This window comes from Leptidea sinapis, chromosome 8 (genome assembly GCF_905404315.1).
Source record: "Leptidea sinapis chromosome 8, ilLepSina1.1, whole genome shotgun sequence".
NCBI classification, from domain to species: Eukaryota; Metazoa; Arthropoda; class Insecta; order Lepidoptera; family Pieridae; genus Leptidea; species Leptidea sinapis.
Window position 1 is genome coordinate 8,975,546 of NC_066272.1, and position 144,179 is coordinate 9,119,724.

General features: G+C 35.8%; 2 protein-coding genes and 1 long non-coding RNA gene across 9 annotated transcripts; 2 read left to right on the forward strand and 1 right to left on the reverse strand.

Moving 5' to 3' along the window:
* The first annotated feature begins 53,265 nt into the window (after positions 1-53,265).
* On the forward strand, positions 53,266-79,932 carry LOC126965797 (odorant receptor 46a-like). The gene is made up of 9 exons (XM_050809568.1): positions 53,266-53,442; positions 59,123-59,252; positions 60,270-60,474; positions 64,491-64,613; positions 66,507-66,629; positions 74,751-74,850; positions 76,406-76,510; positions 77,137-77,292; positions 79,603-79,932. Exons 1-9 carry the CDS (start codon positions 53,266-53,268, stop codon positions 79,654-79,656), a joined length of 1,173 nt encoding a protein of 390 aa, XP_050665525.1. The 3' UTR covers positions 79,657-79,932.
* A 6,149-nt stretch (positions 79,933-86,081) lies between these two features.
* On the forward strand, positions 86,082-100,881 carry LOC126965791 (trans-Golgi network integral membrane protein 1-like). Of its 7 annotated transcripts, XR_007729596.1 has the most exons (6): positions 86,082-87,170; positions 87,836-87,997; positions 92,073-92,209; positions 94,487-97,329; positions 97,425-97,457; positions 97,590-100,881. XR_007729596.1 is itself a non-coding variant. In XM_050809559.1 (4 exons), exons 1-4 carry the CDS (start codon positions 86,198-86,200, stop codon positions 94,622-94,624), a joined length of 1,410 nt encoding a protein of 469 aa, XP_050665516.1. In that variant the 5' UTR covers positions 86,082-86,197; the 3' UTR covers positions 94,625-100,881. The 7 variants fall into 7 exon arrangements, 1 of the variants encoding a protein (XP_050665516.1); XR_007729591.1 differs by having other exon boundaries at positions 94,487-97,556; XR_007729592.1 differs by having other exon boundaries at positions 94,487-97,523; positions 97,557-100,881.
* A 6,872-nt stretch (positions 100,882-107,753) lies between these two features.
* On the reverse strand, positions 107,754-108,525 carry LOC126965562 (uncharacterized). The gene is made up of 2 exons (XR_007729562.1): positions 108,421-108,525; positions 107,754-108,340 (listed from the first exon to the last, which is right to left on the reverse strand). It is a non-coding gene; the product is annotated as an uncharacterized LOC126965562 (long non-coding RNA).
* Positions 108,526-144,179: the final 35,654 nt, after the last annotated feature.

Genomic DNA, 144,179 nt, shown 5'->3' on the forward strand with positions numbered 1-144,179 from the left:
ATTTGATTGAAAAGAGTGGCCGTTGAGTTTCTTATAAGCTCTTCTCTCGACCTCAACTTTTTACGAACATATGGTAAATTCATTAATTTAAATAAAATATTTGTAGTGGCGATTCAAAAGCTTAGTTTAAGCCTAATTGAATAAAGTTTAGTTGACTTTAGTGCTTAAAAGGAGGCTCCAATCATTAATATTGATTTATGTACATACTTGCTAAAGAAAATAAACATTTTGTTTTGTATTGTATTGTACTTTGACTTTAACTAGCCCCCTACGAAGAACAACGTTGTTAAAAGATTAAGGTGTGAGTGTCTGTGGCATCGTAGACAAAGCATCACACTTATGTATTTGAAGATATCACGTCAGGGTGTTTAATTACCGAACGTAATGAATTTCAAGGCACGTACAACGTGAATGCAGCTATTACATAAGACGTTCACGCAACGATAAGAACTTAGCTAAAACAATCCTTTCTATCTGTATACAATGTTACTAGTATAAATCAAACTTAGATTTACCGGGATTTGTGTACACACAATAAACTTGTTTTAAATCTATATATTAAATCAAAACTAATTTGTGTTCGGGATCTGCCTATTTTATTTGGCAATTTATTAAAATAATTATGGGTTGGACTGTTATCTTAAAGATAAAGGCAGAGTGTTACATTCCAGGTTGTCTACTTTTCTCCTACATTAGGCGTTCCTCAGGGCTCAGAACTTGGACCAGTACTATTTATTTTATTAATTGTTTGACCACTATTACATCTGCTCTGACGACTTAAAAAATTATAAAGAAATCAAATATTAATATGGAAGAATTAAGGATTGTCAATTTATTAATTATTAATTTCCTTTGTCCAGCAGTGGACGTCTTCCGGCTGATGATGATGATGGTGATGGCACAATTGGTTTTCTAGGTGTGTTTATTGGTTTTATTAACTATTATTTTATTTCTACTTTTTTAAGCTTAAAATGAAATTTCATTATTCATTTGTAGGTACACATTGTTAATAATAATTTGCTGTGTTTGTGTTATGTACGAGGGTGCATGCGGTACTTCGTAAATGTGTGCGTATAGCACGGATGTCCGCTTAAGTTATATGATTAATAACATACTAAGTTAACATGGCGCGCCGGGTTTGAGGGCTTGCCATGATAGTTTGCTTCATTTCACAACTCTAAGGCCTAACCTCCAAACATTTAGGTACAATTTGGATAGTAATGAAAGTCAATTTTGATGCCATCGGTTCAAGATACTACCAGGAGGTCTAGTTCTGAGAAGAGTCGGCAAGAAACTCACCAAGTTTTATCCTCCCTTTACAGTTTTTATATTATCCATATATTTTTCATATTTCATTTATATATTCCTAAACTAATACGCTTTCTTCATTAAAATTTCCTTGATATGAATATATAATGGAAAATTAGTTACATGATGTGGGATGTGATGTCTGAAAGTTAGAACAGCAAGTCTTTTTCTAACTTTCGTATTTATAATGTGATAATCACTATTCACTTAGGCTAATCATAATACAGAATGTGTGTGTGGTTAGGAAATGTATAATTAAAACCCAATTGGGAACCGAATTTAATTTAGTGATCATGACGCGTAAAAAACACTCTTTTCAAAAAAAACGGTTTATTTTTGCATACTTGTTTATTTACAAGGTTAATAAGAGTATTAAATATGAGTAAATTAAATACAGAAATAATATATATAAAAGAGTAGGTACTTGAATTTTTAAATTTTTTTGTATATAAATATATTTATTTACCATAGGAACTGACAATAATAGAACATATTCCAACAACACTTGGTAAACATAATGTATCTAAATCATTTCTTAAAGGGATTTTGCTATGGGGAGAAGAACTGATAAGAAACTCGTAGCCCATATTTTAAATCAAATAATAACAACACATCTCTGCCTACTTAATTTAATACCATACAGTTTTAGGTGGTCTGTACAGAACCCGGCAAGAAACATGCATTATTATCTTCTATATAATTCACTATAAATCTTCTTTGTCAAAGTAGATTTATACCTTTCCGTTCCGGGAAACTCTGATCGGTGTGATTTTCACGACTTCGGTCCATACAATTTGTAAATTATTTGTATGTAAGTTTAGTGAATAAAATGTAGTCATAATAATTATATTTCTGAGTTTTATAATATATATAATAATCTTAAATAATAATAATTTAAAACCAAATCATTTAACCATTCTTGCTTGTTAGCATATACATTTTTTTCCTCTTAAACTAATATTTACTTTGTGAAAATTGTATTGAAAAATCCTAGAATTGTTTGTTACATTAAGTACATTATATTTAGTCTGTATTATAAATATATAACGCATCAATGTTAACAAATGTTGGTATTTCTGAATAAATAAATAAATAAATTTTTGCGCTCGCGCAGCGTTCTGTCAACGCGTATTATTTTACGTGTGATAACGTAATGATTACGTAAGATTACGTATAATTAGGATGATTTGAGTAAATGTATCTGAAAGCTATCGTTTATCGATATAAGACCATTTAAATAGACCATCTTATACAAAAAAATAAGGGCCAGAATTTAGTGAGGGAATAGTGTGCCGTACGGCACTCTCCGTTTTGGTGTATCTAAAAAATCTAGTGCCCTGCGAAACTGCCGATTTAGGAAGTTTCTTAAAGTGTGTCCCAGTTTACTTTCTGGTATTTACATTGAATAAATTTTGTGTACGATATAATATTTTTATTATATATATTACAGCCATTGTAAAATTCCCTTTTTGATTGAAAAGTGTGGCCGTTGACATTCTTATAATATGTTCTTCTCGTGAGCTTACCTTTTTACGAACATATAGTAAATTCAGTAATTTAAAAGAAATATTCGAAGTGACGGTTCAAAAGCGCTTAGCTTAAGCCTAATTGAATTAAGTTTTATTTTACTTTGACTGTATAATAATGTTGTTAAGCTGTAACTAATAATAACCTTGTAGGGTTTTCACTTTGAATCGATAATTGTTGCCTAACATGCGAATGTTAATTGTTTTCTGTGTGCACGAAGTTAACGCGAGCTCGATCAAGTGTGGGCGGAGTGGTTAGATCGGGCGGTTTGTTTCCGACTGTACTGACGGTAATTTCCGTTCAGTTAACGACGCCTATCTAGTTAACTACGCATAATTAGGAGAAAATAAGAATTGTGATTTTTATTTTATTAGAGTTTATTTTTTATCACAGGATATAAACGATGTGAACTTTTGGCCAATTTATCATATTATAATATTCTTTGTAAGAAATTTATCAATGAAACGTCACAATATGCCTCTAGCCAAGAATTTTTAATTTCTCTAAGGCTCTGAAGAATAGGTCATAAATCTTATCTACTTGAGCTATCTAATTACGAACCTTGAGCTTTTTAGAGATTTTATAACAGCAATTTCTTGCGAAGGGAACATATTATTAGCTGTGATGAAGGGGTTTGATGAAATTAATACTAACAATGATAAATGGAGGTTTTTTATCGTTGGTCTTAAATAAAATAATTGTTTTTTTTTATATCGATTTAATCGACCAAAATTCACAAAATAGGTGGTTTTAATCGTAACTGAAGATTCCCACAATAGCCTTCAAACTAAACCTTAGTTATTGACTTACTTTTTGAAAGTATTTTCTTTGATTAACGTGGTTGTTACACGTTAAAATAAAAACACTTTTTAAAGGAGTAAGCCGCGTGTAATACTAACTGTATCGTTTACATAAGGCATTTGCGTAAAAGTTAATTTATTTAACCCGAGGAGCACGAAAGTAGTTGTTTGCACTGTGCTTCCCCGGGGCGTTAACAGAATAGGGTAGCTCCAGGTCCAAGGGTGTCGTAAGAGGCGACTACGGGCTTTTTGAAAGTGGGAGAGTCACGCTGCCGTCTTATGACGCTAGCACAATCTGGCCAAACTCGTCCGGGTTACTGACCACACTCGCACAGAATACCGGCGTGAAGTAGCGGCCTAGTGCCGCTATGTTTCGCATGGGTTAGTGTCGAGGACCGGACGCCATTCATGCCGGGGTATGTGTGTACGTTAGGGAGGATATCTGCTGTCACCGTCTCGGCTATTTTGAGGGTAGGGACCTGTCTACTCTCTGGCTCCGCGTAGATTTAGAGGACCGCGTCCGCATCTATGCGTGTGTCTACAGGTCCCATAGTGGTAACGCAGAAACGGATCACCTCATGGGCTGCGTTCCAGCGGCATTTGATGACGTGCTTGCTCAGATCCCCTCCGCTGAAACCGTAGTCTTGGGTGATTTCAACGGGCATAATGCCGAATGGCTTGGATCACGTACTACAGACTAGGCAGGGCGATCTGTGCATAATTTTGCATTGGCGTATGTTCTGTCCTAATTGATTGAGTCGCCAACGCGGCTTCCGGATGTGGATAGCCACATGCCGTCCTTATTAGATTTTCTGCTGACTACACATCCCGATGGTTACCAGGTATTTGTCGACGCCCCTCTCGGAACGTCCGACCATTGCCTGATCTGGAGTGTAGTGCCTATCCGACGCCAACGTCGCAGACCACCAGCGACCCGCCGCGTTTGGCACTACAAGTCAGCAGATTGGGATAGGATGCGTTCCTTTTTTGCATCCTACCCTTGTAGCAGGGTTTGTTTCCCTTCGGATGATCCTAGTGCCTGCGCCATTGCAGTAGCCGATGTGATACTGCAGGGCATGGATATTTTTATACCAAGCTCTATAGTACCGATCGGTGGCAGATCACAGTCCTGGTTCGATGCGTCAGTTAAAGCAGCATCTGACTGCAAAAAACAGGCGTATCGAACTTGGATTGCGGCGCTGGGCTCAAAGGGTCCGAACTGCAAAGTTCTGAAGAGGAAATATAACCGTGCCTCCAGATTTTTTAAGCGGCAAATCGCAAGTGCGAAATCGAAGCACGTCGTCAAAATTGGCGAGCAGCTTTCGAGTTACCCGACCGGAACACGCAAGTTCTGGTCGTTGTCGAAAGCTGCTCTTGGTAAATTTAACCAGCCGTCCATGCAGCCGTTGCACATGAGGAATGACACCTTGGCCCATGCGGCAAAAGAGAAAGCCGATCTCCTGGGCACTTTTTTTGCCTCCAACTCGACTCTTCAACGACTCGATCAACGACCGGCAGTACGGCTTTCGCCATGGTCGGTTGACTGGCGATCTTCTGGTATACCTAACACATAGATGGGCGGCGGCTATTGAAAGCAAGGGGGAACGCCTGGCAGTTAGCCTGGATATAGCGAAGGCCTTTGATCGTGTATGGCACAAGGCGCTTCTCGCAAACCTTCCATCATTTGGGCTTCCCGAGAGCTTATGCAAGTGGACCTCCAGCTTCCTCACTGGGCGCAGCATACAGGTCGATGTCGACGGTTATTGCTCGAATCCCAAGCCCGTGAACGCTGGAGTGCCCCAAGGCTGTGTGCTATCTCCCACGCTGTTTCTTCTGCATATCAATGATATGTTAGACACCGCCAACATACATTGCTATGCAGACGACAGCACTGGTGATGCCGTATACACGGGTCATGCTTCTTTAAAGGCCAGCAACGCTCCTGTGATTCCTCTGGTGTTGCAAATTTTATTTGTGTATCAATTCTAGAAGTGATATATATTACTTTGCAAACATAACAAATTGTTCACAACCGAATGTTGTGATTAGATACCTAATACATTGCAAATGACACAGAGAAATTCAAATAAATAGTCTAAAGCTTAACATCACGTGCCGGTCATATACAAGCTGCCAACGACTTCAGCAAGCCGCAATAAACTCCAGAACTTCAGAAAATTAATTATACTTGTCCAATATAATATCTCGGATTGTGAATTTCACCACAAGAATCCCATCTGTTGAAATCTCATATCTTAGAATTATTGTCCTTTGTAGAAATACAAGGGTCATATCGAACAAAGGTATTTTTAGGACGATCCCATAATTGGTCGCGTAATATTCCTCTTTGCCTGTTGATCAACGGCTGCTCTTTGTACGACTTATTTTTATAAAACATAATTTATACAACAGCTTCTACATTTAACATCAATCAAATTAATGTTGGAAATCAAAATTTATTTGATTTTTGTCTGGCAGTTGGATATTTCGACGGCAAACGATACTGTACCTACAGTTACAATTTACATAAAAACCATGTGGTTATCTGGGTGTTACAACAATGTTTTTTAAGGCTGTCAAAATCACTCCAATATGTGTAAGAGTGTGTCAGTATTATAATTATTATTATATGTATAAAAACGAGTCTGGCCATAAATAATCAAATTTTTTATTTCATTGAATTTCAAATTTGGAACGTGTTTTTAATATACACGTACATTAGATACATAAATATATATAGAATACATAACTGTGAAACGTCGATCGTTTCCCGCCAAATTATCAATTTTTTTCCGCTGGGCTAATTTTACATCACAAAAACGAGATATGGTGTTATAGAAAACAGAATTGCAGTGATTGTCTTGCTCAAACTGAGCCGTCTGTCATTTTCAAGACAATTTAAAGGTTAGATGTCTATTGTTAGTTCGTATATCCTCTATCAAAGATCATAAATGATCGAGCAGCCGTGTCCTGTTATAGCAAAACGCCACAAGTTACGATATCATCCCCACCATCTGGATGTGTGGCGGTCCTCCACAGTGCGGTTTTCAAGGAGCTTTCTTCCTCGTACCACGAAGCTGTGGAATGAGCTTCCTTGTGCGGTGTTTCCGGGACGATACGACATGGGTTCCTTCAAGAAAAGCGAGTACACCTTCCTTAAAGGCCGGCAACGCTCTTGTGATTCCTCTGGTGTTGCAGGAGAGTGTGGGCGGCGGTGATCACTTAACACCAGGTGACCCGTACGCTCGTTTGTCCTCCTATTCCATAAAAAAAAAAAAAAAGCGCTGGCAGCTATTTCGGTCAACAGATCAGCCTTGCTATCCAACGTGGTAATGCTGCCAGTATTTTTGGTACGCTTCCACGTAATGATAGTCATAGTATTGTAAATATAGTTATAAGATTTGATTTGTTTGAATAATAAATTATTATCATTAAGTAGGATATCATCCCCACTATCTGGTTATCTGGTATTCCTCTATAGTGCAGTTTTCAATGAACTATCTTCCACTTACAACCAAACTGTGGAATGAGTTTCGTTGTGCGGTGTTTCTATTAAACATACCTAGCTTCTTCAACTCGAATCAGTTTTTGATGGTCTTCTTCGCCTATTCAGTTCGTTCCTGATTTGAGCATAAAATGAATTTTCACTTCCGTTGACACTTATTCTATTGCTCTTTTGCATTTTTAATATATTTTATATGTATTGTAAAATAATAATTATCAGTAGATACTTATTTAATAACTTTGAATACATTTTCTTTACCTCTATATTGCTATTTAAAATTAGTCACAACTAGCATAATAGCCTTAAAAAGGAAAATTGTAAAATCTTTTTTATTTGTTCTTAACATCGTTCGTCATGCTCACTGAATGGCATTGCTTGCGGCGACGTCGTGTGCTGGGTCATCTTCTCCCCTCAAATATGTAAGAGGTGAGTGATTGCTGGTCCATGCGTCAACTCGTGAACGGGTTGCTGCTTGTGGTGCCAGGTCGACCTGTTAGAGTTAATAAACTATTGTATTTGTTGGATGCAATTACTAGTCGTGACAGTAATCACGGCCATTATATTCCTACATAAACAATGAATTCAAGCTCTAAAGGTTGATGCATCCGATATACAATAATTTATTTATGAATTTTATTATAATTTTTATGAAATAGCTTATATTATTTAAACACGACTCATATATTGGATGCAGCCTTACAAACTAATTTGTTATGTATATTTCAGTCATTGTAAAATACTCTATTTGATTGAAAAGAGTGGCCGTTGAGTTTCTTATAAGTTCTTCTCACGACCTCAACTTTTTACGAATATATGGTAAATTCAGTAATTGAAATAAAATATTTGTAGTGGCGATTCAAAAGCTTAGTTTAAGCCTAATTGAATAAAGTTTAGTTGACTTTAGTGCTTAAAAGGAGGCTCCAATCATTAATATTGATTTATGTACATACTTGCTAAAGAAAATAAACATTTTGTTTTGTATTGTATTGTACTTTAACTTTAACTAACCCCCTACGAAGAACAAAGTTGTTAAAAGATTAAGGTGTGAGTGTCTGTGGCATCGTAGACAAAGCATCACACTTATGTATTTGTAGATATCACGTCAGGGTGTTTAATTACCGAACGTAATGAATTTCAAGGCACGTACAACGTGAATGCAGCTATTACATAAGACGTTCACGCAACGATAAGAACTTAGCTAAAACAATCCTTTCTATCTGTATACAATGTTACTAGTATAAATCAAACTTAGATTTACCGGGATTTGTGTACACACAATAAACTTGTTTTAAATCTATATATTAAATCAAAACTAATTTGTGTTCGGGATCTGCCTATTTTATTTGGCAATTTATTAAAATAATTATGGGTTGGACTGTTATCTTAAAGATAAAGGCAGAGTGTTACATTCCAGGTTGTCTACTTTTCTCCTACATTAGGCGTTCCTCAGGGCTCAGAACTTGGACCAGTACTATTTATTTTATTAATTGTTTGACCAGTATTACATCTGCTCTGACGACTTAAAAAATTATAAAGAAATCAAATATTAATATGGCAGAATTAAGGATTGTCAATTTATTAATTATTAATTTCCTTTGTCCAGCAGTGGACGTCTTCCGGCTGATGATGATGATGGTGATGGCACAATTGGTTTTCTAGGTGTGTTTATTGGTTTTATACACTATTATTTTATTTCTACTTTTTTAAGCTTAAAATGAAATTTCATTATTCATTTGTAGGTACACATTGTTAATAATAATTTGCTGTGTTTGTGTTATGTACGAGGGTGCATGCGGTACTTCGTAAATGTGTGCGTATAGCACGGATGTCCGCTTAAGTTATATGATTAATAACATACTAAGTTAACATGGCGCGCCGGGTTTGAGGGCTTGCCATAATAGTTTGCTTCATTTCACAACTCTAAGGCCTAACCTCCAAACATTTAGGTACAATTTGGATAGTAATGAAAGTCAATTTTGATGCCATCGGTTCAAGATACTACCAGGAGGTCTAGTTCTGAGAAGAGTCGGCAAGAAACTCACCAAGTTTTAACCTCCCTTTACAGTTTTTATATTATCCATATATTTTTTCATTTATATATTCCTGAACTAATACGCTTTCTTCATTAAAATTTCCTTGATATGAATATATCATTGAAAATTAGTTACATGATGTGGGATGTGATGTCTGAAAGTTAGAACAGCAAGTCTTTTTCTAACTTTCGTGTTTATAATGTGATAATCACTATTCACTTAGGCTAATCATAATACAGAATGTGTGTGTGGTTTGGAAATGTATAATTAAAGCCCAATTGGGAACCGAATTTAATTTAGTGATCATGACGCGTAAAAAACACTCTTTTCAAAAAAAACGGTTTATCTTTGCATACTTGTTTATTTACAAGGTTAATAAGAGTAATAAATATGAGTAAATTAAATACAGAAATAATTTATATAGAAGAGTAGGTACTTGAATTTTTATATTTTTTTGTATATAAATATATTTATTTACCACAGGGACTGACAAGGATAGAACATATTCGAACAACACTTGGTAAACATAATGTATCTAAATCATTTCTTAAAGGGATTTTGCCATGGGGAGAAGAACTGATAAGAAACTCGTAGCCCATATTTTTAACCAAATAATAACATCTCTGCCTACTTAATTTGATACCATACAGTTTTAGGTGGTCTGTACAGAACCCGGCAAGAAACATGCATTATTATCTTCTATATAATCCACTATACCAGTAAACCTTCTTTGTCAAAGTAGATTTATACCTTTCCGTTCCGGGAAACTCTGATCGGTGTGATTTTCACGACTTCTGTCCATACAGTTCGTAAATTATTTGTATGTAAGTTTAGTGAATAAAATGTAGTCATAATAATTATATTTCTTAGTTTTATAATATATATAATAATCTTAAATAATAATAATTTAAAACCAAATCATTTAACCATTCTTGCTTGTTAGCATATATATTGTTTTCCTCTTAAACTAATATTTACTTTGTGAAAATTGTATTGAAAAATCCTAGAATTGTTTGTTACATTAAGTACATTATATTGCGCTCGCGCAGCGTTCTGTCAACGCGTATTATTTTACGTATGATAACGTAATGATTACGTAAGATTACGTATAATTAGGATGATTTGAGTAAATGTATCTGAAAGCTATCGTTTATCGATATAAGACCATTTAAATAGACCATCTTATAAAACAAAATAAGGGCCAGAATTTAGTGAGGCAATAGTGTGCCGTACGGCACTCTCCGTTTCGGTGTATCTGAAAAATCTAGTGCCCTGCGAAACTGCCGATTTGGGAAGTTTCTTAAAGTGTGTCCCAGTTTACTTTCTGGTATTTTCATTGAATAAATTTTGTTTAAGATATATTATTTTTATTATATATATTACAGCCATTGTAAAATTCTCTTTTTGATTGAAAAGTGTGGCCGTTGACATTCTTATAATATGTTCTTCTCGTGAGCTTACCTTTTTACGAACATATAGTAAATTCAGTAATTTAAAAGAAATATTCGAAGTGACGGTTCAAAAGCGCTTAGCTTAAGCCTAATTGAATAAAGTTTTATTTGACTTTGACTGTATAATAATGTTGTTAAGCTCTAACTAATAATAACCTTGTAGGGTTTTCACTTTGAATCGATAATTGTTGCCTAACATGCGAATGTTAATTGTTTTCTGTGTGCACGAAGTTAACGCGAGCTCGATCAAGTGTGGGCGGAGTGGTTAGATCGGGCGGTTTGTTTCCGATTGTACTGACGGTAATTTCCGTTCAGTTAACGACGCCTATCTAGTTAACTACGCATAATTAGGAGAAAATAAGAATTGTGTTTTTTATTTTATTAGAGTTTATTTTTTATCACAGGATATAAACGATGTGAACTTTTAGCCAATTTATCATATTATAATATTCTTTGTAAGAAATTTAACAATGAAACGTCACAATATGCCTCTAGCCAAGAATTTTTAATTTCTCTAAGGCTCTGAAGAATAGGTCATAAATCTTATCTACTTGAGCTATCTAATTACGAACCTTGAGCTTTTTCGAGATTTTATAACAGCAATTTCTTGGAACGAACAAGGGAACATATTATTAGCTGTGATGAAGGGGTTTGATGAAATTAATACTAACAATGATAAATTGAGGTTTTTTTATCGTTGGTCTTAAATAAAATAATTGTTTTTTTTATATCGATTTAATCGACCAAAATTCACAAAATAGGTGGTTTTAATCGTAACTCAAGATTCCCACAATAGCCTTCAAACTAAACCTTAGTTATTGACTTACTTTTTGAAAGTATTTTTTTTGATTAACGTGGTTGTTACACGTTAAAATAAAAACACTTTTTAAAGGAGTAAACCGCGTGTAATACTAACTGTATCGTTCACATAAAGTATTTGCGTAAAAGTTAATTTATTTAACCCGAGGAGCACGAAAGTAGTTGTATGCACTGTGCTTCCCCGGGGCGTAAACAGAATAGGGTAGCCCCAGGTCCAAGGGTGTCGTAAGAGGCGACTACGGGCTTTTTGAAAGTGGGAGAGTCACGCTGCCGTCTTATGACGCTAGCACAATCTGGCCTGACTCGTTCGGGTTACTGACCACACTCGCACAGAATACCGGCGTGAAGTAGCGGCCTAGTGCCGCTATGTTTCGCATGGGTTAGTGTCGAGGACCGGACGCAATCCCCCCCCCCCCCCAACAAAATATGAGAGCGGTACTTAAAGAGACATTACCCCAGGAGGGTACCGGCTCTTATAGCGCCGGAGAATACGTCCCCGAGCATTTGCGCTCGGGCTGCCCCTCGTATTCTGGGGAGGGCACAGTACCGCGTATGTCACAGGACAAACAGGGCAGCACCACCAAGGCACCCCGCTCCACGCTTAATGTGGACTTTTGTAACATCCGGGGAATTCACTCCATTTTAAACGCCGTCCACCACTACCTTGAGACGGCGCAGCCGGCCTTGTGTTTCCTTACGGAGACGCAGATATCTCGACCTAGCGATACGTCATATTTAACGTACCCCGGGTACAAAATTGAGCATAATTTCATGCCTCATGCCGGGGTATGTGTGTACGTTAGGGAGGATATCTGCTGTCACCGTCTCGGCTATTTTGAGGGTAGGGACCTGTCTACTCTCTGGCTCCGCGTAGATTTAGAGGACCGCGTCCGCATCTATGCGTGTGTCTACAGGTCCCATAGTGGTAACGCAGAAACGGATCACCTCATGGGCTGCGTTCAAGCGGCATTTGATAACGTGCTTGCTCAGATCCCCTCCGCTGAAACCGTAGTCTTGGGTGATTTCAACGGGCATAATTTCGAATGGCTTGGATCACGTACTACAGACTAGGCAGGGCGATCTGTGCATAATTTTGCATTGGCGTATGGTCTGTCCCAATTGATTGAGTCGAGAGAGCCAACGCGGCATCCGGATGTGGATAGCACATGCCGTCCTTATTAGATTTTCTGCTGACTACACATCCCGATGGTTACCAGGTATTTGTCGACGCCCCTCTCGGAACGTCCGACCATTGCCTGATCTGGAGTGTAGTGCCTATCCGACGCCAACGTCGCAGACCACCAGCGACCCGCCGCGTTTGGCACTACAAGTCAGCAGATTGGGATAGGATGCGTTCCTTTTTTGCATCCTACCCTTGTAGCAGGGTTTGTTTCCCTTTGGATGATCCTAGTGCCTGCGCCATTGCAGTAGCCGATGTGATACTGCAGGGCATGGATATTTTTATACAAAGCTCTATAGTACCGATCGGTGGCAGATCACAGTCCTGGTTCGATGCGTCAGTTAAAGCAGCATCTGACTGCAAAAAACAGGCGTATCGAACTTGGATTGCGGCGCTGGGCTCAAAGGATCCGAACTGCAAAGTTCTGAAGAGGAAATATAACCGTGCCTCCAGATTTTTTAAGCGGCAAATCGCAAGTGCGAAATCGAAGCACGTCGTCAAAATTGGCGAGCAGCTTTCGAGTTACCCGACCGGAACACGCAAGTTCTGGTCGTTGTCGAAAGCTGCTCTTGGTAAATTTAACCAGCCGTCCATGCAGCCGTTGCACATGAGGAATGACACCTTGGCCCATACGGCAAAAGAGAAAGCCGATCTCCTGGGCACTTTTTTTGCCTCCAACTCGACTCTTCAACGACTCGATCAACGACCGGCAGTACGGCTTTCGCCATGGTCGGTCGACTGGCGATCTTCTGGTATACCTAACACATAGATGGGCGGCCTGGATATAGCGAAGGCCTTTGATCGTGTATGGCACAAGGCGCTCCTCGCAAACCTTCCATCATTTGGGCTTCCCGAGAGCTTATGCAAGTGGACCTCCAGCTTCCTCACTGGGCGCAGCATACAGGTCGATGTCGACAGTTATTGCTCGAATCCCAAGCCCGTGAACGCTGGAGTGCCCCAAGGCTGTGTGCTATCTCCCACGCTGTTTCTTCTGCATATCAATGATATGTTGGACACCGCCAACATACATTGCTATGCAGACGACAGCACTGGTGATGCCGTATACACGGGTCATGCTTCTTTAAAGGCCAGCAACGCTCCTGTGATTCCTCTGGTGTTGCAAATTTTATTTGTGTATCAATTCTAGAAGTGATATATATTACTTTGCAAAAATAACAAATTGTTCACAACCGAATGTTGTGATTAGATACCTAATGCAAATGACACAGAGAAATTCAAATAAATAGTCTAAAGCTTAACATCACGTGCCGGTCATATACAAGCTGCCAACGACTTCAGCAAGCCGCACTAAACTCCAGAACTTCAGAAAATTAATTATACTTGTCCAATATAATATCTCCGATTGTGAATTTCACCACAAGAATCCCATCTGTTGAAATCTCATATCTTAGAATTATTGTCCTTTGTAGAAATACAAGGGTCTTATCGAACAAAGGTATTTTTAGGACGAGCCCATAATTGGTCGCGTAATATTCCTCTTTGCCTCTTGATCAACGGCTGCTCTTTGTACGACTTATTTTTATAAAACATAATTTATACAACAGCTTCTACATTTAACATCAATCAAATTAATGTTGGAAATCAAAATTTATTTGATTTTTGTCTGGCAGTTGGATATTTCGACGGCAAACGATACTGTACCTACAGTTACAATTTACATAAAAACCATGTGGTTATCTGGGTGTTACAACAATGTTTTTTATGGCTGTCAAAATCACTCCAATATGTGTAAGAGTGTGTCAGTATTATAATTATTATTATATGTATAAAACAGAGTCTGGCCATAAGTAATCAAATTTTTTATTTCATTGAATTTCAAATTTAGTTAGTTCGTATATCCTCTATCAAAGAACATGAATGATCGAGCAGCCGTGTCCTGTTACAGCAAAAAAGGCTGTTGATATGTTGTTAAAGCTGGTATTTGAAAACCCTGCAAATAATAAAGGCGGGGCCTAAGTGGGAGGCTCCTTTGCAGAGGATGCCGACTAGATTATGGGTACCACAACGGCGCCTATTTGTGCCGTGAGGCAGTAATGTGTGAGCGTTACTGTGTTTCGGTCTGAATGGCACCGCAGCTAGTGAAATTACTGGGCAAATGAGACTTAACATCTTATGTCTCAAGGTGACGAGCGCAGTTGTAGTGCCGCTAAAATTTTTTGGGGTTTTTCAAGAATCCTGAGCGGCACTGCATTGTAATGGGCAGGGCGTATCAATTACCATTAGCTGAACGTCCTGCTTGTCTCGTCCCTTATTTTCGTAAAAAAAAGACTCTTTTTTCGTATCATCAAAGAAGATCTAAGGCTTAGTGATTAGTGTTAATATACAGAACATGCTTTGAATCAATCACACAGTTAAAGAGAGTGGCTCGTACATATAATATATATATATATATATTATAAATAAAAGAAATATACTTTTTTACTCCTACTACTATTGATATCAAACATTCACTAAATAATTATATTAGAGCTTATCTTTTAATAAGTAGTTTTATCATGCGGAGAATTCCACAGCTTTTTCAACTAGTTCCTGCCACCGTATTCCACCTTCGTATGATACGCCACAAATTAGGATATCATCCCCACCATCTGGATGTATGGCGGTCCTTCACAGTGCGGATTTGAAGGAGCTTTCTTCCACGTATTACATACCTGTTGAATGAGCTTCCTTGTGCGGTGTTTCCTGGACGATACGACATAGGTATCCTCACAAAAAGAGCGAACACTTTCCTTAAAGGCGGGCAACGCTCCTGTGATTCCTCCGGTGTTGCAAGAGAATGTGGGTGGCGGTGATCACTTAACACCAGGTGGCCCGGACGCTCGTTTCGTCCTTGTCCTTCTGCTAATAAAATTAGTAGTGTTTATTAAGGACTTACCATACATAATAATTAACTTTGTTCAATTATTTATTAGCAATTTTGAGTCGTTTTCACTATGGTTTTTTTTTTCTTAAATATAATTGATTATATTTGTGGTTGATTGATGAAAAAAATACATTAAAATAGTTATACTTATTAATTACTGCCTAATTTGTCATATAGTCTTCATTAGAAATTTAACAATGAAAACGATATATGCCGAGAATTTTTAATTTTTCTAAGACTCCCAATAGGCTATAAATCTTACAAGGTATCTAGGTAGTTATAAACCTTGAGTTTGCTGGAGAATTTTATAACAGCAATTTTTCATGACGGCAACATATTTTTTATAATTTGTTGTGATACAGGATTTTAGTTCAAATTATTATGTATGTAGGCGTTGTAATGGTGAATCGAAGTGGGCTATCGGTGAGGTTTTTCAATAATCCAGCAGACAATAAATGTAGAAATGAAAATTAATTTTCAAGCATTTTTGTACCGCATTTATCACGGAGTCTTTTCCGAAGAGCAATTCACCTGATTCCTTCCACCGAATCCCACCTTCGCATGACACTCCACAAATTAGGATATCATCCCCACCATCTGGATGTGTGGCGTTACTTCACAGTGCGGCTTTCAAGGAACTTTCTTCCACACACGACCAAGCTGTGGAATGAGCTTCTTTTTACCAGAACGATACGACATGGGTACCTTCGCAAAAAGCGCGTACGGTAGTCATCGCTAAGCGCTGCGCAAGTGTGTCAGCACGTGATCTACGAGGGATGAGAAAGCGGGGAGTGGGAGCGAGAACTTGACAACTGACGTTGACACTGACAGTTACAAGTTCTTTCCGAAATGAAATATGGCGTCAACAAGATCGAATCCCTATTATGATCGACGTCTCGTTATATGCTCCTAGTTTAGAGCAAACAACACTGGTAAACACAAATAAATAATGTAAAGTTTAACAATGCTTGCCGTTCATTCACAAACTTCAATCGAATTCAGCAGACCGCAATAAACTTCAGAACTTCAGCAAATTAATTATACTTGTCCAATATTATAGCTAACAGACAAATTTTCCCACAATAATCCCTCAAAGCACATCTGTGGAAATCTTATATTTAAGCGATGTCCTTTGTGTTCTTAAAGCGTCATTATATTTGACAAAGGGATTTCGGCGAGTCCAAAGTTATAACGAGCCGGTTGGCCGAGATGTGTACTAGCCTATTGAGCGATAGGTCGCGGGTGCGATTCCTGCTTAGAAAGTTGCTTAATTTTCTACGTTCGGGTGTATGTTTTTCGATTAAATTCCAGGTTTAGTAATGCGAAATATAAACAATTTGTAATTTTTTTTAAATTGATAAACCTCACTTCTGTGGAGGTTTCTCTCTCTGAAATGGTCACGGGTTCGAATCCGGCATCGTTCATAAATTTTGTTTATAAATATTATTTATTTATTTTTTATTAGGCACTTCAACAGAATACATATTAATACATTTACAAATATAAACTTCACATACTTTACAATTCTAATATACCTATAAAAGAAATGCACAGCATTGAAATTATGTGTGTAAATAATCCCAGAAGTGAGGGTTATCACTTTGAAAAATAAAAGATTGTTTAGATTTGCTAGAGCGACATCTCAAGTCAATTTCCTAATATGCAAATATTGGGGTTGAGCAGGTTATCAACTGTAAAGTAGACCCTGTAGATGAAGCCACAACCTAACATTTGAGCAAGACATATAAAAGATTTATCAACGATACGTCACTCAAACGGCTGGCTCAGTGAAACCGTCCCGCATCGTTCACAGATTTTGTTTGTAAATTTTATTTGTGTAATTCGTAATATCTTCCAGCTGTGCATATGAACTCCCAGATACCATTGTCGTCGAAATGCAATCGACGATTTAGATTTGAAATTTATAATTTACGAACGTTACATTTTTAAATCGCTCCATTTTTGAATCTAAAATCGTATATTGATTGAAGCAATATTAATTGTTAATGACGGAATGGTGATCACTGATCACTATCGTAAAAAAACAAGATTTAATATTTAGCACAACTACAATGATATTCATTGATACAGTTTATTAAAAGCGTATTTTTTTATGAAATTAATGGCTCGTTCTTTAATTTCATAAAAAAAAACTAACGATAACGAAAAAATCTAACGGGAAGGACGTTCAGCTGATAGTATTGATACGCCCTGCCCATTACAATGCAGTGCTGCTCGTCACTTTGAGACATAAGATGTTAAATCTAATGTGCCCAGTAATTTCACTAGCTACGGCGCTCTTCAGACCGAAACACAGTAATGTTTACACATTACTGCTTCACAGCAGAAATAGGCGCCGTTGTGGTACCCATAATGTAGCCGGCATCCTGTGCAAAGGAGCTTCCCACTGGTCAAATTATCTCTTATTATTGTAGTATTATCTCGATTACTTCTAATTTCAATTAAAATTGTATTTATTACCGAATATCTCTATGATATCTAGTGAACGAGCCTCTCTTATTTATATCACTATCGTTTTACTATTATTATCAGGTTCATTAGGTAAATATATTACAGACTATACGCATTACACCTCTCAGATTAATATTGATTTTTGTCAAGTCTTGTTGCTTTTTCTCTAGTCTTAACTAGAGTAGATTACTTCGAAAAACAATAAAAGTATTGGCAACTTTCTACATTAAGCCGTTTTTTGTTTTCTAAACATTTTCAGTGTTACCTAGGTATTACTGTGTCTTTGCCGCATAGTTTTGTCTCTTTCTATCGATAGCCTATTTAAAGCAGGAACAACATTGTTCATTTTCTACAACTTAAAATTTATGCAATCCTATCTCGATCAAATTAAATCCTCGATTCATTAAAAAAATCGTTCTTCTAAACGATTAAAACATGCATCGATTCTAACATCACTTACAGACTCGTAATCACAAATATCGATACATCGTGATATCGATTATTCGATTCTGAGAAACACCAAACGCAATACTTCTACGTGTCGTAGTTTTTTATTGTATCCCGCCAAATATGCTACATTTTCACATCACATTACGAGTGCCCGAATATACAGTTGCTTTTTCTCTAGTCTTAACTAGAGAAAAAGCACTTGTGAACTGTTATATTAACGTGCACTGCGGTAAGTATAAAAAAGTAATAATAATTCCCAATAAAAATATTGTTACTTAGGTGATCCACAAAAGCAACGGTAACATAAGCCTATTTCTAAAGCCTTAAAAAGTATTTTTTGTCGAAAATTTATATTTCGAAGCTACCAATACAATAATAATAATTAATAAATCATTTATTTCAGGCATTTCACCCATAGACCAAGTAAAACCAATAAATGACTTATATTAAATCACATAGTTGAATTTACATTGATTTTAATTAAAAAACATTAAATTAAGAAAAATTAATATAGACCGATAGAATTCATTAATAATAAATTTAATTTGATCTCTTTGAAATAATACACATAAAACTGCTCTTTCCGCTGCGGGCAGCGCTATTCTATGATACAGCGCATATTCCTTGTCATTGTGGACAGTCTCTTTAGTAGTATTTCCCTGTGAACTTTAATCTCCTATTTCATCCCCACGTAGGTCAAAGTTTAAAAAATGCTTGAAATTATTTCTTCAATATTGCCTAAATACAAATTTTAATGGTTTTACCGAATTTCCATACAAAATGCCATCCCCTATTTCAAACCCCCATTTATATTTTTTGCAATAAAAGGTAGCCTACGTCCTTTTTCAAGATCTGTCTATCTCTGTACTAAATTGTATCATAATCGTTTCGGTGGTTTAAGCTTGAAAGCATACCCATCAAACTAACATTCACATTTGTAATATTAAGTACAGATAAGTATTTATCATATAGGGAGGTGCTTGTGTCGAGTTGTTAGAGCGCTGATAATGACGTAGAGTGTAATATAGTTTGGAAGCGTTTAATTATGTTCAAAGAGCACTTGTAAGCATAATGCTTGTATATTTTGCTGTGGATATATTCTAATATGTTATGTTACTTATTTTATTAAAATATGGGACAAGACGATCAGTACAATCAACTGATGGTAATTGATAGGCCCTGCCCATTACAATGCAGTGCCACCCAGGATTCTTGAAAAACCTAATAAATCTGAGCGGCACTACAAATGCGCTAGTCACCTTCAGACAGAAGATGTGAAGTCTCATTTGCCCAGTAATTTCACTATCTGCGACAGAAGTAGGCGCCTTTGTGGTACCCATAATCTAGCCGACATTCTGTGTAAAGGAACCTCCCACTGATAAAGCATAGTATTTAAGAGCATCAAAGGGAATTAAGAGGAAACATAAGGCCTTTCAGATTTATTGATTCTAAAATAACGTACCGTCGCCTACAACTGCAGCTCCGACTAAAAATTATAAGTAAAAAATCAGGGGTTTGTTCTCAGCTTTTTCTTCCTCAAAAAATTTACTAAGAGTAGCCAAATTTTTTGAAACTGAAAGACAAGGAAATATTTTGTGTTCGACTGATTTTAATTTTCTCGCTTATTGTTTTCAAATTTGTTTTAGACCTTGTCAGACTTCTTCACATTCTCGTCACATTGATTATCGATATATATCGAAGCATTGAAGTGCCAACGCCACCATGTCAATCCGTCTCCAGGATCAGTTCTCGAATCCTATCCGTCTAAGGTGGAGAGTCAGACAAGGCGATGCCATATCGCGGAAGCTGTTCATCGCTGCGTTGGAAGATGTCTTTTAGCTTCTGGACTGGAACGGAGTGGGCATCAATATCAACGACGAATACATCACTCGCCTGCGATTCGCAGACGATATGGCTTAGACCATGGTGGACTTAAGTCATATGCTCGATGGTCTCAGTACAGCTTCCCAAGGAGTAGGTCTCATAATGAACGTAGATAAGACGAAGATCATGTCAAAACCTATTCCTGTAAATTGTTGACGAGTACGTCTACATTGGATAAATTATCCAGTTGGCTGGTCCAATTTCGCGAAAGAGGTCACTCGTCGAATCCAATCTCGGATGAGCTATGTTCAGGAAGCTCCGTAAAACTTTCTCGTCCCAAATACCATAGTGTCTGAAGAAGAAGGTTTTCAACCAGTGTGTATTGCTAGTGATGATTTACGGTTCGCAGCCGTTGTCGCTAACTATGGGCCTCATGGTCGCTCAGTGAGCAATGGAGAGGCACGCTCAGAGTTTTAAAAGAGAATTATAGTTACATAGTCCAAAATGATTGCAAAACTGAAGTGGCAGTAGGCACGATACATAGTTTGACGGACAGATGGTCAGTGGGGCAGTAAAGTCCTCGAATTGCGACCACGTACTATCTAGTCAAGATCGTCGGAATACGTTGGATGAAGCAGCGCAAGATCAATCGTCGTGGAGATTTGGGGAGGCCTTTGTCCAGCAGCGGATGTTTTTCGGCTTATGACGATGATGAAATAAAGAGACAGATAATAACGACCTGAAAATAATTTTGAACAATGTTTAAAACCAAGGAGAAAGGGGTGGAGTAATTTTGTATTTTAATGCAATGATAAAGGCATAAAAGCCACTTATTTTCTCAAAATTTATTCCATCAGAATTCTTTTTGATGTTATTTCTAATATACTAGATACTACTACCGCTTCAGCAACAAATCGCGCTCCGAGAGAGAAGCGGCGCAAGAAACTCCACCAGCGTTTTTTTATACTCATTATCAGTGCTTTCTCTTGTGAACTTGTTATTATATTTAAACCCTACATTATAACGTTTACTTTAACAAAGTTTCCAATAATAGCCTCACTTGTAATCCCTCTTTCAATTAAATCCCAGGCTTCTTTATTAGTGATGAAAACTTGATACCGTATTAAGTTACAAAGGCTCTTATGATAGTAGAGAGAATGAAACTTGAGTGCGCTATGATTGCTTTCAAAAAGCACTTACCAGCTTAAAGCTCGCTAATTATGTTGTTATATTATCATGGTAATTACCTCGCTATATAACATACATAATTTTATCGTCATCTAACAGTTAATTACGAGCACTTCTGTAATTTATAAAATTAAAGGAATATGTTTATATTTTGTACACATACTGTTTGAAAGATGTTAAGTGTACCGGGTTTTTTGACTCGTAGTAACATCTAAACAATTTGTTATGTTTTTAAAGTGATAACCCATCACTCTTGGGTTTGAGTACACAAATAAAATTTGAAAACAAATTTTTTTAAGTTATGCGGGACTCGAACGCGCAACCTTTCGCATTTCGTGCGAGCGCTCTTCCAACGTCTCGTTGATAAATCTTGTATGCTTTGTTTAACTCTAGGGTTGTGGCTTCATATCTTGTATCTACTTTACAGTTATCAACTGTTTTTGTAAACAAAAATTTTATAACAATACTTCACTCGAACGGTTGGTGCAACTTGACACTTAATAGCATCTTTCAAATTTTGTAACATAAGATTCGTGTTAATTTACATTGAAATTAATAAAATACAAAATACTTACTGATGATATGTGATCCCAGTGTTTTTCTTTTTGTAGTATTATTTTTACAAAGTTTTACTTCGCAACCCTGCATTTTAATTTCAATTATAAGCAGTTTAACAGAACGTATTAGAAAGTATTACTTGCCGCACATTGTGACTACGGTATCTAGTAGTTTACCAGTGGGAGGCTCGTTTATATATGATGCCGGCTAGGTTATGGGTACCACAACGGCACCTTTTTCTGCCGTGAAGCAGTAATGTGTCAACATTACTGTGTTTCAGTGTGAAGGGCGCCGTAGTTAGTAAAATTACTGAGCAAATGAGACTTAACATCTTATGTCTCAAGGTGACGAGCGAGTTAAGAGTGACAGCCCTACCCAAATTAGCTTTAGGTGCAATTCCACCTCAGCACTTTAAGTAGAACATTACAGTGGGGAATATTTAGTTGTAAGCATAAAATAAGTATATATGGATTGTAATTAGTTAGTAGATAGATTATTGTATAATAGACTTGCAATGTAATTTTTGAAATAAATATATTTTTTTAAATAAACCTTGGCTCAACAACTTAATTGGCGCAGCCGGTAGGATCCCTGTAATTGTGATAATTTTTTTTGTGTTGAAATCAAACTCTTTCGGCACGATATTTTTTTTACAAAGTACGTTTCAACGTTTAAACGGGGACCTCCGAACAAATTAATTTATTAAGTAGAGCCAAGGGTATCAGCAAGACATACAATAATACTGCAAGATCCATGGACGGAAGGACGGTACTGTGAGTAAAACTTTTCACCAATCCTGTCTATTTCCTGCCATTTTCTTTATTTATGTGTATTTTTTTGTGTTATTAGGGATTGGAAAACGCCTTGATTACGCTTGTTTAGTTTTAAATCAAATTTTTTAAAATTAAACTCTTTTATAATTATTCAATATAATTTTAAAATCATTTTATAGATTTTTTTGCATAATAATAACTTATAATTTCGTTTAAAATGGAAAATATTGTTAGAATACCAGTAGAACTAATAAACATTATTCCAATTTTCGATGGTGATGCAAGGCTATTGTCCTTATTCTTAAAAAATTGTGAGTATATTCTTAATATGTATAGAGGAAGCCAGGTACAAAATGAATTTTTCTATCATGTGATTACTGGTAGATTAACGGGTAATGCCGCGAATTTAGTAGGTGAAAGAGACCAAATTAATTCCTGGGCAGATTTAAAAAGTCTGTTAATTCAACATTATGGGAACGCTAGGTCTGAGGATAGTTTAGCTATTGAATTAGAATCAATAAAAATTAGCAAAAATGAGAGTTATTTAGAATTCTGTCATAGAATTCAGCACTTACGTAGTATAATATTTTCAAAGATTAATGAACAAATAGAAGATGCTAACTTGAGGCAATGTAAACAAGCTATTTATGACAATATGTCACTTAATGTTTTTCTTTTTAATTTAATTTATTTAGTAAAAACTGTTCGTTTACGTAACGCTACTTCATTAGAAGATTCTCTAAAAATAGTATTGAACGAACAGAATTTTCAAAATTTATATAATTTTAAAAATAGTTCGTTTAGAAATTCTGGTAATAATAGATTTAACAGAAATTTCAATAATCAATCAAATTATCATAATCAAAATAGGTCAAACTATCATAATCATAATAATTCATATCAATCTAGAAGTAATAGGTCTATGGACAATTTAAACAATTTTAATCGTCATACGTTTAGCAACAAGTCGTCAATGCACCGAACAATGCAAATGCAGAATCAGCATCGTTCGGACAATGCTCCGCCTCATGTTACTGACGGTGGAACTAGGTCAAAGGCTGATGTCACTATGCGAACGGTGAATTCTCGACGAATAAACTTTACAGAAAACGATAACAATTGTATTCAGTTTAATAATGATAGTTATTCTTCTAACGATCATTCGGGAAATTTTCTCATACTGGCCTCTCCAATAGAGAAAAGATAATATTAAATTGTACGAAAAGATTAAATTTACCACACATACGGATACCAGAACTACGGTCAATTTTTATGATAGATACCGGCAGTACTACGTCATTTATTAGTCCATTTATAGCTGAATCATACTTTTCAGAAATTAAGCAATATGAACCTTTTGAAGTTGTGAGTACACATTCTTCAAGCAAGCATAATGAAGTGGTTCATATTAGATTACCGGGTATTTTTAATTGCGACGAAAGTCATAAGTTTTTTTATATATAGTGTCGATGATCAATTCGATGGTCTGATAGGTAGTGATTTATTAAAACAATTAGGTGCGACAATAGATATGAAGTCGCAAACACTTTTTACGAATTATGCTAGTATACCCATAATTTATTCACTTCCAGCTAGGGAAAAGTTTATATTACCACCTCGCTGTGAGTTGCGGGTCAAACTCCCCGTCAATTTACTTGAAGGTAATGCCGTCTTAGAATTTAAGGAATTTACGGAAGGTGTTAGGATGCCAACGGCATTAGTGAGTTGCAGTAATGGTTTTGCTTCTACAGTAATTCAAATTTGTACTGATCTAGAACAAACCTTACTAGTAACATCACCGTTTTATGTAGAACCATATAACGAGAATAAGTATAGAAAAAATACAGTAAATTTCACTGGAAATAATGGAAAATATGAAAAACTTTTAAATAATAATTTGAATAAAATTCGTTTAGAGCATATGAATGAGGAAGAAACAATAAGCATAGAAAAGATTTGTAGGGCATATAAGGATATATTTTATTGTGAAGATATTCCATTATCTTTCACTAATCAAGTGAAACATAAAATTAGAACAATTAATGAAGATCCTATCAATATAAAAGCTCATAGGTTGCCTCCCGTTCAAACTAAAGAAATAAAAAATCAAGTTGCAAAAATGTTAAAAGATAATATTATACAAGAGTCATACTCACCTTGGAGTGCCCCAGTTCACCTCGTACCAAAAAAGATGGATTCTTCAGGAGAACGTAAATGGAGGATGGTAATTGATTACCGAAGGCTCAATGATATTACAATAGATGATAAATATCCACTTCCAAACATTCCGGATTTATTTGACATGTAAGGAAAAAGTACATACTTCTCTACTCTCGATTTAGCTAGTGGTTACCATCAAATAGAGGTAGAAAAAGAAGATACACCAAAAACAGCATTTAGTACACCTTTTGGGCATTATGAATTTCATAGAATGCCATTTGGTTTGAAAACAGCTCCTGCAACTTTTCAACGAGCAATGGATAATGTGCTAAGAGGTTTGCAAGGAATACACTGTTTAGTATATTTGGATGATGTAATCATCTTTTCTAAAAGTTTAGAGGAACACATTTGTAAATTAAGAGCCGTTTTTGATAGACTTTGTCAAACAAATCTAAAAATACAGTTAGATAAGTCACATTTTTCAAGAAAGGAAGTATTATTCTTGGGTCACACTATAACAAGTGAAGGTCTCAAACCTAATAATGATAAAATCGAAGCAGTTTTAAAGTATCCTTTACCTAAGACTGTTACTGAAATTAAAAGTTTTTTGGGTTTGATCGGATATTATAGAAAGTTCATTAAAGATTTTGCAAAAATAACAAGACCTTTAACTAATTGTTTAAAGAAGGGGAATGGTATAATAATTAACAACGAATATAGGGAAAGTTTTGAGACTTGCAAAAAGCTGCTTACTAATGCTCCACTATTACAGTTTCCAGATTTTGAGAAACCTTTTATTTTAACCACCGATGCATCCAACTTTGCAATCGGTGCGGTTTTATCACAAGGATCAGTAGGATCAGATAAACCAATAGCATATGCTAGTAGAGTCTTAAGTGATACTGAAAGTAAATATAGTACTACAGAGAAAGAATTATTAGCCATGGTTTGGGCAGTTAAGCATTTTAGTCTGTACTTATAATGAAATAAATTTGTTATATATACGGATCATAGGGCTTTAGCATGGTTGTATTCACTGAAAGAACCCAATAGTAAATTAACACGTTGGCGTTTGAGGTTAGAAGAATACAATTTTGAAATTAAATATAAGAAAGGATCGCAAAACTCTAACGCAGATGCTTTATCGCGAATAAGGCTTAATGCCATGGACGACGATATAGAATCCATGTTAGTAAATGTTGATAATGATGATGAACGTCTTAGGGAAATTGTAAACGAATCAAACATGGAACTCGATAAAAATAATGATAAAATGAGCATTTCTGATTTAGAAGAAAATATAGAGCCAAATATTGTGGATAATCAGGATTCAGATGACGGGGTTACCGCAAATTCAGTATCAAATAGGGAACATGATGGTATTCCAATATTAAATGAAGTCATAGATTCAAAACCAAGGCAAATATTAGTTTTTCAATGGTTTAAAAATGAAATATTAGTTAATGATATATCTAATAATAAACAACGCATCTTAGAGGTACATTTACCAGCAAATAAAGATAATTTAGTAAAAGATTTCCTTAAAGAATATATTAATCCAAAAAATAAATATTTTATCTATTTTGAATGTCCACTTTTCAGAAAAACGTTTTCTAAAGTTGTCATTAAACTATTTAAGAAAGGTTCTGTAAAGTTAGTAGAATGTACAGAAAGAATAGTTAACTTAACAGATTCAGAACAGGATCAAAGAGATATTGTGTTAAAATATCATGAAGGCAAAACATGTCATAGGGGTATCAATGAAACTTTTCTTAAACTTAAGCGACACTATTGGTGGTGCAATATGCGAGAAACTATCACAGCTATTATAAATGCTTGTGAACACTGTAAGAAAATGAAGTATGAAAGAAAACCAATAAAGCCACTTATTCAATTAACGCAAAATCAGAACTCACCTTTTCAATAAATATTCATCGATCTTTTGTTTATAGAAGGCAACTATTATTTAACACTAGTAGATGCATTTAGTAAGTTAGGACAAGCAATTAATATTCCAAATCGTAGCACACCTGAAGTAGTTAGGGCACTAATTAAATATTTTAGCATGTATGGCATACCAAAAAAGATAAACAGTGACTCCGGTACAGAATTTAATAATGAATTAATAAAAGAGTTACTAAATTTATATAAAATAGAATTGCATATTGGAACACCCAACAATCCAAGTTTCATGGCAATCGTAGAACGTTTTCATTAAACAATTAATGAAATTTATAGATTAGCTAAATATGATAAAACTGATTGCTTGTTCCGTCATGACATGTGCCATCATGGCATATAATAATAGTATTCATACGGCAACCGATTTTGCCCCATTTGAATTAGTTTTTGGACATTCTGATTCAGGAAATGTGTTTGATATTGACCGGGAACGGAATTTAATACAAAAGCTTTTACAAGATCATAGGAAAAGATTAAGGGTATTTTATGAGTATGTCGCAGAAAAATTAGAAAAGGATAAAATTAAAGTTAGAAATAAGAAACAGGGTGAAGAAGCCCCTGAGATTAAAATAGGTGATAATATTTTTATGAAAAATACAAGAACTAGGAAATCAAAATTTTTGCCTAGATTCGAAAAAGCAAAAGTAATAGACAAACCCATTAGAAATATTATACCAGTAGAGTTAAATAAAAGAAAAACGAGAGTCGCAATTAAAAATATTAAACGTCCTCCGCAGGTCAGGGTTAGTGTTGATAGCACTGAACCATGTAGTCCTAAACCTGGAACTTCAGGATATGAACAACAGTCCAAGTATAGCAGCATTGAAAGTGGGAACAGCAGTGATGAAGAGTAATCATTGGACAATATTTAAAAGCTTAGATTTAGGTAATTTAGCTTCGGAAATATATAAAAATAAGCAACAATATAATAGTTTAATCAATGTTTTAAATAAAGAAGAGTATTTTAAGAATGATTTATTAGGATTAGACGAGCAAACATTAGAATTGATACATTTAACAGAGGATGGATTAAAGCTATTTTTAGTCCTTTAGGATCCTTAGTTAAAGTTATTTCAGGCAATTTGGATGAGCAGGATGCTAAATATTACAATTTTGAAATAAGCAAATTAAAAAATGAAGAACATTCAGTGGAACAACGAGTATCATTAATGCAAAAAGCTTTTACTAAACTTGTCAATGTTTCAGAAGGTCTCAATTCAAATATTGAACTTCTTAAGTCACAAAGCAACGGGTTAGCATCAGATATGCGAAGTAAAATTAGTTACAATATTCTAATAATGAATAAATTTTACAGTATTCTTAATAACTTTGGAACTATATTTGATATCATTCAAGAGGTAGAAACTGCTATAGCATTTAGTAAACTATATACCTTGGATCTTTCAATCATTAATTCAACAGAATTACTAGATATTTTTACAAAAATAGAGAAGCACTTTAAATTAATTTGTCTAGCTAGAATAGAAAATTTAATGAAGTTAGAACATAATCTTATACTAAGTCGTATTTTAATGGTGATAGGTTAATTTTGTAATAGAAATTCCTCTTATAGATAATTATATATTTTATAAAATAATTCCTATTCCCATTTTTGATTCCAAAACACATGAAACCCTTAAAATAATTCCTAAGTATCTATTAATAATGGTGAATCGTTTGAAGTTCAGACGTGTCGTTGAACCATGCAAGGAAATAGAAGACTCCATCATATCTATGCATGGAAGATAATATGGTTCCATATCCTGAGGAAACTTGTATAGAAGAAATAATGATGCTAAAGAAATACAATCACTGTTCTCATCATTTAATTAAAATCGAGAGTACCAAATTACAAAAGGTATACAGCCATCATTGGTTACTCTATACAGAAGAAAATTTAGTAATTACAGAGTATTGTGGTGAAGAAGTACAGCGACAGGAATTACAAGGTACATATATTATTTCACCAGATCAATCTTGTAGAACTGAAATTGGCAATACTTTCTTTGAACCATCTTTGAATTCTACAGATATAAGCTATAAACTTTCAATAATATCAATGCCAAATCTACGTGAAATACTGAAGACAAGAGAAAACCAACTTGATCTTCGAAATGTAGACTTCAGTGATGTGAAAGAAATTTTGAACAGTGCTAAATATAGTGTTAGTGAAAATAAAATTCAAGAATATGTGGTGATGGACAAAGTTAGTGTATGGACTTTAAGTTTATATGTTTTTTTTTTTATTTGTAATTTTGGTTTTATATAAATTCAATTTTTTTTGAAATTATCGTGAGCCTAAGAAGTCTTCCGATAATTTCTCGCTTAAGGAGGGGGGAGTTAAGAGTGACAGCCCTACCCAAATTAGCTTTAGGTGCAATTCCACCTCAGCACTTTAAGTAGAACATTAGAGTGGGGAATATTTAGTTGTAAGCATAAAATAAGTATATATGGATTGTAATTAGTTAGTAGATAGATTATTGTATAATAGACTTGCAATGTAATTTTTGAAATAAATATATTTTTTTAAATAAAACTTGGCTCAACAACTTAATTAGCGCAATTGTGCCGCTTAGAATTTGAGGGTTTTTCAAGAATCCTGAGTGGCACTACATTGTTATGGGCCGGGCGTATCAATTTCCATCAGCTGAACGTCATGCTCGTCTCGTCACTTTTTTCATAAAGAAAAAATCAAGTTGGAGCGCAGCGGAGACCAATCCTTAATCGAAATATACTAGACATTTAAGTTGATATCACATAGTCTTTCATTTGCAATAGCAATTATAATAACGCGCCGTTTTATAGTTATAGAAGGACATAATATAATAATAATATTGACACACTTTTACACAAATTATCTTGCCCCAAACTAGGCATTGCCTGTACTATGGGTACAAGGCAACTATATATTTAATACAATATACTTACTTAAACATACATAAATACATATAAACATCCAAGACTCAGAAACAAACATCCATATTCATCATATAAATGATTACACCTACCGGGATTTGAACCCTCTAGCTTAGTAGTCAGGGTCACTAACCATTCGGCGATATAGGTCGCCAAATGAATACCTTACCTTTGTGTTAACAAATCTGTCATTAGCTAGTGGACCCGACAGACGTTGTCCTGTATACACGTCTAAAATTTGAAAAATCGGTCCAGTCGTTAGGCGTATCGAACTTGGGTTGCGGCGCTGGGCTCAAAGGATCCGAACTGCAAAGTTCTGAAGAGGAAATATAACCGTGCCTCCAGATTTTTTAAGCGAAAAACCGCCAGTGCGAAATCGATGCACGTCGTCAAAATTGGCGAGCAGCTTTCGAGTTACCCGACCGGAATACGCAAGTTCTGGTCGTTGTCGAAAGATGTCTTGGTAAATTCAACCAGCCGTCCATGCCGCCGTTGCACATGAGGAATGACACCTTGGCCCATACGGCAAAAGAGAAAGCCGATCTCCTGTGCACTCTTTTTGCCTCCAACTTGACTCTTGACGACAACGGAAAAACACCGCCGACCATCCCGTGGTGTCAGAGCTCCATGCCTGAAGTACAGTTCCGACAGAAAACTGTTAGGCGAGCTCTGTTTTCGTTGTACGTCATGAAGTCGAGCGGGCTGTATAGCATTTCTCCAATCGTGCTTAGAACGTGTGCCCCTGAGTTAACGCCGGTGCTAACGCGTTTATTCCGGCACTATTATTCAAAAGGCGTAGTCCCTGATTCATGGAAATCAGCCCTTGTCCATCCGATCCCAAAAAAAGCAGACAGTTCGGATCCGGCAAACTATTTGGCCTATTGCTATTACCTCCCTACTCTCCAAAATCATGGAGAGCATAATTAACCGCCAGCTCTTGGTATACCTTGAGGGTCACCAGTTGATCAACGACCGGCAGTACGGCTTTCGCCATGGTCGGTCGACTGGCGATCTTCTGGTATACCTAACACATAGATGGGCGGCGGCTATTGAAAGCAAGGGGGAAGGCCTGGCAGTTAGCCTGGATATAGCGAAGGCCTTTGATCGTGTATGGCACAAGGCGCTCCTCGCAAACCTTCCATCATTTGGGCTTCCCGAGAGCTTATGCAAATGGACCTCCAGCTTCCTCACTGGGCGCAGCATACAGGTCGATGTCGACGGTTATTGCTCGAATCCCAAGCCCGTGAAAGCTGGAGTGCCCCAAGGCTGTGTCCTATCTCCCACGCTGTTTCTTCTGCATATCAAAGATATGTTGGGCACCGCCAACATACATTGCTATGCAGACGACAGCACTGGTGATGCCGTATACACGGGTCATGCTTCCTTAAAGGCCAGCAACGTTCCTGTGATTCCTCTAGTGTTGCAAGAGAATGTGGGCGGCGGTGATCACTTAACACGAGGTGACCCGTACGCTCGTTTGTCCTCCTATTTCATTAAAAAAACACGTTTTCAGGGGGACCTTGCACGTTTGACAGTAGTCGAGGTAGTATTTGTCATAGTTGTCTTTATTTAGTTTAACGCCACTTATTGCCTCTGAGGTGTTATTTGCTGTCGACAGATGGTTTTTTGGCAAAATTTACTGACAGTGACCTCTTCTTGTAGGTATGTTTAGTTTTGGGTTTAATTTGGAGATTATAAGAGCCCAGGTGTTAGATAACTTAAGCCCGTCTTCTCTATTTAAGCTTTCATGTTTTCTTATTTCAATGATTTCACATACTATTCTTAGAAGAAATGCAATCTCTTTTGCCAAAACTTTTGGTTGCTCGAAGCGGATGTAGAAGACGTTTGCACGGTCTGATATGTGTTCACACACTGCTGATGTGACTGACCCATGCGATGAACCGATCAATCCGAATCAAATCTGCTGTGAGACGTACATGATTGCAATTGAAAGATCAATAACAGAAAGAGATGGCGATAAATTGTGAGGCATATTATATCGCAACTTAACCATAGAAAACTTTTTGAAAACCACGATCGCTCTTTAAAGGTATCGAGCGAGACGAGCTTTGCAAATATAATATTAATAAATAAATTATAAAGTCAATTCATTGCCCGTATTCTTCAGAGCAATTCCTTTTATGATCAATGATTTATTGTTCCGTTTGTATTAAGAATCAGTAAAAGAAATTCCTATGTCTCCGAAAATAGAGAAAAATTAAACATTGCCAATACAGAGACGTAGAAGAATCTCATATAAGTATTTCAAGTTAAGATCAAACTCACTACCAAATACATAAATAAAATTTGAAAAAAAAATTTATGAATGATGTCAAGCCCACGTCCTCTCGCGTTCCGTGCGAGTGCTCTTCCAACTGAGCTAACCGATCGAGTGACGTATCGTCATAAAATTTGGTATGCCTTGTTCAATTCTCAGGTTGTGGCTTCATCTGTCCCGCATCGTTCATAAAATTTTGTTTTCAAATTTTATTTGTGTATCAATTCTAGAAGTGAGGGTTATCACTTTGCAAACATAACAAATTGTTCACAACCAAATGTTGTGATAAGATACCTAACACATTGCAAATGACACAGAGAAATCCAAATAAATAGTCTAAAGCTTAACATCACGTGCCGGTCATATACAAGCTGCCAACGACTTCAGCAAGCCGCAATAAACTTCAGAACTTCAGAAAATTAATTATACTTGTCCAATATAATACTACGATTGTGAATTTCACCACAAGAATCCCATCTGTTGAAATCTCATATCTTAGAATTATTGTCCTTTGTAGAAATACAAGGGTCATATCGAACAAAGGTATTTTTAGGACGATCCCATAATTGGTCGCGTAATATTCCTCTTTGCCTCTTGATCAACGGCTGCTCTTTGTACGACTTATTTTTATAAAACATAATTTATACAACAGCTTCTACATTTAACGTCAATCAAATTAATGTTGGAAATCAAAATTAATTTTATTTTTGTCTGGCAGTTGGATATTTCGACGGCAAACGATACTGTACCTACAGTTACAATTTACATAAAAACCATGTGGTTCTCGGATCTGGGTGTTACAACAATGTTTTTTAAGGCTGTCAAAATCACTCCAATATGTGTAAGAGTGTGTCAGTATTATAATTATTATTATATGTATAAAAACGAGTCTGGCCATAAGTAATCAAATTTTTTATTTCATTGAATTTCAAATTTGGAACGTGTTTATAATATACAAGTACATTATATACATAAATATATATAGAATACGTAAGTGTGAATCGTCGATCGTTTCCCGCCAAATTATCAAATTTTTGCCGCTCGGCTAATTTTACATCACAAAAACGAGATACGGAGTGAAAGAAAACAGAATTACAGTGATTGTCTGTCTGTCATTTTCAAGACACTTTAAGGGTTAGATTTCTATTGTTAGTTCGTATATCCTCTATCAAAGATCATGAATGATCGAGCAGCCGTGTCCTGTTACAGCAAAAAAGGCTGTTGATATGTTGTTAAAGCTGGTATTTGAAAACCCTGCAAATAATAAAGGCGGGGCCTAAGTGGGAGGCTCCTTTGCAGAGGATGCCGGCTAGATTATGGGTACCACAACGGCGCCTATTTGTGCCGTGAGGCAGTAATTTGTAAGCGTTACTGTGTTTCGGTCTGAAGGGCGCCGCAGCTAGTGAAATTACTGGGCAAATGAGACTTAACATCTTATGTCTCAAGGTGACGAGCGCAGTTGTAGTGCCGCTCAAAATCTTTGGGGTTTTTCGAGAATCCTGAGCGGCATTGCATTGTAATGGGCAGGGCGTATCAATTACCATTAGCTGAACGTCCTGCTTGTCTCGTCCCTTATTTTCGTAAAAAAAAAGACTCTTTTTTCGTATCATCAAAGAAGATCTAAGGCTTAGTGATTAGTGTTAATATACAGAACATGCCTTGAATCAATCATACAGTTAAAGAGAGTGGCTCGTACATATAATATATATATATATATATATATATATATATATATATAATAAATAAAAGAAATATACTTTTTTACTCCTACTACTATTGATATCAAACATTCACTAAATAATTATATTAGAGCTTATCTTTTAATAAGTAGTTTTATCATGCGGAGAATTCCAAAGAGCTTTTTCAACTAGTTCCTGCTACCGTATTCCACCTTCGTATGATATGCCACAAATTAGGATATCATCCTCACCATCTGGATGTATGGCGGTCCTTCACAGTGCGGATTTGAAGGAGCTTTCTTTCACGTATTACATAGCTGTTGAATGAGCTTCCTTGTGCGGTGTTTCCTGGACGATACGACATGGGTATCCTCACAAAAAGAGCGAACACTTTCCTTAAAGGCCGGCAACGCTCCTGTGATTCCTCCGGTGTTGCATGAGAATGTGGGTGGCGGTGATCACTTAACACCAGGTGGCCCGGACGCTCGTTTCGTCCTTGTCCTTCTGCTAATAAAATTAGTAGTGTTTATTAAGAACTTACACTACATAATAATTAACTTTGTTCAATTATTTATTAGCAATTTTGAGTCGTTTTCACTATGGTTTTTTTTTCTTAAATATAATTGATTATATTTGTGGATGATTGATGAAAAAAATACATTAAAATAGTTATACTTATTAAATACTGCCTAATTTGTCATATAGTCTTCATAAGAAATTTAACAATGAAAACGATATATGCCGAGAATTTTTAATTTTTCTAAGACTCCCAATAGGCTATAAATCTTACAAGGTATCTAGGTAGTTATAAACCTTGAGTTTGCTGGAGAATTTTATAACAGCAATTTTTCATGACGGCAACATATTTTTTATAATTTGTTGTAATACAGGATTTTAGTTCAAATTATTATGTATGTAGGCGTTGTAATGGTGAATCGAAGTGGGCTATCGGTGAGGTTTTTCAATAATCCAGCAGACAATAAATGTAGAAATGAAATAATAGGATATCATCCCCACCATCTGGATGTGTGGCGTTACTTTACAGTGCGGTTTTCAAGGAACTTTCTTCCACACACGACCAAGCTGTGGAATGAGCTTCTTTTTACCAGAACGATATGACATGGGTACCTTCGCAAAAAGCGCGTACAGTAGTCATCGCTAAGCGCTGCGCAAGTGTGTCAGCACGAGATCTACGAGGGATGAGAAAGCGGGGAGTGGGAGCGAGAACTTGACAACTGACGTTGACACTGACAGTTACAAGTTCTTTCCGAAATGAAATATGGCGTAAACAAGATCGAATCCCTATAATGATCGACGTCTCGTTAATATGCTCCTAGTTTAGAGCAAACAACACTGGCAAACACAAATAAATAATGTAAAGTTTAACAATGCTTGCCGTTCATTCACAAACTTCAATCGAATTCAGCAGACCGCAATAAACTTCAGAACTTCAGCAAATTAATTATACTTGTCCAATATTATAGCTAACAGACAAATTTTCCCACAATAATCCCTCAAAGCACATCTGTGGAAATCTTATATTTAAGCGATGTCCTTTGTGTTCTTAAAGCGTCATTATATTTGACAAAGGGATTTCGGCGAGTCCGAAGTTATAACGAGCCGGTTGGCCGAGATGTGTACTAGCCTATTGAGCGATAGGTCGCGGGTGCGATTCCTGCTTAGAAAGTTGCTTAATTTTCTACGTTCGGGTGTATGTTTTTCGATTAAATTCCAGGTTTAGTAATGCGAAATATAAACAATTTGTAATTTTTTTTAAATTGATAAACCTCACTTCTGTGGAGGTTTCTCTCTCTGAAATGGTCACGGGTTCGAATCCGGCATCGTTCATAAATTTTGTTTATAAATATTATTTATTTATTTTTTATTAGGCACTTCAACAGAATACATATTAATACATTTACAAATATAAACTTCACATACTTTACAATTCTAATATACCTATAAAAGAAATGCACAGCATTGAAATTATGTGTGTAAATAATCCCAGAAGTGAGGGTTATCACTTTGAAAAAATAACAGATTGTTTAGATTTGCTAGAGCGACATCTCAAGTCAATTTCCTAATATGCAAATATTAGGGTTGAGCAGGTTATCAACTGTAAAGTAGACCCTGTATATGAAGCCACAACCTAACATTTGAGCAAGACATATAAAAGATTTATCAACGATACGTCACTCAAACGGCTGGCTCAGTGAAACCGTCCCGCATCGTTCACAGATTTTGTTTGTAAATTTTATTTGTGTAATTCGTAATATCTTCCAGCTGTGCATATGAACTCCCAGATACCATTGTCGTCGAAATGCAATCGACGATTTAGATTTGAAATTTATAATTTACGAACGTTACATTTTTAAATCGCTCCATTTTTGAATCTAAAATCGTATATTGATTGGAGCAATATTAATTGTTAATGACGGAATGGTGATCACTGATCACTATCGTAAAAAAACAAGATTAAATATTTAGCGCAACTACAATGATATTCATTGATACAGTTTATTAAAAGCGTATTTTTTTATGAAATTAATGGCTCGTTCTTTAATTTCATAAAAAAAAACTAACGATAACGAAAAAATCTAACGGGAAGGACGTTCAGCTGATAGTATTGATACGCCCTGCCCATTACAATGCAGTGCTGCTCGTCACTTTGAGACATAAGATGTTAAATCTAATGTGCCCAGTAATTTCACTAGCTACGGCGCTCTTCAGACCGAAACACAGTAATGTTTACACATTACTGCTTCACAGCAGAAATAGGCGCCGTTGTGGTACCCATAATGTAGCCGGCATCCTGTGCAAAGGAGCTTCCCACTGGTAAAATTATCTCTTATATTGTAGTATTATCTCGATTACTTCTTATTTCAATTAAAATTGTGTTTATTACCGAATATCTCTATGATATCTAATGAACGAGCCTCTCTTATTTATATCACTATAGTTTTACTATTATTATCAGGTTCATTAGGTAAATATATTACAGACTATACGCATTACACCTCTCAGATTAATATTGATTTTTGTCAAGTCTTGTTGCTTTTTCTCTAGTCTTAACTAGAGTAGATTACTTCGAAAAACAATAAAAGTATTGGCAACTTTCTACATTAAGCCGTTTTTCGTTTTCTAAACATTTTCAGTGTTACCTAAGTATTACTGTGTCTTTGCCGCATAGTTTTGTCTCTTGCTATCGATAGCCTATTTAAAGCAGGAACAACATTGTTCATTTTCTACAACTTACAATTTATGCAATCCTATCTCGATCAAATTAATTCCTTGATTCATTAAAAAAATCGTCCTTCTAAACGATTAAAACATGCATCGATTATAACATCACTAGCAGACTCGTAATCACAAATATCGATACATCGTGATATCGATTATTCGATTCTGAGAAACACCAAACGCAATACTTTTACGTGTCGTAGTTTTTTATTGTATCCCGCCAAATATGCTACATTTTCACATCACATTACGAGTGCCCGAATATACAGTTGCTTTTTCTCTAGCCTTAACTAGAGAAAAAGCACTTGTGAACTGTTATATTAACGTGCACTGCGGTAAGTATAAAAAACGAAATAATAATTCCCAATAAAAATATTGTTACTTAGGTGATCCACAAAAGCAACGGTAACATAAGCCTATTTCTAAAGCCTTAAAAAGTATTTTTGTCGAAAATTTATATTTCGAAGCTACCAATATAATAATAATAATTAATAAATAATTTATTTCAGGCATTTCACCCATAGACGAAGTAAAACCAATAAATGACTTATATTAAATCACATAGTTGAATTTACATTGATTTTAATTAAAAAACATTAAATTAAGAAAAATTTATATAGACCGATAGAATTCATTAATAATAAATTTAATTTGATCTCTTTGAAATAATACACATAAAACTGCTCTTTCCGCTGCTGGCAGCACTATTCTATGATACAGCGCATATTCCTTGTCATTGTGGACGGTCTCTTTAGTAGTATTTCCCTGTGAACTTTAATCTCCTATTTTATCACCACATAGCTCAAAGTTTAAAAAATGAAACTCGAAACTAATTCTTATCAAGTGCCTAAATACAAATTTTCATGGTTTTATCTTCGATAACGACGAATTTCTATACAAAATGCCATCCCCTATTTCAAACCCCCATTTATATTTTTTGCAATAAAAGGTAGCCTACGTCCTTTTTCAAGCTCTGTCTATCTCTATACTAAATTGTATCATAATCGGTTCGGTGGTTTAGGCTTGAAAGCATACCCATCAAACTAACATTCACATTTATAATATTAAGTACAGATAAGTATTTATCATATAGGGAGGTGCTTGTGTCGAATTGTTAGAGCGCTGATAATGACGTAGAGTGTAATATAGTTTGGAAGCGTTTAATTATGTTCAAAGAGCACTTGTAAGCATAATGCTTGTATATTTTGCTGTGGATATATTCTAATATGTTATGTTATTTATTTTATTAAAATATGGGACAAGACGATCAGTACAATCAACTGATGGTAATTGATAGGCCCTGCCCATTACAATGCAGTGCCACCCAGGATTCTTGAAAAACCTAATAAATCTGAGCGGCACTACAAATGCGCTAGTCACCTTCAGACAGAAGATGTGAAGTCTCATTTGCCCAGTAATTTCCCTATCTGCGACAGAAGTAGGCGCCTTTGTGGTACCCATAATCTAGCCGACATTCTGTGTAAAGGAACCTCCCACTGATAAAGCATAGTATTTAAGAGCATCAAAGGGAATTAAGAGGAAACATAAAGCCTTTCAGATTTATTGATTCTAAAATAACGTACCGTCGCCTACAACTGCAGCTCCGACTAAAAATTATAAGTAAAAAATCAGGGGTTTGTTCTCAGCTTTTTCTTCCTCAAAAAATTTACTAAGAGTAGCCAAATTTTTTGAAACTGAAAGACAAGGAAATATTTTGTGTTCGACTGATTTTAATTTTCTCGCTTATTGTTTTCAAATTTGTTTTAGACCTTGTCAGACTTCTTCACATTCTCGTCACATTGATTATCGATATATATCGAAGCATTGAAGTGCCAACGCCACCATGTCAATCCGTCTCCAGGATCAGTTCTCGAATCCTATCCGTCTAAGGCGGAGAGTCAGACAATGCGATGCCATATCGCCGAAGCTGTTCATCGCTGCGTTGGAAGATGTCTTTTAGCTTCTGGACTGGAACGGAGTGGGCATCAATATCAACGACGAATACATCACTCACCTGCGATTTGCAGACGATATGGCTTAGACCATGGTGGACTTAAGTCATATGCTCGATGGTCTCAGTACAGCTTCCCAAGGAGTAGGTCTCATAATGAACGTAGATAAGACGAAGATCATGTCAAAACCTATTCCTGTAAATTGTTGACGAGTACGTCTACCTTGGATAAATTATCCAGTTGGCTGGTCCAATTTCGCGAAAGAGGTCACTCGTCGAATCCAATCTCGGATGAGCTATGTTCAGGAAGCTCCGTAAAACTTTCTCGTCCCAAATACCATAGTGTCTGAAGAAGAAGGTTTTCAACCAGTGTGTATTGCTAGTGATGATTTACGGTTCGCAGCCGTTGTCGCTAACTATGGGCCTCATAGTCGCTCAGTGAGCAATGGAGAGGCACGCTCAGAGTTTTAAAAGAGAATTTTAGTTACATAGTCCAAAATGATTGCGAAACTGAAGTGGCAGTAGGCACTACACATAGTTTGACGGACAGATGGTCAGTGGGGCAGTAAAGTCCTTGAATTGCGACCTCGTACTATCTAGTCAAGATCGTCGGAATACGTTGGATGAAGGCAGCGCAAGATCAATCGTCGTGGAGATTTGGGGAGGCCTTTGTCCAGCAGCGGATTTTTTTCGACTGAGGATGATGATGAAATAAAGAGACAGATAATAACGACCTGAAAATAATTTAGAAGTATGTTAAAAACAAAAGAGAAAGGGGTGGAGTAATTTTGTATGTTAATGCAATGATAAAGGCATAAAAGCCACTTATTTTCTCAAAATATATTCCTTCAGAATTCTTTTTGATTCTATTCTAATATACTAGACACTACTACCGCTTCAGAAACAAATCGCGCTCTGAGAGAGAAGCGGCGCAAGAAACTCCACCAGCGTTTTTTTATACTAATTATCAGTGCTTTCTCTTGTGAACTTGTTATTATATTAAACCCTACATTGTATCGTTTACTTTAACAAAGTTTCCAATAATAGCCTCACTTGTAATCCCTCTTTCAATTAAATCCCAGGCTTCTTTATTAGTGATGAAAACTTGATACCGTATTAAGTTACAAAGGCTCTTATGATAGTAGAGAGAATGAAACTTGAGTGCGCTATGATTGCTTTCAAAAAGCACTTACCAGCTTAAAGCTCGCTAATTATGTTGTTATATTATCATGGTAATTACCTCGCTATATAACAAACATAATTTTATCGTCATCTAACAGTTAAATACGAGCACTTCTGTAATTTATAAAATTAAAGGAATATGTTTATATTTTGTACGCATACTGTTTGAAAGATGTTAAGTGTACCGGGTTTTTTGACTCGTAGTAACATCTAAACAATTTGTTATGTTTTTAAAGTGATAACCCATCACTCTTGGGTTTGAGTACACAAATAAAATTTGAAAACAAATTTTTTTAAGTTATGCGGGACTCGAACGCGCAACCTTTCGCATTTCGTGCGAGCGCTCTTCCAACGTCTCGTTGATAAATCTTGTATGCTTTGTTTAACTCTAGGGTTGTGGCTTCATATCTTGTATCTACTTTACAGTTATCAACTGTTTTTGTAAACAAAAAATTTATAACAATACTTCACTCGAACGGTTGGTTCAGTTGGAAGAGCGCTCGCACGGAACGTGAGAGGTCGCAGGTTCTTGTCCCGCATCGTGCTTAAAATTTCGTTTTCAAATTTTATTCGTAGTATTATTTGAATGATATCTATCAATTCACATTTGACTAGAAAAAAATTAATTTAAAAAATTAAATTCAAATAAATTTTATTAAATTACTAGTTAAATAGATATTAACATTTTTGTCTATCGTATGTATGGAAAAGATATTTAATGAGAAGTAGATTAAAGAGACTCGAAAACCACTATTACTAATCAACAACTATTTTTTTATGAAAATAAGGGACGAGCCGAGCAGGACGTTCAGCTGATGGTAATTGATACGCCCTACCCATTACAATGCAGTGCCGCTCAGGATTCTTGAAAAACCCAAAAATTCTGAGCGGCACTACAATTGCGCTCGTCAACTTGAGACATAGGATGTTAAGTCTCATTTGCCCAGTAATTTCACTAGCTACGGCGCCCTTCAGACCGAAACACAGTAATGCTACACATTATAGCTTCACGGCAGAAATAGGCGCCGTTGTACCGTGTATGTACCCATAATCTAGCCGACTTCCTGTGCAAATTGAGCCTTCCGCTGGTAAATCATGTATTACTTTTGTAAACACATTAGTTAGCGTATGCAACAGTATTTTAATGCAATAACAAAATTCACAATTTTCAACAATATAACAATCAATGTCTATCGAATTTTATATTCATAAATATATGTTCTGAGCGATCTATAGATGATCACTGGGAGGACACTAAAACGACGGTAAAGTTAGCACATGGCACAATTCTTGTTTTATTGGATACTTACTTACCTTTATGCTTAGCACGCTTTATGTGATGCAACAAAATATTTACAATTTTGTACATACTACATGAGTATTTTCAAGTATAACTTGGTTCTCGTTTCAATTATTTATTTATAAAGGAGGGCGCAAAATGGTTCCGCTAGGTTTGACAATCGTCTATCAATAATAATGTCGATTTATGGCCGTTTTCAATAACCTATCAATCCTGAGTTTAACTTATAATATAGCTATATTGGACATAACTTTGGATAGATAAGATCTCGTCATTAAACGGTGACAGCAATGTATCCGTAACTAGAGATACGTTATTGAAAACGGCCGTTAATCTGTATCGTAACGCAAAGCAATCTACGGCATTGTAAAATGCAACACGATTATTAAGATGGATTGTCTCATGAACCTGATATTACACCGGCACCAACCCCATATTACCCATCCACAATAATGGTACTTTTTAACAGCAGTATTTTTTTTTATATTTATTTATCATATAACATTATACCGATATAAAACTAGGTCAACTTAGCATCTAAAAAAACCACAAAGGTTAACAACTAATGCTAAAACACTTAATAATACGTCACAACTCACAACTTATGCTATAAATTAAATGAACAACAGTGAAAATATTTTTAAAAAAATTAAAAAACGAATAAGTATAACTTATAAATATATGACTTAGCAGGCCATAATTTTTGTAATAGATAATCTTTTACTCCCTTATTCAATGGTCCGCTAACTTTAAACAGCCGCTTAGGAGTGTTTTTTCTCATTCTGACTTAGGTCAATAGAAGAAGACAGAGTGAGAATTAGCAATGCTTTAAGTTAGCGGACCATTATTAATAAATTTAAATTTTGCCGCTCAATGAAGGGCAGCTCATTTAGCAATGACGTGGGGAGCAATTTCACGCGTATACTATTTCAAATTATAATATAATAAGTGTAATGATAAATATTATTTTGAATTAAATAAATTATCATATGGTGTAATAGATCATTTTTTTACTAACAAGAGCCGGAGCGTAGAGGGACTAGTTCGAATTATCTCCTCCCACTCTCACTATACAATGAAAAAAATACTCCAACAATCATGTGATTTGATTGATTTTCTCAAAGTTTTAATAAGAATAAAATATGTTAAGTTTTGTCTAGATTATTCATAAAAACATATACATATTTACTGACGAACGATCACTTGAACTTAGTTAATTTGTTATTTTTTTTTAAATGATAATTCTCACTTCTGGGATTAATTACACAAATTAAATTTGAAAAACAAAATTTATGAACGATACGTCACGCGAATGTTTGGCTTAGTGGGAAGAGCACTCGCACGGATCGCGAGAGGTCGCAGTTTCGAGGCCCGCATCATTCATAAAATTTTATTTTCAAATTTAATTTGTGTAACATGTGATTTGATTGATTTTTTTCAAAGTTTTCATTTGCATAAACATGTTATGTGTTGTCTAGATTATTTACAAAACAAATACATAGTGACTGATAAACGATCACTCCAACTTAGATAGTAAAATTTACAAGCAATACTTCAGTAAGAAGCTCATCTTAAAGGGCTTGATAAAGTCATAGAAATAAACACGCCTTTTATGAAATTATTAATTTTGTTTGCTAATTTTCCAAAATAACGAGCCGTCTGTCTTTCGCATATAGAAAATTTCGGAATAGAGAATGTGCGGGGCTTACTTCGAACTAGTTCGGATTAGTTTGAAAATATCCTAAAGCCCAATGTAAAAGTTCAATCGCAGTTTGTGTTCAAAAGTTAGGCATTTCCAACAAATGTTTTATTATATTCGAGCACTGAAATAGATGTTAAAAGCATTTGCATCATTTTGCAAATATTTCTTGACTAAAATATTTTATTCGGGATTTTGCTTACATTTGCAGTTCAAAGACTGAAAACTGGGTCGACGGTGATAAATTATATTATATTGATGACCTTCTTACATAGATCAAATCCACGTAATTCCAGATTACAATTTAAACTATGCTTAGCTTAGATTAAGGATTGGTCTCCACAGCGCTACAACTAATCTGAACAGTATCTTTTTTATTGCGTGCAACTTGACACTTAATAGCATCTTTCAAATTTTGTAACATAAGATTCGTGTTAATTTACATTGAAATTAATAAAATACAAAATACTTACTGATGATATGTGATCCCAGTGTTTTTCTTTTTGTAGTATTATTTTTACAAAGTTTTACTTCGCAACCCTGCATTTTAATTTCAATTATGAGCAGTTTAACAGAACGTATTAGAAAGTATTACTTGCCGCACATTGTGACTACGGTATCTAGTAGTTTACCAGTGGGAGGCTCCTTTATATATGATGCCGCCTAGGTTATGGATACCACAACGGCGCCTATTTCTGCCGTGAAGCAGTAATGTGACAACATTACTGTGTTTCAGTGTGAAGGGCGCCGTAGCTAGTGAAATTACTGAGCAAATGAGACTTAACATCTTATGTCTCAAGGTGACGAGCGCAATTGTGCCGCTTAGAATTTCAGGGTTTTTCAAGAATCCTGAGTGGCACTACATTGTTATGGGCTGGGCGTATCAATTTCCATCAGCTGAACGTCGTGCTCGTCTCGTCACTTTTTTCATAAAGAAAAAATCAAGTTGGAGCGCAGCGGAAACCAATCCTTAATCGAAGTATACTAGACATTTAAGTTAATATCACATAGTCTTTCATTTGCAATAGCAATTATAATAACGCGCCGTTTTATAGTTATAGAAGGACATAATATAATAATAATAATATTGACACACTTTTACACAAATTATCTTGCCCCAAACTAGGCATTGCCTGTACTATGGGTACAAGACAACTATATATTTAATACAATATACTTACTTAAACATACATAAATACATATAAACATCCATGACTTAGAAACAAACATCCATATTCATCATATAAATGATTACACCTACCGGGATTTGAAGCCTCTAGCTTAGTAGTCGGGGTCACTAACCATTCGGCTATATAGGTCGCCATATGAATACCTTACCTTTGTGTTAACAAATCTGTCATTAGCTAGTGGACCCGACAGACGTTGTCCTGTATACACGTCTAAAATTTGAAAAATCGGTTCAGTCGTTAGGAGGATTTCACGAACATACACATGGACAGGAGAATTATATATGGACTAATTCTCAAATTCACTGAAACATACAAAAAAAATTTAGTTCAAATCGGTCCAGCCGTTTAGGAGGAGTTCACTGTCAACACACGTACAGAATAATAATATAAAGATAAAATAAACTTTAGAGAATAACTTTACATGTTTTTGAATAATTTCCCTGTTATTAAGTTAACAGTAAAAATATGTAAAGTAAAATTTTTAGCTTAAACTAGCTTTAACATTGTACACGTATTACTTTATATTCATTGGTTTAACTAGGTACTGATTTGACAGATTTTGAAAAAAGGTAAAAATTTTAATATTGCACCGTGTGTAGAAGAAATTGTGAACAATTGAATAAACATCTCAATAAACCAAACTTATTTTAAAAACGCATACAGGTACCTGATTTCCATGTACTTATTAATCTGGTTATTTTATATTACGATGCACGGACGAATAAAAAAAGAAGGACTCCGTGTCACCTTATATAACAGTGAGGCACCAAAACAAGCCGGTATATGTGTAAATACATAGCCTCACGCATACATTAACACTGTATTAGTGTACGATACGATCGGCCGCCATTATGAGATTTGCCATCGTCTGTGACAGATCAGTTTGCGTCGCAATAAAATATTTTAAAAATGCCGTTGTGCGTTGTAAAAAAGTGTTAAAACAATACTATAAAAGTATTTGTGGATATATTATTATTTAAGGGAGAAAAAAATGTGTAACTGGTATACCCCGTAACCACACACACACTAGCATAAAGGTGCCTCAGTTGCTAATACCACGTCGCGGAGTCCTCCTTTTTTTTAAGTCCGTGATTACGATGATACGCCAAGATTTTTAAGAATATAATAGAAAAAACTATTTACAAAAATCATTCCTACAGATCAGTAAAATTTGTAGAAATTTGCCGTGTTCTAAAAGAGACAAAGAAACCACAACTCAAACGTTATATTTACACCACGACTTGTTTCTATTATTGCAACAGAAATAATGAAAGGGTCTCGAATATCCCAAAAGGATCAAATGTACAGCCTAAAACAAAGGCAGTATGCCTTTTATGTGCTGCCCTCAAATTAAGGCCAACGCTCTGTTCCCCAACAAACAAATAGGAAACATTCGACTAAGAATATATTTTGTTGCTTTTTTATTTCGTATGTTATTGGAAACGATGACCATTAAGTTGCAAAGTCGTGAAATAAAGTTAAATAATAAACATGTCAGTAGTAATATATTTAACGGATGGTTATGAATTCGACTCACTGTAAATAAAAATTATATTTAAATTTTTTTTATTCTTATATTCGCATGGTTATCCGATTTTCTTCCATTTCTTTTTAAAGATGAGGACATACGAGCGTACCAGTGGGAGGCTCCTTTGCACAGAAAGCCAGCTAGATTATGGGTACCACAACGGCGCCTATTTCTGACGTGAAGCAGTAATTTGTAAACATTACTGTGTTTAGGTTTGAAGGGCGCTGAAGCTAGTGAAATTACTGGGCAAATGAGACTTAACATCTTATGTCTCAAAGTTGACGAGCGCAATTGTACTGCCGCTCAGAATTATTGGGTTTTTCAAGAATCCTGAGCGACACTGCATTGTAATGGGTAGGTCGTATAAATTACCATCAGCTGAACGTTCTGCTCGTCTCGTCCCTTATTTTCATTAAAAAAAAACCTGAAAGATGAATGCCAGTCATCCAGATGGATGGCAACATGAAACTGGTCGATCAGACTTCCACCGAGCACTAGATCCCTAACAGTTCGAGCAGATATGCATTGCTAGCGTTCAAATGGTTCAATGTAATATTGGGGTGCAACAGACCAGAGATAAGAGCAGGGACGTAATAATAGTTGTAGGTATGTAATTAGCTGGATTTGAACTGTCTCATTCATTGTTCGGATGGACAAGGGCTAACGATCTTGCATGCTTCCGGGACTACGCCTTTTGAGTATGAGTACCGGAATAAGCGCGTTCCTACCGGCGTCAACTCAGGGCACACGATTTAACCCTGTAGTGGTCGCATGGAATACATATTACGTGTCTGTCTTGTACAGAAAATAATATTTAGATATTAGTTTCTTCTATTTATTTAAATTCTGAAATCAATAAGCACAATCCATGTGATTTTTATGCCATTTTAGAGAGGATATTGTTGATTATTTATGAAACAGAGGCTATGATTCAGATTATATTTTTAATTTAACAAACAAACAGAGTTTAAAAATATTGTTCATGTACCTATTTCAATTTGATTTATGGATTACGTATGTAGTCCACGTGACAACTTATGTAACTTTTAGGTCGCAACCACTGCAGGGTTAATTATGATGATGGGAGAAATGCCATGCCGCTGCACAAGAGGAATGAGGAGTGTAGTGGCAGCAGGGACGACTGGTTGATGTTACCAATTGCAAGTTTCAACAACACCCAGAACTTTTGTGTTCCAGAGGGGATATAAGAAACTGCTCACAAATTTTTATCTTCGACGACCTACTTAGACGTCGCACGGGTGATTTGCTGCTTTAAGAATTTTAAAGAAAAGGTTTCAAAGAACACGTAATGGTGCTGTGTTGCTGCCACCACGAATACCTTTTTTTTGCTTCGTATGTCATGTGAAGTTACGTTAACCACGAAATAGCACAGTGTGGTTCTAAATTACTTACTGTATTCCAAACATGCTGTACGTCTCCATAATATTTTTTAGTTCTTTCGTACAATATAAATACAAAATTAATATTATCATTACTAAAATAATAATGGTAATAGTAATGCCTAAAAATACTACGAGTACCTATGTAGTTTTATAAAACTGTATTCCATATTTGGTTACATCCATTATTTAATAAGTTTTGATGTAAGAGTATTCTTCTTATTTACAAAAATAACCAACATTTCACTTATTCTACATAATTGAATATATTTTTTGTAGAATATAATACGATGGATCTTCAGGGTGGAGAAAGCATTAATCAGGAAATATCGTATCACATCGTTGACAATTCTTTATTATAAAGGCATTCCGACGAAAGATTTAATTAACACAGCCATAGCTCTTGAAACTATCAAGCAGGGAAACGCTATTAGGAGTAAGGTCATCAATTTTATAGACCCTAAATTTCACTATTCAGGAAATTAGCAGCAAACACGCAACGACAACTGCCTACTTCATGACAATGTGACAATACTCAGTCGAATTAATGTTTTGTACTTTCTTTCAGATGGTATCACGTGGATCATTTCAGCCATCTTCAAAAATAGAAGGAGGCTGTCAATTCAACTGTTTTTTTTTTTTTTGTTGAAAGCTAATAAAAATTGTTTGAATGAGTATTGGTATAATTGTAAAAAATAATCAGATCTGTCGATGAAATGTATAAGTAATAATTGAGGTAACTCATATTTTTGTTTTTGGTTTTATTAATAACTAAACAAGCATTTGGATTCATAAAGTATCATAGAACATAACATCATGTGAATTTTAAGGGGGCGCTGCCCAAATTGTATTAAATTATAAAAAATTATTAGTGGAAACTGTAAAATACAGATATTTAAATTTTAAGTGCGCTTAAATTACCAACCCCTTCTACATACGTAATAATAATTGAAAAATTCTAAATGTTAAATTATTTTTTCACCAAAAATGTGGATAATAATAGCTTTGTTATTTAACATTTAAAGAAAATTGAAAATCTTAGCACCATTCCTTTCTTGATCCATTTCTATGTTAATTACGGTTCAGAGTCACGCGACCCTGTCCACACCGCGATAAAATGCAAATTGGAACTATCTACCGGGTGACCTGAAAGCATTTTCTCATCAAATCTAATACCGAATTGAATGTAGTGAATTAACTATTAATATTACAACTGTCGCCTCGATAGCGTTGTAGTTTCCAATTCATTCCACAGTACCAATTTATTATAAGTATTTCTTATTATTATATTTCAGTAAATTCTTACGTTTGTATCGAAATGATATGTACCTGAATGACGTAATAATAGCGGTGTTTGCTGTTAAATGAGCAAGCCTACCAAATATAAGTTTTATTTCCAGAAGAAGAAGAATTTAATGGAAGGGGTTTTGATTTTTTATTTTATTTTTAGTGGTGCCTCCGCATTCTTCTCCATATCCGTGTTAATTACCATACAAGGTTTTTTTAATACAGTGAATAATATGTCGTGTAAACGGTCGTAAATCTGACGCTCTCGTGTAACGAAAATCTGACGTTTAGCTCGTGTAGTCAGGCCGTGCACCGAGCTGCTCAAACGTACGTATAAAAACTCCGCTCCAAAACAAAGTTGCATAGAATTTGTTTTTTGTGCTATCAAGCATTTACAACACAACCAATTATCAAAGGCGATTGTCGAAAATCGCCCCAGAACCAACAAACATTTGAGTTATATTACAACTATTACAATATTTAATCTTACTAATAACCGATATCTGTAATATCAAACGGACACCCCGCTGTAATGATACATGAGTGATTCCGCCATTTTTGAACACTTTAAACACAAGTGACATTCAATTAGTGATGCCCATCTTTAGACGGTCGTATTCGATTGATTGTATCGTCTTAAGTATCGATAACTTTCTGTTTCGTAATACATGATGTACCTTCTGTATTCTTGCCGCTTACACCATTTGTGTATTCGGAAATACTCAAATGCTATTATTATGTCTAGTGATAAGTAAGTACGTCACATCAGTGGTTTTCAAACATACGTCAAGTTTACAGGAAATGAATTTAAGATACATAATAGCTTTAAGGGTAAATGTATACACTTCTACAATAAAGTCCCAGCCACTGTTCAGGCATTGTCTATAAATAAATTTAAATGTTTTATAAAAAAATGGCTCTGTCGTAAATCCTATTACTCCACTGCTGAATATCTAAATGATCGGACAGCCTGGGACTAGATTGTGATTATTTTATAGCAACTGTACAATATTGTATATTTTTATTGAAAAGAGCGCAAAAAAAAAGAATGCTGGGAGAGTTTCTTGCGCCGCTTCTTCTCTCTCAGAGCGCCATTTGTTTCCGAAGCGGTAGTAGTATAAGAAATGACATCAAAAAGAATTCTAAAGGAATCAATTTTGAGAAAATAAATGCCTTTTATGCCTTTTTATGCCTTTTAATGACATAGTACATTTTATCTCGACATTTTAGGATTTCGCACGGGAGCTATTCGAATGCGAACTAAGTTGCTGGTCGAAGCTAGTCACATTATATATTATCATTTGCGCAATCATATATTCTTATTACACACCAATGTCATCATCGGTATGTTAAGGCGTTCTTGAATTATAAAAGGATGCAAGACAGACTGACAGACAAATAACCTTTCCAAAATCTTGGACTTGGCGCCATTTTAAAAAAAGTTCTATGTTAAGGCAGAGTCAGTGGGAGTCTCCTTTGCACAGAATGCCGAATAGATTATGGGTACCACAACGGCGCCAATTTCTATCGTGAAGCAGTAATGTGTAAACATTATTGTGTTTCAGTCTGAAGAGCACCGTAGCTAGTGATATTACTGGGCAAATGAGTCAACATCTTATGTCTCAAGGTGACGAACGCAATTGTAGAGCCGCTCAGAGTTTTTGGGTTTTTCAAGAATCCTGGGTGGCACTGCGTAGTAATAGGCAGGGCGTATCAATTACCATCAGCTGAACGTTCCGCTCGTCTCGTCTCTTATTATCATAAAAAAGAGCCTTCTGATTCATATACTATCCTGTAGTACACTTTTAAACATTTTTATGTGATATTTGTGTTAATTTCCGAAACTCATAATTTAGATGAAATATTAAGGTCTTTATGGGTTTCAATGCTAAATGCTTAAAGTTACAAACCAATGGTCGTTGAGAGTTGTAATTATTTTTCCCAGATTTTCTGTAATAAATTACATTTATGATTCTAAGAGCCATAAAGCTCTGGTGAATTAATGTTAGTGCGCAGTAAATTTCACTTAATTATTGTTTGTTCTTGCCTGCAACAATTAACTGCGGTCGGGAATACATTGACAAAAGTTAAAAAAATACAATATATTTTCTAGTATATTATTAATGTTATTACTTTATATTTATGTATCAGTATAAAGTCAAGCCATTAATATAAATACAGTCATTCCGTTTCACGATGTTCGTCTACGAGATTTGTTCCTGTTTCGGCCCGGGTTTTTGTCCCACATTCCTGTTTCGTCCCACGTTGATTTTTATTCTTGTTTCGTCCCACTTTTTAAAACGTTACTTTTGCACAGCCAGAAAAAAAATGTGAATTACAACAATATTCTAAATATATATAAGAGCAATAGTTTACCCAAGACCAAACGATGGCATGAAAGGTATTACAGGATATTATGTTCTTGCAGATTGCGGCCCAGCTGTCTTAGGTTGTCTCAAAAGTATAACGATAAAACTTGGCACAAAATTATCATAATCTCCGTCACCACTCAACCGATATTTATTGTAAGTATTTTTCTTACAAAAAATTAATCGCCTTTTCAACTTAAGTTGAGACAGAATGACTTTAATCCTGAAAGTTAACAACACTGTGTTGAGATGGACACTTAAATGTTAACACTAATGATATCTACAAATAAAATTTTATAAACGATGCGGGGCTCGAACCCACGACCTGTGGCGTTCCGTGCCAGTGCTCTCCCAATTGAGCTAACTGGTCGAGTGACGTATCTTCATAAAATCTTGTATGCTTTGTTCAACTCTTAGGTTGTGGCTTCATCTACAGAATCTAGTTTACAGTTGATTACCTGCTCAACACCAATATTTGCATATTAGGAAATTGGCTTGAGATGTCGCTCTTGTAAATCTAAGCAATTTGTTACGTTTTTTTTTAAAGTGATAAACGTTAGCTCAGTTGGGAGAGTACTGGCACGGAATTGCAGAGGTCGTGGGTTCGAGTCCCGCATCGTTCATAGAATTTTGTTTTTAATTTTTTTTTGTATATTATTCCTAGAAGTGAGGGTTATCACTTTAAAGAAACATAACAAATGTTTAATGATATCAGTACAAATTTCGGTGTCAAGGAATTTTCCTAACGTACGAAGTTGTTGTGTTTGGAAAATTTTTCAGTCTGTAAGCTAAACAACGAATACTTTTATCTTCTTCGAGACACGATTAACTAATCGCAACCTTAGAGTACCACATTTTTCTATGAGTGCTTTTTATTTTCTCTGTTGGCAGAAAGAATAAGATCTATGGATATAACTTGCAGTGAAGTAACGCATTTAAACCAACTAATTTCATTGTTGCAAAAAGTATCAGCAATTAATTATTTTACAATAATAATTGGTTGTTTAGTGCCTTTCATGTGCCAGTTTGAACAATTATTTAACCCTATATCCTTCAAATTTCATTCCTAGGAGTAGGAAACCCTAGGGGAAAATTTCAATCCAAATAGAAGAACACCCTTTCTTTCAAGAATGTTAAAATTTTTAGGCCATAGTGAGTTGTACATACCGTATGCTTCTCAAGAAGCTGCATGGTGAATGGCATTTTTTTTCTCAAAATTAATGCCTTTAGAATTCGTTTTAACGTCATTTCTAAAGCCACCTCCGATTCAGAAACAAAAGGCGCTCTGCGAGAAAAGAAGCGGTGCAAGAAACTCTCCTAACATTCTTTTAGCGCTCTTTTTAATAAAATGTACTTTTTTGTACTGTCATTGTTATTACTATAAAATAATCATAATCTAGTCCCAGGCTACCAGGGTACCACAACGGCGCCTATTTCTGCCGTGAAGCAGTAATGTGTAAGCATTACCTACTGTGTTTCGGTCTGAAGGTCGCCGTAGCTAGTGAAATTACTAGGAAAATGAAACTTAACATCTTATATCTCGAAGTGACGAGCGCTATTGTATTGCCGCTCAGAATTTTTGTGGTTTTCAAGAATCCTGACCGGCACTGCATTGTAATGGGCAGCGCGTATCAAATACCATCAACTGAACGTCCTGTTCGCCTCGGCTCTTATTTTACGGAGACCTGTTAGTATTCTTTCGTATAGGTCTCGGGTTGTCTATCGACACTTTTGCAGCTTTACACCATTATACAATTTTTTTTAACTTTTCCCTACGACATATCTCGTACAACTCGAGCACCACTGTGTTTGCACCACGCGATGGAGTTCACCAGATCAGATATGAGAGTAATATTTCTAATATGGCCATGCCTACGCCTATAGAAGGAAGTGTTACTCAGTGGTATATTTTCAATTTAAGGCCATTTAATCAATGTACAGCACATATTTGATAAATAAAAAAGTATCAAAAAAGTCGTCTATGCAACAAAATATTTAAATAAAAAAGCCATAAGCAGTTCAGAAAAGCAGCGCTTATATTAAGCAATTAGCAACCTACAATTAATAGAATTGATATTCTCTTCAAATAATTTATAGCTAATTGTTCGAGCTCGGTGTACGCCATATTTAATATTCACAGTTATAGCTTGATTATTACGTTTTATTTGTTGACTGACATCAAATTACCTGTAATAAGCTAATGTTAATTGAGCTCAAAAGGCCTATATAACAGCTAGAAATTCTCTATCGCAATTATTGTATTGCTAATCTAGTACCTAGTGTATGTTTTGCAACGTTACGTTACGTTACAATATTGTTTATATTTTGATAAATTGCTTTCCAATTGTAGAAATGAGCGAATCATACAACAGCATAGCACCGCATCTTTGGAATTTGCGATTAACGGGATATTATCAGATTGATCCTCGCTCACAAAAAAATTACAAACTGGCACACAGAATTTATATGCGATTTGCTTTGTTTTTAATAATTTTTTACACAATTCAACAGGTGCTCAAGGTTTATGAGGTAAATATTTAACAGTTTTCATAAAGGCCGAATATCAATTGGAATGAATAATCTCATTTATTTTAAATATTTACTGGATTAAGAATCAAAAAAAAATAACAAAAACACTATTCCAAAACAATAGATATGACAAGGAAAGAACCTCTGTATTGTTTTTAAAAGGTGTGAAGTCATTACTGTTGACATCACAATTGCTATCTTGCTGATGATCACTCATTGGTTCTTCTAAAGAAAACTACACGAGTAGATATTTTATTACTTTCTTTTATTCAACGGGCAGCGTTACGACGTCCCAGAGAGGTCCGTACCGTACGACAGCCCGAGTACGACTGACTCGAGTGTCGTCGAGTTTTCTTCTCACCCCCTGTGGGAGGGCGGAAGGAGGGTGTCAGGGCGGGGCCCTATACCCTGGCATTTCTTCTCCCAAGACATTGGGGGAGTCACTTGATGATATTTGAGGTCGTCACTACTTGCTTGGGGCACAACGATTTTGTTTTTATTTATTTTTTTTGTTTTGTTTTTTTTTGTTGTTTTTTTTTATTGATTTTTTTTTGTTGTGCCTTAGCTCGTAGCTTAGTCGGTCAGTCTGTCAGTTTTCGCCTTTTCCGGGGTCTTGTGGAGTTTTCATCCTCCTCTTCATTTACGCAGTCCCTTGAGTACGCCTTCATTTTTCGTCTACCCTCCTCGTCTGGGGGTCTTGCATGTAGCGGGGCAATTCCCACCAGATGAGGGTGTGACGAAGCGTCCGTTCGCCGGAACATGTCTGTTGTAATCCTTCTTACGAAGGCGTCTAAATTTTCAATTTTCAAGTCTTTGGAGATTGTTGCATTTCGTACGTATCGCGGTGCCCCAACTATGGCACGCAACGCAAGGTTTTCTTGTGCTTGCAGGCGATCCCGGTTCCACGCTGTGAGATACGGGTACCAAGCTGCTGCTGCATAGGTCAGTCTGGACCGTATGTATGTTTTGTATATCATCAATTTAGTTCTTAGTGGCAGCTTGGACCGCAGGATGGGCTGGAGCTTGGCGCGAGCACCCCTCGCCATCCCGATGGTGTTTTCAATGTGCTTCTTGAAGCTGAGTCTCCGGTCAATGGTAACTCCCAGGTATTTGACGTCCGGCCTCCATGTGAGTTCCTCCGACATCAGCTTCAAGGGTGAGGGTAGTTTTGTATTTCCGGTGATGATCGCCTGCGTTTTCGTTACGTTCACAACTAATCGCCATTTCTTCAACCATTCTGGTAGCGCTTCTAGTGCTGGCTGGAGTCTTTTCACTGTAAACTCAGGTCTGTAGGAGGATGCGTAGAAAGCTGCATCATCCGCGTATAGTGCTAGCTTAGCCTGCCCAACGACCGGGATATCGTCAGTATACCAGGCATAGCAGTGCGGAGAGAGACAGACTCCTTGAGGTACTCAGGCTCTCACTGGCCTAACACTCGATTGGCAATCCTCCACACAGACAAGGTATCTTCTGTTTGTGAAAAATGCAGCTATTATTTTGATTATTTGCACTGGCATCTCAGTTTTGATCATCTTGTACAGCAACCCCTCGTGCCATACGCGATCGAAGGCCTTCTCCATATCTAGCAGTACGGCTGCGACATATTCCTTCTTGTTATGGCTCACGGTCATCTCGTTTACCATTCGTGTGATTTGCAAGGTGGTGGAGTGTTCCGCTCTAAACCCGAATTGCTCCTCTCTCGAAAAGTTTGGAGAGAGTGCTTAGCAAAGTGATGGGTCTGTAACTTTCTGGTTTGCGGGCGTCCTTCCCTGGTTTTAGAAGCATCACCACCTTGCCTGTTTTCCAGGCGTCTGGGAAATGGCCGGAGCGGAATATGCCGTTAAAGATGCGAGTGACCGCGACCACACTCTTTCCTGGCATGTTCCTCAGTGCTTCATTGGTTATTTGGTCCAGACCAGGTGCTTTTCTTGTAGGTAGGCGTTTGATAAGCCTCGACACCTGGCCTGGAGTCACGAACAACTGGTCTTGGTTGTTTGTGGTCTCTCTTCCTGCTAGATATGCCTCCACAAGTTCCTCCACCCTTCTGGTGTGCTGGGGATCCAAGTCTGGATTTGGTGCGAACTGTCGCTCCAGACTGTCGGCCAGGATTTCCGCTGTCCCTGTCTGCCGCTGCGAACTTCAGAAGGCCTTCTCGATCCAAAAGTGGTTGGACTGGTTTGGGGCTGCTGGAGAGCTGTTTGCATAGCTTGTGGACTGAGGGTACTTCGTCATTTATTTTCAGAATGTGACTTTCCCACCCCTCGGCTGCGTACTCGTCCAAAGCTATGCGTACTTGCTCTATGAGATGGTTGAGGCGGCGTTTGGTTTTAGGACATCTTGTATTTTGCCACAGTTTCCTTGGCTCTCTCTTATCGTTTATTAGTGTCCGTATCTTCGCCGGGAGCTGTTCTTGTTTTTCCCCGGCTACGAGGTGCGCGTTGCTGACTTGAGAGAGAGCTGGATGGCGTTCGTGAGTGCCTTGGTTTCATTTTCCACGTCTTCGCTTGTAGTTACAGGCCCTGTTGTGCTTCTTGTATGCAATTCGTTTCGGAACACTTCCCAGTTTATTTTCCGTCTAGCAGGGGGTTGTGAGACCCTGCTGGGAAGGAATTCCAGAGTGAGCAATACTGGTCTGTGGTCAGAGTTGAGTTCGTGCAGTACGCTCAACTCTGGAATTGCGGTGTCGAGTCCTTTGTGTAGCACCAGGTCGATCACGTCACCGCTTCCATCAGGCATATAGTGGGTCCACGATGTAGGGCCTGCGACTTCAGAGCGCTCCTCAACCATCTCCTTGTACAGAATGCGCCCCGTCGTGCATATCTTGCTTGAGTGCCAGGCGGTGTGTTTGGAGTTAAGGTCGCCTGCCACTATCGTTGGAATGTTCCCGTCGAATAATGACCTTAACTCCATCTTATTTAGGCTTGTTCCGGGTGGCCTGTAAATTGAATGAATACGCATTATTTTTCCCGCCACATTAATAAGAATTCCCAATGCTTGGAATGTTCCGTATTCTGTGACGGGTATCAACTGGTGTATCACCCTCCGTTGAACTAATACTGCTAGTCCTCGGTACACCTGTCCCGACGGCGATACCTCATCTTTTCTATATATGTGATAGTTCGGTATTTTGAATATATCACTAGGCCGCAGGTGTGTTTCGCTGACTAGCAGTATGTCAGCTCGATGATCTTGTAAAAAGGCATTCACCCGACGCGCCTTACCTCTGAGGGTACTTGCGTTCCAATATATTATTTTTAGTTTACCCTCCATTTTTATTTTATTCAATCAGCTGGCTCAAGCACTTAAGGGTGTTCCTGTCCTCATCCGTTAGCGACTGGAGCAGCTTCATCATGTTTTTCAAGACATTGACGTTCTGCCCCATCTCCGCCGATTTTGCTGGTACCTCTGCGTTTGGTTTTGACTTTATCTTTTTGCCCCGCTTCTTCTTATCAACTGAGCCGCCGTATGGGTTTGCTGGGGCCATTAGGGAGCTTGGAGCCGTTTCTTCCACCGTCGATAGCTCGGTCAGTACAGTGCCCTTTCTCCCCCGAGGTTGACTTGTTTCGGGTACCGTACCGCCGTGCTTGTTTTTCATCTCTTTTACAAATACCGGGCAGGCTTTATAGTTTGCCGGGTGCGGTCCGCCACAGTTCCTGCACGTGGCGGCCTCGTCCTTTGGGCGAGGGCATTCGCTGGCCCTGTGAGGCTCTCCACAGCGCACACACGCCTGCTGTCGGTGGTAGTTGTGGGAGCTGTGGCGAAACTTTTGGCATCTGCGACATTGCGAAGGGCCCTTCTTGCCTCGCCATGCTTCAATGGTGATCCCCAGCATATTTAGTAATTCAGTCACCCCGTATATCGATTGTATATTTTGTGTCTTTCTAAGTGGCACGTAAAATATACTGCCGGGACGACCTTGTGTGCCTTTAATGTTTTTAATATGCTCTACGTCAAACTGCATTGCATTTACGGCTTCAGTGATCTCGTCCGGCAGAAATCGGAATCCGTTTTTATACAGGCGGCCGTTCGGCGGTCGATTCAGTTTTCCCGCCAGTATCTTGAAGTGACTAGACCAGTTCTCCAGCCTTTCGATCACTACTGGCGGGTATCGAGGCTTCTTGGGTTGTGTTTCTTGTGTGTGCGGGTGGCGTAGGAAGCGCAGCGTTGGGCTGCGATGGGCGGGTTGCGGCTATCGGTGCTTGCCCGGCGCCCTTGGATGGCGCAAGTCTGGCGACATTGAGCGGTGCCGGACGAGCGGCGGTTGGCGGCGCTGGTCACCCTCTGTGGTTTCGGTGTTTCTGTGTACGGTCGAGACGAAACCGGAGACACGTCGGTTTTTGTCTGCTTCCCGCGGGTTGGCTGCGCTGGTGATATCGAGCGTCGAAGAGGTCGCTTGCGAGACGTTTGGTTGTTGTTGTCGATTATTTGCATCGGCGACGTTTTGGCAGCTATTGGCGGCAGTGTAAGAATAGACTTCTGCGCGAACTCAAGTGCGACCTGGTCGTCTACTGAAAGCTCCGTACCTTATTGTTCGGCCTTCTGGATGCGCAGATATATGACCATCCACCTCAGCATACCGTCCGACAGCACCTCAGTTAGCATTAACTGAGAGAGCGTGAGGATATCACGCTCGTAAAGTGCTGTCGGCGATAATTGGTGCGGTATGGCGTTCTCGGCGCGGATGTCAGCGGCGGGTGTGCTGGGGGGGGGCACTTTTTGTGAAGTACCCTCAACATCGTTTTGCGTCTTCATGACTTCCTCATCTTCTGTTGTTAGGCCTTGTGACGGGCCAGGTGGTGGTTCCTCGAGAGGATCCATCGTAGCTTCTTTCGACGTATGCGTGTGACCTTGGGGGCCTAACCATGCGTGATGTTAGGTCCGGCTGCGGCTTGCGCAGACACTCCCCTCCGTTGCCTCAACAACGGGTGCTTCTATGCAGAGATTTTCTTAGAAAACTTGTACACAAAAGCGATTCGCGACTTAACAATAGGTCCGTACACTATGCGAGCATTCGTGACATTCCCGACTCGAGTGTCGAGCGTGTGGCTGTATTTATAGGACCCGGCGCACGTGCTACTCCACGTGTTTTTGCGCCGATATATATAATATGCACTATAAAGTATAAAAATAATTGCGTGTTTGTATACAATCTAATTAATTTAATTCTAGTCACGGTTATTATTATTTTTGGAATAAGAGTCCTCCCGCCTCTCGCCTCCTCACGTCGCGCATCGACTAAAGCATATCTAACCTATAATAACAATGTAAATAAATAAAATAATAAATCAAATATATAAAATCTATGTGTAATAACTTTTCATTGTACAACGACCAAGCACGTCTTATGAATGCGTTTTCTGCGTAGTTTGTGCGACTGCGAGATATTATATTATATTATATTAGATTACATTATTATATTACAAAAAGAGACTTCTACCGGCAACTTCGTTAGCGACATTGAGGTAAGTACTAAAAGACAGTGAGTGCAATACTGGTGGGGAATTGATAATATTAGTTATATTTTTTAAGAATAATTGATATACCAGTGCAATTTCGACGGCAACTTAATGAGCACATTTCATGCCTGAGTTTTACGAAATAATTATTGATAAAATTCATTGTATTGTTATTGTTCAATAAAAGTGCTTTTGAATTGTTATCATTTTATGTTCTCCATTAGGTACGGAATGATATGGGCCAGATAATGGAAACATTGTTTCTGTTCCTTACACATACGGACTCTATCTACAAGCAAATAATTTTGTGGCTGAGAGAAGATAAGGTCGAATATCTTTTACATATACTGCGGGGTAAGAAAACATTATTATTTTTATTTCAAGATCTAACCACCTATTAGTATTAACTTAGTTATATTTTTCTGAAGTAGAAAGTAACAATAAGAATACGTTATATAATTGCCATTTAAAGCACGATATATCAATAAAAAAGAACGCTCATTTGGACAGGATGGCAACTATATGGACAAAACAGCAGCGCCAACCACTATTTTTTGTGATACATTACATCAGGTATCACTACAATAAAGAGAAGTATCTTGATAAGAATTTTAGGTTTACTTGAATCTTTCCTAGTTTCTTTATCATCATCTCGCATTATATTTGACGTATCAGATGAACATCATGCTTGTGATAAAACAAGAATCAATTATTTTTCAAAGTAAAACACTTCTTTAGAATCGTTGTGATTTGAAACTCAATGAAACGAAAAAGCGAGACGATAGAGACACAAACAGGTAATATGTATATATAGAATTAGCCGGCGAGAGAATGAGACATTCTACAGTGTTTTGGTACCAGGCGATCATAGTTGAACAAGAGATTGTCTTATGTAGGTATAACGCGGGTATACCTTAATATATTCTGACGGTATGTGTGCGACGTATTACTACTACAAAGACACCAGGAGAACATAAATATGGTAGCGGTGATAGTAACGTCTTTCATAGCGGTTGAAATCATGTGTCATCCTAGCAATATGTACCAGGACCTGATATGAAGTTTAAAGGTTCATACACAATGCCTATCTTAAATATTCGTGGTTCTCTTTATGCTCTGCTTCGTACCCCCTCCACTCGTGTTTGCAAAGGCAAACTCCCACAGTTTGCTTAGGCCTCAGCGTTGTACGTGTGTTAATACGTGATTGTGCGCGCATGCGTAGTACAAAGCTTGAGAAAAGGCATCACAACAACCGTCGTATTTTGTATACGTTTGTAGAGATTTTTCATCATTTTTATAATATAATTCTTCATCATTTTTGAAGATTTCACTTCTACCACGTGTGATTGCACACATTTTTTTATTTCCCAGGATCACTATATAATCAGGGCAAGCCGGAACACATTCATGAAATTTTAAAGATGTCCTACAATCTAAAACGTCTTCTTTTTTGCATGAATGGCATGGCAGTAGCTACCTGTTTTCTTTGGATTGTGTATCCACTGATATTACATATTCAAGGAAAACATATTGAATTTCCGATTTGGTTACCTTATGATGAAAATGCAGATCCTTTGTAAGTAGTTTACTATTCCTCTAGTACCGCCCAGATGATAAGTATTTTTATTTTTTGCTGGGAAAAGTACAATTAAGTCTTTGGCAGTATTTCCGACATCCATTATCCTTGTTATTAATTAACATTAATTTCTTAACCTACTTTTTGATCAGGTTTATTTATTTTTGTAGTATAAGTTCACATAGATTGTAATTGAAATAATTTGTTAAGTTCAAAATTTTTCAAAATAGTGATTGGTAAAATGCATAACTTTTGTACAAGGAGTTGGTAATTTAAACGCACTTAAAAATGAAATATTTGAGCATTACAGTTTCCACTTATAATTATAATAATAATAACTGGCTCAACAATTTGGGCAGCGTTACCCCTTAGAATTCACAATAAGTAATGTCTACTCGAACTTCTCTGCTCGCTCTCTGGCTTACAATGGGCACGACCGCCTACCGTGTTGATGCTACCAACTGTTAGTTAGCGCTGCTGTAGTGCCAACAATCTAATATGAATAAAGTTAACTAAAGATCTGAATATGATATTCTTGTAAATAGAATACTGTTTTTATGTATTTGTCAACAATTTTTCATTCCTTGTTGAAATTGTTCCTCAGCAGACCTGTCAAACCGTGCGTCAATAAATTCTCTCACAGAAAATATGTCCATACAAAACAAATATTGGTAATAAAAATAATTATGAATCCCAAATCGAAATAAAAACTATCCTATCTCTCAAGTTGGACTAAACTGCACTTCATGAAGTAATCCCCATTTAAATCCGTTCATTAGTTTAGGAGTCCATCGTGGACAAACAATGTGTCACGTGATTTATATATATTAAGGTTATAATTATTTCTAAATATAGTGATAATTATATAAAATAACATTTTTAACACAGTAAGTAGTTAATATTGAATTAAAATTATTATTAAATAATTACCCATCACCAGATGCTAATTGTGTTATTCCGGAACCATCTTTTTCCGATAATCATCTACGGGCTAATGATGGTGATGTACTAAAAGCAATAATGTCCTTTAAGACTGGTTCTGCCGGCGGCCCCGATGGACTGACACCCCAGCATCTGAAAGATCTGGTATGTCCTTCCACAGGGGATGCGGGTAGAGCGTTGCTTGAGGACATTGTTCTCTTAGTAAATCTCATGCTTTCTGGAAAAGTTAATACCGAAATTACCGAAATTTTATATGGTGCGAATATATGTGCTCTTAAAAAAAAAGATGGTGGGATTCGTCCTATAGCCGTGGGCTGCACATTTCGACGCCTTGTTTCTAAAATTTGTTGTAAACATATTTCTCCTTTCCTATCAACTAAATTCATTCCAACTCAGTTGGGTTTCGGCTGCAAAAGTGGTTGCGAAGCTGCAGTCCACGCTGCGCGAACTTTTTTGGAGAGGAACTCTGGTGATGTCTTTTTAAAATTAGATGTGAAAAATGCTTTCAACTCTGTTGATAGGGGAGCTCTGCTGAGAGAAGTTAAAAATTCAATTCCTTCAATCTATCATTATATTTGGCAATGTTATAGTAAACCATCCAAATTATTATTCAAAAATCATAATATTTGGTCTTCTGTTGGCTGTCAGCAAGGCGACCCTCTTGGTCCAGCAATATTTAGCCTTGCCATTCATTCCGCCATAACAAAACTAAAATCAAAATTTAATGTTTGGTACTTGGATGATGGTACTTTGGGTAGTGAAGTGGACTCTGTTTTAGATGATTTGAAAGTTGTAATAGAAAGTTTTAGCTCAATCGGCCTTGAGTTAAATTTTTCGAAATGCGAGCTTTTTATCGGCGAAAATTTCCAAATTTCAGACCGGGTTGATATTACCAATAAATTTAACGTTCTGGCCCCCAATATTAAAGTTTTGGATAAGAATTCACTTGACCTTCTTGGAGCTCCATTATTTCCTGTTTCAATTCCAAAGATCTTAAACGATCACATTATAAAATTTAATAATGTTTCGGACAGATTATTGAAAATTAATTCTCATATGGCCTTAACTATTATTCGGTCTTGTTTATTTGTTCCAAAATTTACGTACCTCTTAAGGTCTAGCCCGTTATGGAAATTTCCAAATTTGCTTGATGTGATTGATATTTCACTTAAAAATATTTTAGAAACCATTTTGAATTGCGCGTTTACAGATCGTGCATGGTCTCAAGCCTCTTTACCGATACGGTTTGGTGGTTTGGGTACTCGCAAAGTTTCGGGCGTTGCCTTACCAGCATTTCTATCTTCAGTTCATAGTGCGCAGCCTTTGGTTACTAGAATTGTAAATCATGTACCAGGTAACTCAGAGATTGTGTATTTGAACGAAGCTAACAATGCTTGGCTAAATATTGCAAACATTCAAAATTTTCCAGACGATTTAAAGTGTCAAAAAGCATGGGACGCACTTCTTTGTAAGTCAGCCTTTGATGATCTTTTGATCTCATCTACTGACATAACAGAGCGTGCTCGTCTTTTGGCCGTGACAGAAAATGAGTCGGGATTTTGGTTACAAGCCTTGCCTTCTGCGCCGATTGGAACGCTACTTGACAATATGACATTGTCAATATGCGTATCACTCCGGCTAGGTATAAAACTGAATGAACCACATCAATGTAGATGTGGCGTTCAGGTAGATGCTCTTGGACGCCACGGGTTATCCTGCCTAAAATCGGCAGGCCGTATCAGTCGTCACGCCAGCATTAATGAAGTCATCCGCAGGGCATTTGCCGCTCTTAATATACCAGCTGTTTTAGAGCCAAATGGTATTACCCGCCGCGATGGCAAGCGTCCTGATGGAATGACGCTGGTGGCTTGGGCACGGGGAAGGGCGCTGGTGTGGGACGCTACTTGCGTCGACACTCTGGCTCCTTCTCATGTCCAAGTTACGTCAGTTGGTGCTGGGGCTGCTGCTTCGACTGCCGAAGACAGCAAGCGTCGCAAATATGTTGGTCTCAGTGAGTCATACATCTTTGTGCCGTTTGGTGTCGAGACACTTGGACCGTGGGGCCCAGAGGCGCGGAGAATGTTCAAAATACTATCTTCGCGCCTCAATAAGGCTACTGGAAACCCAAGTGCTGGCAGCTATTTCGGTCAACGGATCAGCCTTGCTATCCAACGGGGTAATGCTGCCAGTATTCTTGGTACGCTTCCACGTAATGATAGTTTTAATTTTATGTAGTCGTAGTATTGTAAATATAGTTATAAGATTTGTTTTGATTAAATAATGTAAGTAGTTAAATAAATGTAATTATTAATTGGGTTATCTTGTGACAGTTCATGACGTTGGTAGCGCTTGTTAACACATCGACTACTCAATAATTTTGCTGACACTTTTGACAATCATAAGTGTCGATTCTGTGATGATTTACTAGATATTCTGAATTGATTCAGTTTGAGTACTAACGATAGTTATAAAACACACCTGAATGCGGATTATTGAATCAAATGGTGATGTGGTTCTTCACCTACAGACCAACTGGCGAGCGTCTGCTTAACAACACAGCTTAATTTATTTGAATTAGAATAGATTAAATAAAAAAGTGAGCTTGATTTGGGTCGTCTTTACTTACATAGTTATAACAAATCATATAGAATGTTTAATTACTTTAACAAAGTTTTTTAATATCTAAAGGGGGAAAACGGGCAAGAGGCTCACGCAATGGGGGGACATCCGCAACAACAGGTGTCAAGAGATGCGTTACCAGCCTTTATGGTGAGAGTATGCTCTTTTCTTCAAGGTCCCTAAGTCGTATCAGTTCGGGAAAATAGCAGCCAGTAACTGATTCCACAAACTGGCTGTACGAGGCAAGAAACTTCTTGCAAAACGCACGGTTCTGGAATGCCAGACGTCATCGTGATGCGGGTGGTGAAATTCTGATCAATCTTAATAATTCCGTCAGTCACAATTATGCTTAAGAAACTATTTAATTTATGTATCTATTTACAATACCCCAGATATTAAATATAATATTATGTTAGGACTGAAGATAAAAAAAAACTATGGAATATTTTTTACAGTTTTTATATAACTGCCATATATGTTTGGATAATTACATCTTGGTTAGCACTTGGTAACACATCAATGGACGTAATGATATCAACTCTCTTAGCGCAAGCGAAAACACAGTTAACTATTTTATGGTAAGATGCTTTCAAAGTTTAATTAAGAACATAATAATTATAACTTTAGTAAAAAAAATATTTATGCGTGATAAGAATGAGCTTTGGAATCATCATTATCAGCTAAAAGACGTCCACTACTGGACAAAGTCCTCCCCCAAAGATCTCCATGATTATCTCATCCAACGTTCCTGCGATCTTGACCAAATCGTCGGTCCATCTTATGGGGGCCTACCAACACTGCGTCTTTTGGTAAGTGATCACCATTCGAGGACAGCTTAGCCCGACGGACAGATGACAGGTGGGGCAGAAAGTCCTCAGGCGACGAGTGGCTGTGTTGGTGGGGGGGCTCCCCACAAGATAGACCGACGATCTGGTCAAGATCGCCGGAGTACGTTGGATGAGGGCAGCGCAGGACCGATTGTCATTGCGATATGTGGTGGAGCGCTTGCGAATGGGTGCTCATGAAATAATTTAAGATTACGGGTGAGCCATTTCTACACTTATTGGCAGCTAGAAATCACTTTCTCACTCTCCAAAAACTGATTTACACACTTTTTACTTCTTTGAGGTTCTTATTGAGGTCCACATACGAAGATTTGCGATTTCTCAACGCATAAATCATCAGAAAACTCTTTTCCATTAGGTTAGATTAGGTTCCATTTTTTCTTGAGCATTTTGGTTTTTGACAAATATCATTCCACGTTAGGTCAGTCTACTGGTATGGAATTATAATACTTCAAAAAGTCTTTTGACACAATAAGGAATTCTGAACTGATTCATAAACTTAATTTAGATGTTCAATACACGTTCCATTTTCTTTGGTTAAATTAAAATCGTATTTAGATGATCGATCATTTGCAGTCTGTATAGGCGATGTTCTGTCGAATCCACGACTTGCACTAGCTCGGTGTACCTCAGGGTGTGATTTTAGGTCCTATACTATATTTATAATGTATCTAAATGATATTTAAAAATAGCCATATATTCATGTAGCTGGATTTGCAGTTGAGACCACTATCTATAATATCACAATTTATTACTTATTTCACTCAATGCAAATTAAAAATTAACACTCTTAAAACGGAAGCAAAAATGTTTACCCGTAATCTATCTCTGCTTTAGCAAAGTAAGTCATAGATATTCAGCTTATGCCTTGGAGTACTACGTGTAAGTATGGGTCTCGTATTAGACAATAAGCATAATTGGACACAAAATGCTAATGCTCTACACAATCGTAAATCAAAATATGTAGGTTCCAGCACTAACATGCGTATTTACTCTCGTCTTTTCGGGCCATTCAGTACATATTTTGCTCCATTGCTGCTGTGTGGTGGACCGGTTGCAACAAAAATGCAAGCTTGAAAGAAATTTCTAAGACCACAAAGCGAGATAATTGTTAATTCGTATTACTTACTCTAAGATTAAGGATTGGTCTCCACTGCGCTCCAACTAGAATATAATTATCGTAGTTCCTAAGAACAATAGCTTTTTTATTTCGACAACTTTAAATTGTATGTGTGTGTATTGGCTATTTGTAAAGATGCTTGTGTGCGTGGCATCTTGACACTCAATTGGGATCTTTCAAATTTTATGACTAGTAAACGCTTGGTATTATTTTACATTAAAAATAATAAAATACAAAATACTTACTTTTGCATCCATAATCTTTTCATACATTCTCGTCCGTTGCGAGTGCTTTGGACCTTTCCTTTTCTCAAAACGTCCCCAATATGGCCGACGAATGTTCTACGAGCTCTTCCGCGACCGATTTGCTTACACACACTGTACATAATTAGAATATGTACAGTGAGAGTAATAACTATGTTGTAGAATATAAGTGTATGATTAATAGAAAAATTTAGCGTATAAACAATTAAAGTCTTGTTGTTTTAATATTTCAAACTTTTACAGTTACAATCTTGAAAATTTAATAAAAGACTGCAAAGAAGAGAGCATAGAAGAATCTGAGCTATTAAGCGCTGCTTTCGATAAACGGTTTAGAAGAATGATTCTTCATCATTTAGAAATTGTAAGGTATGTATGATATGAGAAACAAATATAGAGTATAGAGAGAATATATAGAGAGTGTTGACTACAAAAATAATACTTAATTTTATGTTGTATAATTTGATTGTATTGACTTAAGTTTTTATTATTTCGTATTTTTATTATTGGTAATGGATACTAACTTTATCAATTACTACCAATCAATTACTTACCAGCGCTGGTTTTCAAAACCAGCAAATATGCTGAGTTGGGACCACTTTGTGACGAATAGAAAATAATATTTCTCAATTTTGTTTTATGTTTTATTGTACTATATCGAGTTACGCAGGCCCAACACGGCTAAACCTGCATACGTTGCCACCCCGTACCTCGACGTAGTGCTGATCCAGCACCCATTGTCTTTTACATTTCTTTAGCTTAATTATAATATTGTTTATTCAGTCTTGTTCCAATTTTTCTGTGAGTAACATTAAATATTGTTAAATAAAGTGCTTTTTAAAAACTTAATTCCTGACGCCCGATACATAACTGGCGCAGTCGAGTAGTCTCGCGGTAGCTTCTTTTCGTCGGTATAAAATCTTCCGAGTGTAAAGTAGCTGTGGTTTTCGAGCCGCTAAACCGCAAGAATCAAAGAACCTCGTCGGTCGTTGGGACATCATCATCAACGCGCACGAAAACCCGGAACATTGGGAATTCACGCGCTGGGCAAGACTCGACAGCAGATGCAGATGCTGATTTGGTGAGTACTCTCGCTATTCAAGTATCCTGCTATATCTACTGTCCTAGTATTATATATATTTTATTATAAAAGTTAAAGAAAGTTGCGTAAAGCTAATATCGCTTAATAACGGGTTACACTTACTTAGTGACAAGAAAGGTGTATCTAGGTGATAATTACCGAGTATTAGAACAATAGTGTAATCCGAAACGCAATGTCTTTCAATGAATGTGATAAGGATTTTAAATTCCTTGCCGATTTATTACCACGGTATGATGGGAACCCAAAGTTATTAAACTTTTAAATTAGAGAAGTAGAGAATATTATACAACTTTTAAGTGAACCCTCCCGGGTTCACACGGCATTTATATGTTTAATAAAAAGTAAGTTAGGAGGTGTCGCTATTTATGCGATAGCCTACGAAGAGTCGTTAATAACGTGGGAATCCATTAAAAACGCTCTAATTAGACGTTTAGGAGAACCGCGCAACGAAATCCAGGTGATGCAGGAGCTCACGCGGACCAGTAGGAATAAATACGAAGATGCGGAGACATTTGGCAAACGACTCCGTGAGTTGTTAGATACTCTTTACTCGGTCGGTAAACACGGAGACCGTTCGTACTATGAGGAAATGGTTATAGAGCAATATACTAATCAATTAGATATCAATGTTTCGTTAGGAGTTAGAATAAGTAAACCGTTAACATTAGAGTCAGCAATTATGGCAGCAAGGCAGGAAGAGGCTAGGCTCGTCCACAGTAAACCTTTTTATAACGGGTCACCTACTTCCCATTTTAAGCAAAAGGATGCCCCTAGAGTTTCGCAACAACGGAATATTCCATCAAGGAATTTTATAGGGACGCAACCTCAGCACCACCAGCCTTCAAATATCGTAAATCGTCAAAATATGTCTATACCCCCTACACCTAATTTCAAGAGAAACTCAGGTAATTTTAGGAATAGTAACAGCGCGAATTTTAGGCAATTTAATGTACCGCAAAGACAGGTAACACCTAAAATAAGTTCCGATGTTACTATGCGGTCCGTGAATAAACCGGATACGCCCCAGTATGCTGCTCAGAACGTTTTCTATACTCAAGGTCAACCAGTATTATATGGCAATGAATGCCATACAAACTACAATGAAGGTGAGTACCCATATCATGTAGTACAGGAACCTGAAGAGGAGTACCAGCAGGATTTTCCTCAAACCCAGGAGATGCCAGACCAGACCTAGTGAAAATAAACTTGTTGGTCAGGGATCACCTCCCTTACATAGAAATACCCGAATTAGGAGGTAAGTTTCTTATTGACACTGGAGCAAGCCGAAGTGTGATTGCTTCAGATGCTATTTTTAATACGTATTATGAACCTTATGTGGAATATGAACCTTTTGAAATATCAACGGCTCATAGCGTTTTTCTGGTCTAATTATGTAATAATCCTACCCTTACCACCAATTTTTAATATTAATCTTAGTCATAAATTTCTTATATTTGAATTCGATCCAAAATATAGAGGTCTTATAGGTTGTAACTTATTGAGGTCACTAAAAAGTACAATAGATTTAAATAAAAATATATTGCGCACATCGGCGGTAGATATCCCGATGTACCTAAATAAACCAATTAGGAAAATTAAAATAGGTCCTAAATGTGAAAAATTGGTTCATGTGAAAACACATCACATCGACGGACGGACGTGAAAACCAATATTTACAAGAAAAACTTTATTGGTCGGAAGACTTAGAGTCACCCGCAGCCTTTGTGACGGTAAAAAATGGTTCCTTCAGAACCACGGTTATAAACTATAATAACGAAAATAAATTTATCCCAGTTGTAACCAATATTAAGTTAGAAAAATTATCCGAAAATCTTGAAATAAGTAAAATAAATTCGTTAAAAGTAAATCCAGACGTGGACAAAATATTAAAAGAAAATTTAAATCAAATACGTACAAATCATATGAATGAGGTAGAAAAAAGGGAAATAACAAAAATATGTTATCAATATCGTTAAATTTTCTATTCAGAACACATACCCTTAACTTTCACTCATGCTGTGAAACACGAACTAAGATTGACAAATAACAACCCTATCTTTGTTCGTAACTACAGACAAGCCCCTAAACAACGGGACGAAACAAAGAAACAAATTGATAACTTATTACGACAAGGTATCATAAGAGAGAGCATATCACCTTGGTCGTGTCCAACTCATATAGTACCGAAGAAACCAGATGCGTCCGGTAAAGTTAAGTGGCGTCTTGTTATAGATTATAGACGTCTTAATGATAGAATAGTAGAAGATAAGTATCCCTTGCCTAATATACATGACATACTTGATAGGTTAGGAAGAGCCCAATACTTTACAACATTAGATTTAGCTAGTGGGTACCATCAAGTGGAAATGCACCCTAATGATATAGAAAAGACAGCATTCTCTACAGAGAGAGGGCATTATGAATTTTTAAGAATGCCCTTTGGCTTAAAAAACGCACCAAGTACGTTTCAGAGGCTAATGGACCATATACTTAGAGGCCTTAGCAACGTTTGTACGTACCTTGATGACGTAATTATAGCTTCTACATCCCTTCAGGAACACATTGACAAACTTAGACAGGTATTTGATAGATTTAAAACTCATAATTTAAAAATACAACTTGAAAAATCTGAATTTTTACAAAAACAAGTGAACTTTTTAGGGCACGAACTAACGGACGAAGGTCTTAAACCAAATAAAGACAAAATAAAAGCCGTATTAAACTTCCCATTGCCCCAAAATCAAAAAGAAATAAAAGCTTTTCTTGGACTTGCAGGATACTACAGGAAGTTCATAAAAGATTTTGCTAAACTTACAAAACCAATGACACTTTGTCTAAAGAAACAAAGTAAAGTTACACGCAACGCTGAATTTATTGATTCTTTTAATAAATGTAAACAAATCTTAACAAATGCCCCAATCTTACAATATCCAAACTTTGATGAACCTTTTATATTGACAACATATACATCAGACGTAGCTCTTGGCGCGGTTTTATCCCAAGGAAAAGTGGGACCGGATAAGCCGGTAGCCTACGCATCACGTACGCTTTCCGACACAGAATCGCGTTATTCGACTATTGAAAAAGAATTGTTAGCCATTATATGGGCAACAAAATATTTTAGACCTTATTTATATGGTAACAAATTTACCATTTACACAGACCACAGACCACTCACTTGGCTTATGTCATTAAAAGACCCTAATTCTAAGTTAACTCGCTGGCGTCTAAAGCTTGCTGAGTATGATTATAACGTAATATACAAAAAAGGGCGTCAAAACACTAATGCAGATGCATTATCTAGGGTTAAAATTTTCCATAATAGCATAGATTCCTTAGCTGTAAATTTTGACGATAATTACGACGAAAATATAATAGATAGAATTTTTGAAAATGCACGTAGAGAAAACGAGATGGAGCAATCAGCCCAAAATAATGTGGAAGAACCTGAACCATTCACAAGTAACATTAACTTACCAGTACCTGTACTCTCTCAGGCTGAATCAGACAGCATGAGTGCAGTCACAATTAGTGAGAACCAGTTAATAAGTACAAATCATACCCAACCTGATAATGAAAATGCAGGCATACCAATACTGACAGACGCTATAGACAGACAATTGAAGCAATTTTACATACGATCAACCCCTGGTTTCGAATATAGAGTCGATAATCGCTCTACAAACTCTAAAACAGTCATCAAAGATGTTTTTATTCCAATTAATAATACGGAACAGGATTTTATACGTTTCTTAAAAGAACACACTATAGCAGGTAGAATATTCCATTGCTATTTCTATAATGAAGAGCTATACTTGGCCTTTTCTAGAGTATATACTACAATCTTTAACGATAGAGGCCCTAAATTAATTAGATGCACAACTCGCGTCACTTTAGTTGAAAATAAAAATGAACAACAAGAATTAATAAAGAAATACCACGTAGGAAAAACAGCCCATCGAGGTATTCAAGAGACACATAAGCAGTTACACCGAAATTACCATTGGCCTAACATGTTACTTACGATTCAAAGATATATTAACCAATGTGACATATGTCTTAAAGCAAAATATGAACGAAATCCATATAAACCAGCTTTATCATTAACTGATACACCCAGAAAACCAATGGAACACCTTTACATGGATCTGTACACGACAGGAGGAGTTACATTTCTAACTATAATCGATAATTTTTCTAAATTTGCTCAAGCTATTCCCATCAGTGCATGTATCAGTGTTCACGTAGCAGACGCACTGTTACAAGTCATATCGACATTGGGACTTCCACACCAAATCACAACAGACTCAGACACAAAGTTTGATAATGATGTAATCAAAGAAATTTGTGCATTACACAATATTCATATACACTTCACAACACCGTATAACCCTAATTCTAATTCACCAATAGAACGGTTACACTCAACTCTTTCAGAAATAATTAGAATTCAAAAGATGACAAATAAGGATGACACAACTGAGACAATAATGAAATACGCACTCATTGCGTCTAATAACACTATACACTCAGCTACAAATTACACTCCACATGAAGTACTATTCGGACACACAGCATCACGAAACCCTTTAGAAATTTACTATCCCAAAGAGTTTTACCAGGATTATGTAATAAAACACAAAATGAACACCGAAGCCGTACAAGAATGCATAGCAGCTCATATGTCAAAGAACAAGGAGGCTGTCATCGCCAAGCGCAACCAAAACGCCGAAGAAATTGCGCTCAAGGTAGGTGAAATAGTATATAAGCAAGTAGCTAAGACAGCAAGAAATGATAAAACTAAGCCCGTATTTAAAGGTCCGTATAAAATTATTCATCTTCACCCTAATAATGTAGCGGAGATTATAGGTAACCACCCTAACTCAAAATCAATCAGAGTACACTTCAAGCTTCTACGAAGACCTCATCTTGTTTCAGGATCCTCATCTCAGGAGCAATCGTGCTCACAACAACCGCCGACGTAACGCTTGTCCCTATAAATGATGAGAACGGAATCCTTTTGCTTAAACAGGGTCAAGTACTACGACAAGTCGATTATTTTAATCTTGCATGTGTCTATAATGTCACGTATCTCATCAATTAAACTTTTATCTTTATTCGAGAGTGTTAAAGCTGCCGAAAAAGATACATCACTTGGAGACATACATAGATCATACAAAGATCAAATAGCACATAGTTTATCTCTTATAAGTAAGAAAATTAGTTTTATTATTCCGCACATTAATAGAAGGAAGAGAGGCCTTGTAAATGGTTTAGGCTCTATAGTAAAATCAATCACAGGAAATTTGGATAACGATGATGCACTTAAATTCGAAGCAGAAATTTCTAATATTCATAATAAAGTAAATAATATCGCGAGCACCCAGGGCAAATCCCTGATACTTGCCGAAAATACCATTAAAGAATTTAGCCATCAAATTGAGAAAATAAATTTAAATCAAAATAAATTGCTTCTAACCATCCAAAATCAATCACGGATTAGCGATAAGATTGCCAACCATTTACATTTCTTAGAGATATACGTAGAAATAGATTTTAGCTTACAAATTATTTTAGATAGACTAGAAATTTTAGAAGACGCAATGACGTTTGCGCAATTAGGAGTAATGCACCCCAGTATTATAAGTCCATACAACCTTTTAAATGAAATTTCATTAATTCATAAAAAACATAAGTTTTTGCCAGTAGCAGATATAAGTTTAAATAAGATTCATGAGTTGGAAAAATCTATAAAAGTAAAATCATATAGTACGGAACATTCTTTGACTTTTATCTTAGAAATCCCTTCCATTGATTCTAATATATATGACCTCATCCACATGTACTCCATTCCTAACTCGTTAAACCTAACTATTATTCCAAAATCCAAATACCTAGCACTTGGTAGCGATGAGTACGAATACCTGGAAGGCAAATGCAGAACAATCAACGGAAACACGCAGCTCTGCGAGATGTCCAACACAGAATCCACGAGGGCATCAGAAGATTGTATTATATCGCGAATTCAACACCGCACGTCAAACTGTACATACACGAAATTGCAAAATAATAAAAGTATAGTGCAGAGGATCAAGGACAATACTTAGATAATTGTCCTGAGAGAAGAAACAGTCATCCACATCAAGTGTTTAGCAAAATCTACATACAAAAAGGCTTCAGGTACATTCCTACTTACCCTTACAGAGGAATGCCAAGTTGAGATACTGAATAAAACATTAAACTCAAACCGCAAAGAGATTACATTTAATGAAGTTGTTCCACTACCTAGAAATATTGAAAAGAGTGTACCAGTACAGTATCATATAAAATTGGAAATTATAGAACTGGACAACCTGCAGCACCTTCTGGAGACAGCCCAAGACTGTCTGAGATCTGTCACGGAGGAACCACACTAGACCACCATGATGGCAACACCAAGTTGGATTACCCTCATCCAATATGGCTTGCTGATTGCTGTTGGAGTCACAAGGATCATTAGCTGGAGGAAGTCGCATGCAGCCAAGGACACCGCTGTACAACACAGTGAGGACACTGTGGGAAGCTGCCGGGTCAGCTTCCAGCTTAAGGAGGGAGGAGTTACGCAGGCCCAACACGGCTAAACCTGCATACGTTGCCACCCCGTACCTCGACGTAGTGCTGATCGAGCACCCATTGTCTTTTACATTTCTTTAGCTTAATTATAATATTGTTTATTCAGTCTTGTTCCAATTTTTCTGTGAGTAACATTAAATATTGTTAAATAAAGTGCTTTTTAAAAACTTAATTGCCGACGCCCGATACATAACTATCGTCATGAATAAACTTGTTTTTATTTCTTTCTTTCTTTCTAATTACGTGCAAAGTACCATCCTCATCACGTAGACGTCTGGCATTCCTCAACCACGCGTTTTGTTAGAAATTTCTTGCCTCGCACATCCACTTTGTGGAATCAACTACCGGCTGCGGTCTTCCCGAGCAGATACGACTTAGGGACCTTCAAGAACAAAACATACTCCCACCTTAAAGGCCGGCAACGCATTTCTTGACACACCTGTTGTTGCGGATGTCCATGGGCGGTTTCCTCACCTCTCCCCATCCCGTGAGCCTATTGCCCGTTGAGTCAGTCTATTTTGAATGTGTGGTAGTTTTTGACGTTCAATAAGTGATTTTGAATCCTATTTTGAATAAAAACATTTAAATTTGAATAAAAACAGAGAGTTTTACTTGATATACGCACAGAATAAAGTCGAATCAAATATCAAAAACATTTATAACGTAAGCTGTAGTATCAGACAGAGTTAATGCATGTATCTGTGAACGAATAAAATATTAAGTTATATTAATAGCTGGCTTAAGTTGACCGATATCTCCATTAATCTTCATGAAAGGTTTACAAAAGTCATCGCGGATATTTTTGGCACCGTGCTGGCATATCAATTTCTGATCGCAGCTTGGATTATTTGTACATCAGTTTATAGAATGGATGATGTGAGTAAATTTAAGTAAATTATTTCCTATTTTTAAATATAATTTACACAATAAATACACTATAAAATTTTCAACATTTATATATATATATGCTATGAAGTTAAAATTATTATTAACCAAAGTTACCGACATAGTCCAAATGATTGCGAAACTGAAGTGACAGTGCGCAGGGCACATAGTTAGCACACGCACAGGGCACGGAAGACGCAGAGTTGGCAGGCCCCCCCACATGATGGACCGACGATCTGGTCAAGATCGCGGAATACGTTGGATGAGGGCAGCGCAGGACCAATCGTCGTGGAAAATCTTGGGGGGAGGCCTTTGTCCATCAGTGGACGTCTTCTGACTGATGATGATACTAAAAAGTTTTCAATTTTGAAATAAAGCACGATTTTCTCGCAAACGGTCCATTTTATTTTTCTATATAAGAGGAGAACAAACGAGCGTACAAGTCACTTGATGATAAATGATCATCACCAACTCACCAGAGGAGACGTAGGAGCATTGCCGGCTCTTTTAAAGTAAATACTTTACAACTTTTTGAGTAGATACACGAGATTCTTTTGAAGGTATCCATGTCGTATAGTCCTGGAAAGACCGTACAAGAATGTTCATTCTACTTAGGAATCGCATCCTAATACATTGACAGCTTTGGTTTGGCTGTACTTACGTGGAATATTATCGTAAAACGTCCCGTCGAGAGATGCCTCACATCCAGATGGATAGTTATAGATTTGGAATGCTCCTAGTGTTAAATTTGGTAGAAGACACACAATGAAAGACAACGTCTCCACGCAAGCTAAGTGATTGAGCCATATACAAGCAATAGATCCCCGAATTTTGTTTATTACGAGTTTAGCTATAAATTATTATTTTTGGTTCTATGATAATATGTGAGCCCACTTAGCTAATATCACCACAAATTGCGATCTCTGGTCGAAATATATAATAGGTATATTATATATCTATGTTTTTTTATATTGTCAGTTAACTTTGCAAAATGGATGACTAACATGTTTCCGTCGATAGTTCAAATATTGAAGAATTAATTGTTTTTCTCCAACCTCTAATTCTGCTTCCTCAAGCAAATTAAAATATAACTTTTGTAACGACATGACGTCTTCCTTTCGTAGATATCAGTTGACTGATTTCGAGCTCTCACAGCTCACATCTCCTTCCCGCTAAGCATCTCCTCTCCGCTTTGGTGGAAATAACCTGACCGCTTCGCGGCTAATCTTCTCTCGTCTCCTCTCCTCTCCACTTTGGTGGAAACCGGGCCTCAGCCTGTGGAATGATTTACCTATATAAATAGGAATACTCAGACGATCACTGCATTTAAAATTTTTGTAAAAAAACTGTTTCTCAGAACAAGTCAGTCTAGTGAAAATTTATAGCACTCATAACTATTATGTAAATATATATACGAGTACTTTATCACATTATTTTTGTGGTTGTTAAATCCTATTTTCTTTTTCTGATTGTAGGAGCTGTTATGTACAAATTTAAATTTTATTATTAGTGCAATAAATTATTTTCCATTCATTTGATTTTTTAGATTGACGTAACGTCCATACAATTCTTTTCAATGGTGACCTACATAGTGTGTATATTATTTGAAACATTTATTTATTGCTACTATGGTAGTGAACTTACATACGAGGTGAGTTGTTGTCTTGGTCCATATATGCATGCATAACCTTAGATTAAGGATTGGTCTCCGCTGCGCTCCACCTAGATATCCCAGGCGTAGTCGCAAAGTGCCGCAACTAACACTACGCCCAAGTGGTACGCCCACTCGAGCCAGTCTCCGAACAATGTGTGACGTTGACGTGCCACGTGTTCTGTTAAACTTTGCTAATAATTGAAACTATAATGCCGGGTGGCGTAGTGAAACTTTGTTAAAATAAAAGTACAAGAAATAAGAAAGACACTGGCATCACATATCATAAGAGTCATCAGTATTTTGTATTTTATTAATTACAATGTAAAATAACACCAAGCGTATGTTACAAAATTTGGAAGATGCCATGGATACAAGCATCTTATAGTTGCAGTAATAAAAAAAGCAATTGTTCTTAGGTAGTGCGGTATCTAGTTGGAGCGCAGCGGAGACCAATCCTTAATCTAAGTGCTTAACTTATTTAACGAAGACGTACATTTAAGTTTCTGTTGCTTTTTCAGACTCCTTCAAAACAACATTTGTGACGGAATTCGTAATAGTTCGAATTCGTTTAATATAATGGTTACTTAATACGAAGTAAACATATTTTTTTTTATTTTGTTTAGAGTATGAAGCTCGCAGATTTCGCATATGCGATGGACTGGACTGATGTTCCAATAAATCAACGAAGAAGTTTAATTATCTTTATGGAGAGAGTGAAATGTCCAATAATATTTGTGGCAGGTCGAATTATTCCGCTGTCAAATAATACATTTGTATCGGTAAGTTTATATTCTTGTATCATCTTGATAATGCAAAAGCAATGTTTAAATATGAAACTTTCTAAGGAGTAATCGTTTACATTGAAATTTTATCAGCAACACCTTCCTTAAAGGCCGGCAACGCTCCTGTTGTTCTTCTTGTGTTGCGGAAAGTGTGGGCGGCGGTGATCACTTAATAGCATTTACTCCTTTTCCATAAAAATAAAAAAATACTAATAATAATAATATAAGTTTAATTTATAAGAAAATAGAATTTTACAAAAAAAATTAATGAAACCGCGTTTCTTGCTCGCAACAACGCGCGCATGCAATGTACGTTGTTAAATAGGCGGGTAAAGGGCAATCTCGTTGTATCCCTAAGGGACAGCGCTGATTTTATTCTAAAAAGAATATTATGATGAAGATAATATATCACTTGACAACGACAGAAGAATCTCAATTTTTAATCCAAATAAGATTTGAAGCGCTGCATATGTATAATCTTTGTAATAACTGCTTAGAGTAAAACTGTAAAGATTTAATTTATTATATCTCAGAAGAATTACACTTTTAGTTATTACTTTTTCTTGCGCCCGTACTTCTCGATCTGAGGCATAAATTTTCGTATGGATGGTGCTCAACTTTTTAGCGTCCAATAAGCGATTTAAATTCATTATTTTTTTATGGAAAAGGAGGACAAACGATCGTACGGGTCACCTGGTGTTAGGTACTCACCGGCGCCCACATTCTGTTGCAACACCAGAGCACAAGAGCGCTGCCAACCTTTAAGGAAGCTCATTCCACAGTTTTGTAGTACGTGAAAGAAAGCTCCTTGAAAACCGCACTGTGGAGGAGCGTCACACATCGAGATGGTGGGGATGATATCCTAATTTTGAATAAGAATTTGAATCTTAACTCGGCAATAAACGTAAAGTTTTAGTTAGTAAACATTGAAAATAAGAGTGATTTTAATGAGTTTCGACGTGAAACTAACACAGCAGAAACAGGAGAGAGGATATAACTAATAAACGGACAGTGCATTTTTAGCAAATCATCATTGAAAATGATGGTAGAAGTCGATTAGCATTAAACTAGCAAGGACTTAGTGGCATGGTTTGATTTAGCTCAAACACAATATGGATCCATTAGCATAAAATCAAAAACATAAAAAGTTTTTAAAATGGGTACTCCATTATTTATCTGGCCTACATACTAATTAATTATTCCTTACCATGTTGAACCGGAAAATTATGGGAATTTGGGTGGAATTCTGATGTGTGATGAAAAGTTGACTAAATACGAAAATCGGAAGCAAATATCGTAACCTTCCAAAATCGGGAAGAGCAATATGTCATTAGATTTTTCAGATACACCAAAATCGGAATTGCCGTTCGGCACACTACGCCCTGACCAAGGTCTGACTCTCATTTGGTTTATAAGATGTTATATTTTTCATGGCCTTGTACCTTGTTTCAATAGATTCCTTATACACTCACTCAAATTATACTAATTATAAGCAATCTATTTATACACGTACAATAATAATACGCATTGACAGTCCGCTGCGCGCGCGCCAAAATCGCGCCGATCTATGGCATACCGCGGCGCGGGGCACTTGCCGATTTCGGAACGGTAATGGCTAACTCCAGGGCAAATGCCGCAAAAATTCCCTATTGAAAAGAAATCGTATCTGTATGGTAACATTCCATGACAAGCACTAACAGCTGTACTAAACTTCTGACTATGTTGAAAAAACTCACATTGTATCATCCCCGACTCGTACCGATGTACACTACTATTGCTCCACGAAAACCTCACAAGGCTCGAGAAACTGCTCTCTATTCTACTAGACCTACATTTAGAAATACTCAGATATCCTCCGTACTGGCCATACCTGGGCCCAGCCCAGAGTAAAAAAAAATCTGTCAAGAAGCAATACAAATTGATGACCATCCCGTATTCCACAAATGCATAGATAACGAGGCATAGCCCCACGCATACACTCACACTAATACAAGCCGATCGGCCGCCATTATGAGATTTGCCATCGTCTGTGACAAATCAGTTTGCGTCGCAATAAAATATTTTAAAAATGCCGTCGTGCGTTGTGAGTAAGTGTAATAACAATACTATAAAAGTATTTGTGCATATTTGATTATTTAAGGGAGAAAAAATTGTGTAACTGATATACCCCGTAATCGCATACACACTAGCATAAAGGTGCTTCACTTGCTAATATCACGGCGCGGAGTCCTTCTTTTTTTACAAGTCCGTGACTTTAACCATTATATTTTAGTATTTATGAAAATAAAATTATTTCTATTATTGCAGGTTCTCAAAAGTTCGTATTCATTCTATGCGCTGTTGAAAAATACAAATGAATAGAATATAGATTTGTGCTATGACAATGGATGTCTAACAAAATAAACTGTTGGAAAAACGCTACGATAAAATAATATAATTTAGAGCAGGTCGCCCACAAAGGTCGTAATTTACTCATAAATCCTACATCAAATATATTATTCAATAGCCGAGAAATTTCCTACTTCTCAAATCGATTAGTCCAAAACATTGTCATCTGACATACTAACTCTTAATTCGATATTGTTACAAAAAATTGAATTATAATACTGAATTCATTTATTTTTATACATGCTACAATTGTGCGACATTTTTAGCTTTACCTTTTTTCTTCATTTCTTCTCTATGTAAACTTTCACTGTCCCAAATCTCACAGTCCTAATACGCTAAAAAAGAGGACGAAATTTAATTTTACCTATTTAATATATTATACGAATCTTAACTGTTTTTTTTTTAATTTTTATTTGTAATACATTTATGATTTTATCACATTTAATCCATCTCTTTTTATTATATGAAAAAAATTGATATTATTGTCTATGACAATACGATAGAAGTACCTAAAAACTTTACTGAGGCAAGCAAAATAATACGAATACAACTATTTTTGTTCATCTATCTTAAACTAATGATAAAATATTACTAGATGCAGTTAGCAAACAATCAAACTGAGACAAATATTAACCCCCTATTCATAATGGTCCGCTAACTTTAAACAGCCGCTAAGGAGTGTTTTTTCTCATTCTGACTTAGGTCAATAGAAGAAGACAGAGTGAGAATTAGCAATGCTTTAAGTTAGCAGACTATTATGAATAAGGGGGTAAGAATTCGTCGCATTGGGAAATTTAAACGAAGTTTCATATAGGATTGACTAGTTGGATAGTTCACTGAATGAGTTCAATGTATGTTCCTGTTAGTACTAATTATCTTGTAAAGTAGAAACAGATTGTTCATAATAATTCTATGATCTAAGTTTATAGAAGATAATTGAAATACTTAATTTTATCCAATAATATTATAGTATTAAAAGAGGTAGATATGCCACTAGCTTTGTAGATAGAGACCTTTCGGTTTTGTTTTGGTGTCTGTACTTATGTTTTTTATTATTTTATGTGTAAATAATTGCTATTATCAATGTGGCTATATATTATAATAAATATAAAATATTTTTTTTATAAAATCAATGACACATATCTACCTAATTTCAATGCAGTTTTACTACTTTATAGCTTTTACTACATGAACTCATGACTGAATCGTAATTTAGGCATAAATCACAGTGTACGGTAAAAAATCATATCTGATGAATTAAATGTATTTTTTCTATACAAATACGAAGCAATTAGCATATAAGAGTTATCTCTTTTTCGCTTGCGATAATTGCGATCATGTGTCCGTTAGTGTATCATTTTCAAACACCGAATGTTGTCTACGTAACCTATCTATACTTTTAAATATTATTGATTTTATCATTTTCAAAGGCTTCTGCACTGTTCTAATAGGTTACTCTGTCATGATAGGGGCTTTATTAGTTAAAAATATAAATAAATATTTTACGTTCACGTACGACACGCATCTAATTTATGTTTAAGTCTGTTTAAGTGTACTACAGTTTACAATAGCGATTCCTTATTATTTATTGGTCTAGAAATATGTTACTTCTATTATAGGATATACCTACCTAATATGTATAATTATTTTTGTGCGATGCAAAGTTTTCAATTTCTCGATAGCTCTTATTAGCGATACTGAATTAATTAATTTGAATTAATATATGTATGATTAAAGCATTAAATTTTTATGAGTTTTAATTTGAACTAAAAGGAAACTTTAAAGGAATTCTTTGTTGTCAGTCTTTCTGGTTGCAATTATAAATTATCCATGTGCTTCCTAAAGACGCTAAATGAATAGGGAAGTCCTTAAGTAGCAATGCGTTGCACTTCGTCAAATGATTCGAGTGCATAAGATCAGAGATAGCAGCAATATTCCATATACGACCGGACCGCGCTTTATAGAGTGCAAAGAGTATAATAATATATAGGGAAAAGAGAGCCCTCTCTACGCATTATGAGCTGTCTATTTGAAAACTAGCGCCATCTGGAGATTGGCCCCGAAAATAACTATATACAAGCTCGAAATTATAAAATTTATTTTTAATGTTGTGACGCAATTAAATAACTAACTCTACTTTTTAATGTAGGTATTGCAATTTTTATTATAATGAATATTGAAATTGCGCGTGGAGTTAGTTATTTAATTTTGTCACAACATAGAACATAAAGGATAGATTTAGTAGAGTAAATATGCAAAATGGAACACGAGAGCTACATACATGCGCAAACGCTAGAAGTAGCCGCCATTTTATGACCAGTGGGCAGTGATACAAATAAAGAAAAGTTGAAAGTTTTTAAAGCGAGTGACAGCTGACAAAGCTTTCACTTTCGGGCCAACTAACAGATGGCACTACAGTCTTCTGAAAATGTCACTTGAAGGCGTCTGTCCCACCCCTGGTAGAGTGCTAGAATGAGGGCCTTCTTGAAGTATTGCCTCGTTCTATCTATGGCCCCAGGAAGGTAGTTCAATAAAATATTGGTTCCCGATAATCACCATAAATTATATACTTACTAACACCTTCTCTAACATGCTAATTATGCTCTTATGGTTTGAGTATTATTCACATCGGTTTAGTAGTTTTGCGGAGTACCTATAACCGAAGGAAAAAAAAGAGTCTCCATTTATTAGTAAAAATTTCTAGTACATAGGTACCTCATATTCATTATTTAGTGATTTTCTTGACTCTTCTAGTGTAGAAGTTCTAAGTCAGAGTCAAATAAACCTTAATTTAATAGGCTCAAATTAAGCGCTTTTTAATCTTTATTAAAAATATTTAAGATATTTAAGTTACTGAAAGTACCATATTATAATGTTTGGAGAAAGTTGTACTGGTGAGAAGAATAAACAAGAAACTCAACGGCTACTGATTTAAATCAATGAATATTTTACAATTATTGCAATATACTTATATACCTATGTATGAAATTAGTTTGTTTGGAAAAGGAGGACAAACGAGCGTACGGGTCACTTGGTGTTAAGTGATCACCGCCGCGCACTCTCTGTTACAAGAAGCGTTGCCGGCCTTTAAGGAATTGGACTTAGAAGGAGTTGTATCCAGTATAATATGAATCATGTTCAAATTTAACCAACAATTTAAATGTCAAATATTTAATAAAAAGTTTTAAAAAATAAACCGTAAGTATTAATATAAATTGTCGTATATTAGACGCTGGGTGCATCAACCTATAGACTTTAATTAATTTTTTGTGCTTCGTGAACACGATGGTCGTTATAACTTTCATTATTAGTAATCGCATAAAATCGACTAGATCGACCAGGCACACATATTTTTTGATGGATTGAGACGACGCCGCCCCAAGCAGTCAGTTTAGTCTGAAGGTTTCCAATTCGGTCGCCAAATTCTCCCTTAAAATAAATAGTAGTCCCTCTTTATTAGTACTAGCAAGACTTCCTTCAAATTTACTTAGTTTATGATTGTAGATGAAGACTTCACTGTACCTCCTCCTATCTACCTAATACCTATACCTATCACAGCGTTGCCAGATGTACCGCTTTTCCGCTTTTTACACCGCTTTTCTTGATAATGGATCCACCTACCGCTTTTAACTGACGCGGTTCCGTAACGTTTTGTAACAGTAGTACACGAAAAAATTGCAACTTATGGAATTAATGGTGAAAGACGAAATTGGTGAATGGCTGTTCACATATCATCTTAACTTCGCGCTCACAGCTCTGTCAGTTCCTATTTCAATTGCAGATTATGAGAGGAAATTCTCAAAATAAATAATATAAAAACTGACAAGCGAAATCGTCTAATTACACCAACAATCAATGGAGTACATTTGGCGGACCAGGCTGTAACAGAAAATTAAGGCTATTCCAAAAATTTCAAAGCTTCTCCAAACATGTTGGCCAAGATGACTGTCAAACAGATTTACAACATTCCAAAAGTAGAGGTCGAAGAGTCGGGAGACAATGCTGAGGGTGTGTTCTCCATCGAATAAGGAACGAGAATAATATTCCTTTTTAACACACACATTTTTTTATGATCACTGACATATTCCCTTTAATTTGTAAAATCTCTTGTCCTGGTATGAATAAACATATAAAAAAATAAAGCTTATGGAGAAAGAATAATCGATAATGCACCTATAATATATAATGTTTAAAAAAGAGGTTCCGCTTTTTTTGTTGAAAATCCGCATTCTTAAAGTACCGCTACCGCATTTTCAACTTTCGTATCTGGCAACACATACCTATCATATCTACCATACAACTATAGACATCTTTAAACTAGCGATGTTAAAATAGGTTCTATTATATTCTATTCTTCCTACTGTGGCTTCTGTGGAAGATATACCACAGATTTGCCAGAATCACGTTAGATTAGACTACCAAGCTTTGAGTATGTGTCTTCTAAGTTTAACGGTAATAATCGGTGTTCAGATTACATAAAGTTTAATTTTCTAATAATATCTGAAACAAATAATATACATGCTTGTAAGACTATAAATGACATACACAAATAGAAATACTTAAATAATTAATTAATTTAAGTACTAAATAATATTTACAACTTAATCTTATTTATTTTAATAAATCCTTTTGTAAATATTTTGTGTATTGAGTGTAAACTAGGGAGAGGAGACATTTAACGGAGGTTGGACGGGGGACTTCAGCGGGTATATAATTGTGCAGAGAAGATTGCATTAAGGGACAACTAAAGAATAAATGATCCATGTTTCCCTCATCAAGGCCACAATCACATAGAGAATGATCCCTAATTCTAAGTTTTGCTAGAAAGACTGGAGTGCAGGCATGGTTTAAACGTAAGCGGCATATAGTTGAGATTATTGTTTTTTTATGAATCCTACATTTTGAGAACCAAGGTTTTTGAGGAATTTCTGGTTGGAGTTCTCCATAAAATTTGCCTTTTAAAGTTTTGGAAACTTGCCAAATGTTTGACCAACTCTCATACATCTTGGGTTTCAGGGTAGAGCACAAGTCATGAGTGAATATTTCTGAATACTGAAAGGAACCTGAATGAACAGCTGATCTAGCACAGGCATCTGCATTTTCATTACCAGAGATGCCCATATGACCTGGAATCCAAGCTAAACCTATGTTAATTTTGAGTTCATAGCACTCTTTCAAAGTTTCTCTTATTTTGAGAATGATGGCGATTGATTCCCCTGTAAACACAGAAGTGGTAGGTGGGCAGCTATAACTCAGTATAATTCTTGTTGAGGGAATCCATACTGCAGCCCCAACCGGACTCATGTCTGTTTTTGAAGCATCCGTGTAGATTTTATACCAATGTCGAAAATCTGAGTCCATTATATGAGAAAAAGTTTTATTTGCTTCTATAGAAAACTTATCAACACCTAAGTCTAAGATTACTGAGGGTTGGAAAGTAAGAGCATTGAAAGGCGTAGAAAATAAAGGCAATTTAGAATATTGAAAGAGAGGGTTAGAGAGCTGAGAAAATAAAAGGTAACTATTTATAACGCAAGGTCTTTTGTCTTCAGGTACAATATTATTATCATTGTATAAAACAGCTAATTGTTCTGATTTTTGGAGTAAGGGATGAGCTCGGCAGCCAGCTAGTTTAAAGAAAAATTTATTGGCAAGGAATTGTCTACGTAGTGAGAGGGGAGGATCCACACATTCTACTTGCATTGCATTAATAGGGCTGGATTTCATAGCTCCCAATACTATACGTAAACATTTAGCCTGAATTCTGTCCAATTTATTTAGACCTGCTTTGTTTGCTGGGATTAAGAAAATAGTGCCATAATCTAAATGAGTGCGAATTATGGCATTGTATAGTAATTTTTGAGTGACGGGGTGAGCTCCCCACCAGACACCAGACAATGAGCGAAGAATATAAAACTTGTGTTATGCATTAATAATTTTGTTCCTGTAACCGACCTACTCCAGAGTTCAGACACTAGCTCCTCATATTAATTTAAGATCTTTTGTGAGGAGAAATAAACAGGTATTATTACTATTAATATGACGATGAACTTAAGATTAGATAAAGCGCCATCTATAGGATAAAGGATAAAATAAATCAAAATTGTAGCAATTATCTATGTCATCTCTCCATAGAGGCTAGCACGAAGGTGGTCATTTACATATTGTCAGTTTTAAATCTCACAGTGGCGACACTCTCAGACAAGGTGCATGTAGGGCTTATATTTTAAATTTGTGGAGTGTCCTTTATTGTAAGTCTCCTATGATAGCCTCTCTCCAAAGGAAAAGCTTAGTACCCACTTGATTTTTTATCTTTGTAAATTGGCAGCTATCACTTGTCAGTGTGAATTATCACTTTGCACAGTTTGGCAAGTTTTGATGCAAGCTCAATTGACAAGTCTCAAACTTACAAAAATCAAAGTGACTGAAAGTGATCGCTCGTCGCTGATGTTAATGTTATTTTAAGTTAGTGTTCTGTTATTTTGTGCTAAATAATAATATTATTTTCATAAAAATGGACCGAATAACATTCGCAATAATATGTGTTTGCTCTGTAATATCTGCAGTAAAAGGATCACCAATAGGAGAGGTTCAGCTTCAAATGGCCAATGTGTTACAAAATCTAGCAAACAAATGTGATAACTTGTTTCTGAATGAAATGATAAACAATAAAATTGATGATTGTACAGATATCAAGCCATTCACAACCAAAAACTTGCAGTGTGTTATGTTTTACGATGTAACTCAACAGTTGTGTTTGACTTTTGCTCAAACAAATTTCGACTTGAAAGAAAATTATAGAAGTAAAATGAATTTAAGTCAAAATACTATTGCTTTGTGCGATGAAGCAAAGACATGGAAATTAACAAGTTTAATTAATAATAATCAGGATAACAAGATGTTAAAAATATTGAACAACCAGGAAAAGTGTATAAAGGTGTGTGCTTCTGAGGATATATTGAGTGAAGAAGCCAACTTCTATTGTAAATATTACAAATGGGGCTTGGAGATATTGCACAATACAACAAGCAACAAACAGCCATCTTCTGAGTCTGTGGTTGTGCTGCCAGCAAATTCTACACAAACAAATGACAAAAAGCTAGAGAGTCCTGTTGTCACAAATCAAATTGCAAGTGGTCAAGCCAGTGATGACGCAGAGCCCAAACAAATAGTGTCTTCTGTGCAGTCAACCAAACTACCACCCAGTTCAACTGTTGAAGTATCTCAAGGAACTAGACTGGTAATACCACTAGTTCAAGAGTCATCATCATCTCAAAAGCAAGAATCAACTGCGAATGATAAAGAAGAAGTAAAGCCAGTTCAATCGGAAAGTGAAGTAGAAAAGCCTTTCAAAGAGCAATCACCGGACCCAGCAATTGACAAAAGAATAGAGCAACAAACTTTATTAAAACCTATTCTTGTCAATCCAAATGTGAAACAAAATGACTTAGAAGATGATCCTGATATGGAATTTGGAAATGATCTTGGTTTGTATAAACTTAATATTTATTTTAAACTGAAATCACTTAAGTCTGCTAACTTAAAGCATTGCTAATTCTCACTCTGTTTTCTTCTATTGATCTAAGTCAGAATGAGAAAAAACACTTCTTAGCGTCTGTTTAAAGTTAGCGGACCATTATGAATAAGGGAGTAACAATATCATACCCTAGTTATTAGCACTAGTGACATAGCCTGCCTTAACTTTGGTTACCGAAAAATTTGTCTGTTTTATATGACATCAATAGTAACGACCCATATAACAGAGTGGTTAGTTACCCTGCCTAGTAAGCTAGAGGTCCCCGGTTCAAATCCTGGTAGTAGAAAATGTTTATATGATGAATATGGGTGTTCTATCTGAGGCATGGTTATGTATTTTAAAATTATGTTTATGCAAGTATATCATATTAAATATATTGTTATCTTGCAATCCATAACACAGGCTATGTTGTGGCCGGCAACGCTCCTGTGATTCCTCTGGTGTTGCAAGAGATTGTGGGTGGCGGTGATCACTTAACACCAGGAGTTTTAATAGGCACATAGTAAATGTTGAGTTATATAATTAAGTTCACATTTATGTAAAAAATATGAGAAAACATATATCCCAATAATTACCTTACAAATTTTCTTAATATAGAATTACTGAATATTCCAGATCCTGAAGATGACCCCATGGATCAAGATAACCTGAATGGTGATGGTGATACAATGTTAAATGCAAAGCCTAACTTCAAAATTGATGGTGATAAGATGAAAGAAGATGAAATTATCAATCAATCACCTGTTTCATCATTTAGTAGAGATATTCCACAAAGAGGTGATTCTTTATTTTTAATTCTTTATAAATGATCAATTTCTATTTTAATCCACTTCCATCTTTTCATTTCCACATAATCTACAGAATAAAGTTTTTAATCAATCTATGGTATAACATAATATTGTTATTTTAATCTTGGTATTTGTTAGAAAGTAATAGATAAGTCTTCTGTATTATACTAGCTAACCCAGCAAACGTTGTATTGCCGATATTAAAATCGCGATACAAAAGTAACTGTTGATCGTAGATGGGTGAAAATTTGAAGTTGTATGTATTTTTTAATGCTGTCTCATAATAAAAAAAATTCAAAAAAAAATTTGGCGTGGACCACCCTTAACAATTAGCGGGATGAAAAATAGAAGTTGTCCGATTCTCAGGCCTACCCAATATGCACTCAAAATTTCACGAGAATCGGTCAAGCCGTTTCGATGAGTTTGCCTACAAATACCGCAACATGAGAATTTTATATATTAGATTATTACTAAATTGAAATTAATTGAGGGTTAATTGATGAATGATGCTAAATCTGGATGTTAATTAATCCTTTAGAGTTGAATATCTTGGCTGGCTCACCTACCAATGTAGGCAATTAATATTTTAAGAAGCTCTTATCTAGAAACTTGCAGAGTCCATATTCAGTTCAATGTATTTAGATGTGCAAAGGGACGAAATACGCCTTGTGTGTGTGCTTGCACTTTTGTATAAAATTGTTTGATTTAAATATAATTTGAAAAACAAAATTTTTATGAACGATGCGGGATTCGAACCCATGACCTCCGGCGTTCCGTGCCGGTGCTCTAACCAACTGAGCTAACCGTTCGAGTACAGCCTCGTTATAAAATTCTGTTTGCTTTGTTCAACTCTCAGGTTCATAAAATTTTGTTTTTCAAATTTTATTTGTGTATTAATCCTAGAAGTGAGGGATATCACTTTAAAAACATAACATATTGTTTAAATATGAATGCCAAGGTCAAATGTTACTCATTTGTTTACGGAATTACGAAAAGTAAAGTAATGTGATTTTGATTGGCCCACTTTGCTTAGTGACTTACAAAACAGAAATAAGAAATTAAACAATCATTTCTTTTTTTCCCAAAAACTATTGCTTTGTGGTTGAGTTCCAGCCGCAATTCAAATTTTCATAGTTACATCTTATCTTCACATTTTTTAGGATATGAGATGCGATGAGATGTTCGTAATGTGTCAGGTTCAACAGAAGATCGCAGACCGATGTTTTTTTTATCACTTTTTTCCCTATAAAAATTTTACTGGTTCTGGTGAGGTCCACCAACACTGCAACAACATTTCTACCATGTTTCCAAAATAAATCTAAATAAATAAATTTAATTTCTTAAACTCTCATGTCATTCCTCTGGTATAACAAGAGAGTGTGGGCGGTGGTGATCACTTAACATCAGATAGCCCATACACATGCTTGTCCTCCTCTTCGTCTCTATAAAAAAATCTTCTTATGAAAAATTATTGTTGAGAAATTTTTGAGCAGTGTTGTGGTAAACCAGTACCATCCATACCAGTACATATCTGGTACTGAAAATCTTCACATTCTCACAATAGTATCCGAGATATAGATGAAAAGCATCCCCTTGGTCATAATTCTTATACTTATTAATAAAACACATAGCTGTAGTGACAGGACTTACCTAGTTTTTTTTTAGTGACAAGAGTGACCGTTTTATTTAGTAATATTGTGCGGTTACAAACCATAGACAAGTCCAAAGAGAATCAATCTACTACTGGTGGAGATCCACCAGTGGCGCCTATTTCTGCCGTGAAGGAGTAATGTGTAAACATTACTGTGTTTCGGTCCGAGGGGCGCCATAGCTAGTGAAATTACTGGGAAAATGAGATTTATTGTCTTATGTCTCAAGGTGACGAACGATGTCCAGATGATCAGAATTTTTGGGTTTTTCACGAATCCTGAGTGGCACTGCATTGTAATGGGTAGGGCGTATTAGTTACCATCACCTGAACATCCTGCTCGTCTCGTTTCTTATTTTCATAAAAATAAAACTACTATCTATATTATATATTTTGATAATAATCTAACACCTATATGATAATTTCTGTTTGTTGTTGAATTTGTGTTGAGATAACTTAAGCCAAATCCTTAAGAACTCATACCCCACTCCAAAAGATATTTGGCTACTGATGATTTATGCTATGTCATACTGAAAAAATAAGTATTAAATTCACAGAAACAGTGACATAATTGGTTATGTGACTTGGGTCACTGGAAATTATAGTAGAGAAAGTGTAGGTTAATAACTTGCTAACTAGTTACACCATGATGATCAAAACTCAAAATTCCTCAAATAAAAGTTCATATAGGTACTAATCTCAAATGCTTCCAAATCTCGTATAGCGGATATAAAAACATCTTGATCATTTCGCTTCTATCAATGTAAATAGGAATAATTTTCATATAAAATGTGTTATCTTTTGTGAGCTCAATTGTTTTCTCAAATGATACAATAACAAAGAATTATAATTGCAAACAAATAGGATTTAATATAAGCTTGAATGTTTAAACAGTTGACACACAGCAAACACAAAATGGCTGAGAGTGGCAAACATGTTTAACGAAAAACATGCTGTTGTAGAATGCCTGTAAAAGGCAAAAGGCATTTTTTTCTCAAAATTGATTCCTTTAAAATTCTTTTGAGTAATTTCTAACGCTGCCACCTTTTGTCAACAAATGACCCTATGTGAGAGAAGAAGCGGCGCAAGAAAATCTCCCAACATTCATTTTTGTACCTAGTCTTTTTATTGAAATATACAATATTGCACTGTCATTGTTATTGCTATAAAATAATCATAATCTAGTCCCAGGCTGTAGGATCACTTAGATATTCAGCTGTTGAGTAGTAAGAGATACGAAAGAGCCATTTTTTAATAAAACATTTAAATTGATTTATAGATAATGCTTGAACAGTGGCTGGGACTTTCTTATAAGTGTATACATTAACCCTTAAAGCTATTATGTATCCAATGAAGCCTACTAAAATTAGTTACAAGCAATCCCTTATTTCTAGTGTTATAATAATGAATATCACTATTAAGAGCAAAAAGGTGACGATTTTTGTGAACCTAGTTGTATAAAATTTTTGTAAATGTACTGACAATTAACAGTCATAATATTTATTTCTTTAAATTTTTCTTTGAGAGACTGTCTATAACCAAAGCTGATATATACCACGAACAGTGTTGTCTGCATAGCATCGAATGAGGTGAGCAGCATATGATAGAAAAGCAGAGTGAGATGTTACCACATTAGTTGCCATTGCAAGAAGCGTAGGCGTCAATTAAGTATTTCGTACCACTACTACTGCTTGATACATATTTCATATATTTATATTTTTGTATATCTGTTTGTGTGACATTGTTGTAATATTTTTTTTGAAGAAATGCCACTGAATGTATTTTACAAAATCTGGGTCATTTTCATGGGAACCTTCAGAAAAATGTGTTACTCTAAGAGACAACAACGCTCTTGTGATTCCGCTGGTGTTGCAAGATAGTTTGTGTAGTGAACACATACCAAAACATGTTCTCTACCCTTGTATATTTTATATAACTGACCTTTACCAGTGGGAGGCTCTTGCACAGGAAGCCGGCAAGGTTATGGGTACCACAACGGCGCCTATATCTGCCGTGAAGCAGTTATGTGTAAACATTACTATGTTTCGGTCTGAAGGGCGCCACAGCTAGTGAAATTACTGGGCAAATGACATCTATCGTCTCAAGGTGACAAACGTAACTGTATAGTGCCGCTCAGAATTTTTGGGTTTTTCCAAAATCCTAAGCTGCACTGCATTGTAATGGGCATGGCGTATCAATTACCATCAGCTGAACGTCTTGCTCGTCTCGTCCTTATTTTCATTAAAAAAAAAATATAAGAAAGATCAGTACTATATTCTCATGTCTATAACATAGAAGAGATTACCATATTAGTAATTAATTGAACACATAGACAAATGGAGTGGTTTAGAAAATCCTAATGCTATAACCTTTTCCATTCGAATGACTTATCGCTTACTTTACGTATTGTTTTCAGAACCAATATATCCAAATACCCTCCCTGACGCATACGCCGAGGAAGATGATCACTTTTTCCCGTTCTTCCTGTCGACAATTGTGTTTGTGGTTCTGCTGTATGTCATCTACCACAATAAAAGCAAACTCACGAAAATGGTTGGTATTCAAACATACTATCTAGTACGTAATAATAGAATTAATTTTTCTTTGATTGACGCGAGTGTTACACACTTATATAAAATACTTTTTAAAGGATTGAAACGCGTGTATCACGTTGCGTAACCCTTGAAATCGTGCTCTGCAAAGGTCGCGAATTGTGGGGTCAAATAAAAAAAAATTAAACTAACTATTACCTTTAAACCTAATGTAAAAATACAGTTACAAAATTTACACGTGTTTTAATCCTTATGAAGTAATGCAAGTAGTAAATATAATAATTTTCAAATTACAAGTAAATAGTTAGATATTGTACATGTCTACAAATTATCTAGTCAGTTTCTTGACTAATAAAAAAACATACCGACGAATTGAGACCCTTCTCCTTTTTTGATGTCGGTTAAAAATTAAATTCCGTTACAAAAAAAATATTGTGATAAAATAATGTTCTTAATAAAACTTATAAATACTTATTTATGAAGGTCTCAACATGTAAGCAAAAATCAATTTGATTTCGAGATGACTCGTATAAGGTTTGTAGCGAAATGACGAACATTACCACGATGACTAGAATTATAACCACGACCACGATTAGCCAAATTCCGAGGAGCAGGCATCCCCCTAGAAGACCTTCTATGATCATACTAACTGCCGTTCCCAATATACTATCTACAGATAGAGATAAATTACTAACTTCTACTGTCAGTAATTAGCTGTCAAAAATCTGAGGCTGTCCCAATATACCCGATAAGTCACTCTTATCGTCTAATATTGGGACGCGTGAATTGCAATTTCCATACAAACTTTTTATTTTATTTTATGGAATAGGAGGACAAACGAGCGTATGGGTCACCTGTTGTTAAGTGATCACCGCCGCCCACAATCTCTTGCAACACCACAGGAATCACAGGAGCGTTGCCGGCCTTTAAGGAAGGTGTACGCGCTTTTTTTGAAGGTACCCATGTCGTATCGTCCCGGAAACACCGCACAAGGAAGTTCATTCCACAGCTTTGTAGTACGTGGAAGAAAGCTCCTTGAAAACCGCACTGTGTAGGACCGCCACACATCCAGATGGTGGGGATGATATCCTAACTTGTGGCGTGTCGTGCGAAGGTGGAATTAGGCGGCAGGAATCAGGTTAAACAGCTCTTCGGAACACTCCCCGTGATAAATGCGGTAGAAGACACACAATGAAGCGACGTCTCTACGCAACGCCATCTGTGATTAATTATACAAATTAATTTGTAACCATAATTTATGTACGATGCGCGACTTTAACCCTCTTCTCTCGGGTTCTGACCGAGTGCTCTTGCCAACTGAGCTATCCGTCCGTGTGACGCATGGATCGTAAATCTTGGTATGCTATGTTCAACTTATAGTCTCAACTCTCCGGCTACTTTTGGAGTATTTGCATGTCTGGTCTGGTGCACCCCAGTATCAGCTCGAGCCATTTGACCGCGTGCAACGCAGTGCTACTTGAATTATGGGATCCAGTACTCTGAGAACGGCTGAGATTACGGCGTTAGTTAGTCCCTTCATTGTAGTTCTACCACATTTCTTCGGAAATTGTTCCGAACAGCTGTTTGACCTGATTCGACCTTGATTTGCACGACACTCCACGAAAGTAATAAGAACAATATCTGTTTAGTTCTACCAAAGCTCCCAGCATTCATTTTTGTACCTAGTCTTTTTATTGAAATATACAATATTGCACTGTCATTGTTATTGCTATAAAATAATCATAATCTACTCCCAGGCTGTATGTTTAGTTCTACCATATAAAATCTCGTATTTTTTCTTCCTTTAAATATGTAGATTAAGTTCATGTCTTATAGGAATTCCGGAGAATACAATGACAATCGAGTGTACTCCTCTTCCATAAATATGTACATTGTATTGTTTAATTAACTTCTAAGATTTCAGTAGTACAAAATACACAAATAAAATGTATAACGGGACTCGAACCCGCGGCCTCTCGCGTTCGCGTTTTAGTCCCGCATCGTTTCGTTTCGTCGTATTATTAATCCCAGAAGTGAGGGTTATCACTTTAAAAGATAACAAAATGTTTTGTACTAACCCCCTTATTCATAATAGTCTGCTAACTTAAAGCATTGCTAATTCTCACGCTGTCTTCTTCTATTGACCTAAGTGAGAATGAGAAAAAACACTCCTAAGCGGCTGTTTAAAGCTAGCGGACCATTATTAATAAGGGGGTAAATATTTGAGTGAGTCTGACAAGTGTCATCTGTTTCTTAATAAATAATATATTCTTTGCAGGCTTTAGGATTGATAGTAGAAGGTCGCCAATCCAACCGTCGTAGGACAAGTCGAGGACATGCGTACAGGCGGTTGGACACATTGGAGCAGGCGATGAGCACAAATAGTACCGCACCTCCGAGCAAAATTATATATTGAGTGATATAGTGATGTAGCTCAACTCATTTTCTTCACAGAATTAATATTCATCAATATTAATACTATACAGCAGGGGCGTGCATATCATATAGGCTTGAACCTAAATATATATAGAACTAGTGTAATAGTTATTTATACAACTGTTGTGTAATAAGGGGTATTAAAACACGAATGTGGGTTGGTGATAATAGTATCACATGAGTGTTTTAATACCTAATTATCAACAGTTGCATACAAGAATTTATCTACACCCAGAATATGAATCCTCTAAAAGATTCTGAAACAGTTATCTTACTGCTAACATTAAAAGTAGTGACCTAATATCATCCATTACTGATTATATACAAATAAACTAAGTAATAATGAAAGAATTATTTATTTTAGTAGTAATTTACATTTTGTATAGTACAATTATAAAAATTCACTTGAATATTATGTTCTTTTGCAGTGTTTAAAATATCTCTCGGTGTGCTGTCAAAACTTGAATCGCTCATTTTTGTAAACAAAACAATATTATTTGTAAACAAATATCAAAGAAAAATGGCGGGGATTCGAATTACCTACTTTTTTTTACGGCGCGTAAACGATAATGTTCTTTTTTTTTTAATTCATTCAGATACCTCGCATCGAGCAATAAGAATGTGGCTGTCTGTTGAAACTGCGCATGAATGGATCGAAAAAATCAAATTAGTGTTGTTATGAAATTCAGTACAACATTACAACACTCGTTTGGATGATTTAATGGATATTAGGACATTGGGTGTTTTCATGTTGGCAATAAGCTAACTGTTTCAGAATCTTTAATAGAAGATTTAAAGCATGGGTGTCCATAAAAGTTATTTTTACTACCTACGGCAGTCTACAGATTGCATATACGAAGCAATCAGCGTTTCATACAACTTATATCGTACTGTCGGACTAAAGCGAAACTACCACTAGTTAGATGTAAAGTGCCTACCTTACTAGAAAACCAATGCGCGCCCCTGCTATAGAGAAGCAACTGATATAAGTTATTTTTACACGGTTAATTATTTAAGGTCCATCCTTCACAAGATAGTACTTGTTCTTATTTTGATTTTCTACTATTTTTTTAAATATTAGAAGAATTGAATCAAGACTAACTATAAATAAAATACTTTTTGAAGGATTTAAACTCGTGTAATTGTAACTGTATTTTCACATTAGATTTTTGCATAAAAGTTACGTTTTTTATTGTTATTCGTCAGTGTTTGTTATTCACTTAACAACTATTGTCACTGAGACAGTTAACTATATATGTAAATTAAAATTCACTGACTTTTCCACTAAGTTTATTGGTTAATAATTCACTGTACAAATAAATATTAGGAGCACTGTATAACAATGACTGTTTTAAGATATGGCCGAGGCAGAAGGAAAGAGTATGAAATAATTTAAAAATAAAATTTACAAAAATCAACCGACTTCAAAAACACTATTCCAAATAATAGATATAATAATATGAACTAAAAAGTATAAAAATAATATTTAATCTAATTCTAGTTACGATTATTGTTCATTCACACGGAAAGCTAGCTTTCAAATAAAAAAGAATAATCAAATTAGGTTCACACAGTCGAAAGTACTGATGTAACAAACATAAAAAAACATACCGGCGAATTGAGAACCACCTCCTTTTTTGGAGTCGGTCAAAAACTACATAATATCCGAAGTGAGCGTAATCATAGAGTAGACAATGATATTTTATTAGCATATAATAATAAACAGGTTAAATAAAATACTAATAAAAAGTAACTTTTACGCAAAAATCGAATGTAAAAATAGTTGTAGTTGCTATTCTATATTATGTATTTTCACACATAATTTCATTGCCACATGTTAAGGTTAAAAAAAAAAAACAACTTCACTTCTAGTCTTCTATGACGTTTATCTATAACTCATGTGTACGGGAAAAAGTACATATAGTTTGTATTGTAATAATTTATTTGTAAATATAATTGGTACCGATTTTTTACTTTGTGATATTGTTTTTGGTATTTGGTGATGGAATAAAAACGCATAAGTGAGAAGTACAATACGATATTTATATTATTATTAGGTGTAATACATTGATATAGTAAGTACTATTGGTTGATATAGTAGGTCTGATGGTAGGTATAAGATTAGTACCAACAATATTTTAATGTTGCGTATACCTTATAAAAGTGGATCTTTGATATTGTGATTGTATGACATGTGAAATAGAAAAAAAAAATTGATGGTATAAAATGACTGTTGATAAAGAAAATAACAGATGTCATTATTACGTAAGAATCAATTTTTATAAGGGAAAACGCTGTGTGCAGAAGGGCTTTATTGCATAGAGACACCACGGTGGCGCAACCAGTCGCCGCAATCAACAGAATGTATTAATTATATAAAGCTCTATGGAGAGTTACTCTCCTGGTGTCCGCTTGGTTGCGCAACCTATTTGGTGGTGCGACCAGCTGGTTGGTTGACCAGGTGTCTAGTTTGGTAGCTTACGGAGTTGGAGACCTTAGACATGCAACCAGTGGCGCCACCGTGGTGTCCCGGTGATATATAGCCCTAAAACCACACACCATAATTTAAAACTTCATCCAAGCGAGGTTAATAATTCAAAATTCAATCGTCCAAGCGAGATTAATAATTCAAAACACAATCATCCAAGCAAAGTTAATTATTCGAAATACAATCATACAACCGATGTTAATAATTCGAAACAATCATCCAAGCCAGCTTAATAATTCGAAATACAGTCATCCAAGCGAGGCTAATAATTCGAAATAGTCATCCAAGCGAGGTTAATAATTCGAAATACAATCATTCAAGCGAGGTTAATAATTGGAAATACAATCATCCATGCGAGGTTAATAATTCGAAATACATTCATCCAAACGAGGTTAATAATTCGAAATACCATCATCCAAGCGAGGTAAATAATACGAAATACAATCATCTAAGCGAGGTTAATAATTCGAAATACAAATATGCTAACTGAACGCGTCTTCCTTAGTCGACTCGAGTCGACTTTACCCGAACGAGCGTGCGTGACGTCAGCTACAAAAGAGAGTACTCCTAAAGAAGTTTATATTTCAAAAAGAAATATCCTAGCCATCCAATCCTATGTCAAAAATCTACCAGAATACCTCGGCAATATTGTATGCACTAGTATATATAGCCCATACACAAGTATTGTAAACAGCACATTCATACTAAAGTAACTCATCTCGGAACGAACAAATATGAATGCACTCATAGAGCCGTCAGAATTTATAATGGAACTAGATCAGGCAATATCAAAGTATTTTTATAGCCGATAAATTTTCCCAGCAATCAATAACACACGTGTAGCTATATACACTGGCCTGCAAAAGTAAGTATCACACTTTTCAAATTAATTTTTTTTCTTAACTATAGAAGGTAGAGATTTAAGATTAAAAACGTTTTGTTGCAAATTTTATAGGCTTTAATTCTTAGTAACTAAAATTATACATTAGTAACATTATTAACCTAAAAAAGATAAAACAATGAAAATAGACATTTTTAATTTAGTGTAAAAAAATTCAACTAAAATGTATTACATGTTATTTAATTTTTAATAACTGGTATTGCCTCCTCGACCTCTGATTACAGCTTCGAGCCGGTTTGGCATACTGAATACTAGGTTTCGGAGCCGATGTTGGGGAATATTCTCCCATTCTTCTACCAGGGCCTGCTTTAGTGCCCTGAGGGTAGTAGGTTTAGGCGTAGGTAGGTTAGTAGGCGATTTCTGACTTGCCTCCCAAGCTCATCCCAGGCGTGTTCAATCTGGTTGAGATCAGGACTTCATGATGGCCAAGCCATCACGCTGATACCGACCTCCTGAATATACTCTTGTACGATATGAGCCGTGTGTGGCCGGACATTATCATGCATCAGCATCGATCCATCACCCATATTTGCTAAATACGGGCCTGCATACTCATTGAGAATCTCTTGAGCATATCTTTGCCCAGTGAGGGTGCCATTTTCTATGGCTACTAGCTCTGTGCGACCTGCTGAAGATATGCCAGCCCATACATGTACACTGCCTCCACCGTATTGGACTCTTTCTGAGATGCAGGCTTGAAGGTATCGTTCACCAGGTCGCCTGTAAACACTTCGCCTTCCATAAGAAGTGTAAAGGGAGAATCGAGACTCATCTGCAAACAAAATTCTTGACCATTCTTCTTCATCCCACTGCATGTGTTCACGGGCGTATCGCAGTCTCGCTACTCGATGCTGTTACTCGATTTTTGGGCCACTCGCTGGTCTTCGGGGTTTCAAATTTGCTTCAGCAAGTCTTCTTCTCACTGTACTGTCACTAATGTAGTCCCTCCGGGTCTGAAGTAGCTGTTGCTGGACTTCAACTGCATTTTGGTGGCGATTTCTTAACACAGTCGAAATAATATAACGATCTTCTCGGGCACTGGTACACATGGGTCTGCCATTACAAGGTCTCCTCAGATGGTGTTCTGTTCTTCGTACCTTTGCTTTACCTTCTGGACCGTTCGTACCGTCACACCCACCATTCTTGCAGTGCGACGCATACTGATGCCTAGATGACATTCTTCAACTGAAAGAGGCATGATAAATAAATGTTATGTGCTTTTTAGCATAAATTTTTAAAACAAGACCCATCGATCTTGAAAATAATTTAAAACAGAAAGAAAAATGTGACTGGTGAAATTGTAATTGGGAAACGTCCACTTTGAAAAAGGAATGGTTTTGTTTTTGAAGTTTTTTTTCAGCCAATTCTTAAAAGAAGGTTACCGACTATAAAGTTTTTATGTACAAAATCAAATTCTCTTTGGAGTCCTCTTTATTTCGAAAGTATATCTTGTGAACTTAAAACGTTATCCCAATTTTAAAAGTGTGATACTTACTTTTGAAGGCCAGTGTAGTAAAATGTACACATATTAAATATTTATAAATCACACAACTGTAGAAATAAATAATAGATTTTTGATAACTTCTAGATCTTTCATTATAATTATTATCATTCTAAAGCCTTATGGTTTCATGTTTTTCTCAAGAGAGACCCTTTTAATTCAATTATATATATCTAAGTTATTTATTAATACGGATTTAATTACGATTTATCCGTGTGGGTATCGCCTAGGTTCCTGACCATTCGGAGGTCCTTCATCAGGGTGAGGGTAGTGGGTTCGCGATAGCGTTCCGTCTCTTACTGCGGACTTGTGCTCGTAGTGCGCGGCTTTACAGGGTGGGGGACGCGGGGTGCGGTACGGTATCACTGACACTATGTTACACAATACACATAATGTACTCACAATGATCAGGCATAAAAGGCATTCATTTTCTCAAAATTAATTCCTTTAGAATTCTTTTTGATGTCATTTCTAATAACTACTAGATACTACTACCGCTTCGGAAACAAATGGCGCTCTGAGAGACAAGAAGCGGCGCAAGAAACTCTCCCAACATTCTTTTTTTGCGCTCTTTTCAATAAAAATATACAATATTATACAGTCATTTCTATCGCTATAAAATAATCACAATCTAGTCCCAGGCTGTCCGATCATTTAGATATTCAGCAGTGGAGTAATAGGATTTACGACAGAGCCATTTTTTTTATAAAATATTTAAATTTATTTATAGATAAGATAGAGACTTTATTATAGAAGTGTATACATTTACCCTTAAAGCTATTATGTATCTTATGAAGCCTACTAAAATTAGTTACAAGCAATCCCTTATTTCTAGTGTTATAAATAATGAAAATCACTATTAAGAGCAAAAGTAGTAGACTCGAGAGAATGGACGTAATCACGAACCCACTCCATTCACCCTGATGAAGGACCTCCGAATGGTCCGAAACTAGTCAGTACCGACACCGATAAATCGTGAGTAAAGCCGTAGTAATAAAAAACTTCACAATGTCTCACGAAAGTTTAAATAATTTAATAGATGTATATCTAATTATCAAAATATAATTTGTAGTTTATTTTTGTTTATGAATTTGTATAGATTTTCTCTTGTATCACATAATTTAATATGTCCGAACATAATATAACAAGGCCTTCATAGTCTAAATAGTACTTGTAATAATGCCTGAACGATTTTTAACCTCGATTCGAAAATTGATTTGTACTCTAATATTAGCTTTAAAGAAATAAAATTTGTTTAAGTATTTAAAATTTTATTTAGCAATTATTGTTTACGAATAACACTGTAATTTAACTATTTCTTATTTACAATGAAATAAATTTTGTTTTATAGAATTCTTTTTCCGTTTTTTATTTTTATCTATACTCAGTCTGGCCATAAATACTGTTACAATAAAAAATAAAAAAATATTACATTTGAATTTGGAATCTCTCATTTTTATATGATTGTTCATTAAGTTCTTATTTTTGCGCTCATATAACATATATTTTGCGATATTAAAATGGAGTGGGGTGATAAAGGGAACCGAATCACTGTGATTGCACTACACAATGTAGATATGGAGCCAAATGCAATTTTTAAAACTCTCCATACGCTTGGTATTAGTAAAATGTTTGTGTACCGGGCTATTAATAGGTACAATGAGACCTCCTCTGTTTGTGACAAAAAGATCTGACCGTCCACGTATTGTTCGTACGAAAACGATGGTCATAGCAGTAAGGGAAAGAATTCGAAGAAATCCTGTCCGAAAGCAAATGTTATCTCGGGAGATGAAGATAGCACCTAGAACCATGTCGCGTATTTTAAAAGATGAATTAGGATTTGCAGCATATAAGAGACATACTGGTCATTTCTTAACTGATAATTTAAAAAATAATAGAGTGGTAATATCGAACCGACTACTGACGCGGTACACATCGCATCGGATGAGATTTTTTTTACTACTGAGCAACATATTAACAAACAAAATGACCGTATTTATGCTCAAAGCTCTAAGAAAACTTCTCAATTAGTCGACAGAATGCAACGGGCACTTCAACTTTAACGATGGTGGCAACGACTTCAATGGTGGTTTGAAAAAGGTATCAAAACATCGTCACAAGTGTATCAAGATACCATTCTTGAGAAGGTAGTGAAGCCCCTTAACAACGCCATGTTCGATAACCAAGCAACACTCGGCTTCGGGTTATAAAGCTCGGTCTACGCAGTTTTGGTTGGAAACGAACGACTGCATCAGAGCTGAATAGTGGCCGTCATCTAGTCCCGATCTTAATCCGATGGATTATGATTTATGGTCAGTTTTAGAGAGTACGGCTTGCTCTAAATCCAATGATAATTTGGAGTCCCTAAAACAATCCGTACGATTGGCAATGAAGAATTTTCCCATTGAAAGAGCGCGTGCTTCTATTGATAACTGGCCTCAACGTTTAATGGACTGTATTACAGCCAATATTTCAAATTGTGTTTAACTCGTAATTACAATTGTTAAAAATATATTAGTTGAACGAAATGCTTATTAAAAATGTTGTAATAAATAAATGTCAACGAACCAAGTTTTAACTTAACAAGCAGTTAAGTTGTTGAACTGTAAATGTAGGCCGCTTGAGTAACTATTGAATTTAGGATACACGTGTAATATTTTGTGATGAATCTTAATTTTTGGCAATGAGTAAGCAACCTTTTCAATAAACACTGCTGCAAACCGACAGCACACTATTGTAATCAATTTTGTATAAATATCTAACTAATGCTTAAATAAATCAAATGGAATCAAGAACTGAGTCGAGTATTACTTCCCTCCTAGGGCTAGGGTATTAGAAACACGATAGGTAGGCCCGTAGGTACACAATTCGGCTAGGTATACACACAAACACACACGCACTAGCATAAAATGCACAATGCACGTATCCTAATACGTGCATAAGGGTTCAGATCCTGGGGGTAGATTATTCCTGCTTTTCTGTGAATGCATCTGGTAACTGCACGCCCGCGTACACACCTCGCGTAGGGTATGGTGTAGATCATCAGGGCGTTTCCATTTGGTCCTTCGAGCCGGATAATGAAATATGAGAGATTTTCAAGTTTTAAAAGAATGGTACGAGTTCTATGATACTGTCTCCGATGTAAGAATATGGAAAGAAGCAAAGAACCTTTAAGTTGTGAGGAACTAGCTATTACAACAAACATAACAATAGCACTAGTACAACAACAAGTATTTTAAAAGGAGTACAAGGCTTTAACAAAAGGGTTATCAATTGAGAAAAAGTTTTATATTGATGTATTAAACTAACACACTGTAAAATTAATAAGTGATATTTGCAATAGAATATATTTTTTTTTCTTTGTTTCAGTATTTATGGCAAGATAGAATGTTATATATAAAGTTATTTTATTTCAATTTACTTGGAAGTCATTCTATATTATTATAATATAGATATTACAAATCAATATACCTTACCATCATAATAATAACTACATATTATAAAACAAAAGTCCATCGCGGTGTCGGTCTGTCGGTCTGTTCTGCTTCCACCAATGGATAGCGTGGCTGTCGAGGGAGGTTATAATATATTATTTGTTAGGTTTTTGCATACATTTTTGAACGCATTAACGATATTTCTTGGAGGACAAAAATAAGCCGCTTGGGAACATTCAACGCATTCGCCGTCTAAACCCTTTGAGATATAACAAAATAATGTATGGTGGAATTGTGTATCTTTTATAGGTCTACAGAAAAGACCGCCATGGCATACATCTATCTCTTAAGGATAACATACTATATCCATCTTAATACTTAAAAAAAATGGCAATTATAAAGCGGTAATTCTTTCAATTTTAAGTAATTAAATAAGATCACACATTTCCGATGGCTTTAGACTACATTATTCCCGAATAGGTTATCATCATCCGGAAGACGTCCACTGCTGGACAAAGGACCCCCCCATATATCTCCACGACAATCGGTCCTGCGCTGGCCTCATCCAATGTATTCCGGCGAACTTGACCAGATCGTCGGTACATCTTGTGGAGGCCTACCAACACTACGTCTTCCGGTACCCTGCCCACTGCAACTTCAGTTTCGCAATCATTTGTGCTATGTCGGTGACTTTGGTTCTCCTACGGATCTCCTCATTTCTGATTCCCGAATAGGTACTTACATAATATATTTATTTCTATTGAAAGAACAGCGTCTGTCGGGCCAGCTAGTTGAATATAAAAGTCATAAAATTATCTTCTCAAGATAAGTTTAATCACTAAAGCTAAGTTTATAACAAAAAACAATATCTGTATGTTTTTGTTCCTCAACCATTCATCCTACTCTTACAACATAAGAGATAGCTCTTAGATAGTCAAAGATGACACTTGAATATCTAAAATTTTCTTTTTTCATTTCATCACTTCGGAAAAGGTTGAGCTTTAATGCGAAGAAGTGTCAAGAAAATCATTGCGACTCTATTAAATCAACTTTTATAGCTTCATCGTTTTCAAACCTCATCAATGCCTTACACGAGTGCTTAAGTCAATAAATGTTTATGTAACTTTATAATTAACATAAGAGACATTGAGTACAGATGAGCTGCATGAATATACACACAACGTTAATAAATAAAAGGTATTACGCGAGCATTAGCGATTCTTAAAAATATATGTACCTACCTACCTACCTAATAACTTAAATTTTAAAAACATGAAGCATTTTCTGGTAACAGGATTATCCAGCTGTCACAAGTAAAGCCGGTTCACAAGATTGATGTATAGACCAGCTATCGCTATATTTTGGAAAAGGTAACGTTCAGTCCCACGTCACCACCACGAGCAGTGTCATTTAAGCGAGCATGACGAAGTCTGTCACGAGAACTCACCCAAATAACAAAAAATAATGTTTATCTTTCATTATCCTCTGTCGAATCCTCTTGATAATGTCGCGGCCACTCCGCGGTTTAATAAAAATAGTTCAACTTTATACCCAGAAAACTCATTGCGTTTAAACCAAAAAAAAATTGGTTGTCTAAAAAAGTCGGCTTGCGTACGATAATTTTACGTGATAGTAAGAAAATATCTTTGTATCCGTTCTTTTATATATGACTCATAATAATTTTAATTTTTTACTCAAAATTGTAACATAACCTATTATTACTCGCCGACTGATGCTACTTTTTGTAATAATGAAAGAACAAGATGGCGAACGCCTAGGCCAATCATGTCTCTCTATCACTTGTTCCGCGCTCTCGCTTGCACCCTTGGCTCAGGAAAAACGTGACACTTTTTCGTGCATGCAGTGGGCGTTCATCGATTTATAAGGCGTAATTACGTCACAAATCTCCCCGAGATGCCTCGCAGTATCAGAATACGGGATCCCGAACAATTGCCAACTCTGCGGTCCAGCCAACATTCTAGAGCTCTATAAGGCGCCAAATCCGACCAAGTATGGAGTGTGGCTCATCATCTCTGTCCTGGTGCCCTCCAGTATCAGCTCGAAGTTTGAACTACTTGACCGTGTGCAATGAAGAGCTGCTTGAAATGTCGGCAACCCAACTCTCTGAACGGCTCGATCAATTAGCACTGCCTAAAGATGTCTTTTCATTTTGTGTCTTCTAGTGTATTCCAAAGACCTGGTTGACCTTGATTCCTTCAGGCTCCACTCTGGATGTGTGACATTATTCCACAACGCTACTTTCAAGGAGCTTTCTGAGTGGAATGACCTTATTTGCAGGGTCTTTTCAGATCCATACGACATAGATGCTTTCAAAAAGCTCAGTCACCTTAAAGGCCGACAACGATGCTGTGCTTTCTCTGGTTGAGTAGAACAGCGAGGGCGATGATCACAAACCATCAGGTTCCCCGTACTCTATCTAAAATACGACCCAGCTTGCTGGATGCGGCCCAGAAAATCATGAATGTTATAATATAGAAACGCTAATTGTAACGGTCGGTGCGACCAGTACTTTGTGCATCCGGTCGTTACGGTGGCGCCCATATATATTTTTTTTATGGAATAGGACAAACGAGCGTACGGGTCACCTGTTGTTAAGTGATCACCGCCGCCCACAATCTCTTGCAACACCAGAGGAATCACAGGAGCGTTGCCGGCCTTTAAGGAAGGTGTACGCGCTTTTTTTGAAGGTACCCATGTCGTATCGTCCCGGAAACACCGCACAAGGAAGCTCATTCCCTAGCTTTGTAGTACGTGAAAGAAAGTTCCTTGAAAACCGCACTGTGGAGGACCGCCACACATCCAGATGGTGAGGATGATATCCTAACTTGTGGCGTGTCGTGCGATGGTGGAATTCGGCGGCAGGAATCACGTTAAACAGCTCTTCGGAACACTCCCTGTGATAAATGCGGTTGAAGACGCACAATGAAGCGACGTCTCTACGCAACGCCAAGAGTACTGGGTCCCCGACAATTCGAGCTGCTTTGCGTTGCACGCGGTCGAATGGTTCGAGCTGATACTGGGGTGCGCCAGACCGGAGATGACACGAAATTGACAATCGCTCGAGATTTCGAGACCCAGTATTCCGATACTAGGCGAGGCTTTAAGGGAAGTGTTGTCGAAGAGCGGTTATACGACAAATGGTTTTTTTTAGTGGTAAACGCGCAAACTTGAGTCTTCTGGGGGTTAAATTGGACAAGGTTCAATTTTACCCATTCCGCGACCTTCTCAAGAGAGGACTCGATAGAAAACACGAGTTTCTCCCGGCACTGGTCGACGATTTCCCGAGAGAGACCTGCATGGCCCATGTATACGGCATCACCAGTGCTGTCGTCTGCATAGCAATGAATGTTGGAGGTGTCCAACATATCATTGAAATGCAGAAGAAACAGCGTGGGAGACAGCACACAGCCTTAGGGCACTCCAGCATTCACGGGCTTCGGGTTCGAGCAATATCCGTCGACAACGACCTATATGCTGCACCCAGTGAGGAAGCTGCAGGTCCACTTACACAAGCTCTCGGGAAGCCCAAATGATGGAAGTTTTGAGAGGAGCGCCTTGTGCCATATACGATCAAAGGCCTTCGCTATATCCAGGCTAACTGCCAGGCCTTCCCCTTTGCTTTCAATAGCCGCAGCCCATGTATGTGTTAGGTATACCAGAAGATCACCTGCCGACCGACCATGGCGAAACCCGTATTGTCGGTCGTTGATCAACTGGTGACCCTCTAGGTATACCAAGAGCTGAAGGCTAATTATGCTCTCCATGATTTTGCTGGCTGACTTCCATGAGTCAGGGACTACGCCTTTAGAATAAGAGTGCCGGAATAAACGCTTAAGCACCGGCGTCAACTCAGGGGCACACGTTCTAAGCACGAAAGACTCAAGGAAAGGAGAGGCCCGCTCGACTTCCTGACGTCCAACGAAAACAGAGCTCGCCTAACAGTTTTCTGTCTGAACTGTACTTCAGGCATAGAGCTCTGACACCGCAGGATGGTCGGCGGTGTTTTTCCGTTGTCGTCAAGAGTCGAGTTGGAGGCGAAAAGAGCACACAAGAGATCGGCTTTCTCTTTTGCCGTATGGGCCAGGGTGTCATTCCTCATGTGCAACGGCAGCATGGACGGCTGGCTGTTACCAAGAGCAGCTTTCGACAACAAAACTTGCGTGTTCCGGTCGGGTAACTGAAAAGCTGCTCGCCGATTTTGACGACGTGTTTTGACTTTGCACGGGCGATTTGCCGCTTAAAAAATCTGGAGGCACGTTTGTATTTCCTCTTAAGAACTATGCAGTTCGGATCCTTTGTGCCCAGCGCCGCAACCTAAGCTCGATACGCCTGTTTTTTGCAGTCAGATGCTGCTTTAATTGACGCATCGAATTAGGGCTGTGATCTGCCACCGATCGGTACTACATCGCATTAATCATAATAAAACGTGAAAAAAGCAATTACTACAATTTCCTTGACGTCCATCTCCCCTTATAATATATTGGTTGTCAACCATTACAAAGCAGTGCCGCTTAGGATTCTTGAAAAACCCTAAAATTCTGAGCGGCTCTACAATTGCGCTCGTCACCTTGAGTCATAAGATGTCAAGACTGATTTGCCCAGTAATTACACTAGCTACGGCGCCCTTCATACCGAAACACAGTAATGTTTACACATTACTGCTTCACGGCAGAAATAGGCGCCGTTGTGGTACCCATAATCTAGCCGGCTGTGCAAAGGAGCCTCCCACTGGTTGCTGTTGACAATGTTAATAAAATACGAATAGTTTTTGCGAAATAGTACTTACCTTTAATATATATCAGTAGATACGAGTTTTTTAATTATGACCGTTTTATTATTAAATATTTCATTCATTAAAAAAAAAAACATGTTTAATAAAATTCACATTTAATTTGATGGTGCTAAAATCTTTTTCTGAAAATTACTTTCTTGCTTCATAAATTTCGTTTTCGAAGTAGTAGTAATGTTCTCTTTAAAATACTCTTTCGATTGTTTCCATTCCAATCTATCAATACTATTATCAGTTAAAATATCATTGCTTTCAGATTTGTTTTGACTTTCTATGATAAACTGCTTATTTTGTATTTCAATTTCATCATCAATATTTTCATTTGTCTCTGAACTTGTTGAAGTATGTTGGTTATGAACCGATCTTTTAACATCAGAATAGTCTTTTAAAACTCCATCTTCGGGATGATAAGGGTTGCGATATCTCATTCCATTTCCCCTTCTATAAATTGGCTTACTGACCCCAAATGAAGACACCAGCCCATTTATGATTTTCAAAATGTCCTCTGAATCAACTTGGATTGTAATGTATTTACTTTCTGCGATGATAATAAATAGAAATACTAAAATAACTACGTTATAATTTAAAATATTATTAGATTTAAATAATGCGTTAATATTTTAGTATTGTTTTTCCACTTACATGCCAGAACGCTATTCATATTGAGCAATAAATGAAAATTGAAAATTCTAATTAAATTTTCCATTTTCATACTGTGAATTATATTGGCGTTCAGTTATTGTTTTGAGGATTTTTTCAAGATGTCTGATATTAAAAGGTCCATGAAATTTCTTGTACCTACCATATACTTACATGAAACATTTTTATTTTCGTCATCAATCAAGGGTCAACACAAACAACACAATCTGATTTACTTATACGTAAACACGATAGGGGACGCTGCGATAGAGTAATATGAATTTCCCCCAAAAACTTGAGGAAAATTATACTATCTTCAACTTTTTGCATAATAGAACTTATGCCTTCGTAACCCAGAAATATTTTGTTTTGTTTCGGTATAATTTAAGCATAATCTGCCTTATTTGAGTGGAATGAATTAACATGAGAAGTAAATAATAAATCTAGATAGGCTGTGACAGCTATGAACCCCTCGAAAATAATAGTGGCGAATTCTTAGCCTCTATTTTCAGCAAGGGGCACACATTAAAACAAAGTGACGCAGCTGATCTCTAATGATGATGAATGACAATTTTATTATATCTTAGCGTGAAAATTATTATATTTTGGTTTCATAAAAATAATGTTTACAAAGAGATTGGAAATTCAAGAGCGTATACTTTGGTACTTCCATTACTAGCCGAGATGTAGATACGCTTAATGCTCAAAGCTATATGTACTATTACATATTCTTTGGCTATAGATATATCTACTAATATATTAATATAAACTTGCTTGAACCTTCGGTCACTTGTACTAGCCTTAAAGAAATTTATTGAAAAGAGCGCAAAAAAAGAATGCTGGGCGAGTTTCTTGCGCCGCTTCTTCTCTCTCAGAGCGCCATTTGTTTTCGAAACGGTAGTAGTATCTTGTATATTAGAAATGACATCAAAAAGAATTCTAAAGGAATCAATTTTGAGAAAATAAATGCCTTTTTATGCCTTTTAATAACGTAAGCATGTTTAAGCTATTAGCTAGTGTAGGAAATGCGTGTGATTTAACACAATCCGTTCAACGCAGTGGCGGTATAATATCTAATATATAAAATTCTCATGTCCCGGTGTTTGTTACCAAGCTCCTCCGAAACGGCTGAATCGATTTGTATGAAATTTTGTGTGCATATCGGATAGATCTGAGAATAGGCCAACATTTTTCATTCACCTTAATGATAACACCTCTAAATATTTCTTTTTCGATAGTTTATTTTTATTTTATAATGTTTCAGTTTCAAAAAACACATACAACTTCGAATTTTCAATTATCTACGATTAACCCCTATTTTTGTATCGCGATTTTTATATTATTCTGTTCCATCCACAGATCCGCAATAGGCTTGCAAGATGGCAATCGAATATAATAATTATTTTAGTTCGATAAATTTTATGTGCGATATATTTGGTAGGTCTGGTAGGAATCGGTGGTCATCTATTTTTTAAAACCCCAAAAATTTTAATTATTGATTTATTTATTAAGCTATTGCATAGCTTCTATCGCGGGCCTTGAGCGTGGAGACCGAATCCAGAAATTCCGTAACGAAAATAACCTAACACATACTAGATGTATATAGATATTTCGGCACGGTTATTATACGTTATCACGTATGCTTTTTGTGCAGAAGGTCCCAGGTTCGAGCCGGGGGTACATCTTGATTTTTTTTAATTTCTTTATTTTTTTTATCATGTTTTTTAAAATTTTTATTATTATGACAAGCATTTTAATTTAGTTTCACCTGTCCCGTTGTCTATCTGTAATCAAATCTTGCAAGTTAAATTTTACTCTCTTCCCACTTGCTTTTATTAAAATTAATTTTATCAAAAAAAATACTGCATAAATAAAATAAATAAATAATTATAATTGCATAAGTTGATAAAAAATGCTTTTAATGCAATAGCTTTACCGCGGCAGCCCCCGAGTGCCACACGTCTTTTTTACTTTATAATATGGCAATACAAAGTTTTCTGAGTCAGCTATTCAGTCATTACATAATATAATGGAGTTATAAACGAGTGTAACATAACCGAGAGTGACTGCTCATTCTAATTCAAAACCCATAAAATAAAGTGCCCGAGCGTTCTTAAGAAAGTTTTTAATTAAAAAATTAAGACCACCATTATCTAATGTAAAAAACTACTCCCCAGTAATCAATATTTAAATGAAATTTTATAACATTTAAGAACAACACCTAACTGTATAAAACTTTCCCAGAACATGTTTGTGGGTGTTAATTAAACTGATATAAAGTCGAATAAACACTTGTTAATTGCGTTTTCTCTGTAACGAGTCTCTACAGGCACCGCTAAATGGTTCTTGTGTAATTACACTTGTAATTTTCCATTCAAGAAACAGACAACATAATTTGCTAGCCATTGAAAGTAACTGTCAAAACTATTATTGGTCCTAAAGGCATAAAAGGGATTTATTTTCTCAAAATTGATTCCTTTAGAATTCTTTTCTAATAACTACTAGATACTACTACCGCTGCGGAAACAAATGGCGCTCTGAGCGGCGCAAGAAACACTCCCAGCATTCTTTTTTTGCGCTCTTTTCAATAAAAATATACAATATTGTACAGTTATTTCTATCGCTATAAAATAATCACAATCTAGTCCCAGGATGTCCGATAATTTAGATATTCAGCAGTGGAGTAATAGGATTTACGACAGAGCCATTTTTTATAAAACATTTAAATTTATTTATAGATAATGCCTGAACAGTGGCTGGTACTTTATAATAGAAGTGTATAAATTTACCCTTAAAGCTATTAAGTATCTTATGAAGCCTATTAGAATTAGTTACAAGCGATCCCTTATTTCTAGTGTTATAATAATGAAAATCACTATTAAGAGCTAAACCTAATGTGAAACATGTGGGGGTTAACATAATTGTAGATTATTATCACCTCCCATAAACTGATTTGCCTTTTATTTGTTTCAACTTCAAGTACTGGGCGGAATCACAAAGCGGACATCACTTTATGAACATTGGTGGGGGATTTTTATAAACATGAATTTTAAATAAACAATTTCAGTGATATCTTCTTAATATATCTTATATCTTTAAACGAGCAATTCTTGTATATATATAAATATATAAACTGAATCTCGGAAACGGCTCCAACGATTTTCATAAAATTAAGTATGCAGGAGATTTCGGGGGTGATAAATCGATCTAGCTAGGTTTCAATTTAAAAAAAATGGTTTTATCCATGTTTGAATGAGAAACAGCTACAATAACATTAGAATACAAAGGTAAATTTCGCCACTATATACAATACTATTATAGCTCAGATGGGACATTGGGTGATTCGGAAAGCAGAAGACCCCGGTTCGAATCCAGATGTCCTATTAGTTTTTTTTTTGTTCAAGTTTTGCACATTCTTAAAAATCCGAGCAAGGCTCGGTCGTCCGGATATTATAAATTACGTGACACGTTGTTTGTCTGCGATGGACTCCTAAACTAATGAACGGATTTTAATAGGGATTACTTCATGGAGTGCAGTTTGGTCCAACATGAGAGACAGGATAGTTTTTATTTCGATTTGGGACCCATAATTATTTTTATTTTCAATATTTGTTTTGTATGGATATATTTTCTATGAGAGAATTTAGTGACGCACGGTTTGACAGTTCCGCTGTGAAACAATTTTACTATAACAACAGGGAGCATTTTTTACGAAATAATTCTTGATGTTTTGAAATATTATTGGCAAATTCCTATAAAACAGTATTTTTTTTATTATCAGCAGCTAGTTTATTATAATTTTAGAGAAAACGAAAAGTTAGCTAACAAATGCTTAGTGACATGTCAACTCGCCAACTAATGAACTGAGAGGCTTAATTAGTGAGAGTTAAGAGCGTCGAAGTAGTTTGACCCTAATTAATCGTACCTTAGCTTCTAATAAATCAATGATACGACTAGTAGAGTAATACAGAGTCTAAATTTTTTTCGGTCATCGTGAGCTTAAGAACGAAGTTATATATATTTTTAGCATCTGACTAATTGTTGTCGAAACTTAAAACTTAAAATTGATAATATTTATTAGAATATAGGCATAGGAAGAGCACTTTTCAGACGTCATAAGGTTTTATTTTCTACTATGGTTATGGTTTGTAAAGTGGCTTTGATCCAGTTCAGTTCAGCCCTGTTACACTGCGACCAATGTTATCTATTGTGATAGCCACTGTTAACTATAGCTCACTGCTAACATTGATTCTTTTCATGAATCTTATTATGTCTTTTGAGCTGACGTATCTCAAATGGTTGAAGAATTGGACTTCCCAAAGAGATGCTGCATTTACGCATTAAAGGACCACATTCAGAGAGAATGTGTAGCGGGGTTTCATCTGCACTATTTTCCACTATATAACCTATCCATTTAAAATAATGACGTGTTCGCAAAGTATAAGTTGATACAAATAACCGATAGAAAAAACAAGAAATTGATTGGCAACCTGCTTGATGTTGGTATGATTTTGGTTTTATTGTTGTTTACTGTTGACTTGTAAAAGTTTTCTTAACTCAAAGTTGATTTTGTGCTTATTGAACAAGACTAGAAATAAGGGATTGCTTGTAACTAATTCTAGTAGGCTTCATAAGATACATAATAGCTTTAAGGGTAAATGTATACACTTCTATAATAAAGTCCCAGCCACTGTTCAGGCATTATCTATAAATAAATTTAAATGTTTTATAAAAAAATGGCTCTGTCATAAATCCTATTACTCCACTGCTGAATATCTAAATGATATAAAAATATACAATATTGTAATATAATAATATTGTAATATTGTATATTTTTATATGAAAAGAGCGCAAAAAAAGAATGCTGGGAGAGTTTCTTGCGCCGCTTCTTGTCTCTCAGAGCGCTATTTGTTTCCGAAGCGGTAGTAGTATCTAGTAGTTATTAGAAATGACATCAAAAAGAATTCTAAAGGAATCAATTTTGAGAAAATAAATGCCTTTTATGCATTTATTTGATTTATTGCCCATGCAACGCTTGCTGGGCTAAGGTCAGCTCGAGCCGACTTTAGGAGCGCGATCCTTCAGAGCACCAAGGGTAATTATTAAGAGTCAATTATTGTAATTTGTAAAGAAATAAAAATATAAAAGAATAAATCTTGATGAATAAAGAACAATAAAATAATTGTATTTCGTATTATTAACCTCGCCTTTATGAACTTATGGTAGATTTTTCGTTTTACCATCAATAAATGACTTTTAAATTTAGTAAATATCCCTTTAGTAATTATTCCGCTAGTGTACAAAGGTATGGCTTTAAGAGTTACGAAGGACTTTTATCCCTTTCCTATTTGGTAACAGCTATCATGTGGGTACCACTATATTATTATTAAGTTTGAAAGCGAACAGTTGATTAAAACGTAGTGGATTTCGGCTACTTTACTATACTTTTTTTCTTAAAGAGTTTCGTTAAGCTGTCTACGCTTTCGTTACGAAAATATTCTTAAGAGTTACGAAACGTGAAAATGGCGCCTGCTATTATTTTCATAGTGCCATGACGACATGATCGTATTGTGCGTTACCTAATTTTATATTTTATTTATCGAGAGTTTAGAATTGAGTACTGCTTGAAATGAATCTTTTCTCTTTCGGTTTAATGTACCTAAATGTAAGTAGGTACTTCTTTAAAAGGTGTTACTTAGTGAGACTTCTGTAGCACTACTACTGACTGCCTATCAATGCAATTCATGTATTGTAATGCATTGAAACTCAAACTTATTAGCACAGCGAAATTGCGCTCGATTTCGAGAAAGATTTTAAGTCTTAGTAGCCCAGTAATTTCACTAGCTAAGACGCCATCTTGCTTGCTGATGCTTCACGGCAGAATACGGCGCTGTGGTCCCTAGCAAGCCCGGCATCGTTTCAAACAAGCCTTCGAAAGATAATATTATATATGTCGCAGGTATAAATAAAGCTGTGATATTATTATTTCACTAGTTATATTACAATTAATCGGTAGATTGTCAATCAACTTCATTTCTTACAATTTAACGGCCTGGTTTTAGTGATATTATTATTTCACGGGTACTCTATAGTGTTAGTTTACTGGTCATTAGTTTATGAAGCCGCCTATGATTGGTCTGTTTCTTGTATTTCTGGTATAGTCATTATTTTTTAGTTATGCAATAGTGTAATCAACTAATTGTTATCAACAACAACAATAATTTCAGATGGTAAATTGCAGACACGCTCCAATACTATTATTGTCTTGCAAAAATGTTTTGCGTATTAATAAAAATTTATCAATCAGCTATCTTCATTTGTAATATACTCCCCTAGATTTATTATAATATCACTATAGTGTACCTGTTACATTACAATTTCACTAACGGCTGTTCCCAATATACTATCTTCAGATAGAGATAATTAATTTACTACCTTCTACTGTCAATTACCTGTCAATAATCTGAAGCTGTCCCAACATACCCGATAAGTCATTCTTATCGCCTTATATTGGGACGCGTGAATTGCAATTTCCATACAAACTTCTATCACTGGTAAGCTCTTTTATGTCGTCCCATTGACAGACAGCGTGTAAGCGGATAAGGTGTGTTACCGTCGATAAGTTCATTGGGACATAAAAGTCAACGTTAGTTACGATTTTTATCTCAAGTAAGAGATAGACTGAATATTCGGAACGGCCGTAAATCCAGACCGTTAAATTGTAAGAAATGAATTCGGTTGACAATCTACCGGTTAATTATAACACTAGTGAAATTATAATATCACAGCCTTGATAATTTACCTTATGACATGAACATATATATTATGATATACCAAATACAATTTTTTTATCATGATTTGCGTTTCAATATCCAGCGGTTCTATTATTTTTGCAGTTTTTTCAAAGTGACTAAAAATGTAGTTAAGAAGGTGTTAAATTTATTACATAATTATTGTATTTAATAATAGAAGCACTTGTGGCTGTAATCGCGACGGCCGCCTTATTGAAGGTAGCTACTGAAAATCAGTGTTGGGTGATACCCAACTAATATGCTGAATAGCAAACCTTTTTGGGACAAAACACTGCAAACACCACCTTATTATGTTGATATAGAATAAGCCTTACTTTAGTTTTAATGTATGTTAGTTTTAATTAGATTACGCATATTATAGTAATTTTTAGATAAGTTTTTTCATATTATTTATTATTATATTTTGTAAATGTTCACGTGTATTTGTTTCAAATAAGGATATACTTACTTACTTACTTACAAAACTTTTTCCTCTATCAGTTTTTAATTAACATTGAAACTGCGCGTTTCATACAAAGGACGGCGTTTACTTTACCAGTATAATTATCCTCCTTTTCAGATTGCGATTTTCATCCCAAATCTAATGAAATTCCTGAAAACGTTAAAAGAACATTGATATACAGTAACAAGCACTGTGTCTTACATTAAGTTTTAATTAAACAATTTATAATGATTAGGTATTTATTTTATTATATATAACTAGCTGACCCAGCAAACGTTGTATTGCCGATATTAAAATCGCGATACAAAAGTAGCTGTTGATTTAAGGTTGTATGTATTTTTAATGCTGACTCATAATCAAACAAATTTAAAAAAAAATGTCAAAAAAAAAATCGCATCCTTAACATTTAGGGGGATGAAAAATAGATGTTGTCCGATTCTCAGACCTACCCAATATTTCATGAGAATCGGTCAAGCCGTTTCGGAGGAGTTCAATGTTTAACACCATGACACGAGAATTTTATATATTAGATTATTATATACACCTATGACCTATCTCAAATGCTTAACCACAGAGTAGAGAAGGATATTTACGTATTAAGTTTAACGTGCCTTAATCCTTAAGCCTTAATCACTGGATCGATATTGTAATTTTATAACTTCCCGCTAAGAAAATTGAATATTTTCAAAAATCGTGTTTTCATCAGATCTCAACGTTTTAAGGTCCTAGGAAGCTTACCTGACTATTCTTGCGATGGTGTTCGAACATCTGTATGTGTGTGTGTGTGTGTGTGTGTGTGTGTGGATGTATGTAAACCTCTTATATTTTTTGAACGGCTGGACCGATTTCATAGCGGTTGGCGCCATTCGAAAGGACTTCATCAAACTTAGATTTTAAATACAATTAGGACCGATTCTGACTGGTAGATTTTTGGATATCTCAAATAAACTACATTTTTTCATATGTGTTTTACGGAATAACTTTTTAACGGCTTTACCGATAGATTCAAAAAATAAATCATCAGCTCTTAATATCAAAGTATCGTCGATCGCCACCAAGCCGGTCAAAATCGGTTGGTTCGTTTGTGAGTTATCGTTGAAGAAAGAAACCGAAAAAGTGTTTTATTTTTCGGAATTACTTCGACATTCCGAGCTCAGATCAATTGAAACTCAAAGATTCTTTATGAGATTAAACTGTATCGAATGCTTCCATCGAATCGGTTCATTAATTCAAAAGTTAATGCCGTTTGATAATTCAAAAAATAGTGTTTAATTACACTTTTATCAGACATACCGTACCGGAAAGACGTAGCGGAAATACATTCTATTAATAACCGTTTTTTCTAAATTAAAAAACCAGTAGTTTAAAAAAAAAATGATATTAATACGTCGGATGGTTGTTGTACACACATTGTAGTGGATGTGAGGTTCTATTTAGTGAGGAACACATGTATTAACGCCTGAAGACTTTGAACTTCACAATCTATCTAACACGTCTATAGATAATATAGTTTCTTACTTAACATAATAACCCCCTTATTCATAATAGTCAGCTAACTTAAAGCATTGCTAATTCTCACTCTGTCTTCTTCTATTGACCTAAGTCAGAATGAGAAAAAACACTCTTTAGCAGCTCTTTTAAGTTAGTGGACCATTATGAATAAGGGGTAAATCGTTATTTGAATTTGGTAATGCAAGGCTAGATATAACAAGCTTCCGATACATATTTGTAGATAAATTACACGATGAGTGATTTATGATGAAACACAGAGGATATTACATAAGGTCTGTTCATGAGTTGTTTAGGGGCAGGATATAGGACGTAAACATATTTCCTATGAATAATTTGTTATATTTAGGTGATCTCCCTTACTTCTTGGATTTAATATACAGCAACAAAATCTTATAGTATACTAAAATAACAAATTGTTTAGATATGAATGTGGGGTAGCTCAGGTGACCACGGGTTCCATCAATTATTTCCTGCCTAATCGTTTTTCTGAATTGAATAATCGGGTCCTCTTCAATGAATAAATTTTATTTCGAATATTGAAATTTGTTTATTTTTCCTTCTAATTATAATTCGTATTACAATTCGTTTAATTAAGAATACGTGTGTCGAATATGAGAAGTCTTGATCGTAATGTAATGAAATTCGCTCGTTGACGTTTATGATGTAAGTTGACAATTGACAGTTGACACACGACGTGCGGCGACTCCACGACAAACTTCACGTCAGCCATGGACAACAGCTAGAGGGCGCAAACAATGAAAGAGCTACATCTGAAGTCATTTTTTAAATATGCAATTATTGGAGTTGGAGGCTATCAAGCTCAAGAAAGTTAGCCCCCCAGATTTTTTATTTTTTTTTTAATTTTTTTTTATTACATCGTTAGTTCGCCATTTGTTCTTGATTGTTCTCTATAAACACGTTAAATTGGTTAGGTTAGGTTATGTTAGAACAGTTAAAACAAACGAGAACCATTTTTAATTAATTGTTTTTAAATAAACAACAAAAGAACAAACAATTATTTATAGCGAACAATTAAGAACAAACAACGAACTAACGATATGCGAAAATTCAAAAATAGAAAAAAAATTTTTTTTGGGGGGCTAAGTTTGATGAGCCAGGCTATCAACTGTAAAATAGTAGTCCTGTAGATGGCGCCACAATCCGAGCGACAAAACATTATACCAAGATTTACGACTCATGCGTCATTCGCATCCCGAGAGTAAGAGAATCCCGCATCGTAATTAAATTTGTACTTCTTTCTTGTGACGCTAACTTCTCGAAGTTAGAATGCAATTTAAGGTTCATTGAAATAACTTTACACGTGATTTATATGATATATATATATCTATATGTAACATAAAAATCTACATAATAAGTTACTAGACGTAAGATATAATGACGTTTCGCAGGTTACTTACGGCCATTCCCAATATTCAGCCTATCTCTTACTTGAGATAAAAATCGTAACTACCGTTGACTTTTCTGTCCCAATAAATTTTTAGACGGTAACTCACCTTATCCGTACACACTGTCTGTCAATAGGACGACGTATAGCTTACCAGCGATAGAAGTTTGTATGGAAATTGCAATTCACGCGTCCCAATATAAGGTGATTAGAATGTCTTATCGGGTATATTGGGACAGCTTCAGATTATTGACAGCTAATTACGATCGCCAAAGTCTCGTGCCAGATTTTGGCGAGACAACACGTCCTGAGGATGCCTCGTGTAGAGGCGAAACACGTGTCGAATTGTTTTAAAAACAAATATTGGCGGAATTAACACTAAAGAAAACTTAAATCATTTGTACAAAAATGATGGTTAATCGATCTTCCCTTCTTTATGAAGTAGGTTAAAATATTGCTTCCATAGAATGTAACAAAACCTTGAAACAATGAAACATTTAAAGACTTAGTGCGGGACGAGAATAATTTAACCTCCTTTCTAATTACCTTTTATTAACATTTTACTCTTTATAATTATAGTCGACATTGGAGCGAAAGCGATCTAATAATACCTTCAATCTGAAACCATATTATAGGTAATTTTAACCTAAAATATCTATTAATAACTAGTTGACCCGACAGACGTTGTTCTGTATATAATAAATAAAATATGTTTTTTTATTAATTTGTCAATAATATATCATAACATCAAGAATTATTTCGTAAAATATACTCCCTGTTGTCGTAATGAAATTGTTTCACAGCGGAACTGTCAAACCGTGCGTCAATAAATTCTCTCATAGAAAATATGTCTATACAAAACAAATATCGGACGACGGGGGACACATCAAAGGAAAAACAAAATTATTGTTGTTTATTTAATTCCGAACACTTTCATATTTATTCACCTTTTAAATCTTCCCTGGACTTTCACAAATAATTCAAGACCAAAATTTGCCAAATCGGTTCAGCTTTTCTCGAGTTTTAGCGAGACTAACGAACAGCAATTCATTTTTATAAATATATAGATAAAATCGTAACAGCATGAGGTTAGTTAGTAAAAGATATTTCAAGGAAAATGTAAATGAATATAAAAAAATACAAATAAATATAGAAACAAACTATTAATCTAATAACAAAGATTTTATAGAAAGTAAGATATATTTCCTTTTTTAAATTTAAGTGGAAACTTTATTGGCTTGTATTATGTTAATTATGTGTTACAATGTGTATGTAACTTAAGCTGTTTTCGCTACAATTTCAAAACTCAATAAAATATGATAACATATAAATAATAAAATAAATAAGCCTTTATTCAGACAAAATACTTAATCTTTTTTTACATGCACAATTATTATTTCAATTTGACAATATTTTCATCCATAAATTAATTTTTTAATTAGTTGAATTATTATCAGTTCTGTCTGTTTGTCTATTATAGTAACAGGCCTCCTCCAACTGCCTCCACAGACTCCTGTTTTCAGCTGTTCTACTCCATGTGCTACTGGCAACTGGTCTAATATTATAATAAGTAAAATATCACGCAGATTGATTGATTTAAAAAGTTCTTTATTATCATAATTATTTCAGTTGTATGTTTCCAGTGTACATTAAAACCTAGACATACAAGTAATAACAGTAGTAAAACGTTTCTTAACAGATATCGCCTGTATTACAAAAACTATTAACAGGAATTTAAAACTACAAATACTTAATTTATATATACTTAATTATTATAAATAACAAACAGGTAACTTATATAATTATATGTATGCTTCAGTAGCTAAGCAGCATTACATTTTCTACAATGTAGGTAGATAATCCAAATTATACACTTGTCCATAAAAAAAGCAAGAAAGCGCGAAGCCAACGCGGTCGTTTTGAGTGAGAATTGAGAATCAGGTTTGTAAACAACAGTGTTACGCACTATCCGTCGTCTACGCCCCGTCATGCAGATTGGGACCTGCGAGGTCGTGCAATCTTATGTATACCTTTGAGTTGTAATCTGAAACAATGGAGGATCCGATAGCCAGATCTGCGATGGACACATTGAAAAAAATATGGTAAAACAGAAACATAACTAAAGCTACGAATATCCGGCTCGTCAAAACACTTGTTTTTCCCATATTTTTGTATGCCACACTTCGTGGTCCATTGAACGTGTGTACCAGACTGTCGACCAGCAGAAAAATGTGGCGAATGCTCGTGGGGCGAATCACATCTGCTCCAAAAGATGTCACTTCGTGATGACCACGACCGCTCTGTCAAGACTGTAACGAAGAAGAAGAAAGGTCACATAAAATTTAACAAATTAAACAATATACAGCTTACGGAAACGAGGTTGTATGTAAAAGCTAGTTCGTAACGAAATGATTCATATCTTTGTTTACTTAACCTTATTCGCAGTTTTATTAATTTATATATACAAGTGCGTGTTCAAATTGTGTTTTTATTATACCCATTTTATTGATGCATTAGCATTATTGTAGAAAAATATTTGGATAATCAAATTATTTTTGTGAAAAATACGATGGAGAGAGTTGATCAAGATTTTTATGTTAAATAATACGCCTGGTCCATTTCAATACAGTGCTCAGAATAACTTCTTGGAAAACCAAAACCCTGAGTAGAATTACAATTGCAATCGTCACCTTAAAACATTTCAAGACATAATAATGATTCGCGGCATAAAAAGAGCGCCACTTTGGTACCCCTCAGCTTACTGTACAAAGAAACCTAAACTAAGAAGCACAGACTTAACATAAACCACAATAATTATCAACTAGTTCCATAGAACATGATATAATCATCACAAGCCAATCATCTCAACTTATAGCTGTCCCACCGGGATGGGCAGAGACAACAGAACGCCACTTGCTTCTAACCTTACAAACCTCACGCGCTTCCTCTGCATTCATTACTCTTTTCATACATGCAGTTGTACAATGTTGGGGCTCCGTGGGAAAGAGTAGCTCTGATTATGGCCGGACCGTTCCCAGTCACCAAATCTGGAAACCGTTATATAATGGTGGTGATGGATTATTTCACGAAGTGGCCGGAAGCATTCGCTCTACCGAATCAAGAAGCAGTCACCGTTGCGACGAAGCTGGTGAATGAAGTTTTCTGCAGATTCGGTGTGCCTTTGGAGATGCACAGTGATCAAGGATGGAACTTCGAGTCACAAGTATTTCAAGAAGTTTGCAAGATCTTGGGAATCCATAAAACCAGAACTACGCCATATCATCCACAGTCGGATGGGATGGTGGAGAGGTTTAACTAAACATTGGAGCGGCATCATTCCGGCATCAGCACCGTTTCCGGGTGCTTCGGACCTTACCTTTGTTCAATACGTCCTCAATTGGGTCGACGAATGTTCTACGAGGTCTTCCGCGACCGACTTGCCCACTTCATTCACACAGTCATACTATATATAGTCATATACCTACACCAATCTTTATCAAGATCTAGCAAGCCATTCTCGAATTATAAATGAACATACAGAAAGCCAACAAACCTTATTTCCTCTGTAAGAACAGACACCCACAGACGCATAAATTCATAAAATTTAAGTTGGGAGAAAATGAGATAGGAAGCATTATACAGTGTTTTGGTGCCAGTCGATCATAGTTGAAGCAGAGATTGTCATATGTATTACGCGAGTATACCTTAAAATATTCTGAAGTCATGCACACGATGTATTTATTACACAGATACCAGGAGAAAATAACTATGCTAGCGGTAATAGTAATGTATATATATGAATAGCGGTTGAAATCATGTGTCATCCTAGCAACATGTAGCAAGACTTCAAATGCAGTTTAGAGGTTTAATGTAAATTATGCATAGGATACAGGGATTCCGTTGATTGAGTTTTTGGACGCAAAATTTTATTTGATAATGTGCAGCTGTCGCACTGTATCAACAACAAGATCAAAAACCGTATTTGATGCAGTATTCCAAATTTATATTGACCATAGTAAAACCAAAGTATTTATTTTAGTTACCTTATGCCTCTTGTATCATATTTTATCGATAATGTAAGCTATGTGTCTGAATAAATTTATATAATATATACGAATAAAATGAAAAATAATTATCAAACTTTGTATCACTCTGATCATTACTAAAAGGTACAATTATCCTCTCTTTCTTTTGTATAGTTTTTAAAAGATGTTGAAGTTATACTATAACATAACACTTCTCATTAACTGTAGGTACATTTTTTCTTTGCTTCGATAGCTTTGTCAACAGCTGATCCTATCGTTAAGTCAGTAAGATTTAAATTATATTCATAGAGGTTTACTATATAGTTATTTTAACTAAATAATATATAAACACCTATACAGTTTGAACAGTAGCATTTTATAATGAAACTAAGAATTAGTAAGACTGCTGCACGTGTGTCGTCGAAATGTCGTCAAGTGGGTGAAACGAAATTACGATTTCAATTCAAATTCAAATTCAAATATTTTTATTCAAAATAGGATGTGAAATCACTTATTGAAAGTCAAAAAAAAAAACTACCACCCATTCCAAAATGAATGCCTCAGGCCTGAGAAGAATGGGCGCAACAAACTCAGCGGGCTTTTTTTTCATCAAAAATATGTTTTACAATTAAAGTAACATTAACAAAGTAACAATGTACAATTAAACTTATTATTTAATAGCCTGAGGGCGGTTACCTTTACTACACAAACGTTTTTTAACAATTCCTTTGAATAACGTAATACTTTTGTTTTGAACATTCTCTGGGATCCTGTTGTAAAAGCATATACATCGCCCCACAAAAGACTTGTTAACTCGACTTAGCCGAGTAGCAGGCATTATCAGCTTATGTCTGTTCCTGGTGTTAAAATTATGGTTATGACAGTTTCTGGCAAATTCACTTATGTGCCTATGAACATACATTACATTATCAAGAATATATTGAAAAGCAACAGTCAAGATGTTAATTTCTTTGAATTTTGCTCTCAATGATTCCTTAGGATCTAGGTTATAAATAGCACGAATAGCCCTCTTCTGCAGCACAAATATTGTATTAATATCGGCAGCGCTGCCCCACAGCAATATACCGTAGGACATAATACTATGGAAGTAACTAAAGTATACAAGTCGCGCCGTATCTATGTCAGTTAATTGTCTAATCTTTTTAACCGCTTATGCTGCAGAACTAAGTCTGTTCGCCAATTCTTCAATATTGAAGGCCCCATTGTAATTTGGAATCCAGAGTAATGCCAAGAAATTTAGCAGATTCCACCGATTTTATCACCTCTCCGTTTAACAAAACACTTGCATTAACATTTTTGACATTTGGTACGGTAAATTTTATATATTTCGTTTTCTTGCTATTTAACAACAGGTTATTAGCGCTAAACCAGTACACGATGTCAGATAGAATATCGTTCACTTCATACATAGCTTGGTTTCTTTTCACTTTGAAAATCAGTGAAGTGTCGTCCGCAAACAATACTACCTTATGTTTTTTTTCTATAATAATAATAATATTATACATGTATTATTAAATGTATGTATTAAAGTATGACAAATAATAAATCGCACACTATCATAAACTAATCTTTGAACTGATCATTAATAAATTTGCTTGTTAAAAGTTTGTGAGTTTCGCTAAAGTCTCAGATTAAATTTCCAAATAATTAAAACATCGTTCGTTACAACTCCAAGAGAACACAAAGTTGTTAATTTTTGATTTGGCAAATTACGTACTCAGGTATTTTTAAAATTCGGGGTGAATAATAAATTTCAATAAAGATATTTGCTAGCGCTGGATATCTCAAGAATCACACCTATTTGAAAAATATATTTTCCCTCTTGAAATAACCTTAGGTAGATGGCAAACGTTCCAGAGGACACAGTCCCACGAGATGGTCAGACCAAATACGATCTTCTGTGGACATCAACTTCCACAATGCCCTTCATGAAGCTAAGATCGCAGCAGATGGAGGGAAATCGTACGGGAGAAACTGATGCAGCGGGAGAGTCACGACCCTCAGTAATGTGGAAAACGACGCGAGGACAAGTAGATAACCTTTGTGCTACATGGTTCTGATTAGTTTAGTTTCTAAAGAAGGGGTATTTTTTTATTATAAATACATATATTTTTTTGGGGAGTGGAGGACAAACAAAAGTACGGGTCAATGTTAAGTGATCACCGCCGCCCACATTCTCTTTTAAATTGAGTTTTAATAAGGCATACTTACCCCACCTTAAAGGCGGTCAACGCAATTCTTGACCTCTGGTGTTGCGGATTTGCCTCACCACTCCCCAACACGTGAGGCTTTTGCCCGTTTGCCCCCTCTTATAGAAAACAATCGCAAGCAGATTAGATTTTACATTTACCCATGCGTTCCGCTGTAATTTAAAAGTATTTTATGCAACGGTTGTATAAAGAGAGTCAAAAACACGAGTGGCGTGGGTTGCGATGTGAGCCGCAAGTGATCATCGCAATGAATGACGCCACGAGCGTTATTTGACCTAGTTATACAACGTGTCGCATACAAATATTTTTTCTACGAGTATTTAATTTTAAGTTAAGGCGAGGTTTTCCCAACACTTTAGGTAAAAATTGAGCGAACGTTAGATTCGATAGGTACGCATGGACACAGGCGTCGGGCATGGCTGAGAACGAACCGAGCGATGCGGGTCAACGACCGCCGAACTAAAGGACCGCGTAATATTTTTTAAAACTTACAGTTGTGCTAGAGTACGGAATTACTGTGATAATATTTATTATGCATTTTTGAAGTAAATCTTTTTTATCGACGTATGAGAGAAATGTTATATTACGCGCAAAATTATGATTTCAACATTATGGATATGGTATCCGAGATTCTCGAGGGTGCAGAGAACGATTGTGTAATCATTTTTGAAATCCAAGAACCAAGGTCCAGAGAACGACTCTGCACCCTCGAGAACCTCGGACACGATATCCGTATTGCTGAAATCATAATTTTGTGCGGCGGCCATCTTGGATTTCAAATATGATCACACAATCGTATTCTGCACCCTCGAGAACCTCGGACACGATATCCATATTGCTGAAATCATAATTTTGTGCGGCGGCCATCTTGGATTTCAAAAATGATCACACAATCGTATTCTGCACCCTCGAGAACCTCGGACACGATATCCATATTGCTGAAATCATAATTTTGTGCGGCGGCCATCTTGGATTTATCTAACTTCCCTAAAGTACATATATACAAAAATCCCGCGTGGCATAGTATTCAAAATAATATTACGTAAATTTTATTTTAGTACTTTCCGACTTACATTTACATATATATTTCAACAAATACGCTGTAGCATCATCATTATTTTTTTACTATGATTCCCGCTTTGTACTTGTTTGCTAAAATCTTACGTAATGTGAGCCCGAGAGACACGAACATAATACCTTCCTTGACAGTGGTCACGGGCGTACTGCTGGCTTGAGCGAGCAGCAACCAAGGCGTCGCGTTTAGTTTATTACGAAAAAAATTAATATAAAATAATTCACAAAGCGTATTGATAAATCCCACAGTTAAAACTTATAAATACTAATAAACTATCGAATAAAATAAGTTTTGTGTTTATAGCTATCATAGTTTTATGATAATATAAACAATTCAAATAAAAAAGACTATTTTTCAACAAATAAATCTATCGAGATTTTTTTTCGTAATCGTGTTTTCGAAACAGCGATAATTTAGATAAAGAAATGAAGATAAACATGTCAAAAAATTGGAACCGTAGTATTTGTAGAAGTATTTTAAGTAGATTTTTAAAAATGTTACTTTTTAGGACTATAGCGCCTTAATCAAAAAATTAAATTGTCGTTAAAAAAAATATGGCGGGAAATATTTTGTATATACATACTTATCGTGGGTGAGTGACCTTTACTAGAACACAATAAAATTCTGTCAGTTCCAGACTTGGTGATGGCAAAATTCAGTTCCTTTATAATTTTTATTGTTCATATTAACTTTAAAACAATATTCTAATAATATGAGAAATTCATTTGCATTTTAATTCACTTCTAAACAATACATTCCTATTTAATTGCTTGTCTTGTTGAGCCCGTGTCTTAATTTCTGCTCTGTACACGATGAAAGAAAGCGATAATTAATGTTTCCTATTGTTAGAATGCTATGTAAGCGTATCTCTTTTATTTATGTCGTTAGAAGGAATCTAATAGTAGGTAGCCGATATAACTCACTGTTCACATCATATATTTTGTTATTATTAGGAAATGTATATTTATTGCTGACGTCACATGTTAAAGGCATTTTCTTTATTTTAATTATTTGTATTTTATGAGCTTTTGTAATATTCCAGGTGTAACCAGACAACCTCCGAACATAGAAGGGTCCGTCAAGCTCCCTAGAAAGTTCTGTAGTTACAAAAAAAAATGTTAATTGTATTCTTTTTTAGCTAGCATTTATAATAGTTTAGAAATAAATGATTATATACCTATCCATAGAAACCCCACACGTATGGTCTTGATGAAAAAAAAATTTTTAGTTTCAGTTTTAAGTATGGGGAACCCCCAATCTTTTTGGTTTATTTTTTATTTTTGAGTGAAAATCATAGTGCAGTTCACAGAATACATCTACTTACCAAGATTCAACGGTATGGTTCTTATAGTTTCGAAAAAAAGTGGCTGTGACATACACGGACAGACAGACATGACGAATCTACCCCCTAATAACCCTGAAACCGCAATAACTGTGCTTTAGTAAACGGTTTTTGATTAAATCGAAAAGATAGACGCAAGAGATTCCAGCGCGATATATATAAAAGGATATCGTAGCTACAAGTCTTCCACACAAATGAATTCCCTGTTTTCTTCCCGGATAATCACATCAAATAATGTTTTTTTTTTTAAGATCCCCTGTAGGCATACATCTATCATTTATTCTTATCAAATAACTCATCATCAGAGAAAAAATAAACTTGCATAATTAAGAATAATGCATTTTCTAAATAAACATAATATTATAAAAAAAGAACAAACTGGTTTTCAAGCTAACAAATCAACTACTTTGGCTGCTTATTACTTAATAGAAGAAATAACTACATGTATTAACAAGAAAGTACCTGTAATATCAACATTTTTTGATATGTCAAAAGCATTCGATTTTGTTGATCATCATATCTTAATATATAAATGTGAAAAATATGGTATAAAAGGCCCTGCTCTAAAATGGATTGAAAGTTATTTAGCCGATAGACAACAAATTGTAGAAATAAATAACATAAATGAGAAACTGGAGATGACTACATACAAGTCACCCTATTTAATTAGTAAATTTGGAGTTCCTCAAGGAAGTCTTATGGGACCCTTACTGTTTTTAATTTATTTGAATGATTTACCCGATGTGGTTGACTATAACTGTGTATTATTTGCAGATGACATATCCATAATTATTCCTGACGAGCATAAAGCGATAAATAATTATAATATGACTATTAATAAAAATTTAGAAACTATATTGACATGGTTTAATGAGAATAATTTATTCGCTAATATGACAAAAACTAAATATATACAATTTTCTAATTATAAAACAATACATAAATCTCTAAATATAACACACAGTGACCTAACGATTAAAGAAACAAACACAATAAAATTTTTAGGCATTATATTAGATTGCAATTGTAACTGGAAAGCTCAATGTGATACAGTGGCAGGCAAAATAAATAAGTTCGTTTTCGCTTTAAGAAGGCTCAGACAAACTGTATCCTTTAATGCTGCACTTACTGCATACCACGGTTATATTGCGTCAGTTTTACGGTACGGGTTAATACTATGGGGAAACTCCACTAATATTTCAAATGTTTTTCTGGCACAAAAAAAATGTATAAGAGCTTTATGCAATGTCAGTCCTCTAGAATCGTGTAGACCATTATTCAAAAAGCACCGTCTGTTAACGCTTACTGGTCTATATATATTAGAAATTTGTATGTTCATTAAAAAACATGGTGAACTTTTTAAACCAGCAAAGGACTATTCCATATTAGGATTAAGAGATCCAACTCGCCTTCTGATGCCATACTGTAGAACAGCGCTTCATCAAAATAACGCAAATGTTATGTGTATTAGGGTATTTAACCACCTTCCAAAGAATATTAGAGAGATGCCTAAAACATTAATGCATAAAAAATTAAAATTATGGCTAATAGATAAATGCTTTTATAGTTTAAAAGAATTCTTTAGCCAAAAATAATAGTATTCAAATATAATTTTTGAGAGGTACCTACAAACTAATGTTTATTTTATATTATCTCATTGAATTAAAGCTATGTAATGTGTATTAAGAACGTATAAGTATAAATTAAATATGATATTCCAATATTGACAATCAAATATTTGTATGCCGATATATTGGCGAATTGTGCTGTACACCAATTAATTGTTAACAACTATGTTACCACGATTCATACAAATAAATCATTTCATTTCATTTCATTTCATTTCATTTCATAAATGGTAGATTTTTATCGTCGTTATCAGAGCATTGCCAGACAAATTTAAAGTTTAAGTAGTAATAGGAACATAGACCTCTTCTTTTAGATTACAATACTGATAATAAATAAATCGACTTAGTTTTGGAGGAGATTGTTTCCACCTCCAATACGAAACGTCAAGTTTTTGTAGTTATAATCAGTCAGGGCTGCAATCTGTCCTATCGCACTCTACGGGGAGATTAAGGTGAAGGAGGTGAGACGGTAATAGACTGAACGATCAATAACTATGACAGCGCCTGCCGTAGTAAGTATAAATCGTTTATTTACTATAGAAGAAACTCTTGTTTTAACTCTTGTGTTATTATTAAATTACGGATAGCCACGGACTTGTAAAAAAAGAATGACTCCGCGCCGTGATATTAGCAAGTGAAGCACCCTTATGCTAGTGTGTGTGCGGTTACGGGGTATACCAGTTACACAATTTTTTCTCCCTTAAACAGTCATATCCACAAATACTTTTATAGTATGTTTTTACACTTAATTACAACGCACGACGGCATATTTAAAATATTTTATTGCGACGCAAACTGATCTGTCACAGACGATGGCAAATCTCATAATGGCGGCCGATCGGCTTGTATTAGTGTAAGTATATGCGTGGGGCTATGTATTTACACGTTTATCGGCTTGTTTTGATGCCTCACTGTGACACGGAGTCCTTCTTATTTTACTCGTCCGTGCGGATAGCATCCTTTTGGTCACGTATACGCTCCTCTAACAAAAAAATTATTGCTGCTTTGTTTGAGCACTTGAACAATTCCATTCTTAAATATTGGTTCAATGTGCACCATAGTTGTAGTGTATTGACATCTAGTCTGAACTGAGTATGTTTTAACAATCATCGTCACTGTGATATTAACCGTGTGATGTTGAGTGCCATATCCACAGTACAGCGGAAGGCCAGTTCCAATCGGCTATCGGTTGCAAGCGGACGTGCACGTATGTAGTGCTACATGGTAAAGATTAGTTGTTTCACTCGTCACCAAACGTAGAGCATTACAATAGTAACAACCATTTTTTTTATTCAAATTAATATCCTATAAATAGCTTTATATATTCATAAATAGTTGTAGTTCTTAAGTATTTTTTACTGATTCTAATTGTAAAATTATGCAACATGGATGTGTGTCTAGAATTAACATCTATTACCAAATTTAAAACGATAGTTTAAGAAACTTAAACGTAATTAATACTTAATTATATTTATTATTGTTTTATCATATAAATTTATATGTGCGCCATAATTTACCATAATCTCAAAACAGTAATTTATTATTATGGTTGGCCATCTTTGTTTTACAAAAACGGGCGGTACGATCAATGTATCAGCTACATTCAAGATTTTCCCTTTTTTTTACGAAAATACGGGGCGAGACGAGCAAGGCGTTCAGCTGATGGTAATTGATACCATACCCATTACAATGCAGTGCCACCCAGGATTCTTAAAAACCAAAAAATTCTGAGCGGCACTACAATTGCGCTCGTCACCTTGAGATATAAGATGTTAAGTATCACTTGCCCAGTAATTTCACTAGCTACGGCGCCCTCCAGACCGAAACACAGTAATGTTTACACATTACTGCTTCACGGCATAAATAGGCGCCGTTGTGGTACCCATAATCAAGCCGGCATCCTGTGCAAAGGAGCCTCCTACTGGTAAAATTTCCCTAATGGAGTTTTTTAAGGACATTGATATTTTAACGGTTGCCTCTCCATATATTATTGCTAATGTAATTCATGTGTGACAGAATTTAAATTTGTTTGAAAAGAGAAGTGACATTCGCATATTCAACACTAGACACAAACATAAATTGTGTTCTGATTATTATCGTCTTCAAAGATTACATTCTTCTTTTGTGGGAATAGATGTTCGCATTTATAATACAATATCAATTTCTCTGCAAAAATTGCCACGTAACAGATTTAAATGCGTAATCAAAAATATTTTAAAAGCTTGCGGCCAAGTGCGAGTCGGACTCGCCCATAAAGGGTTCCGTAGCATCAAGTAACATATATAAAAGTTATATAGAAAGGAACATGATATTAAATTATTTAAATGGAAAAGGCAAAAAATCTTTGCTGAAAATCATACAGTGCAAATGAGCTCTCATCATTTATACGTATTAAAAAACTACTTACTAGATCTCGTTTAAACCTATTTTTCGTGTACATGGTACACTATATATTTTTTTTAGTTTTATCATTCTCTTATTTTAAAGGTTACAGGGGGGGGACACATTTTACCACAATGGAAGTGTCTTTTGGGAAAACTATTCAGTATATTTGAAGACCTATCAATATATATAGGTATGGGTTTGATGAAAGTTCTAAGTATGGGAAACCCCAAAAATTTATTGTTTTTTTTTTTTTTTGCAAAATCTTAATGCGGTTCACAGAATACATCTACTTACCAAGTTTCAACAGTATAGTTCTTATAGTTTTGGAAAAAAGTGGCTGTGACATACACGGACAGACCGACAGACATGACGAATATATAAGGATTCCGTTTCTGCCATTTGGCTACGGAACCCTAATAAAATAGGCTTATTACACTGTAAATGATTGCCTAAATGACAACAGCGCGTGGATACTTGGCGAAGCGCAGGGACTCCTATTGTTACAATGACATAATAATTTAATGTAGATATTTAAATTTGTTCATAATTTTTGACAAATACAAGTGTATGTTAATACCCAAGTGCTGAATAAATATCATTCATTTCATTATTCACGTCTTGAATCTAAAATGGTATGTAATGTAAATGTATGGATATCGGAAACCCACTATAAGCAATTACGATTTGAGCAGAAAAGTGATTGCAATATTGTTGTTACGTGTGAATTGCAAGGTTTTCCTCCTGCCATTTATTTTTATGTGTTCGAACAAAACGTTTTCTTGCTACCGACTTGAGGAAATACACCTTCAGGAATATATTTTGATATGTCCTGTGTCAACCTCTCTCAAGAAATTTAGCTAAATCGATATCATTTAAGGAAAATGTCGTTAATATTACATCAATAATTTATACTGATCAAACAGAATATTTAAACGAGTGATTTTCTACTCGATTGAGCAGTTCTTTATACGATAAACGAAAATGAATATTGGAATATTTTCTACGATGTATAAAAATTTATACCACATATTTTTTTTTAATTTAGACCGAGATAACGAGAATAATTTTCCTATTACGAAAGTATTTCGAATCCGAATATCGATACGAAGTTCGCGATTAGACATTTTGTCTTTCGTTTACCTAATTCCCAAATTCACTTGACATTATTATGATCGTAACTACAACTGCGCTATATATACGAGTTAGTAGTATCTCGTAGTTATGTCTATGGTTCCGATACGAAATCCATCCGGCTATTCGGATCCGAAGTACTTTGGTAATAGGATTTAATTCGAAGTTCGTCGTTCTTTCGTTTCGGACCGAAACTTCGACTTTTGATTTTGGTAATAGACCTCCAGATGCTTGTAAATCTAATCTGTTAATGTTGTTGTCTTGTTATTTTGCAACAATATTTTTTAAATATTATATAATTTAAGAGGCCTCTATACATATGTAAGTTTGTTGCTCAAATTTTATTCTATAACGTGTAAATTGTTACGATCGACTTCAAATATATGATAGTTTATTTCCTTAATATGTTTGTCACCTCAAACCCCGCCTTGTATTGACTGATTTACATTTTTTGTATTTTAAATACTTTATATTGTACGTTGGTGCCCTACTAGTAATCAATTTTGGTAACGAGATCTATGATTTATTGAGAGAACTCTTTAGATTTTATTGGTAGACATTTAAATCAAGTATTTAGTTTATAAATAGAAAAAGACTGTGGCGATAAGTGGTTAAGTAAAGTTAAGTAAAAATTTAATTTTAAATAGTAATTATGTTAAAGCTAAAAGAGATATTGATATCTTTTATTATTTAAGACTAAGCTAATTTTGAATGTGTGATAAAGTTAATTTAATTTTCTTCCGAAATAAATTCATTTTCCATTTCATTTTTAATTAAAAAAAAAAATTTTATTTCAGAAACAAAATAACAAATATGCGATATATACATACTATTCTGGAGGTCTACTCTCAAAATCGACAACGGAAGGATACGATAATACTCCGAATATATCGCACTTACCCTACGCTAACAAAGCTGAATGCCCTGCTCGTCTCATCCCGTATTTTTAATTCTTAGCATTAAATAATTTGATTGTACATTTTACAATGTTGTTTTTGTTAGATTTACATTAGTATTTACAATAAAAAGATATTATTTATTCTATATTGTGAGCCTCTTCTAAATTGTTTTTGTAAACAAAACAAAATAATGTTAATTATGATTCTGCTTGAAGGTATCGCCTACGAAATTTTGCTAACAAACCGTACTGTAAACAAACAAATTAAGGATTCCTTTTTACATCTAAACTCTATTTAAATATAGTGCTTATGTTTGAAACAGTTAATCTTTTTTTCATGGTTAGATTTATATCAAACTCTCATAAAAGACAAGCGCAGAAGAGACAAGTACATGGTGCCTTTTAATAGCCCGGTACACAAACATTTTACTAATAGCAAGCGTATGGAGAGTTTTAAAAATCGCATTTGGCTCCATACCTACTCTGTGTACTTACTTTCTTTCGCTACCGACAACATTGCCAGGCGAATATCAAACTGGCGAGTCAGTGATGAAATTTCGCTATAGGATCACCGACACATAGCATTTGACATCTTGGCTTGCCTCGAAAAACAAACATATACGTTTAGAGATCCAAAGAAAACAAACTGGACTGTCTACAAAGAGAAACTCAGGAGTAATTTGGAGAATATCCCTAAGCGCATCAGAACCCTGGATGAGCTAGAGTTGGCAGTGAAAGTAACCACGGATGGCATCACTGACGCCTACGAGGCTAGCTGCCCTCTCTCCTTACAACACTCAAACAGGAAAGTGCCTTGGTGGAATTCAAACTTGAACAAACTAAGGAAGAAATCCAGAAGGCTGTTTAACAGGGCTAAAAAGACCCAAGAATGGGAACCCTACAAAGAAGCCCTAACAGAATACAACAGAGAAGTTAGGAAGGCCAAACGAGCATCTGCGAGGTCTGCGAGGTTCTGCGAGGATTTATCTAAAACTCCCCAAGGATCCCGAGTACACAAACTGCTCGCCAAGGACAAACCTAGCCAAATCGGCCTGCTTAAGAGACCAGAAAACGTAAGAGTACTGATGGCCCACCACTTTCCGGGGGCTACCCATCAACCAACTATAGCAACTCCTACACAACGGCCTCTTGACGAGGACTGGCGTAGAGCGGCAAAGATAATCAGACCGTGGGATATAAGGTGCGCCATCAAGACTCTGAAACCCTACATGTCAAGTGGTCTAGACAACATTTTTCCAGCGCTTCTTCAAAAAGGCTTGGATATCCTAGTACCGCTACTAGTCAAGATATAACAAGTAAGCTTTGCCTGGGGCTATCTTCCAGAACAATGGACTAGGGCTAAAGTACTATTTATACCTAAGGCAGGCAGAAAGGACTACTCCCTGCCAAGCTCCTTCAGACCCATAAGCCTTACCTCCTTTCTCCTGAAGGTTATTGAGAAAGTCTTGGACAGACACATAAGAGAGGATGCTCTAAGCCTAAAGCCCATTCATAGTTCTCAACACGCCTACTGTAGAGGCAGGTCTACAGAAACGGCCCTTCTACAACCTGTGGATAGAGTCGAGAAGGCGTTACAAGACAAACAGATTGTACTCTGTGCGTTTCTAGACATTGAGGGCGCCTTTGACAATACCCCTACAGACACGCTAGTGAAGGGACTAATTAACAAAAATGTAGACACCACCACTGTCAAATGGGTAAGGTGAATGCTCTCAAATCGCAAAGCTCTAATCTCCCTCCATGGGACATCACTGGAGCTATACACTACGCGAGGTTGCCCACAAGGTGGCGTTCTTTCGCCACTTCTATGGACACTAGCAGTAGACGAACTACTTAGTAAGCTGGCAGAACTCAGGATTGATGCACTAGGGTACGCAGACGACCTAGTTATTATAGTCAGAGGTTTCTGCCAAAGCCTACTAAGCTCTATATTGCATAGGCGCTAAACACCATCTCACAGTGGTGTACAGCCAACAAACTGTCAGTCAACGCAGGAAAGACTGTTATTGTGCCATCCACGAGGAAACGGACACTTAACAAACTGAAGTCTCCCACCTTGAACGGCTCTACTTTAGAATTCTCAGCTGAGGTTAAGTATCTGGGAGTCACATTCGACCAGAAACTCACATGGAATTCTCACATCAACAAAGCCGTGAAAAAGACTAAAACAACCTTGGGTGTATGTCGACGTCTGGTAGGGAGACATAAGGGAATGCGCCCCAAGATCCTCCTATGGCTATTCACAGCAATTGTGAGACCAACAATCACATACGCCTCCATTGTGTGGTGGAACAAAGCCAGCCAGAAAACAACTGCAGACAGACTAAATAGCCTGCAGAGGCTTGCCTGTATGTTGGTAACCGGGGCCATGACGTCTACTCCTGGTGCAGCCATTGAAGCAATGCTAAACCTACCGCCTCTTCCACTGTTCATACAGCAAGAGGTGAAGGCAAGCATGCTGAGGGCAATCGCCCAGGGGGGTTCATATAACTGGATGTCACAAACGCTTAGGACCTTAGAGGACTCAGTTCTGCGAGACCACATATTAGGCATGTTACCTGATCAGATGATTCCACAATTAATCTCTGTTAAACACTATATCGTGGAAATCCCTTCCAGGGACGACTGGATGAACAACAAAGTCACGTGGAAGGACGAGAGCCTCATGTGGTTCACCGATGGGTCCAAAATGGAAAATGAAGTTGGCTGTGGGGTCTATGGAGAACGCCCCAGGTTTAAATCCAGCACAAACCTGGGAAGCTTTACCTCCATATTTCAAGCAGAGGTGTACGCCATCCTGGAATGCGCGGAAACCAATATCCAAAAAGGCTACTTCAATCATAACATATACATTCATTCTGATAGTCAGGCAGCATTGTTGGCTTTAGACGCTGACTTGACGTCGTCTAAGTTAGTCAATAATTGCGTTGAATGCCTGAATTCATTAGGCATAAAAAACAGAGTGATTCTCAGATGGGTCCCAGGGCATGCCGGAATCATAGGCAATGAAATGGCCGATGAGCTCGCAAGAGCTGGGGCTAAAGCAGTCCGATATGGTGCGGAACCCATTTGTGGACTGCCCAAGAGCGCCATCCGACACACCCTGAGTAACCAATGTAAACAAGAAGCACTTAAACGCTGGAACAACTCTTCAGGTTTAAACCACTCTAAAGCACTCATAAGGGCATTCAACAGTAGCTATGCGAATGAAGCCCTATCATTGATCAGGAAAAATCTATGCATACTCACTAGGATGCTAACCGGGCACTGTCGCCTAAACAAGCACCTCAGTGTGGTCGGCATCAGAAGCGACAAAGCTTGCAGGTTCTGCCTTGAGGATGATGAAACACCTATTCATCTACTCTGCGACTGCGGCCCACTAATGCATAAGCGTAACACAATCTTTGCTAACTACTTCGTGCCACCAGATAGTGTTTGCAACACTCGCGTCGGAACACAAGGAACTACTGCGGTTCGTAAAGGCGGCAGGGCTTGACGATGAGCTTTAGTATGAGTGGCGAACACAATAGTCCAATTCTGGACGCGGTGTTACTAGGAATCTTTTAGGACCAGGAAATAGCCACCCTCTTCAAATAATAATAATAATACTCTGTGTAATGCAATCACAGCGATTCAATTATATTTATCACCGCACTTCATTTTAATATCGCAAAATATTGTACAAAGTATTGGCGCCAAAACGAGGAAACTCAATGAATTGATAATGGCTCAATCGCAATAAACCAAGAAGAACGATCGAAATCCAGTCGAACATGTTATTTGTGTAATTCTATTAAAACATATTTAAAAGAAATTAAATTATTCTTGAAAATAACTGAGTTAATAGCAACAACGTTAAAATAACGCTTACAAACTGCATCCTTCAGATAAACTTAATAAGCACAAACATACTCAACTAATCTTTAAAACAGATAAACATACTGAGAACTGAACTGAATAATTAATTCTATGATGTCTGTTTGTGGATGATATCAAAGATTTTCCGCTTTTCACAGTTTTGTTTAACTAGAACCAAGTTATTCGCATTTCGAGCAACAACAAAAGACGATGAAAGCTTTTGTAAAATACCTTTAGATTTATGGTTTTATCTCAGATTTAGTTAAATGAAATTAGTCTGCATAAAGGAATAGAATTTAAATCATTTGTGAACACTCAGTTTTCTAAATCTTGGAGCTATTTCCGTTATGTGATATCTCAAGAAACCTATATGCTACTAGTCACGATAGATTTTTCTCTAATTTAAATTTATTTATTCAATCTTGGATTTGTATCAGAACTCTGAGGAACAGGCTCAAGAAACTCAGCTTTTTTATAAATATAGTTATGTAGGTATTATTTGTTAAGATTACATAAATAATATAATATTTATATTTGAGTTCTTTGTGTCGTTTTGTGACGATACACATGGCCGTGGAGCCCAGAGGCGCGGAGAATGTAATACAATGTACTATCTTCGTGCCTCAATAAGGCTGTACTGTAAACCCAAGCGCTGGCAACTATTTCGCTCAACAAATCAGCCTAGCTATCCAACGTGGAAATGCTGCCAGTATTCTTGGTACACTTTCCCGTAATTATAGTTTTTATTTTAAAATAGTTATAAGATTTTATTTCACTAGCTACGTCCTACGTCGCCCTTCAGACCGAAACACAATAATGCTTACACATTACTGCTTCACGGCAGAAATAGGCGCCGTTGTGGTACCTATAGTCTAGCCGGCATCGTATCCAAAGGAGCCTCCCGCTGGTAATGGTATGTACTGGTATGGACTATGGAAGCTTCCTTAAAGTGACCATAAATTATATTCCAGCGGAAAGCTCCATTCTTGGCTATGGAACTAATGAGGCAGGATGATCCTGTAACCAGAAACTCACTTCATATTTTTATAATTAAACTTATTATATTTTTTATAATCGCTAAGAAAATGCTTGCAAAACACCTTAATTTATTTATTTACGGTGTTGATTGATGCATCTTTTTCACTCAAGAAGTCGCGTTTTTACGTACTTTTTCTTCATTTTTTGACTTACTCAAGAAAGGCGTCCACTATTTGACGTTTGAGTATTTTTTGTTGCATCACGTTACATATATTATAACTGAAATGATTTATAAAAAAATTAAGCTGTAAATGTTGATTTAAATGATATTCTTGCCACTTCTTTTCATTAAAGCTCAACACAAAGTTGAAGTAGATGTAATGAAAAGAAAGCTTTTGACATTTATAAGTGGAATTTCCACAGACAAATTATTTTGCGTTCAGACAGGATTTCTTCGAATCTTTATCTTTATCGATCGCATTTTAATATAAATTCTTAAGTGAAGCGAAGTACGTGGACAGCTAGATTTTTTCTGTCTCAACCAGACAAGGTTTCATTGGTGACATACAGACCTGAGAGCTACAATAGAGTACAATCAAGCAAAAAAAGAGTTCCGAAAAATGTATTTGGCTCTATTACTTACTTTGCGTGATGCTATCAAAGCATTTTCTTTTCTCTTTTTAATATCACAACAATATGTTAGATAGTTTGGCGCGAAAATGTGACAGTTGATTGAATATTATATGAAAATGTTTCTCGCGGTGATTTTCTCAGGGCTGATGTATAAAATTTTCGAATGGGTGGTAGTTTTTGACTTACAATAAGCGATATGATATCCAATCTATCTATATATATATATAAATGAATTGCTGTTCGTTAGTCTCGCTAAAACTCGAGAACGGATGGACCGATTTGGCTAATTTTTGGTCTTGAATTATTTGTGGAAGTCCAGAGAAGGTTTAAAAGGTGAATAAATAGGAAAATGCTCGGAATTAAATAAAAACAACAAATTTGTTTTTCGCATGTATTGACGCAACGGTTTGACAGTTATGCTGTGAAACAATTTCATTACAACAACAGGGTGCATTTTTACGAAGCAATTCTTGATGTTATGATATTATATTATTGACAAATTCATATAAAAACATTATTTTATTTATTATATACAGAACAACGTCTGTCGGGTCAGCTAGTTATGAATAAAAATATTTGAATTTGAAAGACATGTTTGAAATTCAAGCGTAATTGTTTTAACAGTATTTGTGGCCAAACATAGTATGTAATATTTGAAGCTTATACTGAACCCAAATTACTTTGTGGGCGTTGTGCATATGAATGTGAAGTACAGTATAAAAAACCGATATTTTTCTAAAAAAAAGTCATATTTTGGGTATAACTTGGAATAAACTTGAAACTTTTTTAGATATTTTTTTCTGAGCGCTGGAGAGCTGTTCCGTGCGGGGTTCAAGGATTATCCATTCTTTCTGGGACACCCTGTGTGTCTAAATATATATATATATATATATATATATATATATATATATATATATATATATATATATATTTTGTTCAGTTGTTTTTCATAAATGTGTTAAAATCACAATACTTTTCCTTTATTATGTGTTGATTCTAATTCTCTCGCTAGTTTGTTTATAACTATATTTTATATTAAGAAACTCTTTCCCACTCGTTTGAGTTTCATTCACTTCTTCTCACTAAAGCGACGTGAAGTGGTATTAAGCCATAATACATCTAAAAGGAGATTTTTAGACTTTAGTTAAAACTACGCAAACGTTATATTATGTCGAGGTTATCGCTTATCCATGAGTTTTATAAACTACTGATAAATTTAAAGTCAAAGTCAAAAAGTCTTTATTTAATTAGGCTTAAACTAAGCGATTTTACTAAGAAAAAGCCCCAATTAACTCCATAACAAACTTAAATATTATTACTTACATACAAGAAAGGCATGTTAAATAGAAAAAGGTATATTAATTAATAATTTATTCATTGAATTTTGGTTTTGCTATTCAAATCAGCACCATTAATCTTAATAGACCTGAGCAAATGTAATTTATATGAAACGGTTCAGTAAATAAATATTATGATCGAAGGGACTTGTTCAAACAGAAAATTATTTACCAACTTGGAAACGTCCACGTCATCAGAAACATTTGTAAATTGACGTAAGTTGTTGTCTTAATAACATTTATTACTTTAACAGTGTGTTTAGTTTAATACATAAATATGAAACATTTTAATATTTAATATGAAATAATTTAATATAAGAAGCTTATTCGAAGTGGTCCCCATTGCCCTGGTTGAGGCCAGTTATAAATAGATGCACGCAATCTTTCCATGGGAAAAATTGTCTGTGACCTCCCTTAGCATACCGCTTCAGTAGTTGTTTCGATTTTACCAGCCTATTCTTTTTAAATTATCAGATAAGAATCGACCAGTACGTCTCTTAAAGGCTGCAAGTCTTAAGTCGTCTTTTAAAATACGCGACATGATTCTGAGTGCTATCATCATTTCCCGAGATAAAATCATTTGCTTTCGGACAGGATTTCTCCGAATTCTTTCCCTTACTGCTTTGACCACCTTTTTCGTACGAATACTACGTGGGCGGCCAGATCTTTTTCTGTCACAAATAGAGAAGGTCTCATTATACCTATTAATAGCCCAGTACACTAAAACAGTTTTAAAAATTGCATTTGGCTCCATACCTAATTTGTGCATTGCAATCACAGCGATTCGGTTCTCTTTATCACCCCACGCCATTTAAAAATCGTAAAATATTGTACAATGAATTGGCGCCTAAATGAGAACTCAATAAACAATCACACAAAAATAACAGATTCTAAATTCAAATGTATTATTTTGTTTTTTTTTTAATTGTAACAAAATACTATAAATAATAAAATATATTGGCCAGACTAAGCGGATTGACAATAACATGACATATTGCAACAGTGCTTGATAAAAATCATGAATACAAATGATTTAAGTTTTCTTTAGTGTTAATTCCGCCAATATTTGTTTTTAAAACAATTCGACACGTGTTTCGCCTCTACACGAGGCATCCTCAGGACGTGTTGTCTCGCCAAAATCTGGCACGCCGGAAGCCGCTCTTTTATACCCTCGTCCCATGAAATAACGCGCTGTGATTGGTATGCTGTTGTGACGTATTACCCCCGGAAGAGACACGTAACAAAGGTGATGGGACTAAATTTGTTTGTTTATTGTTTTAAAAACAAATATTGGCGGAATGAACACTAAAGAAAACTTAAATAATTTGTATAATTATGGATTTCCGCAAAGTAACGCCTAATTCAATAAATTTTCAAAAATCATGAAGTCTACATCAGATAGTAAAAGCCTAAGTCATGACGAGAAGAACTGATAACAAATATGCAGCCGATCTTTTAAACCATATTGATTAAATTGCTTATCGTACTTAATATAATATCATACAATTCTAGGTGGCCTGCGCAGAATCAGATAAAAACCATGAATTATTATCCTCTTTATTATACATTATATATAGGTACTATACTAAACCATCTATTTCAAAGAAGCTTTAATGTATTTCTTGAATTTGTGCTCAGTAAGTCCTAACAATATGTTATGTTTTTTTTAAAGTGATAACCCTCACTTCTAGGATTAATACACAAATAAAATTTGAAAAACAAAATTTTATGAACGATGCGGGACTCGAACCCACGACCTCCGGCGTTCCGTCCCGGTGCTCTAACCAACCGAGCCAACCGTTCAAGTACCGCCTCGCTACAAAATTCTGATTGCTTTGTTCAACTCTTAGGTTGTGTCTTCATCCACAGGATCTACTTTACTGTCGATAACCTGCTCAACCCCAATATTTGCATATTAGGAAATTGACTTGAGATGTCGCTCTTGTAAATCTAAACAATATGTTATGTTCTTTTTTAACCTGACCTGAGAGTTGAACAAAGCAAACAGAATTTTGTAGCGAGGCGGTACACGAACGGTTGGCTCAGTTGGTTAGAGTACCGGCATGGAACGCCGGAGGTCGTGGGATCATCAGACCATATGACCCTTCATAAGTTTGGGTATTCACCCTAGCTAACTTATTACACGGCACGTACACTTTATTCTTTCTTTTTCAATTGAATTAATTCAAATCACAATTTTTCTTGAATATTTTTCTATCGTGTATTTTTCGCGAACCGAGTCCCTTGGTTGCATATTTTAAATTGCTCTAATAGCACTAGCACAAAAATACAAAGAACATCTATACAATATATAGCCCTATTCTGAGTACTTTCACTTTCTATTTCTACGTTCAAGATATTTTTAACGAAATAAAAGATCATGTTATATTTCATTTCGTTGCAGTTCCTTGTTATTTTTGGCGGAGCTTACAATTTAGGAAGGATTGCTACGTTGTTTGAAATATAATACGACGTCGTCAAATTTTATAGGGTTGGATTTAGCAACCCCGTGCCGGTCATAATAAATATAGATGGAAGATTTAAAAATCTCATGGCATCAATTATTGTTATTAAATTACTAAAGATTTCTTCTTTGATTAAACACGAAAGTAAAAAATCTTTTGTTACAAGTACAATACATCCATCCACATAAGTTTTTTCACATTTTGTACTTAGTTACTCCTAGGCGTACCACTCACTGAAAAGTCTTGTATAATAAACCTAACTATAGTCAAAAATTGTAGATACCGGGTGAGTATGAAACTATTTCAAAAACTACCCATTATTTTGTTTTTATTTGGACCGTACAGAGGGATTCAAAGTAATCACGTCACCCGAGCTTAAGGCGAAGGGTAAACAGAAAACACGCAATCAAGGTGTTTTTAGACAAGTTTTGTGGTGAAAATATAGCATTTGGAGCTATGAACATTACTTTATCCTGTTACGCATAACCTTACGTCTTACTTGTAGGTTGCTAATGCTTGATGTTAGTTAAAGTTAACATTCCAGTACTATTATGAACTACCAGTTTTCTTTGCAGTTAGACAAGTTTTTTCTCGGCATGATGCATTTGCTTTGTATACTTCTCTCATAAAAGTTGTTTTTGTAGCTTTTACTTTTTTTGTGTACGTACATTTATTTAGATTAGTAATGAATACTGAGGATTGTAAGCATTTAGAATGTTTGTGCCTGTTAAAATGTTACAGTTTCGACGCAAGAATTTTTAAAATATTCGCTTTGTTACATAGGAGCCGTAAACTCATATCGCTCAAGGTCGCCGGCATTTAGTGTCGCCTTATAGCCAGTGTTACAATGTGCGTGATTGACCTTTATTCATTGGAATTATTGCTAACAATATCAACATTCCAAATTCAAATCACTTTTTGTCCCTATTGTGTAGCAGAGCAATTATTTTAGTCCCTATGTACAAAGGATAGACCAGCGCGTCTCCTACTCCTCCATTATTATAGTATATTATAGATTTTTATTTTAAATAAATGATTTTAAATGCAATTTTGATTTAAAATGTTTGTATTATTCTTTTATTTTCATTGACTAGTCGTTCGCCCCAATATTATCTACATACGATTTTCATTTATAGTACAATTTACGTAGAGATCTTTTTCCTAAAAACTTCTATAGAGATATATTTAATTATATTTTATGAGATTTTCTTAGTAATACCACAAGACTGAGAATAGAGCGAACGCCATAAGGCTATTAAATAATAAGTTTTATTATATGACTAGCTGACCAGGCAAACGTTGCTTTGCCATATATATTATTTAAGTGTTCTTTCTCCGACTTACTTTTTAAATCCGATAGCCATGAAAAAATATGGCTTTCTATTGATAACAGAAATATTAAAACTACTAGAATTAGTTACAAGCAATCCCTTATTTCATTATTATAATAATGAAAATCACTATAAAAAGCAAAAAGGTGACGATTTTTGTGAACGTATATTAAATTTTCATAAATATACTCGCAATGAACAGTCATAATATTTATTTCTTTAAATTTTTCTTTGAGAGACTGTCTATAACCAA

Excerpts from the sequence above, each read along its gene's own strand:
- LOC126965797 (XM_050809568.1), top strand. The coding sequence starts at position 53,266 with ATGAGCGAATCATACAACAGCATAGCACCGCATCTTTGGAATTTGCGA. Across the intron at positions 76,511-77,136 it reads GTAGTGAACTTACATACGAG|AGTATGAAGCTCGCAGATTT; the intron begins GTGAGTTGTTGT and ends TATTTTGTTTAG. Across the intron at positions 77,293-79,602 it reads CAAATAATACATTTGTATCG|GTTCTCAAAAGTTCGTATTC; the intron begins GTAAGTTTATAT and ends CTATTATTGCAG.
- LOC126965791 (XM_050809559.1), top strand. The coding sequence starts at position 86,198 with ATGGACCGAATAACATTCGCAATAATATGTGTTTGCTCTGTAATATCT. Across the intron at positions 87,171-87,835 it reads GGAATTTGGAAATGATCTTG|ATCCTGAAGATGACCCCATG; the intron begins GTTTGTATAAAC and ends TGAATATTCCAG. Across the intron at positions 87,998-92,072 it reads TAGAGATATTCCACAAAGAG|AACCAATATATCCAAATACC; the intron begins GTGATTCTTTAT and ends TATTGTTTTCAG.